General features: G+C 49.1%; 3 protein-coding genes and 15 non-coding genes across 18 annotated transcripts; 3 read left to right on the top strand and 15 right to left on the bottom strand.

The window, feature by feature from the left end:
- Positions 1-3311: 3311 nt before the first annotated feature.
- LOC144114551 (uncharacterized) lies at positions 3312-10490 on the top strand. The gene is made up of 5 exons (XM_077648361.1): positions 3312-3509; positions 7244-7312; positions 7377-7459; positions 9166-9277; positions 10356-10490. Exons 1-5 carry the CDS (start codon positions 3312-3314, stop codon positions 10488-10490), a joined length of 597 nt encoding a protein of 198 aa, XP_077504487.1.
- On the top strand, positions 7250-23242 carry LOC144114063 (putative aminopeptidase W07G4.4). Its single transcript, XM_077647521.1, has 13 exons — positions 7250-7312; positions 7377-7459; positions 9166-9277; positions 10356-10486; positions 10740-10915; positions 12243-12328; positions 12881-12985; positions 13186-13261; positions 13895-14013; positions 14101-14184; positions 14253-14360; positions 15021-15152; positions 22795-23242. Exons 5-13 carry the CDS (start codon positions 10780-10782, stop codon positions 22921-22923), a joined length of 975 nt encoding a protein of 324 aa, XP_077503647.1. The 5' UTR covers positions 7250-7312; positions 7377-7459; positions 9166-9277; positions 10356-10486; positions 10740-10779; the 3' UTR covers positions 22924-23242.
- A 22777-nt stretch (positions 23243-46019) lies between these two features.
- On the bottom strand, positions 46020-46091 carry TRNAQ-UUG (transfer RNA glutamine (anticodon UUG)). The gene has a single exon. It is a non-coding gene; the product is annotated as a tRNA-Gln (tRNA).
- Positions 46092-59661: 13570 nt separating this feature from the next.
- TRNAQ-UUG (transfer RNA glutamine (anticodon UUG)) lies at positions 59662-59733 on the bottom strand. The gene has a single exon. It is a non-coding gene; the product is annotated as a tRNA-Gln (tRNA).
- A 6902-nt stretch (positions 59734-66635) lies between these two features.
- TRNAQ-UUG (transfer RNA glutamine (anticodon UUG)) lies at positions 66636-66707 on the bottom strand. The gene has a single exon. It is a non-coding gene; the product is annotated as a tRNA-Gln (tRNA).
- Positions 66708-67103: 396 nt separating this feature from the next.
- Positions 67104-67175, bottom strand: TRNAQ-UUG (transfer RNA glutamine (anticodon UUG)). Its single transcript has one exon. It is a non-coding gene; the product is annotated as a tRNA-Gln (tRNA).
- Positions 67176-67448: 273 nt separating this feature from the next.
- Positions 67449-67520, bottom strand: TRNAQ-UUG (transfer RNA glutamine (anticodon UUG)). Its single transcript has one exon. It is a non-coding gene; the product is annotated as a tRNA-Gln (tRNA).
- Positions 67521-74474: 6954 nt separating this feature from the next.
- Positions 74475-74546, bottom strand: TRNAQ-UUG (transfer RNA glutamine (anticodon UUG)). Its single transcript has one exon. It is a non-coding gene; the product is annotated as a tRNA-Gln (tRNA).
- Positions 74547-74819: 273 nt separating this feature from the next.
- Positions 74820-74891, bottom strand: TRNAQ-UUG (transfer RNA glutamine (anticodon UUG)). Its single transcript has one exon. It is a non-coding gene; the product is annotated as a tRNA-Gln (tRNA).
- A 6912-nt stretch (positions 74892-81803) lies between these two features.
- On the bottom strand, positions 81804-81875 carry TRNAQ-UUG (transfer RNA glutamine (anticodon UUG)). The gene has a single exon. It is a non-coding gene; the product is annotated as a tRNA-Gln (tRNA).
- Positions 81876-82148: 273 nt separating this feature from the next.
- Positions 82149-82220, bottom strand: TRNAQ-UUG (transfer RNA glutamine (anticodon UUG)). Its single transcript has one exon. It is a non-coding gene; the product is annotated as a tRNA-Gln (tRNA).
- Positions 82221-89499: 7279 nt separating this feature from the next.
- TRNAQ-UUG (transfer RNA glutamine (anticodon UUG)) lies at positions 89500-89571 on the bottom strand. Its single transcript has one exon. It is a non-coding gene; the product is annotated as a tRNA-Gln (tRNA).
- Positions 89572-90084: 513 nt separating this feature from the next.
- TRNAQ-UUG (transfer RNA glutamine (anticodon UUG)) lies at positions 90085-90156 on the bottom strand. Its single transcript has one exon. It is a non-coding gene; the product is annotated as a tRNA-Gln (tRNA).
- A 1813-nt stretch (positions 90157-91969) lies between these two features.
- TRNAQ-UUG (transfer RNA glutamine (anticodon UUG)) lies at positions 91970-92041 on the bottom strand. The gene has a single exon. It is a non-coding gene; the product is annotated as a tRNA-Gln (tRNA).
- Positions 92042-92086: 45 nt separating this feature from the next.
- Positions 92087-92158, bottom strand: TRNAQ-UUG (transfer RNA glutamine (anticodon UUG)). The gene has a single exon. It is a non-coding gene; the product is annotated as a tRNA-Gln (tRNA).
- Positions 92159-92436: 278 nt separating this feature from the next.
- Positions 92437-92508, bottom strand: TRNAQ-UUG (transfer RNA glutamine (anticodon UUG)). Its single transcript has one exon. It is a non-coding gene; the product is annotated as a tRNA-Gln (tRNA).
- A 35574-nt stretch (positions 92509-128082) lies between these two features.
- Positions 128083-128154, bottom strand: TRNAQ-UUG (transfer RNA glutamine (anticodon UUG)). The gene has a single exon. It is a non-coding gene; the product is annotated as a tRNA-Gln (tRNA).
- Positions 128155-131864: 3710 nt separating this feature from the next.
- LOC144114542 (uncharacterized) lies at positions 131865-132544 on the top strand. The gene is made up of 2 exons (XM_077648349.1): positions 131865-132108; positions 132210-132544. Exons 1-2 carry the CDS (start codon positions 131865-131867, stop codon positions 132542-132544), a joined length of 579 nt encoding a protein of 192 aa, XP_077504475.1.
- The last annotated feature ends 3148 nt before the right edge of the window (positions 132545-135692 follow it).

Raw genomic sequence — 135692 nt, 5'->3', positions numbered from 1 at the left:
AAAAAGCGTGGGGAGCGTAGAGTGTACCTTCTGCTGCTGCTCCACGAGGTTAAAGACCTCTTAAAAGCTTCGCAAGCAGCCGAGCCAACGCGTCTCTCTTCCCTGATCCCCCAGGGACCACAACCCAAAACAACTCAGTTCATTGGCGGCCTGCTGGGAAGTTGCGCTTGTCAGGAAAGCATGAACACGCGGTACATAATGTTCCGCACATCACTCGCAACAGTCGAGAAAGCAATTACACTGAAGTAGGAGAGAAAGCTAGGCTAGTCGGGTAGCAGTCCATTGTGGTTGGAACTGCGCGAAAGCACGGTGAAACACAAAGGAAGAAAACGCACAGACGAGCGCCGACTTCATTAGGAAAAACAAAGTAACAAACAAATTTGTACACAAGAACTCATGGGATGTTACTTTTCAAGAGCCTATAGTTGGACGCAACTCATGAAGCTCTGCCCACATTCAAGACTGCCCAACAAAATTCCTCCGTGACAGAAATGAGACTTTCCATTGATTGTTATGCGCTCCACCTTGGGGCATCCCCCTGTATACGTTACATCGCTCATAGCATCACAAACCGCGCGCTATTAGCGAGTGCTCTGCATGCAGGTTCGCGTCTCAGTACTGCGATGCCATGGACAGAGAGAAATAGAGTAACTGTACAGCCGCAAGGGGGTGTCTTGTGAAAACGCGCGTGGCTGCACTTCGACCTTTACCCCCGCCGCCTTCGTTATCCTTTCGTTTCCTTGAAATGAAAAGTTCGAGGTCGCCTTTTCACCTACAGTCGTCCACACACTTGTCTACAAAGCGCTTCGAACGGCACGGCGCGCTCTGTTGCGCATTTATGACAGTGGGCGTGGGTGTTTTGCGCTGAATGTTAATGATTGCGCAGGGGGCGCTGAGCTCTCATATTGCGATAGAGTGCCTTTGCACTCGGCCGCCGTGTACGTCATAACAGGATGCATGTTCCAAACACACGGCCTCGCCGTGTCTTTTTCGGCGCAGATAAAAGAAAATAACCGCAGCGAGTGCATATAGTGCACGTGCAGCGAGGGTTGTTTGACGTAGTAGGATCCACAGCCCATGCATGCCGTAGCTGCCTGCTCGCTGCTGCAGCATACGAGGGTAGCCATTTCCTGCGCGAGGATTTGAGATTTGTACGAGACAACCGTAATTTTAACACCCGCAGAGTGCTAAGGGCGCACATAATGCGCATTTTTCGGAGAAAGAGCGTCGTGATCCATGGAGCAGCATAGCTTCGTGAGCACTGAGGGCTATCTCCACTGCTTCCTGTCCTCCGCACGGTGATAAGGCCTGTTGTTGCTGGGCGTTTTCACTGGGGGCGATAATGTGCGAGCTTGTCGCTTACACCTCGTGACGGCTCTGTGTCGCCTCGTACACTCGAATGATACAGTGTTCACACAAAGGCAGCTATCTGGCGCTTTTAGTCGTGCGGTAACACTTTTGTCGGAGAGCTAGCTTTTGTGAAAGTCAACAGCTTGGGGCGGTGCTGATATAGGCTTTCGCTATCAGTTCTCGGCAGCGGAATGTGGCAGCATCAAATACAGGCACACGTTGGTCACATTCGGGCTGTAAACTGTCTCACTATATCCTCACTAATGGCGCATTTCAATCGGCGATCCGGAGCGACATTGCGAACCTGCGAAAGAGCAAGATATCTGTCGCGGTCCAAGCAGAACTAAGGATCTTAATCCGAATCGCCCACTGAAACACGCTCTTCGGTTTCGCGGAGCAAGAAAACTCGCTCCGTATCGCCGATTGGAATGCGTAGCGTATTTGGAAGAATCAAAGCTTTGCAGGAAATTAAGCGCGCTCGAGGAAGTAATCGTTGAATGCGTGGACCGCGTCTGTTGCCCGTGCCTGTGAGCAGGGCAGTGAGTTTACAATTCCTTATCGGTTGTATTTCATTCTGACTGCGCGCGCTTCGTAGTTGGCGCCTGCGTTTGCCAATGAGCGCAGGATATGGCATGGCGTGTAAAGGTAAGTGAAGCCGAGTGTTTCGTTAGGTTTCAAGTTTTCTTATGCCGGTGCGCATGCGTGAATAATAGTAATAATAATAATAAAAGACATTACGAAGGTTCGTTGTTACTGTCGGTGAATATCAGGAAACTTGACTACCCGCGGCAGGCGACTGAGCGCATGAAAGAAAAAACAAACAAACAAAAGAATAACCGAAGCACCTCTGGCACTGTGCCTGGGAGGGAAAGAGTCGTGTGACTCACGACGTGAGGTGTGTGTGCTCATGCGGCAGCCGACCGATTGCACTCGGGTCAGAGTCGCGTGCCGAGGCGGATGAAATCGGAGAAGCGAACGGGCCCGCTTTAGCACTGTGGATGGCTGGCTCCTGCGCACGATGGACAGCCGATACCGTGGATGGGAAGTTAAATATCAGCTGCCTGATGGGTTTCTTGAGATTTCGCGGTGGCTGTAAGGCAGCCGCGAATGTTTGCTCTTATCCCGCCTCGATTCCGCTTTGCTGTATATATCGGCGAGATCTCAGAAGCTCGCAGCTCCACCCGTTGGGCGCCGCAGTTGCCGCAGTATGGGAGCGAGAGAAAATGCCGTGGGCGTTGTTAGCAGGCGCCTCAAATGAATTAACGGGCTTTTCCTTTGGCAAACCACTGTGCGTGCACTTTAGGGTCCTGCTCGCTTGCAACCGTTGTTTCTCTCTCTCGTATGATGCCTTAATACGAAGCATCAAAACCAAAATGACGGCCAAAAATGCCATTTTCTGCATGCGCCAGCAGTCATACAGATTTTGCGAATGTCGACTATAGAAGCGTAAGCCTCCATAGTACGTTTAGAAATAGTCTGATTACGAGTGAAATGTTTGTAATAGCCGCAGCGCCCTATAGGCGAGATTGAATGTTGGCATGCCAGTTGAAACGCAACCGTGGCTTCCACCAGGGTTCGCATGTGGACAGCCCTTTAGTTGGCCCGACACAGCGTGGGGTTCAGCCGAAATGCCGAGTGGTGTAATATTTCCCTGTAGTTTTGAATGGGGGGAATAAAGGACACGAAGAGGCCACAGATGCTCTTGCGCCATAAAAAGTCCATCACCAAAGGACAGGAAGAGCACAGTGCGACGCACGATTACGAAGTTACGATTTCGATTACGATTTCTTCGCTGAGAAAGCTCGAGCATCATTTTCGCGCAGGTGGAAATCCGGTGCCGTGGGAAGGACATTATTATGAACTCCACGGACGCAGCATAGCCTACAGTCTGCAGCTGCACTTTTCCCGCCCGCTTGCTTCGCCGGATCCGGGCGGCTCGAAGAGCGCGCTGACAGCTAACCATGGCGCCCCCTTGTTGCAGCATCCTGTTTCCCGTCAACGTGGTGGAGGGCTTGCGGGGAGCCGATCACGACTGCGTGGTCATTGTGGGGACGGGCCTCAACGCCGAGCACCTGAAGGGCGACGTCCTCTGCAAGTACCGCGAGCCCCCTGCTTGCATACAAAGAGGCGAGTGTGCCAGCCGGCGCAGGCTTCGCACGGCATGCATGCACCAGGACCGCTGGTGCTGCATACAGCGATTCAGTTAATAGAGACATTTAGTGCAGCGGAGGCGTATTAGCGTAGACGTATACTGGTTTACCGGACGCCGGTATACGTCTACGCTATGTCTCCGCAGTATGCTGAATTTCTCTAATAGCGGTGCGCAAACGGGGGGACTCGAGACCACACTCATGCTCACGAACGCTGCGGTGGCTTAGGGGCTTCGGGATGCGGCAGCGGAGCCCAAGGTCCAAGGTCGCGCGTTCGATCCCGGCTGCGGAGGCTGCATTTCAGTGGAGGCGAAATGCGAAAATGCCTTTGTACGTAAGATTCGGTGCACATCTAGAAGCCCTATAGTGGTCATAATTTATCCGGAAGTGAGTCCTCCACTATACGGCGAACCTCACAGCGCACAATGTTCTTCAGACATTCGTTAAGGAATTGCGCGCATGCAGACACAGCGGACACAACACTGCCTTCTTTCTTTACCACTCTCACGTACTCACATGTTCATTGCGTAGTCAAGAGTTTGACGAAAATTCATCCGGAACAAACTGATAACCTCTGACAATATCAAAGGTTAAACAAATTGTGACGTGTTTGGGAGCTACATACGTTTTCCTTGTTCTATGAGGAGGCCAGAAGTCTGTCGTTGCTAAGTAAACAGCGCATGGCGTAATAAGCGTGACGTAATAATCACAGTCATGTATTGCGTACTTAAGTAACGACAAATGGTCCTCGTGAACAAGGAACCCGCATTCTAAACGTTTACCGGTGCCAGTGAGCGTCAAGGCGCACTAGCTAGCGTGTGTGGTCTCAAGTCACCCCGTTGGTGTGCTGTTCTTGGCTGACTCGCATGGCACATCAGCGGGCCAGAGCAAGCACGTTATTACGGCTGTTGCCGTTAGATTCGCCTCCAGTTTTTCCATCCGCGTTAGCCGGTCGTTGCACTTACGGCGGCGCTCGATTCTGGGACGAATGAAGTCTGCCAAAAGCATCTGAGTATAATCGGAGTATGAGAACCGGAACCCATATCTCTCTCCCTTAAGGAACACAGTCCTGCACATTGCAGAGTCACAACCATTTGTTACAGTGTGCTACCCCTAATACTGATTTCTTTGTTGCATACGAATCTAGGAACATTTATATTACTTACCACTGCAGTGTATTTTATGTTTTACAGCCAGGCCATTAAATAATGTTTCACAAAAATAACACTGATTTCTTTGTTGCATACGAAGCTAGGAACATTTATATTACTTACCACTGCAGTGTATTTTATGTTTTACAGCCAGGCCATTAAATAATGTTTCACAAAAATGCCAACTTTGAAGCACGTAGCCGCATGTGTTTCATCATTGCCATGAACGTTGAATTTTCCATTTTTTAAAATGTTTATGGCGTTAATTCTACGTGTTCGGAAAGGCTTTACTTGATTCCGAAATCCTCGCATTGCCTATTCGACAAATGCCAATGGTGATTAACAGCGAGCGGCAACCTTGCTCCACCGCAGCGCCTTGGTGGAACTGAACGATATGCTACCTGCCAGTGGGCATGCATCTAGCTGCGCTCATCCATGCGTATGTGTATTTGCGTGCCACTAGCGTTTTTGTTTAGAATATTTCCTTTTTCTTCTATTTATTTACGGGAAAAAAATTATGGTGCATCAGAAAAGTACGCCCGAACCCGATTTTATACCAAATCGGGAACCATCCCGTAGGTTGACTTTGACGTTAACGCTATATCGCTTCAGCCACCTTTTAACATATGAGTAAAGAAATTAAGGAAAAGAAGCGTTCAGGGTAATAATGCTGCCACGCTATAGAAAGTACTACTTGCTTTGCTACACGCCAAAAAGTCACACAATGCTGAACGAATAGAAACGTCCGCTAGTATTCACTCCGTTGACAGGCATACCGCAGCGCGGCGCTAATGCATGTTACAAAACCTAGGCTACTTGCCATAGACGTTAATTCTTCCAAAGGCAATTCGATCGTTTTTGGAATGAAGGATTAGTTTGCCTGACTAAACAAGTAACTGTTTCTCGCCACTTCTCTCGCCAAAAGCATGGCCAAAATATTAAGCGATATTAATTTAATGATTATATTGGTGTTTGTCGTTGTCTCAAGGTCCGCCAAGCTTCCGTTATACAGGGTGGCCAGTTGGCGCAGACGGCGGTAAAGAATAAATCCGAATGGAATAAATAGTGCATTTATGTGATACTCGATCGCCCTTGCCACAAATACGCGACCACCATGGGCGCTTTGTGCACAATTGTACTACTTTCAAAGGGTATGTACACAAGTTTCTCATTGCAAAACAGGTTAAATACTTTTCTTTACACCTCCGTCAACTGTATATGAGGAAAGGATTTTTTTTTAGACCGAAATGAGGAGCGGCGCTGAAAGTATTAAGCTGCCCATCGAATTAGCCCTCGGCAAGCTGGAGCATGTCATAGTGACACGGTTGTATTCGGCGCTAATGTCCAAGCATGCAGTACCAGACGGCGTTTGCTTAAGATAAGAAAGGGATGGAAAAAAAAACAATATTAAAACAGGAATGATGCGTGTGTCGGCATATTTATTATTACGCCTGCCCTGCCCGCATTACATCGGTAACGGCTGTTGTTATGAAGCATCTGTGGACGCAACTGACTTCAAACGGTATTCCTACACTCTAAACACAAATACACCTATATGGGAGTAAAAAGGGAGTATAACTGTCCTCTAGCCACCTCTAGAGGACAGTTTTGCTTCCTTTTTACTCCATTTGTTTAGAGTGTACGGGGCCGCTTGTTCGGCGTTTTGGGTGAAAATTTGCAAATGCGTGTTTGCCGAAAAGGGTGTTCTGAGTCTGTGCGTACTTCCTTGTGGTCCTACTCTCCGACAGGGCGTTATATCAGGCGTACGCGACTAATGTTCTAATTACGGCGCAGGCAACCGGCCTTCAGTGCTAATAACTTTTCTCCCCCCGAAGTCGTTAGCGGTTTTTGCTGTGCTGTGTACTCTCTGTTATCTTTATTTATTAATTCAAGAATGCGAAATACTCCTTAATGTCTCACGGGGGGGTTACAAATAAATACATGCAAAAATTAACACGATGTAGTGCATACCAAATACCGGGAACATGCAATATGGCTCGCCCCCTGGAGGAGGAAGAAGAGAACTCGTAGTAACGAAACAAAAAAAAAACAACAATCAAGTTGAGGTACGAGAACTGTCCGAAGCGTAGTACTCTCTGCCCTAGCCGAACTGTTTCCTGCGCAATAATCGTAAGCAGAAAAGTAAAGTTTTCAATGTGCGCAGTTCGCGTGCCTTGCGAGCATTTGCGGGCCGTGCTCCGGAGACGTGGACGGGAGGGGAACGGCCGGGGACGGTGCAGTGCCACGTTGTCTCATTTTAATCGGCCCTGCGGCCGAACAAATACAGAAACCTCGCTTCTCCGTGTCGGCCCTTAATGGATTTCGGAGGACGTTTAAGTATTAAAGACGAAGCGTGCACGCCACTGGTGTGAAGCTTTACTGCTGAGGGCGTTTACTTTTGTATATATTTTTTGCAATATGTCCGGCACGTGTACCAGAGAAACTGATAAACGTGCGTTTATTTTTTTTCTTTGTCCCCCCCCCCCCCACACACACACAAATTAACGCAGTCTTTCTTGGCTTCTTGATGCGCGCAAGATACACGTGGCTCCCAAATCGTGCCGTAATGTGTGCTTTATTTTCACTGCGCAGGTGGACTTAAAGGCCGATGAAGAGGTCTTCGTTCTGCCTCTGTCGGACGACTATGCCATCAGGCGCCTCGTGAGTTCCCATACGTGTGGACCGTTCGACGTGCGGTGCACAAACGTGGCTTTATTTCGCGCAGGTGTACTCTCCGACTGGACCCTTCAACCGAGACTTCGACGATGTGCGTGTCTTCGCTGACGCCGCTTACAAGGGACTCAAGCGGTATGTGCGCGCTAACTTTCGGCAACGTATACGTTGCATCCATCGTTGCGGACAGAACCGATAGCGAACAACTCCGCTGGACCTTTACAGACACGTGCTCCAGTTTTTCAGCGGAACTGCGATGCTTGGTTAGGAGGTGGACGTTGTATCGGTTTAACAGTTGTCATGGGTCTGACGAGCGCTACAGAGATTTTGCGAGTAGACGAGGTTGCGATGAGCTTAAAGGCGCTGCATGCTGTTTTTCCCCCTTACGATAAGGCTTAACGTCAAATGGAACACACGCGCCGCTGCGAAAACTACGCTTTTATTCCTTTACCGACTGGGACTTTGTTTCGCAAGTCGAAGGTGGGAGCTGTGCAAAAAATTCGTTTGAGGGACTGATACCTGTTCACTGCGGGAATGCGAAAGCCAGTGGGCAGTGGGCAGTTTGCTCACAGTCCAGTTGGCAGGTTGTTATCACGTGACAAGGTCACGGGACCGAGGTGACCTAGATGTAATGGACGGACACCGCGAGGTCACGTGACCGGACGGACGGTCACCGCGAGTATGAGCCATTAAAGGCTTTGGCCTTAATAGTGTCAGGTTAGACTTGATGAGAGGAGCGGGGCCTGCCAGTTGCTTTCACTCTTCGCAGCGCTACCCACACTCATTAGCTAACTGTCGTGAGTGGATAGCACTGTTGAAGCCGCGTCATTTGTGATAACGAGCTGTCGATTAGGCCTTCAGGGTCCCGAATGTAGCGCTCTGGGTTTGCTATCGCGAAACGTCAGTCGCCGACGTAAGCGAAGGTACCTTGTTGTCCCTAGACCGCGTTGTGAAACGGCGCTGTGGGCGCGAAGCGGGTGCGCTGAGAACGGACTTCAGAACCGGGCTTTTGTTTTTGTTCACCTTGCCGCGCATCGTGCCCCGTGAGTTCTATTGCTATGGCTTTTTTTTTCTCACGTCCGACTGTCGCTTCTTCTTTTTTCTTTTTCTCGCCCTTTCTAATATATGTCGGTCGACTATCGTTCTAACAAGAAGAGTGCGCGCCTCAGGAGGGGGACTGCGGCGCAGCGACTGCGAAGCGAAGCGCGTGAACAGCTAGCTGTCGCGACCCCATTAGCGTCTGGAACAAAGAGCCGCAGAGTATACCGGGGGACGCGTCGTTGTGCCAGCTACAATACATTGCTTGTTTTCGGTACTACGCATGATACTGAAAACCGTTAGTCGTTAAGGGCCTCTCACAGGCCGGAACGAAGGCTTTCGTATCTGCTGCTTCTGAAGAGTGCCGGCCGAAGACGCACGTAAGCATCGCAAATGCGGAACGGTGCTGCCCACTGCGGATAGCAGAGGTAGCGCCAACACGGCTCCTTTTTATTTCGTTGTGCCTCTGCTTTGACGGCCATAGGAATTGGAAGAAGCATTTGCAAACTCACAGCTACGATTGTGCAAACTCGCAATTGCTTTAACTGCCAAGAGTGGAATGGAGCGTTCCGTGAACCACGTCGATTATTAGTATAGAAGAGCGTTTTCTGCGCATTCGTAAGTTCTTCAAATGCATTCATACGCAGTTCGATTTGAACAGGCTGACATGTGCGCTGTACCGCGAACCGTCGCTCGCTGCTGTCGTTTGGTGCGACGACAGTTCCGCCTCCTTGTGGCACTTGTGCCGGGTGTGGCCTGCGGTGTTTCAGCGTTCGTCCACTCACGAACACGCTCTGTCGCAGGGCCCTGGCTGCAGGCAGCGCAAAGCCCTTGGTGGTTCTTCCCGCGCAGCACGGCCAGTTCGACGGCTGCGACTTGGCCACGGTCCTGGGCGCCTTTCACGCACTCTACGTGGTGAGAAAGCGATTAATAATGAGGACTGCGTGGCTAGATAAACCATACCTTCTATGCTGATTGGTTAGGAGTCCACCAGCCACTCGTGCTCCACTGCCCCGGGCAGTGGTGGGTAGTGGTGCAGCCATTTTTTTTTACCCGGGGGGCGGGGGGGGGGGGGGGAGCCACTACCAAAGCGTTAAACGAATAAAGTCATATTTTAACCGAACTGCAAGTCGGTTGAAGCTATGAGCTTTGACCTTTCTTCGCTACTTCGGTTCTTCTCCTTTTGCTCTTACACATGCAGCTAATCTAGCCAACAAGCGAACCTAGTGGGCATAAAGCCGCACAGGCCCCTTACAAAAATGGTTATAGACAGTCTATAGACCTCTTATAGACTCTATTGCCTTCGTATAGATATCTCTTTTTGTCTATTACTAGTCTGTAGACTGTCTGTAGACAAAAGTCTACTAAAAGTGTATGGCCATAGATATATAGACTGTTTATAGATTGTCTGTAGGATTTGGATTGCTTATAGACTGACTCTAGGGTTTGTCTATGGAGAGTCTATAGACTTTATAGGCAGAGGTCTATGGATAGTCTATAGACTGTCTAAAGAAATTTTTCTAAGGGGCATCAAGGGGTGCCATTCTATGGATTTTATTTTACTTCAAAAGCGGGGGGGGGGGGGGCGTTCTTGATTTTGAATAATATCCCCGCGTAGCTACGCGCCTGGCCCTCGTGTAAGAATGCATTGGTGAAAAAAAAGATTAAATACATAACAAAGAGGAATCCCACACCAGTGAACTGTCTTAAATGGGCTGAGGCCCGTGGCCTCTGGGCCGTCCCACAGTACACATAGATGTTGTTCGGCACGCCGGTCAGACAGAACCCTGGCTCACGCTGCTCCGCTGCGGGTATCTTATATTTTTGCATAAACGCCGGAGAATGCACGCCCTTCAAGGAAAATGCTGCAAACAAAACTCTGGTCCCGTGCTCTAGGTTTGTGGGGTGTTGCTCTGTGAAAGCGGTTTTCCCACTCTGACATAAACGATATGGTCCCGTGGCTCACACGCTGTTCGCTACACTCATTTTGCAGCCCCTGGAAATTCGTCAGGACATCCCGATCCGAAAGCAGAAGGTGTTGCAGCTGGGCTTTAGCGTTTTGCCGGAAACGAAGCTGTCCTTTGACAAGACCTTGCTGGCAGCTCATGCCATAGAGCTAGGAAGGTAAGCTTTGCTGTGACACTTTGCTCGTCCACAGCCTACTGTTAAGAACGCATGCTTAAGGCTACTGCCGGGATGCTCAACGTTGTACAAATGGTCCAGGTGTCTCCTTCTTGTACAGTAATTACCGTATTGTTTCCTCACCCGGTGAGAGTGCGAGGAGCTGCGGCGTTGTGCGATGTGAAAGCCAAGTGACGTGTCGGGGGCGCTGCATGTGCCGTCTAGTGCGGTGGGTGAACAGGAGGAAATGGCGCAGAATCGTGTGCCGGGACATCGGCGGCAGCGACCCGGAGCGCATGGCGGCCCCGCGGGTGGCAGACTACGTCCAGCGAGTCTTCCGGGATTCTCCAGTGAAGGTGGAAGTGATCGCGGACGAGGCCACCATCGAGTCTAACTACCCGCTGCTGGCCGCAGTCAACAGAGCAGCCAGAGGTAACTCCGTGTCGGGGGGTCTTTCTTCCTCATTGCGCAGAAGCGCTTGCGAAGGTGCCTCTCGCATGCAGCGCGGATAAAACGGAAGGCTCGTGGGAGGCGGCGCCAACGCTGGTCTTCCTTGTGTAAATCGCTTTGCGTTCATGGCGTTTCATCGCGATTCGAGACGTTAACGGGATTATCATCCCAAATATGAAGTGAAATGAATTGGATTAATTCCCCGTCAAGGATGTGCCTGGCATGCGGATTTAACCAAAAGCAAGGCTCTGCAGGGCGAGAAAATAGCCTGAACGTCAAGTGCTCTTGACGACTCACTCGCCATACAGTTTCGGATGAGGGTGACGTTTCAAAGAATAGCGTCATCGGCTGCGTCTGGTAAACTGTATGGCGTAACTTGGAGCATTATGATAAGAGATATTTTGCGGCTTTGAGCGATTTATTGAGAGTGGTGGGAGGATAGCTCAATGCGAATCGCACACACACGCGCGCGCACGCCGCCAGAGGGCTGCTGCCCTAATGGTGGCGCGTGGTTCTGGGACTTCGTGCGTGACGTCACGAATTTGACCGTTGTGGTGCGAAATTTGAATTGCTTCTATTTCTGGAGCCGTCTGGCAAGTGGGGAAGTAATGGGCCCAGTTAACTATTCGAATGCATTAGAGAAATGAACTGTAGAGATGAGATCTTAATTTGTGCAACTGTCGCCTATTTTTGCGAGTTCATGTGTGTCCGTGCGTGTGTTTCGATAGCGATTGTTTGACACTTCGCGAGGTTTATAGCGTTTCTTGCTGTTGGCCGTGACACAGTGAGCCGTGGAACCTAAATAATAATAATAATAATAATAATAATAATAATAATAATAATAATAATAATAATAATAATAATAATAATAATAATGTTTATTGCCAATAGAGAATAGAAATACAAAATATTGCGAGCGAGTAATAATAATAAAAAGATGGCACCCCAGCCGCGAATCGTTCTCGGGAATGCTTAGTTGTCTGTCGGGACGTGTTTATTTTAGAACAGCGCATGATGAATGCATTTTCTGGCGCACGCACACATAATCAGCTCCTACTAAGCCTTCCTGGTTGGGCCTATTTAAGTTCGTTTCCTTTCGCTGTCCTCCTACTAAGCCAAGCCTACAAGCATGAACAATTGTATCGGTGTATTACTGGCAGGAAGTCTATGTGTCTGTCCATCCTACATGCCTCGTTTTCTCTCGTACGCACCGATATCTGCTTATTTATTTATAAATAAATGGATTAATATCGGGTTGTAGCGATACGGTATGCGAAGTGCATGGGAAATAAATTTCTTTTTGTTCTAGGCGTTGCACGGCACCAGTGCAGGATGATCCATCTGTCTTACGAGCCCGAGGGGCCTGTCAACAAAACGTTGTTCTTGGTTGGAAAGGTGAGAATCGGTGAACGCCTACGGCGAATGCGCCGCATACACGGGGAGCCTCACTGGACCCTCGGGTCCCGATTGGCTTGTGTGTGTGTGTGTGTGTGTGTGTGCGTGTGCGTGTGCGTGCGTGCGTGCGTGCGTGCAACTGGCTTCTCAAGCCACTTGTGGAATAGTTTATCGTGGAACGTCTGAGCTGAACGAGGTCCAGAGGCTGGCATGCTTCAGGGCCCTTGTTTTGCGATGCGAATCACGTTACGTAACCTTCGCCTATCTGTGTTGCTAACAAAATAATAATGAAAAAAGAACCGCGTTTACGTTGTATCTATCGCGGGACGAGGGATTACGTTGGCCACGGCTATCGAATCTTGGCCACATGACGGCTAAGTTTCAAATGCTGAGGCGACTTTTCGGGCCGCACCACCTTACTGTGTTGTGGTCGCACTTCACTTTTTGTCGTTTGCATAGTTCCCCTCTCTCAGCTGCGTGCGACTGTGTGCACTGCCGAAGCGCCTGACTGCTGGCAACGCTGCGCTGATGCCTGACCGTGTTGCGTTGCAGGGCGTGACGTACGATACGGGTGGCGCTGATGTCAAGGCCGGCGGCCACATGGCCGGCATGCATCGCGACAAGTGCGGCGCAGCCGCGGTGGCCGGCTTCTTCCAGGTGCGCCCCGTTGTTGTGGCAGGAACGATGCTTTAGTGCAGGCGCTTGCACGCGAAAGATGTGGCTACCTAACTCAGCTAAAACCAACCACGCTGCCCAGCTTGCATGAAACGGTGGGCAGCCGCCGAGCAGAATGCGTTATGTTGAGCCATGGGAGCTCAGCGTTCGCAATGTCTCCTTTTCAACGTTGGCTCTTGTAGGTGCTGTGCAAGCTTCGTCCCAAGAACATCAGAGTATACGGGGCAATGGCGATGGTGAGAAACAGCATTGGATCAGGTGAGGTGTAGCCCTCGTTTGGCTCCCAATAGTTGTCAAAAGTGTGAATACTTTGAACGCCGGATTTATCCTGTTTTCCGTGTCGTGGTTAGTTATCTGCGTGGTTCGATATCTAGGGGGCGCGAAGTAAGCAGCTGAGTGCAAGTAGCCGGGAAACTTTTGCATTAAATGGCGAGCGTCTTCGAGAAGACGGCGCCGGCCGCCTTCCTTCAAAGCTACGAGCGGTGTTCATTGAGTTATGCCTGGTGGGCGGTAACTTTTTTTTATTATCAGTATTATGCGATGGAATCAAACGATGTTACATGCTAATGGAAGTCTGGAATAACCCCTTTGCATGGAGTGCATCACAGCCAGAATGCATCGCCGCTGCTGTGGACTGCGTTGAAAAGTGATGCGCCCCTGAGAAAGAGGACCCTCAAAGCTGTTACTGGAATATATATAGCGCCCTTAAGACCCATCACTTAATAAAAAAAAGTTGCAGCCAGAGATGCAAAACTTATTTAACATCCTGCTCAAAGTGGCCTATGCGCACAAAAAAAAAATGCATGAATAAGTAATGGAAATATATAAGGAAAATAAAAATTCTGGGGCCGCTGCAGGAACGGCGAAACACTACCTGTTTTTCTCTTGCAGAGTGCTACGTGTCAGATGAAATCATTACGTCGCGTGCGGGTGTGCGCGTTCGGATTGGAAACACTGACGCCGAAGGACGCATGGCTATGGCCGATGCACTCTGCGAGTACAAGGATAAGGTAGGCATGTTCGGTGAGGGCGAGTTGTTTCTTTTTTTTCTGATTTTTGAGGCGGTGCTGAAGCGGTTGGGCCTCCTCTTGGTGCAGGCTCTCAAAGAAGTGAACCCCCGTATATTCACAATCGCTACCCTGACGGGACACGCCTGCATGGCTGTTGGAGAAGGCTACTCGGTAAGGATTTCGCGCGGGGTGCGAGACCCAATGTCGCAACACTGAAGGAAGCGCGAATATTTTCCCAGATCATCATCGACAACGGCCCCGCTCGTGCGAGTGCCGTCAGCAAGGTCGTGCAGGCTGCCGGGGACAGGATCGGAGACCCGTTCGAGGTGTCCACCCTCCGCCGCGAGGTCAGTGTGAAAACTGTCCTCTTTAGCATCAAGTGTAGTGCGCCTGAGCGTGAGCATGGCGGTGAAAGTAGTGGCACACCACTTTCAGTGAGAGCCGCTTCGGGTCGCTTTGGTCAAAGGCGACGAACCAGACCTCGTTTCAGCCTGGCATTGGGTCGCACAGGTGGGTCGCGGGTCTGATCCAGGCTGTGTAGTGCTGCGCAAGGCGGCCACCTCGCCAATCTCGTCGAATAATGCTTCTTTGCTCTTGTGGGTGGCTTTTTAGGCGAGCGCAATGTGTTGCGGTAAAGTTTAAACGCTCAGTGTGCATTTTATAGCCCTTTTCTGCGTCGCTTCGACCGGCAGCTATACGAGTGAAGAAGCTCAACGGCTGTGGAATATGTCACCAGCTGAGAGCCGAAGGCAATAGACTGTCTTCTTTTAAAATCAGGTTTGCCAGCTATGCCAGTTTGGTATAATTTCGGTGGGGCCCTGCTGACGCTCCATTGAAAGGCGCGTGTTTTCGGGGAGGGCTGCAGCGATTTTAGACGATCCTGTGTTTGAGGTTCGCTGTGGTCCCATCGTGTTTCTGGTCGACGTAATGCATGGGCAGGCGTGATCTCTAGCGGCGGCAGGCTGCGCTTTTTGGACAGTATACTACATCGCCGGGTCTCCGCCCAGGACTACGACTTCGTGCGGGGCCCATCCGAGTACGAGGACGTGCTGCAGTGCAACAACGAACCGTCCTCGCGTACCCCGCGAGGCCACCAGATGCCGGCCGCCTTCCTCGTCAGAGTGTCGGGCCTGGACAAGGTTGGTGTTTTTGGTGCTTTGGACGCGAACGCGTTTTCCGCCTTCTTGCCAGCGCGTAGGCTGCGAGAACTGTTCTAGGCTGATTTCGCTGACCAGCGCAACGTAAAACGGGCGTAAAAAACGCATGTGTGCGCAAGACAGGCGCTGTGAACCTGCGCGTTACACAGAAGGAGCACCTGTCCTGTGTGCGAAGTGCACGGCTACAGTTTTGGGGCGCGTGAAAATAAAGCAGTACAAAATCTTTGCGTTATTAAATTTTCTCTTAAGTGCTTGCCATGACATTCTAATCTCTTTAGCACCTTTGTGGACCATTTTTTAAAACATTCTTTCCACTCTTTTTTTTCGAGTGCTGCACGTTCATTCCCATAGACGTGAGAGTTGTGGAAACGCGACGTCTCGGGGTCAGGTCAAGGTCTGTAATGCGGATGAATCATAACTCGTCAGTTTCAACTCTGTGGACTGCACTGAGCGATTCTTTCTGATGCGTGCGCGGATGCGGTGCCGTGGTGCAAGATGATTTCCCCTTCTCCTTCCCCTTCTCGTTGTTCTGTGCATGGTGGCCGTTCTTATGGCTTGCCAAATACATTTAGCAGGACACTGAGAGGTTGGCAGATTGTGTGCCACTGAGCAGCATCAGACATTTGTACCGGCAAAGGGTCAGTTTCGACACGACGGCTTGTACTGCGATAGCACTACCAGTGGCACTTGGTGAAAATGCCGGCTTCGCCTGCGTGCAGCCTCGGCAAGTGAAGCATCCACCCTCCAGAAGCGCCGCCCACAACCAAGCCACCTACCTACACCTACCACAAGGCCCTCTACCCACTGGAAGACCCCACGCAGCAGCGGAACAAAAAAATGAACGGTGAAATCGAATTCAAAGGCGCAGGTAGAACGCCAGCTGCCCTCCAGAAGCTCCACCTTCCAGCCTCGCCCCACTCCACCACCCACCTCCGCCCGCCCACCTTCACACTCCAGAAAAATTCTTTCGCTTGTGTGAAGTCCGTGCTTAGAGTAAAAGCATTCATTAGAGTAAAGGCTTCAAAGTAACCACCGAGGGCAAATCCAACTGCTTTTTGCAGCTTTCTCGCACCAGGTTTTATAATCGTTCTGTCGAATTTCTGACGAAGAAAGTCGCCACCATTTTCCTGCCGACACTTTAGGACCGCGTCACTGCGGTTTAATTGCTATAGGGTCATTCACTCTAAAATCACCAGAGTTTCCGCTAGACCCTCCCCGATTTCTTCCAGAAATTTTATGGCCCTTTATCCCACTGTCGAAAGTAGTTTCTCAAAACATTTTTGGAAAAAAATTTTCTGTCATTTAAAGGGACACTGAGGAGAAATTGAAGTTGGCTTGTATCGTTAGAATACTAGCTCCTGATCACAAAAACGCCACTTTTACTGAAAACAAAACTCTTAAGGTAGAAAATAGCAAGAACCAAAATACAGGTATCGCCGCCACAGGCCAATCTCGCAAGTACAAGCGTGGTGACGTCATAGGACAAGAGACGCCACCTTGGAGGAATTTTCCTTTCTCCATGGAAAATGTCATGAATCTCTGAGGCTTTGACAAAGGAAGGTTGCGCGGTTCAGTATTGAAATAAGTTTTGTTTTGAAACCGATAGTGCGCTTTTATCACACAAGGAAGAGAGACAAAAGACAACCTGAATGTTGGAAGCAAAGAAAACCGATGCTTGGCGGCGCCACAGGCGGCCAGGAGAGTTTCGATTTGTTATGGCGCTTCGCGTCTGTGAACTTTGCGTTCCCCGTGGTTTTGTTTTTGACACGCCTCGATTTACAAGCGCCGAACAGCAGAGGAACTGCAAGTGCCGCTTTAAGTGCTAGTTAACCTTTGAAGGAGCCTGTTAAAGGGGCTCTGAAACGCCTTCCGAGGAGAGCACATTAACTCACTTAATCACTGCACTGTGTTGCCATGAAAACCAGAGCCAAATAATACTCTTCTACACGCAGCATACGACCCACAATCACGCGTCAAAGTTGGCGAGCCCTTCCCGGCGACTTTTTCATGCTCGCACCCTCCTCTGTCCCCCGCATCTGCGTAGACAAGGTGAGAGGTGGCCATTGGTTAGATTCTTGCAGACGTCAGGCAGCTACCGTGGCCGCGGCCAATAAGCCGCTTAGCTCCGGCGGGTCGTGAAGCTCCGCACCCAGACGGGGGTCGGTGAAGGAGCGCCTACCTTCCAGCATGCAAAAAGTGACGAGAGGAGAGGGAAAGGCGCGAAGACGCTGGAATTCAAATTTTAACTACAGATAACTCAGCTTCTACAAAGCGCATTTAAAAAATCCTTGCTGGACACTATGCGTGAAGCGGCGTGCTTCAACATCCCAGGCATGCCGCAACTTTATTAGAGCCCCCTTCACAGCCCCTTTAAGGCTGGTCAGATGATCGCCACGGTCGATGAAAAACTATGATGACACAATGGTCGGTGATCGTACAAGGCAGATAGCGGTATAAAGAGCACTTGTGTCTTCGTACGCTTGCCCGGCGAAACGTTCTCGGCTGTGCCAGTCAACTTTGAACTACTTAACCGAAATAGTATATTAGGGACGGGAGACAAGATACAAGGCAGTTAAGGAAAAAAATAGCTCTGTCAGGCCAGGATATGCGGAAGCGCGGAGACTTCTTCATCGGAAGAGTACATTCACTAGATGCGCCTTTATTCATGGTTGACGCTCGAGCCGTCGTGGCAGAGTGGCAACGTCTCCGCTTTAAACGCCAAAACCCTGGTTCGAATCCGTGCTTCGGCACAGGTTTTTTTTTTTATTCAGTGAGCGTGCGGGGGGGTTTCAGTGGCTCCCATAGATGCCGCCACCGAATACGTTGGTTAGCGGTTCAGCGCAGGCTCTGTTAAGGCGCGTTTATACTCCGGCGTAACGCGCGCGCTGCACGGCGACGTCACGTCGGCCAAAGCGAGACCCTCTATACTCCAACTGCGCTTGACCGCCGCCGCGTTCGGCGGCTTCGGCTCACTCTGACCGCACTGGCGGGGACGAGCGCGTCTCTATTTCGCGCCGAATGCGCCAGCCGCCGCCGGCCCGGCCAGACCGGTTCAGCTCCGCGGCGAGGCGCGTGTTGTGACCTCATGTGCCTCCTCGGAGCACCGCCACGGCGAAATCGCAAGTTCGCGGCCAGTAAAGCTTTCGCTTTAAAAGAGATTTGGAACCTGGAGAGACCGTGACTCCGCTCTCCTCCAACTCGTTTGTTTACGGCTCCATTCAATAGCTTCGGCAGTTGGGCGGAGCTGTTCTCTTCGAGCCCTCGGCTAATTTAATCCATTCACAGTACACATCCGAAGGCATACATGCAAGTGGGCGAGAGAACCCGATCCAGTGGACCCCGTACTTCCGGAAACGCGCGGAACCCGTTGAAGCGTCGTGTGTCGGCTTTACTTTCAAGCCGCCAACTTTAAATGCGAGCGCAATTGAGCACCCATCCGTTTTTTGTGGCAAAAAAAAAATAAATAACCTGGCCCTTGCAACCTTGAGAAACCTCCTCGACGCCGCCTGCGGCACCGTGCAACCGCGCCTTTCAAGGAATCACAATCCATTGGCCCCAAAGCATCGGCCAGCCTCCGATGGGCGCGACGTGCCGACCGTGTCCTGGCCCCTCGCGACTCCCCGCACTGGGGTTAAGACATTTAATTAGCAACGGCTGCTCACTGGGGAAGGGGGAAGCGACCCGCCGGCGCCTAACCTAACCGTGCTCCCTCAAAAGGATCGCACGCTCTGTGGGGCTGAGGTCGCTGAAATGCAGGCCGCAGTTTTTGCGAGAACTTCGTTGGCGGGTTCGGGAACGGGATCCATCGCAAGACGCCGGTGCGAACGTAAACGAAGCGACGGTAGCGATCCCCAGTAGCGACCCCGGCCTTCAACGTGCGGCGGCGGTAGCTTTCATTTCGGCTGCTGCTAGACCACACCGCTAGCCTTCAGAAATCGCGGAGTCTGCGTTTACGTCACGTTTCACCTCACTCCGTCCTGTGACGTCATAAGAGTCGCCATGACGTCATAAGAGCCGAGTTTGAATGCGAGGGCGGGAAAAACTTTTTGAACTTCGAGTCCAAATTTCTTTGAAATAAATGCATCTTTCGCTCCTGGACAAGCGGCAACAAAGCCATGAAATGCAGAACTATCAGATTTTGCTAACAAAAAAAAAATAGAGTTCTCCTCACTGTCCCTTTAACTTGAAGTTTTGAAGTTTTCCACACATGTGCGAAATTCTTATTTAAAAAAAAAGTGCAAAAATTGATTGCAAAATTGGTTGTTTTTTACGGTTGCAAATTTTCCTGAACAATAAATGAGCATTGTGCTTTAGTATCAGCCAGCAAAAAACTGCCAGCACAGAACTGTTTAGATATCCTTCGTTTATTATTTTTACCCAAATAGTGACATTTCATACTTTCTTTTTTAAACGTGCGTGAAATACGCGAGCAATATTAAACGTTTAATCGGCTGCCTGGGACTAAAATAGAACACACTAAATTTCAGAACAAAAAAAGAAATCCGATGTTACAGAAAAGTGCGATTTGACGCGTATTCAGTCCAACTAAAAATACGAAATATGGGCAGTTTCATACCAAATATGGCTGTGATTTGGCGCTGCGATTTTTATCGGGTTGTTTCTTGTTTTAGGTGCGGAAAAAATTTATTGCTTTCCTTTTCACGCATTCAGGCATTCATGCTCCCACGCCTTGACCGTAATCGGAACCAGCGCTTTTCACGTGATGTATTTGCACGAGCAGTGGCATGCTCACGTGGTAACAAATGACTCACGCATCCGGCACCACGCGTTTAGGAGAGTCGCGCCATGCAGCGCTCTGCCTTCTCTCGTTCCCGCGGCCTCTTGTCCAGAGCCAACGTATTTCGTCGGGCTCCCGAAATATGTAACAGCAGTCACTCGCCTAGCAGGCTCTCGCGACCGATCACTAATTTAACTGCCACCCACCACGGTCGGCAGGTTGTGATGACGTCACAAGGTCACGTGACCTAGATTGCAGGTGGGCCACCTGCTCTTTCGCTCGCAACGACGACACCGCCGACGACGCCGGATTTTCTGCAGCACGGCAGCCTTACTGCTATCGCGTTAAAAAAATTGCTGTATGCCATAGGTTCAGCAGTAGCTGCGTGCTAAGGTGGCCCCAGTTAATATGAAGGATATAACAGCTTGGACATCATGAGTGGATAGACTACCTTCCGGAAAGTTTATTTTGAGTTTTTTTTTATTTCCTTCATAGGAAACAGCAAATTTAAAGTCCACTTTCTGAAACGACACGCAGGTCGATGGCCACAGTTGTGCATGAAAGTAGTGAAACGGTTGGTTAATGCGGTGACTCTCAAGGCATGCCAACCAATCTTCCTCAGTGGCCAAATTAGGCGTCGTATGAGGGCTACCTTGCTGCCGCGATCAGAGTGCCGCATCTGAGCTACCTCGTGGTGTGCCTGCACAGCTTCAGTGCCAACAGCTCCTCGTTATTGCACTGTGTTAACTGAGCTGATGCGATTAAACTGACGCGTTTGTAGCCACGGCTAAGTCAGCCGATTCTTATTTTTTTTTCCCGCTGGTCCACGCACACGCTCTGTTGCCAAAACAGAGCGCTCCAACTATGATTACCTCTTAAGTAGTTGCTGCAGCGCACTTTCAATGACAAGTGGGCCCTGCGAACTAAACTACTAGCTGTAAGATATACTATACGCCGACGACAGCGTGTGCTGACTATGAACCGGAACCTCCACTCACTCAGGATGGAAGCAACTTGTTTCTGCAGCTTTCATTGTCCACTTGAAAAGCAGAGCACAAAACAACTAGCCGCCGCGGTGGCTGAGTGGTTATGGCGCTCGGTTGCTGTCCCGAAAGACGCGGGTTCGATCTCGGCCGTGGCGGTCGAATTTCGACGGAGGCGAAATTCTAGAGGCCCGTGTGCTGTGCGATGTCAGTGCACGTTAAAGAACCCCAGGTGGTCGAAATTCCCGGAGCCCTTCACTACGGCGTCCCTCATAGCCCGAGTCGCTTTGGGACGTTAAACCCCCATAAACCAAACCAACAAAACAACTGGCGTGGGCCTCCGACGAACTGGCGATAGCGTGACATGCGCTGCAGCGACAGTAGGGGGACGACAATGACCGGCGGTGCTGGCATTCGACTTGAAAGCTTTTTTTTTTTCTGGCTTGAACCGAAAAACTATCCGATAAATATCGCAGAGCGAGATTACTGTGATATCAGCTACGAAATGAGCCGCATTTTTATTTTCACTTGGAACACCCCAGTATGAAATTGAAGGCTTAATACATGGCAGATCGCACCTTTTTGCTTCTTGAGATATTTTTTGTGAAATTCTTTCCGCTGTATTCCATTTCCGACATTTTTACAAAGTAGTACATGTCCCAGACATCCGACGAAGTGTTTTCATGAAATCTCGAGATTTGACGACATCTCGTCTGGTCGGGTAGTAGGTTCATGTCGAAAGCAAAAGGAACGCCGACCAAAGGTTGCTGTTAAAAAGCTGCATGTTCCGGTTGCCGCACGGAAGCCTTGTTCACACTCTGATTGAACAACACACTCTGAGTGAGCAAGACTTCCGTGCGGAAGCCGAAACGTCTAACTTTTAACTATCCTCGGTCAGCGTTCCTTTTTCTTTGTACACAATGCTTATGCACTGCAGAGGAAAAATTTAAACAGTAGAAAACGAACTGAATTTTGCAAATATTTTAATGAAACCTAGTTTTACTTGTACGGAAAATTCAAAGGGCTGTCACATGACCAGAATTTTTTTTCCCGAACAGATTGAAAGAAATTACTTTGGACAGTGCGATAAATAGCCATAAATTTTCTGGATGAAATCGGGGAGGGTAGAGCGCAAACTCTTGTGCGTTTGGCTTGGAATGACCCTATGAAGAAAAATTGAGCTGGTCAGACTGAAATCTTGGGCGGCTCAAAAAAGGGGCTGCTCTTGACAGGGTTTCTTGCTAATGAAATGGGCCGCCGCGGTGGCTGAGAGGTCATGGCGCTCGGCTGCTGGCCCGAAAGACGCGCGTTCGATCCCGGCCGCGGCGGTCGAATTTCGATGAACGCGAAATTCTACAGGCCCGTGTGCTGTGCGATGTCGGTGCGCGTTAAAGAACCCCAGTTGGTCGAAATTCCCGGAGCCCTTCACTACGGCGCCTCTCATAGCCTGAATCGCTTCGGGACGTGAAGCCCCCATAAACTAAACCAATCTTGCTAATGAAACTGTGAATCGTAGCATAGTATATCTCAAAAATATCGCATTAGTTGTCGCGCAAATGTGTTTTCGTCGCGCTGGTGTCATAGCGCGTGGCTCGGAGTTTCGTTTTCGGCAAGCCATCTTCGGGTACCGAAGAGGTATATGTATTCTCAGAATAAAATAATAATAAATAAGTTTCTATCATTATTATTCTATAATATTAGAATTGATGTCGTTGGTGTTGTACTGTGGCACTTCAAGTATTCTCACTGCTTTTTCCGACTTTGGCTTTGCGTTGCTCTGGGGTGTCACCGTTGGGTGCGCAAGTGGGCTGCAACGCATGAAAAAAAAAAAAACTATGAAGAAACCAAATGCGCATCGAATGCAGCCTTGTGACGCCAAGTCGCCTTTGTTCTTCCCTCGCAGCACGGCGTGGACTCAGAGCAGCCGCTCTGCTACTCGCACATCGACATCGCAGCCAGCTCGGGCCCCTACCCGGGTGTGCCGTCGGGTGCGCCCATTGCTGCCCTCACTCAAGCATTTCTGCCTCTTTGAGTCTACGGGGCGCTTGCTTCGAATGGACTGTGGAGATTAATTCTGTTCGCAGGCCAGATTAATTCTGTTCGCAGGCCAGAGGACGAAAATGAGATTATTCGCCCCTCCCCGCCATTTTTTTTTCTTTTTCTCGTGGTATGGCCATCCAGGTTTGCCACTTTTCAAAGATTTATGAATTCATGTGTACACGAGGGATTGTACTCAAGAGAGTTTGAAATTTTGCCTTTCGTCTGTCTTTTTTACAGGTACCTAAAAGGTACAAATTATTTTGTATGTTCTGATAATATATAATAAAAGTTGAAAAGTACTCTTCCCAAAACGACTGTCGTACTTGTTATTTATTCACACATAACGCGTAGTGTGCAGAGCAGCGCTTGCAACATGCGAGAAAGCGTTGTTTGAAAACTGGTTGAGCACTCCAGCTCTAACGTGGGAAAGCTCTTAATTTCTAGGCCATAACATTTTTTTTTCGAACTACTGTACGTGGGATTTACGAGGGGCCCGATAACTGCAATGAAAAAGAAGTTTAACCTATTATGGTGCTTACTAAATTAAACATGGACAAGAAGACTAAAATGCCAGCATGAAAGCATCATTTTAGCTCTAGAAGGCAAAATAAAAGCGATGTTGAATAAAAGAGCCTTTGCGTCTTTGCATGAAATTAACCTGCAGTAGTATTGAACTTGCCCGGCCTAAGATCTTTTCTCTTTGCTGATCATGCTTCCGTTGTCTTGTTCGTGTTTCATTTGTTGAGTACATGTACCCAGTCATGTATAAACTGCGAATTAAGAACTTTTCATGAGAGGGGCTGCCGCGGTGGCTCAATGGCTATGGCTCTCGGCTGCTGGCCTGAAAGACGCGGGTTCGATCCCGGCCGCGGCGGTCGAATTTCGATGTAGGCGAAATTCTAGAGGCCGGTGTGCTGTGCGATGTCAGTGCACGTTAAAGAACCCCAGGTGGTCGAAATTTCCGGAACCCTTCACTACGGCGTCTCTCACAGCCTGAGTCGCATTGGGACGTTAAACCCCCATAAACTAAACTAACTAAACTTTTCATGAGAGTGTGCCACAACTTACAGTCATATCTTTCTTTCAGTCGTATATTTAGCACCTTTACATCCTAAACAGGGTGCATTTTTCTGTATGTCAAATTGCGAACACAGTAAATATATTCCAAAACAATAAGCCTGGTGGCACGTCATCCACCATTTTTATTCTGGTGGGTTTTACCATCCGCAATATGAATTTTTTTTTCTGCGTTTCCATTGTCATGCCCATCTTCGAAATAGGTAATATAGATCCGTTGATTCCACCAGTGCTCAGTAGACAAATCTTTGTGTTTAGGTGTTACAATTTAAACTTTTGTGACACCTTGTCGAAAATTTTGTACATTTCCGAAAAACAAATACTGTTAATCAGTCAGTTTTTAGACTTGCATAAGCTATTCAAACGGAACAATAAAATTTTTGAAGGGATAAAATGGCGAGAAAAAACGGCTTATAGATGGCGGTAGCCGCTCTCGGCAAGCGTCATGTTTGTACACAAAGGTGGCGCTGGGGTCGGCAGCGACGCGGGGTGTAGGCAAAACGCAGCAAGCCTACACTGCACACGTTGACGGTCCCATTTTAACAGCTTTCTTATCCCTACTTCCTCCGCATTTGAGCCTTGTTCATTTAGTATGGGTTTCCGGTCACAGCAGTGTAGCAGTAAATGAGATTGCTGACAATCTCAGCGGCGCCGTGTTGCCAATCATCCCGGCTACAGCCTATATTACAGCATCTAGGTTTCGGCGACGTGCGTTTTTAAGCACGCAAGACACAGCAGTTTTTAACATCGGCGGATTATGAGCACCTTAAATATTATTGGAACAGGAAAATTTGTTGCTCTCGGCAGCTTGAAGTATCACTGACGAGGCTGTGCTGCCGCATCCCCCCTCTAAATTTCTATTTACACAAGTCGGGTTTGGCGCTCTCTCCCCTTTGTGCATTTTGCCGTGAGCCTGTATCTATAGAACATTTTTGGCTGTATTGTCGCCGATTCAACTCTCTGAGAAAAAGGTTGCTGGAGGAGCCCTTGCAGCATCTTGGCCTTAGTTTGAGCAGCCCGCTCTTGCATTTGGCGCCACCACATTTGGGTTCAGCCACAGATCTGTTTGTACCGCTGTTCAAAATTTCCTGATAGAATCTCACCGACTGCCTTGCTAAGTGTTCCAAACTTTTCTATCAATTATTACATTTTGACCTAATCATTATTATTTAATCCCTCTATTATTATTCTTACAATTATGAAATCAAAACTCTCATCCCTTTTCTGTTCATGAGGAAGAATTCACCGGTGTTGCGCTCCCACGTGCTTTTCCTTTTTATTAACTGCGTTCATGTGAACAGCCACCCGATTCTTGGCCGATCCCCCAGTGCGATTTTTTGATAGGCTAACAACAACAACTACACTGCGCCAAGCGACGCTGCCTTCAAAACCAACTGCTGTATGTGAATATTTCAAAGCGTGCGCGCCGCTTGTGGTTAGAAACATATTTTTTGATCGTCTACTGTTCTCAACTTATGGGCCGATAAAGCATATCCGATTGCTAGTGCAAGATAGGACGACGTGATACACGACACGAATCAGCTTCCTCACACGACGAACCTTGTAATGTGCTTCCTATTTTCAGCGAGCCGCTTCACTCCGGAGACCTTGGAAATTAATGAACACCATAGCGGCTTTGAATAAGGCAAATGCGAACCAAGGGCTCCACGAGTGCATGCAGAGACGTTTTCCTCGAACTCCAAACGAAATTTATGCTCACTCTGCTAGGCTATAAAATTTTGCACCTTATTTTAGAATTTATTGATGTGTGCGCATTCTGCTTGATCGGAGGGGCTTTTGGCGTGGAATTTGTCGCCAGGTTCTGATCGTTCTAGTGTGAAAATTCAAATAATTTGGGAAATAGCACTGCGCGACTTTGTCGACATCCTATAGCGTCGTTGGACCGGTGTGAAACGATCGCGAGTCACACTTGTTGAAATTCGCGAAAATGAAAACAGAGAAACAAACCGTCGTGCGCGCCACTACCCGAATCCGGTGCTTCTTCAAGCGCGGCACGGTGCGCTGAAGGCGACTGGCGGCAGCTTTTTGTTTGTTTGTTTGTTTGTTTGTTTGTTTTGCGCGAAGTGATGCTCGGGACGCTGTCCTGTCCAGGTGATAAGCATCTGAAAATGGCCCCCTGCGTTTAACTTAGGATCCCAAGCACACGGTATATCGCACCTAAACTTATGCTGAGAGCACGACAGAATGAGAATCAGTTGCAGGCATTACTTGATTTTTGCACAGTTCACTACGCGACCGAACAGCAACGATGGGAAGTCAGAGACACGAACCAACTTATTAGATTTGAATGCAGAAACGCAATATAATAACCCAAGGGGCGAAACGAGCTCGGCGTAATAACCCACGAGCTCGGCGGTAATAATTAACCGCGAAGCCGATCCGTCGCCGAACTTGTCTTGCTCCTCGACCCCTGCCGTCGCTTTCGCGCCTATCTGACTGCAATAAACTTTGGGAAAGTTATGCCGCTTCCTTTCTTCTGCATTGTGGCTCAACCAACCGCACCACAATTTGTCGGCACGCCGTGAATTGTGCCCAAAAACATGCAAGCGTGGCGCATCCAATGCGGAAGGTCCCGCTTTTTTTGCCTACACAACGAAAGTCACTGCTGACGCCAGCGCCGCCGTATCTCCTTGACGTCACGGCCTGACGCTTGTCCATATCAGTACTTGCACAGTAAGAGCGCGGAATCACACTGGCGGGAAACTAACCAGTAAATATTCAGGAAACCAGAACGGAGAAATAAAGAGCCCTAAATGACAGGTGAAAAATGCACAGGTAAGAACTGGATTAATTCAATGGAAAGAAGCATACTCTAGGCCTGTATAAAAAATGGAAAAGTCAAATCTGGAAGGAATCGATCTGTGATAACTCGAGGCAGCGCCCTACACTTTGAAGCGAGATCAGGCGGTCTTAGAACGCGAACCTATACAAAGAAATTTAACCAATACGATACATGTGTAGTGTGCGGTTAATCTGTAGAAAAAAAATGAACATATTTTACTAGAATGTGGCAGTATCCATCCAGATGTCGATAAAGGCAGAGCCACTCTCACTGATGCCCTAGGGTTTACAGATAACAAAGGTAGTGAGAATGAATCTGTGGCAGACGTTAGTAAAAAGCAATTGGAAGATTGGCGGCTCGAAAGCAGGGCGGTGACGTAAGGATGCAAGTTCAAGATTAAAAATTAGTCAGGAAATATGACTTGTATTAAAAAAAACAGCACCGAATTTTATATATTACCTTCAAGTTTGACAGAATAGCTAGAGAAATGTAACAAAAAAAAAACTACCGAGTTTGATGGCACTTTCCGCCACCCCGTTTCAAAGGGGACGCTCCTATTGGCCAGATCCCTCTACTGCTGCCGTACGTGACCATGCCTTTGCTCGCCTCTGTTCTTCGAGATAGGTAGCGCGCATGGTGTGCCTGGAAGCTTTCGCGGAGCCTCCACTCAGCCGCTTCTCTTCCAGCTGGACGGCGTGCTCGGCTTGCCTCGCCTATTTTGGCTGCACTCAGCCGAGCGAACTAATGAAAGATCACGATCTAGCCGCTAGCAAGTGCTCAAAGGTAGTACAGCCAACAAGCATTTAGAAGCGCAGTCGTAACGAATGCACGATGGCACAGAAAACGACTTGGGAACACGTAGCGTGTGACGCATTGGTTCGATTCACCGCTTGGGGGTATGGTAGGGTCAAGTTTTATTCTGTAGATGCCGTTAGAATGGAAAATTTGGGAATGTTTCGGATAGGCTCTGCTTCGTGTTCGGCATCAGGTTCGCCGCGTTTTCCGGGCTGTGTTCGCTGAGTGTGCCGAGGATGGAAGCTAAAAGCATATAATGCCTAAAATAGGAACGTTGGGAGGTGGATGGATGAGGTGTAAGGGGAGCAGAGACGACACCGCAGAATAAAAAAAAAAGGGCTGAAAACGCTGGCGCTGACCCGTTCGTTTCTTTGTAAGTATCCTGTTTTAACTGCCGCCGAATAGGTAAGCAGTAACGTTAACCTGCATCTAGTTTCAAATCTACTCCAGTTTGGTCTTAGTTGCACAACTCGGAAGTGTCTGTGGCAGCCGTATGCGACAGGTAGGGAGCGCTCGCGCGCTGCTCGGGCGGGCACAACGCCCCGATAATGTGGAACAAAGGCCAGTGCGTGACACCAAGAAGCGCAAACGAGCGCACAGAGATGATGCGACCTGAATGGCGAGTAAAAATTAAGCCCAAGCGAGCTGTCAATCGGGCTTGTGCGCGTGCAGACCGAAGCGCAAAGCTACAGGCCGAATCAGTACGAAATGATACGCTTAATAAGAGAGTGCAGTCAACGATTACTTCCAAATAAGCGAAAAGCACTCTCGCATAGACCTTTGAGGTACGACGCAAAGGTGAAATCAGATTTGGTCCCAGACTGAACGCGACCCAAGTGTTCTGTTTCGCATTCGTATCTGTGCAAAGCGCGTGCACTGCGAACGGGACGCTGTTTGCCAGATCCTACAGATGCAGTAGTGCTACCCACTCATGTTCCGACGCCACGGATCGTTGCCTTTTACCGCTTCTCGGTGCTGACTATCCCAAAACAGGCGGAACATGACACGATGTGTGCGGGGGTGGACGAGATGTATGCGGACGGAAATAGCGCCAGGTGCATGCTCGGCGAAGCGTGTCTCGGAGTGCTGTCGAGTATACAACCCAAATGCGAACGGAGAGAAATATTTGAACGCGAACGCAAAAATGACCACTGAAAGAAACGAAATACAAAGCGCGCTTCGTTATCAGTTTCGAAGAGCGGTCATCGCACGTTGGAAGCGATAATTAACCGCGCAGTTTTTAACCATCCGGAATTGCCTCGCTCGTGCTTTACTTCCATCCTATAGTACGCATGCCATACGAAAGCGCCGAGGCTGAAGTGGCCACACTCTCCTGAGGCCGGATGCACATTGGGCGCCGCCTACGCGTGTGCGTCTCGAAGCGTAACGGCCTCACGATTGATTCGACACGTCCTCATTTATCTGAGCCGCACCCATGGAATGTGGCTGCCACCGTTCTGTCATCTACGCGCGGTGCTATGGAGGCCCTTCGCAAGTGTCCACCTCAACGTCAGAGTCGACTCATTTGCAGCGCTGCAGAGTTAATGCCAGCTTGTGTGAGCCGGTGTATAATCACTCCTTTTCTTTCGCATATTTATTTAACAATACTGCCAGCCTCGTGGAAGACTATTGCAGGAAGGACACACAAATAAGCACGAAACTCAAATAATGGGTCAAAGCCAAGGGAGAAATAAATCGCGGTTACAGAGCAGTGTTAATTACAGCGCTTCAAAATAAACAAGCAAAGCGATAAATATCAATAAAACTTAGCAACGAAGTATTTTAACGCTGGGAATATAAAATATGAACCACACAATACATGGTGGGAACTTTCAGGTTGATTTGATTTAGGGGGCTTAACGTCCCAAAGCGACTCAGGGGTTCTTTAACGTGCACTGGCATCGCACAATACGCGGGCCTCTGGAAGTTCTCAATCGAAATTCGACCACCACGGCCGGGATCAAACCCACGTCTTTCAAGGCATGGCAAAATAACAATACGAAGTTCAAGCAATACACGATACAAGATTCCACTCGGAGCAAGTAAAGTCCAAGGTGATCGGCAGTGAACATTGGACCGCAGTAAAATTAACCCTTGTGTAACTAAACAAACTGAAAGCGCATAAACTTAACACAGTATAATAAAAAGCTAAGTAAACTTGAAACAGTTGGTCATATCACTGCCCCGGCGAAAGTCAACTTAATTAATAGTCATCTCAACTCTGCTGCGAGTAATTATTTTCTTCTACGGTTACAAAGTTTCTTAGTTCCGTAATGTTAGTAATTGAGGGATCGACTTTGCTCCACTCTAGTTATTAATGAAAAATAAGAATATTCGATATTCTTATATAAAATATATATTCCTGATTGTCCTGTTTTCCCATTTCTGTATCGCTAATCACTAAATGTCTCGTGATAGCTATGAGAATGGCGTACCTTGAACTAGTGACGAACTGCGAAAAGAATGGAACTATGCATGACCCCAGGCATATATCTCACCTGACAAGACCTAGCTGTGTCCGGCGCGCAGGAAGTTCTTTGTTGGTGTATTTATGCGCCGAAATTTTCGCGTGCCCATATATGCCAGCGATTTGTATTCTAAGTCATTTTGTTTCTATGCCTACTCTTCACGCAGCGGTAGATAAAAAATTACCGGCGATTCATTATCAAACCACCGCAGGAAATGTAAAGGAAGCATTGGCAAAGCTTCTTCAAGCCACACAATCTTTGCTACAAATTAGCATCGAGAATATGTTTAAAGGGAAGCTGAAGCACTTTTCGAAAAAAATGAGTTCTCTACGTCATTTTATAGCTTTTAGTCCGCTGAAAAAGAATATCTCATTCAAAAAGGGCGGAAATAAACATAAAAAGTTTCAGGGCGCCGAGCGAACGCCGCTCTTGCCCGCGATTGTGCGGGACCGTCATGACGTCATCCACGGGGATCTCCGGCCGGCACCGACGGCGTTACTGCGTAGCGCGTTGCTTCAACTGGCTTTTAAGGACTACGTTTTGGAAATTATGGATAATTCAAGCAATGTTGAACAGTCTGGACTTTCGCCATACATGTTCGAGCCATTAGCAGCTTCAGAAAACGGCGGAACCAACGTCGCCGCGTAGTGCGCCGGCAGCGAAAGTCAAGTCGCGACATTTTCACGTGTTGGAAATCTCGACTGGATGGATGGATGGATGACAGCTTTTATTTCCACCGGAAATGAAGACCCCTTACTACTCACCGCCCCCGGCACACAGGCCTGGAGGGCGGGGGCCTGAGCCTTCGTGGCTAAAGGTTAACAAAGAGATTTTATCTCTTCGCGGCATCAGCCGCCAGGCGGATTGGCTTGGCGGATTGGCCGAGCGGGTTCTTCGCTGCGCAGCAGGGCTTCCCAGCTTTCTCTGCTGTCAATATCTTCATCGACTCCGGGGTAGTCGGCGCATTCCCATATTCTCTGCTTCCGGGTAACGGTGGAACCGCCGGACTGTCGGAACCTGAACGAGCGCGCGCAAACCTATTCGGAAATCGTTGAGAACTATACAGACTAAATAGAAAACTGGTGCCACCGCCTGATAAGAAGCTAAGTAATAGAGAAGCGACCGCATGGCGGCGCCTGCAAGCCGGAAATTTCGTTAACCCAGTATGGGCCTTTCACGTCCTACCATGGTAACACGAAAACCAAATCTCGACTGATACGTATGTTTTGCGTAGTTGCATGCGCGTGCATATCTTTTGTGTAGGTGCAAATAGCAATAAAAAAAGAAATTGCGTCGAAACGTTTTTGTGTACCGCTGCTGCATAAAACCTGGCCACCAACTTCTTGTAACGCCTCTAAACATGATCTAATTCAGATCACCGGCAAGCTTACACGAGTCACGCGAGGTAAAACATTTGTTTGTTGATTTATTTATAGTTACTTGCCTAATTACTCCCGAACGCCTTTTAGAACTAGAAAAGAATGCCAAACTGGATGAGTTGGAGTGGGTTCACTGCTGTACTGCAGCGCGAAGAGACGAGGCGACCGGAAGGAAGCTCCCGTGTGCGCTTTCCTTCTGTCGCATGTTCGGGCTACTACTGTTCAACCATGACTCTTCTGCACTTACCCCCGTACGTTATTTTTTTTTACATGCTGAACACGTTTTTGAACAATAATTATGGCTGCGTTTCGGAGCTCGCAGTGCTGCTCATAAAAACTAGTGTGCTGCGAGATATAGTTGCTGCTGTTGCGTGTCGAGATAACCGGCCGAATTGCTTGTGGCAGATATATGCGTACCGCGGCTCGACAACTTTGCCGTTCTGACTCAAGGACAAATTTGCATGAATTCTGGCGCCATTGTTGATCGTCAGCCATGTCCAAGCGCTCATGAATGCAAATGTTTGCTTTGCTCAAGTATACTATAGGCTTATATAATCGGTTTTTTGTTCAGTTAGGTGCAGCTGCATGTGCTCCGCGCTGATGAAAGATTAAGAGAATTGCCTGTGCTGCCACGAGGTGCAAGCAATAAGGAAAAAGCCAAAAGGCACACAGTGCGTAACGAGCTCAAAAGAGTTTAAGACTGTGTGCCTCAAAGACAGTGCTGGAAGTGGCCTTAGCTCAGCATGGATGTCAACCAGCTGGAAAAGGCAAAGCGTTTACAAACGGGTAAGAAAGTAATATAACGAAAAGAGAAATATTGATGCACATATTTTGTGCAGGCAGCTTCGATATGCTGCATACCACCAGGTTGTCTGGTTAACGTGCGAGAGGCTTGGGGAGAACAGCCGACGGATTCTACCACGCTGTGTGCTGAGCGCTGCTCGAAAGAAGTACCATGCCAAAAGTGGTTAATATACAGGCTTGAAGCATAACACGGAACGCCCGAACGAGAGAAAGTAAACGGCACTGGCAGAAGATTACATTGATGTGTGGTTCGCCAAAGCGCGGGCCGCAGCGAAGCAAGCGCAGCCGGACGGCCGGCCGACTCTCCGTGAATGGCGTCACTTCCGCCAGTTCTCCCTCTCTGCCGTCCCCCCACCCGGCGCTTCCGGAAGCGACGAGGGCGTGCCGGCGGAGGATTTTTAAGAAGCGATTGCAGCTTTGTTTGTGAATAGAATCGGGAAAAAATTTACACCCATGATTTTCAAGGTCCTTTCTTCCTAACCACAACGTTTCATGCGTTTTGAAAACCGTTTCAGCTTCCCTTTAAGTTTTCTTTTACCATTTGTTACTCCAAAAAGGAAAGTCGTACGTAATTTACATTTTTTGTCCTCCGGTCTTTATGTATCTGTCGACACTATTGCATTCACCCCCTTTCAAACTCTTGTCTGCTTGCACCATGTGGTATTAAAAAAAATCGGAACACTATACCATCCGAAAAACGCAGCACACTGCGATTGGGCCAGTTGCGCTAAGTTCTTATGTAGGGCTTGCCGTTTCTCCATTTCGCGACTATTCGCCCTGACGTCGCCTGCGCTGCGCTATTTGGCAGTGCCGACAGATTGAGGCGGCCTTCGATGTTAACGTTTCTGCAGCTGTTGTTCTGATATTGCTACAGAAAGAAGAAAAGAAAGCTAAGGAGTTTCTACGAGCGTCGTTTGAAGTTGGTGGCTCCTCTCATAAGATGGCGCTTGAACGCACTGAGGGATCGTCAAGAGTAGAGTGGCAAAAGATTGTTTCTGAACAAGTAAGTGTTGTAAATGCAAAGAATGAATGTAGTGCACTGCTTGCATTCTGGAACGACACAGCTCCTTTCCTGGACCACTCCACAGAGTTGCATATAACAATGCCGCGAGCATAGTTGTGACGCTTTCCTCTTAAGTTTAGTTTCGATGTGTACCGTGCTCAAATTGTGCTCTGCCGTACTTGTTCTAAATATCTGTAAACCAGCACGCAAAAAAAAAAGAACTTGCGGATGCCACTGTGCGGCGCAAGAAATCACTCCATAGCCACAAGTTGTGCCGTCGCTGGAAAGTGATATTTTTACTGGCTAGCAAATTATTCCCCTTAGTACAAACGTCACGGTCATGGTGACCGCTGCTTGTGAACGCGGGCGCACGTGTTATGTGCCTTAGCGGCCTCTCGCACAGCCGCCGTCCTGTTTGCCGCAGGAGGCGGTGGGGTTGAGTTGAACCAGCAGTGGGGAGCATCGGATTACGTGTGCGCTCGCGCAAGAAACGCTTGTAGACTTCTGTGACCGATGAGAAATCGTTCCTAGAATGTACTACAATAACCCTTTATAAGACTCAAGCTGTTTGCATGTCACACACGCACACAAATGGTAAAATTGCACTCAGAATGACTATTCTGAGTGCAATTGGATGACATATTCTGAGTATTGGATGACATCATTTCAAACTATTTCGGCAACTAGATCTGTAGAAGAAAGGGGTACACAGTTGTCACCAATGACTTCGTAAAAAGACCTCAGATGTGGTACGTGTCTTAACCTCTTGGACGCATTAGACGATATGTATTAGAATTGAAAATGGTTTTTGATAAATATTATGAGGCAGGTGGCTGATAGAAAAGGCTCGAAAGCTCAAAAATTTTTCAACAAAAACTTTTTCCTGCCAAGGAGGGTCTTGCCGAACTGTGCACTCGGGCTTGCAAAAGCACACAGAACGCCAAGGAGGCCTATTAGTGAAATATAAAAACACACTGAATTGCTTATTCGACAGTTTGGTAGTATTCCGCACACTAAAACACAGTTCGTAGGTGCATCGTTTTGCGCTTGTCGGCACTCGAAGCAAGCGGCACACACGTGTCCCACTGCTGCACAAAGGTATAATGTAATGGATATATCTCGGAGACACGTATTTTGTCGTGAATGCTTATCGCTTGATAGAATGCAATTTTCGACGCGAGTGGACCAACGGCCACGATGTACCCATGCCGGGGGTAGTGTTCAGGGTGTAAAACCAGAACATTTTTTTTTATTTTTTGTTACGTTTTCCACTTAGGCTCGGAGGAAACGAAAGGCCCAGTTGGGGCTCAGCTCCGGAATGATAACACACATACGGTTCATGCCCTTCACCTTCGTATACGTTTGCGGAGAAAATCCTGAATCACGTTTCTTTTTTGATGGACAATAAAATACGTGCAAAGACAGAAAATTAAACCTAACTGTATGTAAACAGTGAAATAAAATGTGCTTCATACAGCACTTTGCCACAAAGAGGAAAAGTGCGTTAAGTATATTAGTACGGAGCATGCTCGCTCTATAGTATACTTTGTGTGGCAAGCATATCAGGGGAGGTTTGTTGTAGCTCGTACCGTTCCTCAATTCTTGTGGGACATTAGCACTCCGCTTAATCGGTCTCCTCTCCTCGTCGCCTACAGCCACCTACACCTGGCGCCCCGTGACAGGCCGAAGGGTAACGCGTAAGAAACGTAGAAATTAAGGCCTGATGGTACACGACATGACCGATACGGGTTGACCGCAAAGACATGAAGACGCAGGCAAAGAAACAGGTTTTTTCGCCTTCACGCCTTTCATCATGAAAGCCTTAATTCAATAGCGCGGTTGGGAAAGAAACGCCTCAGCGCATGTCCAAAACTGTCCATGGTATTTTTGTTTCTAAAGAATTGTTGAAAGTTGGTGCTTTTGTCCGTTCCTTTGACTGCGCCCTCGTTGTTTAGCGCCAGTTCCGTCTCAGTCATGGCGGCGAACCGGTGCAAGCGGAAGCACAGGAATCACAATGCATTGCATGTCAAAAAAAAAAAAAAATGAAGCCTAGATCTCACAGAGATTTGAACTCCGATGAAAATAGCGTCTGCATGTTTTCTTACCGTTGCCTACTGATGTAGCAAAATTGTGCACTTTTTCGACTAATTGTGTGCATGTTGAACAGGCTGTCCTAAATCCGTGTTGAAATTTAGCCAACCCACCATGCTTATCTAAAGGTTCTGAAATGTGTTATTTATAATATGCTGGAGCATTTTGCAAACTGTAGAAGTTAGTGAAATCAGACGGTAATTTACAATGAGGTTTTTATTTCCGTTTTTATGAAGGGCCTTGACTCGAGCGGTCCTCCAGTTACTCGGAATTTGGCCGTCAAGCAGCGATTTGGAAAACAAAAGAGAGACATTTAGCTACCCATTCCGCATATCTCTTCAAAAAAAAAAAAAAAACGTTGGTAATTTGATCAGGACCAGAACATTTTCTAGTATCTGTGTTCAAAAGCATATCGAAAATTGCCTGTTCGCTGATTACAACGTCTGGTATCATCGGTAAAGCTGAAGCAGAATTGGGCAACGTGTCATTATCTTTTGTGAAAACAGGTTTAAAGTAAAGATTAAATCCATTTGCCACCTGTTTGGCATTGGATACTAGGTTGTTATCAATGACTAATGCATCACAGTCTGTAGCAGCAGGGGAAATCTCGCCAGAATTTTTCTGGAGATGTAGCAATGTAACTGGGCAGTGAGACACAATAATATTTCTTTTTATCTAGTGCTATTTGGTTTGCAAGATCTAGGGTCACAGCAGAAATTTTATGTGCAATGTTGTCAGAAACATCAACGTTATGTCTTTCTTTAGCCGTTTTAGTTTTCTTTTGAGCTGCAGTGTTCACCGACCTATCCAAGGGTTGACGCGGGTTTTCTTAATTATCAGTACAAAACGGTCAGTACATTCATCCACAAGACCCTTAAAAGAGGACCACATGTTTGAAGCTGTGGGGGCCTGCCTTGCAGCCCCCTGTGTTTGCTTTCCCGCGAGGCACCGTGCAGCCGCAATCTCATCCCAAGGATGTACGCATTCCCTTGTCAGTTACATTAACTGGCAAGAGAGGGCGCCAGCGTCGCTGCGCGGGAGACTGCTGAAACCCGCGCGCGGGGAATGGGGCGCTTCGGCTGGTATCGTCGGCGCGCGCGGACGTGTCGCTCGCGGCTCCGCTCTTCGCCGGCGGGGCGAGGAAGCGACGGGGAGACAGGCTCCCGTACTCGTCCCGTCCGGCCTTCGGAGTATATGTCCCTTGCCCTAGCGCGGGCGAACATTCGCTCGGAACCTTGCTGGTGAGTCGGACGACCTTGATTCATTAGCGTACTTTGTTGCTAGCTGGCTCTATTGTTGCTGTAGCAATAAATGCCTGTTTGTGTCAGCCAGTGTGTCGTTCCTTTGTTCCCTTAGAGCAAGGCCCGCCGTGGTCGGTGAGCGCTCGGTAGTGTATGCGATCACGGGGTGGGGTCCGGGCGGCTTTGAACCGTGTCAGCCGCGATTGAGTGGGGAGAACGTAATTATCTCCCCGAGCCAACCCCACAAAGCACATTAGCAGTGCTGCTATGAGAATTGTCGAAAGAAAATGAAAGCATATCAATAATTCACATATCACCTGCACGAGAGAAATTGGGAAACACTGAGTTACGTCTTACCCTCTTTACAGCAGCACCACTCTGAGTAAGTAGAACAGCCTGATGATCAGATATTCCAGAAAATATCCGGCAGTTTGTTTTGTCTTTTATGCTCCCGCTCGCAAAGAAAAGGTCTCGAAGCGATTTCGTGCTTTCCTGAATTCTAAGGTCTCCTCGATCTCCTCGATTTGGCTGCACTTTCTGCACCAGTTCAGGAAGTGCGGCACTCTCGCCCTCGATTTGACAGTGCAGCTAGTGCCACCTGCACTTCGGCACTCGATTTGGCCTCGTGCTGCACGAGTTCTTCTGCACTGCTGCACTAGCCTCCCGGCGAGTTCTCGTGCAAGTAGTGCAAGGTGCTTGGCGCGCTAATAGCAGACGGCTCCGCGGCCATGCTTGTTTTGTGAGCGGCGTTGAGACCATGCTTGAGAGGGCCGCGTACCCGTGAAAGACGCGGCATCTGCGCCGGGCCCTCACCAAACAGCTGAAATGACAGTGCGCGTATACGTGTGTGTATGCGCGCGCGTGTGCGCGTGTCTGTGTACGCGCGTAAGCGACGGGCTGGCATGGCGCACGTGCGGAAGTACGTACTGCGTATGGGTCCGCATCTTTCTGTCCGGCCTCGCACGTTGCTTACACCATTTCTCTTTTGTGTGCAATTATTATTATAGACGCAGCACGATGGAGCGCTTCCATAAGAGGCAGATTGTGAGATGTTTTATAATACGTGGGCGATCGCAACGTTTGTGGCTCGCTGCGACATCAGTACCTCCGCTTACGACAGCGACTGGGCTTTAGGTCGCCGTCAGCAAACACCTTCGCCTGCCACTTAGCCTCTGACAGTCACGTCGCCGTCACCGTCCGCCGAAAGTGAACACGATTGAGTTCAAATATAGATCAGGCAACTCTTGGCGGACAACCGTAGTCACTTTTAGATAGGACGGAAGCAGCCTGAATCACGCGTATGGACTGTAAAAGATCGTCTCGAGCGGTAGTCTGAATAACCTGTCTAATTAATTGTTGCCTCTTCCAAGTACCCGTTGAATCAGTGACGGTCGACCGGCCTGCGCCCCTTTAAACAACGCAACGGAATGAACGATGTCAAATTCTTCACCACTTTTGGAATTAACAAAGTTCATAGCCGCTCCACGAGATGTGCCACTTGGAGCAAATACACAGCGTGCAATGCAGCTAGCACAATCTCGCGCATATGTGAAAACACGCGACAAACACCAATACGTACATGGCCGCAGCAGACGAAAGTTTCTGCACTTTTGCACTCGATTTGGCCGCTGCACCGACAGCACTAGCGTCGGGCTACACTCGCGCCGCAAGAACTGGCACTGCACTGACACGACACTTTTGTGAACTTGTGCGGAAAGTGCAGCCAAATCGAGGAGACCTCTAGTAAACCCTTCAGCTACTTGTAACAACTCTAAAGTGAATGCTAGATCTAACATTGCTTCACCTATAGTTCATTGAAGTTTTTAAGCGACATGGTTGGCCAGTCTTAGGCAGATTGAAATCTACAGAAGGGATTACCCGATCCTCAGGTTTTACATGCATAATTAAGTTTTTATTTAATTATTTCAAAACAGTAATGCTGGAAGTTTGGGGCCTGTACAAAGCCCCTATAATAATAATAATTAATAATTGGTTTTTGGGGAAACATACTTGATATTTCCCGAATATACTTTCCAAAAATACACTCCGCGTTTGGTGCATCGGACATAGATTGAACTTTCAAACTACTTTTATATGATATATATATACTCCCTATCTATACTATCTCGGTCTTTTCGGTAAACACTACCCGGACGGCACAAATTTACTACCACAGACAGCGTCACTGAGCCAGGTCTCGATTAGAATAGCCACGTCTGGATCATTGAAAATGACAATATATAGTCTCTAACTCCGTTCACTTCTGCAGTTAATGTTCATTATTGACAGGAATTTGCTGTGGCGAATTTCGCCGACAGGTGCTGCTTTCTTTTACCTAATTTTAGGGTTAAACTCATCACAGATGAATTTAACCTTATCTTCATTATCTTTCCCCTCCTTAGCGCTTTTCCATAGTCGTTTCCGTTGGTCGCGAACTCGTGAGAAGTCTTCCAATATTGACAGCAGAGCCGCCTCGGTGGCTGAGTGGTTATAGCGCTCGGCTGCTGGCCCGAACGACGCGGGTTCGATCACGTCAAGTACGTGAAAACAATATAGAGTTGTGCACCTCTCCTCTCGTTAAAATCAAAGGCCTCTACAACGTTGCCAACGCCAATGAACGTAGGCGGCTCAATTGTTTTGTTTGGTTTTTGAGGAAAGGAAATAGCACTGTAACTGTCACATCTTGGTAGACACCCGAACCGCGCTGTAAGGGAAGAGATAAAGGGAGGGAAAGAAGAAAGGAAGAGAGAGGAAATTGAAAACTGAAATTGGTTTTTGAGGAAAGGAAATGGCGCAGTATCTGTCTCACATCTCGATGGACACCTGTACCGCGGCTTAAGGGATGCTCGGTTGGTCTGAAGGTCGTTCAAGGTCGTTGTGCTGCCTACCTGAAGACTGCTTTACCTAGCGAAGTGAAGCTTTTCGCTTCAAAACCAGCACGTGACGATGATAAACCACACTGTTGTCTTGGTTGAAGGCTGGAATATCTTGTTGCTGGAAGGCAGCCATCCGGTGACAGCTGGCATTGAAGAAACAAAGCTGCAACCTGCAGCACAAAGCAGAAGGGATTACTGAGCATCCCGCCGGTTCCGCTGCTGCCTCACCTGCGGACGCGTAGTTTTTTTTTGTTTTTCTGCCATTCAAGTAATACGTGAAGCCTGCCCACTTCAACTCCGATCAGATACAAGGAGACAAACTTATTCCCTGAATGCAGTGGCTTCGTCGCACGCGGAGAAGCGACAGAGATTGTTTTGGGCACACTCGTGGTTCGCGAATGTCCGTACTTAAATGTGCATTGTCGCGGTTGCCGACCAGTACCTCGAATACGGCACGGATCAGTCGGCCTTGACCTACTGTGGCGAGATGTTCGGCTTCGGCCTTATGCTGGACCCGCGTATACGAGGAGCGCCTTCAAAGGAGGTTCCTGGCCCCTTCCTCACCTAGGCCTCTCTCGCTATTGCTGTTTTTCCCCCGGCCTGTGGAGAGTGCCGTGGCAGAAGCACCTTTCGCACGGTCCTTTCGCGTTTCGTCGCTGGCGTTTGAACAGCAAGGGGTTTGACCGACAACTCCGTCGGTGGCTTTGCACTCAATATTCCTGTCGGGAGCCTCCGGCCTAGTTTTCGTTGACCTCAATTGTGTTGTCGTCGTCCGCGTCGTCATCCGAGTCGTGGGCTGCCTGTTGCTTATTTGGTTGGTCTCCGCCCCCTCCAACAGTCTCCTCAACATCCGCCTAGTCCATTAAGTGCTCAGATGCGATGTCACTAGGCCCTGATCCGGCAGTGTTCGCATACGTCCGCACGCATGAGGACTCTTCGTGGTTAAAACGGGGGCAAAGCCCACAAGATGGTACCGGAGGCAGAGTGGAGATCTGTTCGGCATGTGCACGAGTGCGTTTGTTGTCTTCAGCCACCCATATATGGTGCGCGATGTCTTCAACGGCGAGGCCTGCCTTCAGACGCAGCGATATCAAAATTAGCCTTTACGAAAGCCTGCCTGATCATTTGGTTGATTGAAGTCTCCTGATTCTATTAGCGATTGCTCAGTAAATAAATTGCAGGCAACGGACAGTAAGCTGATCAGTCTGTAATTTTTCGTGTCCTTTACATCTCCTGTCTTATGGATCAAGACGATGTTAGCGTTCTTCCAGGATTCCGGTACGCTCAAAGTCATAAGACATTGCGTATACAGGGAGGGGGGGTTCTCGCACATTCTCCCCTCCGTTGTCCAACAGATCTGCTGTTACCTGATCATCACCAGCTGCTTTTCCTCGTTGCATTCCTTCTAAGTCTGTCTATACTTCCTCTTTTGTTACGGGCGGGATGTCCAATTTCTGTGCATGCTGCCTCTATCAATAACATCCTGATTACATTGGCTCCTGAGGGTAGGCGGCGCAAAACAAGTTAGTGATGCTGCTCGGGCGTTTATGCTTATCTGATATCGCGGCCTGGATGGGTCGTTGATACTGCGCGACTGTCCCGCTCCAAAGCTGGAAGTGGAATCCTTAAACCACGCCGGAAGAAGGCGAACCGTTGCAAGCGGGAACAAAAGAGGCGGCTTACCGCATAATCAGTGTAAAAAAAGAAAGAAAATGAAGCGCAGATCTCACCGAGATTTGGACTCGGATCACTGGATTCATAGTCCAAAGTGCTCACCATTACACCGTGAGTCATTTTTAATGGCTGCGCGCGGTGGCTCAGTGGTTATTGTGCTTGGCTGCTGACCCAAGAGAGGCGAGTCTACTTGTGGCCCTTGAGGCCTCCGCCTGCGCTTGGTGCGATGTCTAAGACCGTGATGGCTTCTTCGGTGTCAGTCTCGTTCTCTCTGCCGTTTCCTGATACGGGACCCATAGGTTGTCTGTCCTCGTTGTAAGATGCAAGGCCTTAATTCTTCCATGTCGCCAGGCTGTTCAGGTGCCTATTCCACCTTGCTGGGCTGGTCTACATTACCCTGTGCAACTTCCTCGCGTTGGCATGGCCCATAATGTGGTTGGTTTCAATATGCTTCCGTCCAGTCCCCGTTACGTTTGCGTAACTGCGCACTCATAAGTACTCGCCGTGAACGAAGCGCTGTCTATAGCGATGCACTGTGCTATGACACCAGAAGCAGAGCGGCGAATTGCCTGCCACGTACACGAGGACGTTGTGTTGCGCTACACGTAGCTGGTGCGGAATACCTTCCACCGTCAAGCCCACTTTCATTCGCAGCGACATCAGCCTGGTATGAGAGCCCTTGGAGATACATATAGCTGGACGCGCCAGTTTTTCTTCAATATTTCCGCGATTTTCCACAGGGCGCAAGGCCGCGCCCTCAGTCTTTGGCGCGGTGGTTTCGACATTTCGAGTTGTAGGGATATTTTAAATCTTTAAATTACCAATATGAACCCCGCATCAGTGCAGGCTGCAGTTCAAAGCGCAAATATTTTCATCACTGTAATATGACACACAGCGATCTCATCCGCTGGCTGGAGTGACGGCAACGCCAATACGAACTGCACTGCGCGTGGAGAGATTTGGAAGCTTTCCCGGCTCGAACTTCATACCTATATCAGTAACGAGCACAGTACGCAAGTTATTAGAACATATTGTTTTAAAACACATAAACGCTTATCTTCAAGTAAATTACATTTTAACCCCGTGTCAGCACGGCTTTCGTAAGGGCCTTTCTGCTACTACTCAACTAATTGAATTAACACATGACATATCCACGAGCATTGATAACCAGAAACAAATTGACCTCATATTATTAGACTTCTCGAAAGCATTCGATCGCGTCTCGCATACTAAACTTATTGCAAAACTTCAACTTATTTTAGGAACTGGCCCTATTCTAAACTGGATTAAAGACTATCTTAGTAATCGCATGCAATTTGTCGAAATTAACGATGAGAAACCAGCGACAACTAAACTTACATCGGGAGTACCCCAATGAAGTATCCTAGCACCAGTACTGTTCCTAATATTTATAAATGACCTAGCAGTTTGTGTTTCACAGAATATTAAACTTTTCGCAGATGACTGTGTCCTTTACAAGGAAATTAACTATCTTGATGGCCATATAGTTTTAAATAACGCCTTAACAGCAGCCCGGTGGTGTCAGGACTGGCAAATGGACATCAATATAAATAAATCTGTTCTTCTATCTATAACTAGGAAAAAAACCAACGTCAGCTTCTCAGTACACGCTTAATATTATTCATCTTTCATCTGTCCTTGAGCATAAGCACCTTGGTGTGACACTAACCTCTGATTTCAGATAGGATTCGCACGTTAACATCATCACATCTAATGCACTAAAAAAAGTCTTCTTCATTAACAGACGCCTTAAACTAGCACCCTCTGAAACAAAATTGCTAGCATATAAAACTATTGTCAGACCAATTCTAGAGTACGCCAACAACGTTTGGTTTCCCTTTACTTACAAGCTCATTAAAAAACATGAAGGGGCGCAGAGAAAGGCACTAAGATGTGTATATAATAAACACTCCCTTACAGACTCACCAACACAATTACTAAAACGTGCAGAACTCCTAACCCTGGAGAACAGAGCAAAATGTACAAGACTTAAAATCATGTATCAGCTAATACACTATATATATATATATATATATATATATATATATATATATATATATATATATATATATATATATATATATATATATATATATATATATATATATATATATATATATATACTTATGAAGGGAGCCAACAGTCACCGAAACCAAGGTGCATAGGGGAACGTTATTTTTTTTAATGTGCTGTTACCTCGTTTCTGTACCTGATTTGTCTTACTTCATTCTGAGTCGAGTACTTCTTTTCGTCATTAAGCGAGCGTTTAGTAGGTACTTGGTCAAGCCAGAGACGTTTAGCACGGGCCCGTATCATGGCAGCTGTATACTTGTCTTCTTCGATAATCTCAAGTTTACTTTTTGTATCTCTTATTTCTTTCTTACATCTTCCCGGCTGGGAACTTTCCAGGCTTACGAGCAAGTCAAGTTGGCAATGTAGATCTTTTTCTTTAACCCGTTTATCGTGGCATATAATGCTTGCCCTTTCAATCGCGTTTATTTTCACTTGCTGTTTGAAATCTTCCCACCTAATTTCCCAGTTCCCAGGCTCTGCTGATAGCAATGCTTTAATGCATTCATTAACTTTAATGCCAAAGCGTTCATCCTCGAGTAACTGTGCGTTAAACTTCCACAGGTCCCACGAGAAACCAGATTTCTTGTCTTTTTTCCCCAGTATAAACGTAACTAAGCTGTGGTCGGTAAATGACATGTGTTTCACCTCGTACCTATTGCACAAAGGAATCAGATCAAGCGACACATACGCTCTGTCAAGTCTCGCTGGACTTTCACCCTGGAAGTGAGTAAAATGCGGCGCTACCGAAAGAACTTCAGCAACATCATCTAAACCATTTTCTTGCACAATCGAATTCAACAATTCCGCACTTTTGTCACGAAGGAGTCTTTTTGTAATTCTATCCTCTGCTTTACAAACGCAGTTAAAGTCGCCCAAAAGCACAATTAACCGCTCACAGCACTCATATTGTTCAAGGCGCTCTAAAAATTCCTTGCGCTCGTTCTCCCGGTTAGGGGCATACACGCATATGACCCTCCATAGCAAATTGCAATAAAAAAAATCCACTACAACCAAACGGCCAGTTTGACACAGTTAAATTCTGCTCGACAATCCCCAGAGAATTCCTAATAAATACAGCACAACCGCCCGATGTGCCAGAAGAATGGCACACACAAACATTGTAGCGTGCCGTAAAAGGCTGCACCATACGGTCCGCCTGTTCCTGTCTTTCGACTTTCGTCTCCTGTACGGCTATTATGTCTAGGTCATTATCAACGAACAGCCGGCTTAGTTGGTACTGTCGCTTCTTGGAAGCCAGTCCCCAGACATTAATTGTTGCAATGCGCAACGCTCTAAGAGGTGTAGAAGCCATCTAGTTTAGGTACAGGAGCCATATGGTGCATACCTCGGGACACAAGGCGACGGTGCGGGTGACTTGCCTAGTCTAAGGTGCTCGATTGGTGCGGTGCTGGTAATCCAACGTCTCTTGCACAAGTGCCTCATGCGTATGGACTGGAAAATCAGCCCATGCAGTCCGTCACCGAAGAAGGCCATCTCACGTCCACACAAACCACTCACAGGGCACTCACTCCAACTAAGGCGGCGGCTTAGCCGCCGCTCGTTGATCGGCCTGTACATTCGGCCGCGGTTTCAACGTCGGTCGCCTGACACCAACAGTCTTCTGCGGTGGCTCGTCGCCTTGGCTCACTTTGGGCTCTCCATTCGCACTGTGCTCGTGCGGTCGCTTCCCTGCTTGGTTGCTGGTTGATTCATGTGGCACTTCCATGCTGTCACCATGCTGGGGAACGACGGGAGCTGACGCCCCACTGCTCAAGACTTCGTCCGTTGGCGCCTTAACTTCTGCAGGCTTCGCTACCTGTTGCTGCCGCTTACTGCTGGGCTCCTCTACGCTTGTGGATATTTCCGGAGGGGGCACAGCTGGGGCCTTCTCCACCCTGTCCCCTGCCTCTGCTGCAGCGTCTTCCGCGTCAGCCTCGTCCATGACAAGTTGGGACGAAATGTCAGTGTTGACTGGGACGGCAGCACTCGCGTACGTGCGTACGTAGCTGCTTTCTTCGTGCCCGTAGCGACGACAGGCGCCGCATCGTGGAACCTTGCACTCACGGCGAATGTGCCCAGTACCGTGGCAGCGCAGACACAGCGGAGCTCTGCCCGGTACAACCACGAGAGCCAGCTCACCGCCAACCCTGACTTCGTGAGGGAGGTCTTCCAGCTTCACGCCAGGATTCATTTTCAATGAAACCAAGCGTGTCGTCGACCCCTTGCTGGCGACACCCTGGACGCGCCACCGTTCCTTGGCGACTTCGCTCACCTTGCCGTACGGAGCAAAGGCTACCCTCACGTATTCGACGGGCACGTTGTGCAGCAACCAGTGAAGCTTGACGCGGACGTCCTGGTTTGCCGGGTTGATGACGAGACAGCGGCGGTCTTTGACTTTCAGTTCGCCGGCAGAAAGAATTTCCGTCACCGCCTCAGCACTCGCGAAAGTAACAGCCCATGCATGGCTCATGCGATACGCCCCCAAGGCGATAACCTCGGGGAGCAGCATCAACTGAGCCAGCGCATCCCGATAAAGACGGGCCCGCAAGTCAGCGTGCAAAAAAACTTTAACACAACACGTCCTGTAGGAAGGGTAGGCAGAATCACCTGATATTCTTCATCCGAGGCAAAAGCCCTGTTTCCGCGGCCAGACATGGCAGCTGTAGCGGCTCCAACGGAGCCCGTCATCGCACGTCTGTCACGCTCGGTGGCCGGAAGTCGAATCCACGCCATGAGACCAAACTCCGAAGCCGGGGTTCGAACCTGGGAACGAAAAAAAACGCTGGTCCCACCGAGATTCGAACTCGGATTGCTGGATCCAAAGTCCAGAGTGCTAACCATTACACCATGAGACCAAACTCCGACATTTTTTTTTATTGCCGGGCTTCGTCAGAATACAACAAAAAAACATACACGGGTAGACACCCAAACTACAAAAAGGTAGCCTACAGCCCCCAGAGGGGCAGGCCTTGGCAGTTTAAAATTCACTGAGTTCCGTCAAAGGTTCGAACTTTGAAAGCCACTCAGGGGGAGATGCTTGTGTTTTCAGCACCTCGATGAACTTGTGCATTGTCTCACGGAAATACAATCGCGCATGCCGCGCATCCGGGTCGCAATGAAATCCTGCCATTCGGGAGCGCCATATGCTATGGAGGCCCGCGAGCATTACTAAATCAAACGGCATGCCATCTTCTTTTGCTGTAGGCAGGAATCGGATTCCATATGGATCCAATGGTAATTCTTTTTTGATGGTCCTTTGAAGGACGTCCCAAAAATATACCCCTTCCCAACAGTGCAAGAAAACGTGGTCGATGGTTTCTGGTTGTTTACATATTTATTTATTTTATTTCATAATACTGCAGGCCAATAGATTGGCCCATGCAGGAGGGGCTATACAAGGCATTGAAAATGACAAATACTAAGAAAATACATGGGGTTACAAACAATGAGCAGAATAACGAAATACAACGCTCATTTAATCGAGAGAATGCTTCTCAAGAGCTTTACTAAAATTTGAGGACTGGAAAATGGCCTCGGGAAGAGAGTTCCAGTCGGAAACAGTCCGTGGAAAAAAAAACTGTGCTTGAATGAGTCAGTCTTTGCAAAAATGGGTTCCAGCAAATGAATTCGTGAATGGTGTGTTCGGCGCGACAATTGCTTGAGAATTTCAGGGCGGGGTATGTTTAGTTTATGTGTTAAAAGGTTATGCATAAACAACAGGCGGGAAATTTTTCTCCGTACTTCAAGTAATGGAATATGGTTGGTTTTCATTAGTGTTGTAGGTGAGTCTAACCTCCTGTATTTGTTATAAATAAACCTAACCGCTTTCCTTTGCACCATCTATATCTTGTATATGTCTTTCTTTATGAATGGATCCCGTAATACCGAAGCGTACTCTAATTTGGACCTAATGAATGTTGAGTATGCAAGGAGTTTAACTTTACTTGGGGCATCTTTAAGCTTCCGCATTAAGTAACAAAGCTTAGAAAAGGACGAGGAGCAAATGTCTGCAATGTGTGAAGTCCATGTTAAGTCATGAGTTAACGTTACCCCTAAATATTTATATTGTGTAACCTCGTGGATTCCATGATTTTGCAGGGTGTAAGAGAAAGGACTAAGATGCTTTTTGCGCGAAATGCGTAAGAGAATAGTTTTATCAAGGTTTATATGCATATCCCATTTTACACACCACTGATGAACAGTTAGAAGAGCATTTTGCAAGAAGTAGTGATCGTTCTGGTTATTTATGGTCTTAAAAAGTATGCAATCATCTGCAAAAAGCTTTAAAGAGACATTTCCGGGGATGGAAGCAGACAGATCATTTATATAGATTAGGAAAAGCAGTGGCCCTAAGAAGCTGCCTTGAGGTACGCCTGAAGTAATTGGAAGATCGTTAGATCTGCAGCCATTAACGTCTACGTATTGTTTCCTATGTTTAAGATAAGCATGAATCCAGTTGACAAGATAAGTAGGGACGCCAATACTATCTAATTTAGAAATGAGTTTGCCATGAGAAACAGTGTCAAAAGCTTTGCGGAAGTCTAAAAAAAGAACATCAACCTGCCCGATTTATCAAGAACAACTTGGAATTCATTAACAGTAGAAACCAACTGCGTCACGGTGAACATACCCTTTCTGAAGCCGTGTTGCAAGGGGGATAAAATATAAGGCAGTGGGATCCCCAAGGTAGGTAAAACCCCTCTTTTTCTTGGAAATATTTTACAGACAGAGTCCCGGTGTGAAGCTTGAAGAAGAAATTTTTTGTTCCCGGTACGTGCATTTTTTTTCACCCGTTTCAGGACGTCTCTGCCTGGGCCTCCGGAGCATATTGCCCTGTACATTGGTTCCGGCAATAACACGTCACATACATCCTTGTACAATGTTTTCCGCTGAACACCACTTAAACAATTTTTTGAAAATCTCGCAGTCAAACACCTGACGCTAAACACAACCTCTTTAAGAAAACCAAAAATATCTCCAGTCACAGTCTCCGTTCCAACAATGAAATCTGGCACAGCACGCCCGAGCCTGACTTGGCATACGGTACGTAGAAATGGATCTTTAACATCTCGGAGAAACAAAAATCTGTTTACTATCTGCCGTATGAACAAGTGCCCCAGACCAAGTCCCCCTACCTTGACGCTCCTGAACAAATTTGTCCGGCTGCACCTCTTCCATTTTGAGGCCCATATAAAGACGGCGAAACTACGGTGCAGCTTTTGCACATTTAACCGTGAGCAGTGGAGTACTTGCATCACGTACCCGAGCTTGCTTATCAAAAACAAATTGCACGCAGTTGCTCTAGCAAATACAGACAAATGAGCACTTTTCCATTTTTCGGCTTTCTCACGCGTTTCTTCAACCTGTGTTTTCCAAAAAGGCTCAGTGTCCCTGTAAAATTCGAGTGGAACACCTAGGTATTTCACGGGTGTTGTCACCCAAGAAACGCTGGCGAAGACAGCTGGAGTTGACGGCCATTCTCCGTGCCAGAATCCCAGGCACTTGCCCCAATTCACCAAACTTCCGGTGACCTCACTGAATCCCTTTACTGCTTCGATTGTCCTGCTTATGCTATCTTGGTTAACGCAGAAAACAGCAACGTCATCTGCGTATGCTAAGAGCTTCACTTCTGATGCCTGTACACGAAAACCATGAATAGCCTCATTTCCTATAATGTTTAGGCAGAGGGTTTCTATATAAATACAAAACAGCAGGGGGCTGAGGGGACAGCCCTGGCGTACCGATCTCTGCACACTAATGGGGGCCCCCAAGGTCTTGTTTACTATTAACCTCGTAGTGCAGTTACGGTAAGCCATGGCCACACCCTCTCTTATAACAGAACCAACATTAATGTAATGTAGAATGCAAAGCAGCAATTCGTGCGCCACACAGTCAAACGCCTTCTCAAGATCAATCTGAAGAACTGCGACCCGAGCATATATTGCGTCACAACACTCAAGCACGCACCTAGCCTTGTGAATATTCTCAACAATGGAACGCCCCTTGATCCCACACGTTTGGTGAGGTCCGACTATTTTATGCATTACGGTCTGTAGCCTGCCTGCAAGAACCTTCATATAAATTTTGTAGTCTACATTTGTGAGGGCTATGGGTCTGTACGATGTTACTTGTCTGAGTTTTTCTGTTTGATCGGTTTTTGGTATGAGCACAGTATGCGAGGATGCACATGATGTAGGTAGAGCATGTAACTCATACGCTTCATTAAATACCACTGAGAGGAGCGGTGCTAGTTCCTTCTTGAAAGCTTTATAAAAAGCCGCGCTCAGGCCGTCGGGCCCCGGCGACTTTCCTGAGTTTAATTTATCAATAGCCTGTTCCACTTCTTGTTCGCTAATTGGCAGCTCTAATCTTATTCTGTCTGCGTCATCAATACGTGGCATGGCCCCTAAAAATATCTCCTTAAATCTTCCCACGTCAACATGCCTCGAAGCGAAAAGCGCTTGATAGTAATCAAAAAAAGCCCTTGCAATGCTGTCATCGTCAGATGCAGTGGCACCGCCCCATTGAATTTCCGCGACATGGTTTGGCCGAGCGTGCGCCCTTTCCATTCCTAACGCCCGTTTTGTGGGTGTTTCGCTCGCGGCCAATTGCTCAGCTCTCGCGCGCACAAGTGCGCCGCGATATCGCTCTTCCTCTATCGTTTCTAGCTTTTGTTTGGTTTTTCGGACGTCTTCACTGAAAACACCCGGTACCTTGCATTCCTGAGCTAATAACTTCTCCAGTACGGACTTCAAATGTGCCTCGCTTAACCCTTCTTGAAAACGTATGCAGCCGGCCCTTTCTATTGCATACACTTTTATCTGCTGTTTGCACCTTTCCCATTCTTCTCCAGCTGCCCGGTTGCCATTAACGGTTATTTTATTAATTTTCTGTGCTGCAAACCCGGTGAAAATTTCGTCTTTCAGAAGCTTATTGTTGAATTTCCAGAGGTCCCACTGGAAAGAGTTTTTACGTTTTACCGCGCCTATACTGCATTTCACCAAGCAGTGGTCCGAGAAAGTTGCAGGAACAACATCGTAGCTGTGACACTTTGGCGACAGGTCGACCGATACATATATTCTATCAAGGCGGGCATGGCTACTTCGTTGGAAGTGCGTGAACATCATGCCGCGCTTGTATACCACACATTCAGTCACGTCCTCCAATGCAAACTTATCGATCAAGCGACGGAGAAGTTCGGTGCTTTCATCGCGGTGGGACCGCGTGCTTGTTTTGTCAGCCGCGCTCAAGACACAATTAAAATCTCCCAACAATATCAGGTGTTTTTCTGTGCTTAAGAAACCTTGAATGCTCTCAAAAAAAGCTACCCTATCCTCGCCCACGTTAGGTGCGTAAACGCCAATTAGTCGCCATTCAGAGCAGGCGAAAGCAAAATCCACTACTACACAACGACCCGAAGGGCACGATGTGTACGCCTGCACCTCGAGGCTAGGCAGCTTTTTTTTACAAACAATGCATCCGGCAGAGGTGCCGAAGGCATGGCTCACGACCGCATAGAATCTTGACATAAAACGTTGCACAATGCTCTAGGTGTCTTGTTCCCCTTCCACTTTCGTTTCCTGAATAGCAAGCAGATCGATATTATGATCTGTTAACATGCGGTGCACTTGGCTCTGCTTCCTCTTAGCGACAAAACCTCTGACATTGAGCGTTGCAAAAGTCAAGGAGGTTGCAGAAGCCATATTTAAAACGTGTGAAGACGCCGAGAGCACCGTGCTCACCTTTCACGTCTAGCACGAAGCTAGACGCCGTTGCCACCACCGGAGCCGTCAGGAGCGTATGCCTAGTTTTGCTGCGGAGGCAGTGGAGGCAGGCGCCTTCTCGGCGACCCGCTTGCCTGCCGCAAGGCTGGGCGTTGGCCTGAGTGTTGATCGCCTGGACTGGGCTGCTTTTGCTGGCGGCTCCTCAACGCCGCCAGCTGCGGGGTTGTCCCCTTCGTTGTCAGTCAGGTCGTGAGGTCGCTTGGCTGGGGCGGCGACGGTCGTCACACGGGCGCCGCTCTGGTCCATTTGTTCCTCGCTGGTCGGTGGTTGGTCGACATTTTTAGCCGGATGACTGGTACCGTCGCTGGACGACCCTTTATTTATCCCAGCAGGAATTACCGTCCCCGGTTCCTTCCCACCGCCGCTGGCCGTGTTTCCGTCGCCGCTCGGGTGCCCCGAAGACTCCTTCGTCACCGCCGGTTTCGTCGTCACGTCGGTTCCCTTTGCCGCCTCTTCTGTCTCGGCGACGTCCATAATGTGCTCCGTCGTGTCGACTCCCATTGCCAGCCCGGTTGCCACTGCGTATGTGCGGACGCAGTCGCTGTCGGCGTGGCCGTAACACCTGCATTTCGAACACCGGGCACTTTACACTCTCGCCGAACGTGGCCCGTGCCATGACAGCGCAAGCACTGCATCGGTCGCCCCGGCGCCACAACAAGGGCCAACCCCCCGGCGACACGTATCTGGTGAGGCAGATCATCGACCTTCAAACCAGGTCTCAGTTTTAGGAGCACAGTTCGTGTTGTAGATCCCTTGTCGTGGACGCCTTGGACGCGCCACCGTTCCCGTGTAACTTCGGTTACCTTCCCGAACGCAGCAAAAGCCGTCCGGATGTCTTCGTCGGTCACGCCTTCCAGCATCCAGTGGAGCCGTAGCTTGACTTGTTGGTCTTCCAGATCGATGATAAGACATCGCCGTCCTTTCACTTTCAGTTACTTGAAGGCGAGAAGCCTCTTGGCTCCTTCAGCGGTCTTGAAAGTCACAGCCCAAACGTGGTTGATTTGGTAAGCCCCCAAAGCCACCACGTCAGGGAGCGTACCAGCCTGGTCCAGCGCATCACGAAAATCCTCGACCCGAAAGGTCCTAACACGAACATCACCGTGCAGAAAAAGTGTTTAAAACCACACGTCCGGTAGGCAGCTGTGGCAAGATCCCCGGATAATCCGTATCTTCGTTCCCCTCGATCCTGTTTCCGCGGCCAGCAAGGGCCGCTGTCGCCGCTCCGCCGGAGCTCATGATCCTGCGTTCGTCACGCTCGGTGGCCGGAAGTAGAATGAGACCAAACTCCGACGCCGGGGTTCAAACCCGAGAACGAAAAAAAACGCTGGTCCCACCGAGATTCGAATTCGGATTGCTGGATTCAAAGTCCAGAGTGCTAAGCATTACACCATGAGACCAAACTCCGACGCCGGGGTTCGAACCCGGGAACGAAAAAAAAAAACGCTGGTCCCACCGAGATTCGAACTCGCATTGCTGGATTCAAAGTCCAGAGTGGTAACTATTACACCATGAGACCAAACTCCGGCGCCGGGGTTCAAACCCGGGTCTCCTGGCTGAAAGCCAGGTATGCTAGCCACTAGACCACGCCGGCACACAGGAAATTTGTGCTTTCGGAAGCTTAATGAGCGGTCAAAACATATCCGAAAAAACCTAAAAAGAAACGCACATCTATGCTGGATAAAGCAGGATCGGTGAATTCTGAGTACACGGTCCGTATTCCGAGTTTGTGTCATAATAAAAAGTGTGAGAATCTGCCGCAGCGAAGACAGCTGGTTTTTCGATACACCGGAAGCGGATGTCGGTTCGGTTGTGACTGTGAGCGGCGGCAGATGTCACTGCGTTCCGGTCGCTGCAGTGAAATGTCCAGCGGCGCCACAGAGCGGCGCTGTTGCTCTCTGACGAAAAATAGAACACGGCCAACGCGAGAAAAGAAATTTACAGCCGCGAGTTTTGTTGCGCATCGAATTCCACTATAAAAGGGTAATTAAAAGCTGTCTTGTTTACGCAGCGGACTTCAGTAAATAGAAGAAATAGTTCGGGTACTCTTTTTTTCGCCGTAAACGCCGGAGGTGTACTTAAAGAAGAATGAGATATTGTACGCAACTACACATGGCTTTGCAGGGACAGAAGGCGCCCACTACAGCATCGATCGCCGATGGTTAAAAGAAGGGAGCTAGCCTGCACGCACAACTCGGCGTTTTACATTTATCTAGAGGTTGAAAGGGAACGGAGAGGTAAAAATTGAGACACTTTGGAATTTCTTGAGTGTGTCAGGCGAAAGCCTGTGGCCATTCGACTGCATGACTATGCCCATGTCATGTATTTAACGTGAAAGGTTTATTCGTGATTTTGGGGGTAGTGGTTTTTTACTAAAATAATAGTAAAACGGAAGGAAAAAAATTTTGCTCGCCCCGGCATCTGCCATCGATACTGAAGCAATTGAGCCGGGGCAGCGGAAATAAAGGATATCAGGCAGAAAGCAGAAATGAATTGAAAGAGGTGAGGGGACAGGACCGCAAACACGCGATTTCGCCGTGGCGGTACTCCATCGAGGTACGTGACGTCACAACGCGCGCCTCGCCGCCGCCGCCGTTTGGTAGCACGGGACACCGCATTCCTCGTCGTTGCGCTCACCTCCGCTCGCTTCGACAGCTGCGTCGCATGCGTGATAAGATGTCACAGGATTGAAAAGGAGAGCTGGCATGCGCCGCAACCACAGCTGAGGCGACAGTATGGACGGCGACAATTCTGATAAGCTGGAGGAGGCCTGGAATCGACATCGGAACGAGATGAAGAGGAAACGAATCGCCCAGGAAACAGACGAACAGCGCGCCAGACGACTGGCTAAACGCCGCCGTGAATATGCCGCCGCGAGAGAGGCACGTTTAACGTCCGGTGTCTCGGCCGCTAGCAGCAGCGACAGCAGCCGGAGGAGAGACCGGAGTCCTGTTTCACTGAAGACGGCGCGTGATGAACGATGGAATGCGACCAAGAGACTTCAGCGGCGGGCTCAAGAAACCGAAGAACAACGTGCCGTTAGCCTAGAGAATAGGCGTAAGAGTGACGCGACCCGTTCAGTCCTTGGATAGCCTCGGTGCTGAAATCAAACATGGACCTACAGGTCATACTGGACGTTTATGCCTGTACTTCATACGTTGTGGAATATGTGAACAAGGCCAACCGGCGTAGAGGGAGAGGAGGTGTCGCCTCGCGGGGCCTGTATATATATATATATATATATATATATATATATATATATATATATGGTTTGGTTTATGGGGGTTTAACGTCCCAAAGCGACTCAGGCTATGAGGGACGCCGTAGTGAAGGGCTCCGGAAATTTCGACCACCTGGGGTTCTTTTACGTGCACTGACATCGCACAGTACACGGGCCTCTAGAATTTCGCCTCCATCGAAATTCGACCGCCGCGGCCGGGTTTGAACCCGCGTATATACCCCTCGCTGGATCGCTGGATTCAAAGTCCAGAGTGCTAACCGTTACTTTTTTTTCTTTATTGCCTGACTTCGGCAAGAACCACAATACACAAATACACTTACAGGGCACAATGAACAATATTTAACACTATCCGCCTGGTGGGTTGTGGCCTCGTCATATTAAAACTCAAAACTCTCTAAGCGCCACCAATTCCTCTACTCTTTCGAGCCACTCAGGAGCTTCAGGAGCGATGTTCTGAATTTCAGTATACTTATACATACACTCCTGAAAATAGATCCGTGCTGGCCGGGCATCAGGATCGCAATGATATCCTGCCATTCTGGAGCGACAAATACAGTGGAGTCCCATTAGCATAATAAGGTTGAATGGTGTCCCATCCTCACTCTCTACAGGCGAGTACCCTATTCCATGAGAGTCTAGCGGAAATTCCTTCTTTAAAGTCCTTTGCAAGATGTCCCAGAAGTATACCCCTTCCCAACAATGTAAAAACACGTGGTCTATTGTCTCCGGTTGTTTACAGATTAAACAATTTGATCCCCAAGGTAGAAATAAATGCTTCCCCTCCAAAAATTTCTTTACTGGTAGTGTTCCGGTATGTAACTTAAAGAAGAATGTTTTTGCACTTGGCGGCACCTGCATCGCCTTCACACGCTTAAGTACGTCGCGTCCCAGGCCTCCACTGTATATGGCCCTGTACATAGGTTGTGGAAGAACTACATCGCACAAATCCCTATACAACTTCTTCCTGCTAACAGAAGACAAATACTCATACTAAAACCGAACAGATAGGAATCGAACACTCGCGACAACCTCTCTAAAGTAACCAAAAATACGTCCCGATAAATTTTCGGTTGAGAACAAAATCCGGCAGTGCATTTCCAAGCCTTAATTGGCACACAGTGCGCAAAAACGGATCCCTTACATCACGCACAAAAAAAAATCTGCTTACAATCTGCCGCAGAAATAAGTGCCCCAGACTTAGGCCACCGTCCTTGACCCGCATAAACAAATTCGTCCGGCTGCATCGTTCCCAGCCTGCAGCCCATACAAAAACGGCAAAGATCCGGTGCAGTCTCTGTACGTTCATCCTTGCACAATGCAACACTTGCATCACGTACCACAACCTAGACATAAAAAACAGATTACACACTTTGGCCCTTGCGAATATTGACAGATGTTGCCCTTTCCACCTCTCAACCTTTTCACGCATGGCTTGCGTCTGTTCTCTCCAGTACGGTTCGCTATCGCGATAACCGTCTAGTGGGACGCCCAAGTACTTTACTGCGGTCGTCACCCAGGACATGTTCGCAAAATTGTCGGGCTTCGTTGGCCATTCTCCGTGCCAAAACCCCAGGGACTTTGACCAATTCACTTTACTGCTTGTGACTTTGGTGAATTCTTTTACACATGCCACGGCCTCGGTTACACCTTCCCGATTCACTGTGAACACTGCCACATCATCCGCATAGGCCTGCAGCTTGACTTCTACCGCCTGAATCTGGAAGCCACGAATTTTTTCATTTTTCATGATATTCAAACACAACGCTTCGATGTAAATGCAGAATAGAAGGGGGCTAAGGGGACAACCCTGGCGCACCGAACGCTGCAGGACGATGGGGGCCCCCAAACTCTTATTTACAATTAGTCTTGTCGTGCAGCTCCGGTACGCCAAGGCCACTCCCTCGCGAATAATGGACCCTGCATTTACATGGTCGAGTAGGCAGAACAGGATTTCGTGCGAAACACAATCAAATGCTTTCTCAAGATCAAGCTGAAGTATTGCTACACCGCTATTTGTATGATCACAACATTCAAGCACACACCTCGCTCTATGAATATTGGTAACAATGGAGCGTCCCTTGTTCCCACACGTCTGGTGAGGACCGACTGTATCTTGAATAACTGACTGTATTCTACGGGCTAAAATCTTCATGAAAACTTTATAATCTACGTTTGAGTGCGATATGGCGATATGTTGTGACCTGTTGTAACTTTTCTGCTTCATCATATTTAGGAATTAATACTGTGTGGGATGTACCGTATGACGGAGGCAATTCATTTACTTTGTAGGCTTCATTATACACTGCTGTCAGTACTGGCACTAATTCGTGTTTATATGCTAAGCCGCACTTAATCCATCAGGTCCAGGTGATTTTCCAAGCTTCAAATTTTCTATCGCATGCTCGACCTCTGACGCAGTTATCGACAGCTCCAACCTTTCTTTCTGTTCGTCATCTAATCGCGGTAAAGCGCCAAGAAACTTTTCCTTGAATGCGCTCACATCCTCTTCTTGCTTTGCAAACAGCATCTGATAATATTCAAGAAATGCCTGCTGGATATGACCGCTTTCTCCAGATAACGCCCCATCCCAATCAATCTTTTCAATGTGGTTTCGCTGAGCATGCGCTTTTTCAATTCCTAGCGCTCGTTTTGACGGTGTCTCCCCAGCTGCTATATCTTGCGCCCCAGCCCGCACAAGCGCGCCACGATAGCGTTCTTCTTCGAAGAGTTCAATTTTGTGTTTTATTTTCCTAATGTCGTCGATCCATTTTCCAGGCTCTTCGCTTTCTTTTTCGACAAGTTTAGCCAGTAAAGATCTTAAATTTTCTTCCTCACGCTTCTCCTCTTGTCGTATACAGCTTGACCTTTCGATCGCTGCTATCTTTATTTGTTGTTTGCAAAGTTCCCACTGCTGCCATACTTTCAGTTCCCCGCCCGTCTCTAATTTGCCGATTTCTTCATTTACTTTCCTGCTAAAGATGTCGTCTGTAATGAGCTTATTATTTAATTTCCACATCTCCCAAGAAAACTGATTTCCTCTTTTCTTTGTCCCTATCCCACACTCCACTAAACAATGATCAGAAAATGATACCGGTACTACACTGTAGCTACTGCATTTTTAAATAACATCCGGCGACACATAAATGCGATCTAGCCGTGCATGGCTTGACCGCTGAAAATGTGTGAACCTCACACAACGCTCGCCTTCTAAACATTCCGCCACATCATCGAGGTTGCACGTCGCTATAACCTCTGAGAGTGCCTCAGTGCTTCTGTCCCTGAACGCCCGTGCACTGGTTTTATCACACCCTCTCAGGACGCAATTGAAGTCACCCATCACGATCAGGGATTTCTCACAAATTAAGTACTTTTTTAGGCTCTGAAAAAAAACTGTCCTTTCATCCTCCGCATTTGGAGCGTACACACAAATGATGCGCCAGTATGTTTTGTTGTACACGAAGTCAACCAAAACACATTTACCCGATGGATACGACATATAACCCTGAACCTCAAGTCCCGGTACATTCTTAACAAAAATGGCACAGCCCGCAGACGTGCCTATAGCGTGGGACACTACTGCAAAAAACTTAGACGTGAAACGGCGCACCATGTTCCCGGTCTCATCTTCCCCGTCAATTTTCGTTTCCTGCACTGCCAAGACGTCAATGTCATGCTCAGTTAAAATGCGGTATACCTGGCTCTGCTTCTTCTTGCTTGCCAGTCCCCTGACGTTAAGTGTACCGACTTTTATGGGGGACGCAGGAGCCATTTTCATACAGAAGAATGAGGTCGGGAACATGGTGCTTACCCTTCCCGTCTAGCGCGTGGCTAGACGACGTCTTTGACACCGGAGCCATCCGGTGCTGGTTCCAGGCCTGGCTGCGGGGGCGGTTTGTCGAGGGTTCTCCTCTCCGTCGACACATTAGGTCGTGGTCGGATGGATGGCCGCCGTCCTTGGGTCGTTTTTGCCGGCGGCTCCTCGACACTGGGGGCTGCCGCCTTGTCTCCATCGGTTCCGGTCTGGGCATGTGGTCTCTTTGCTGGGGCAGGACCACTGGTAGTACGGGCACCGCTCTTGTCATTGCTCTCGTTCGGAGTCGCTGGCTCACTTTCTTGGAGCGCTGAGTCGGTTTCTTGGAGCGCCGACGCGCTTATTTCATCACTCGACGCCTCCATCCCATTTGTCGAAGATTCTGCCCCTTCAGGCTTCCGCCCACCATCGCTGCTGGAGGGTCCCGAAGAGTCCGTCGCGCCTGCGTGCTTTTCGGGTTCGCCTACGCCTTTTGCAGATTCTTCGGCCTCGGCTACGTCCATCAGGAGCTCCGCAGAGTCGTCTTTCGACACAGCGCCCGTAGCCACCACATAAGTGCGGACACAGTCGGCATCCGCGTGACCGTACCGCCTACACTTCGTACAGCGGGGAACTTTACATTCACGCCGCACGTGACCCGTACCGTGGCAGCGCAGGCACTGCATTGGACGTCCAGACGCCACAAGAGCCAACTCTCCGGCGACGCGTACCTGGTGTGGTAGGTCATCCACCTTCAGACCGGGCTTCAATTTCAGTAGGACAGTTCTTGTCGTTGAGCTCTTGTCATTGACGCCTTGGATCCGCCACCGCTCTCGCGTAACGTCGGTCACTTTGCCAAACGCCGCTAATGCCGTCCGGATGTCGTCGTCGGCCACACCATGAAGCATCCAGTGAAGCCGCAGCTTTACCTGTTGGTCTTCCGGGTCGATGGCAAGGCAGCAGTGTCTCTTAACTTGCAGCTCATTGAAAGCGAGCAACTTCTTTGCTGCCTCCGTGCTCCGCAGGGTGACCGCCCACACATGGTTGATTTGGTACGCCCCCAACGCGACCACGTCAGGGAGCGTACCGATCTCGGCCAGGGCGTCACGGAAATCCTCGACCCGAAACGGCCTCGCTCGCACGTCTCCGTGAAGAAAAACCGTGTTGAAAACAACACGTCCTGTTGGCAGTGTCGGCAAAATGATCTGGTAATCCTTATCTTCGCAGTCTTCAATCCTGTTTCCGCCGCCGTCGAAGGCCGCTGTCGCAGCTCCGCTGGAGCCCATGATACTGCGATCCGATCAGCTCGGCTGCCGGAAGCAGAATGTGCTAACCATTACACCATGAGACCAAACTCCGAAGCCGGGGTTCGAACCCGGGAACAAAAAAAACCCCCCGAACTCGGATTGCTGGATTCAAAGTCCAGAGTGCTAAGCATTACACCATGAGACCAAACTCCGACGCCGGGGTTCGAACCCCGGAACGAAAAAAAAAACCCTGGTCCCACCGAGATTCGAACACGGATTGCTGGATTCAAAGTCCAGAGTGCTAAGCATTGCACCATGAGACCAAACTCCGTACCGGGGTTCGAACCCCGGAACGAAAAAAAACCCTGGTCCCACCGAGATTCGAACTCGGATTGCTGGATTCAAAGTCCAGAGTGCTAACCATTACACCATGAGACCAAACTCCGGCGCCGGGGTTCGAACCCGGGTCTCCTGGCTGAAAGCCAGGTATGCTAGCCACTAGACCACGCCGGCACACACGAAATTTGAGCTTTCGGGAGCTTAATGAGCTGTCAAAACATATCCGAAAAAAAAAACCTAAAAAGAAACTCATCTACGCTGGATAAAGCAAGATCGCTGAATTCTGAGTCCACGGCCCGTATTCCGAGTTTGTGTCATGATAAAAAGCGTGAGAATCTGCCGCAGCGACCACAGCTGGTTTTTCGATACACCGGAAGCGGATGTCGGTTCGGTTGTGACTGTGAGCGGCGGCAGGTGTCACTGCGTTGCGGTCGCGGCAGCGAAATGTCCAGCGGCGCCACAGGGCGGCGCTGTTGCTCTCTGACGAAAAATGGAACACGGCCAACGCGAGAAAAGAAATTTCCAGCCACGAGTTTAGTGGCGCATCGAATTTCAATGTAACAGGGTCATTAAAAGCTTTCTTGTTTACGCAGTGGACTTTAATAAATAGAAGAAATAGTTCGGCTAATCTTTTTTTTGCGCCGTAAACGCCGGAGGTGTACTCAAAGAAGAATTAGATATTGTACGCAACTACACATGGCTTTGCAGTGACAGAAGGTAATAATAATAATAATAATAACAATAATAATAATAATTGGTTTTTTTTGGGGGGGAAAGGAAATCGCGCAGTATCTGTCTCATATATCGTTGGACACCTGAACCGCGCCGTAAGGGAAGGGATGAAGGAGGGAGTGAAAGATAAAGAGAAATAGGTGCCGTAGTGGAGGGCTCCGGAAAATTTCGACCACCTGGGGATCTTTAACGTGCACTTACATCGCACAGCACACGGGCGCCTTAGCGTTTTGCCTCCATAAAAACGCAGCCGCCGCGGTCGGGTTCGAACCCGGGAACTCCGGATCAGTAGTCGAGCGCCCTAACCACTGAGCCACCGCGGCGGGTTGACAAAAGGTGCCCGCTACAGTATCGATCGCCGATGGTTAATAGAGGGCAGCTAGCCTGCACGTATAACTCAGCGTTTTACATTTATCTAGAGATTGAATGGGAACGGAGAGGTAAAAATTGAGACACTTTGGAATTTCTTGAGTGTGTTCGGCGAAGGCCTGTGGCCATTCGACTGCATGACTATGCCCATGTAATTTTTTTAACGCGAAAGGTTTATTCGTGATTTTGGGGGTAGTGGTTTTTTACTAAAATATATTAAAACGGAAGGAAAAAAATTTTGCTCGCCCCGGCATCTGCCACCGATACTGAAGCAACTGAGCTGGGGCAGCGGAAATAAAGGATATCAGGCAGAACGGAGAAATGAATTGAAAGAGGTGAGGGGACAGGACCGCAAACACGCGATTTCACCGTGGCGGTACTCCATCGAGGCACGTGACGTCACAACGCGCGCCTCGCCGCCGCCGCCGTTTGGCAGGACGGGACACCGCATTGCTCGTCGTTGCGCTCGCCTCCGCTCGCTTCGACAGCTGCGTCGCATGCGTGATAAGATGTCACAGGATTGAAAAGGAGAGCTGGCATGCGCCGCAACCACAGTTGAGGCGACAGTATGGACGGCGACAATTCTGATAAGCTGAAGGAGGCCTGGAATCGACATCGGAACGCGATGAAGAGGAAACGAATCGCCCAGGAAACAGACGAACAGCGCGCCGGACGACTGGCTAAACGGCGCCGTGAATATGCCGCCGGGAGAGAGGCACGTTTAACGTCCGGTGTCTCGACCGCTAGCAGCAGCGACAGCAGCCGGAGGAGAGACCTGAATCCTGTTTCACTGAAGACGGCCCGTGATGAACGATGGAATGCGACCAAGAGACTTCAGCGGCGGGCTCAAGAAACCGAAGAACAACGTGCCGTTAGCCTAGAGAATAGGCGTAAGAGTGACGCGACCCGTTCAATCCTTGGATAGCCTCGGTGCTGAAATCAAACATGGACCTACACGTCATACTGGAAGTTTATGCCTGTGCTTCATACGTTGTGGAAAATGTGAACAAGGCCAACCGGCGTAGAGGGGGAGGAGGTGTCGCCTCGCGGGGCCTGTATATATATATATATATATATATATATATATATATATATATATATATATATATATATATATATATATATATATATATATATAAATATATATAGCGCCGCGCCTTTCCTCAAATTTCAACTTTCAGTTTTCTCTTCTTTCACTCCCTCCTTTATCCCTTCCTTTACGGCACGGTTCGGGTGTCCACTGAGATATGTGAGACGGTTACTCTGTCATTTCCTTTCCTCAAAAACCAAACAAAACAAGTGAGCCGACGGCGTTCATAGAATTCATTTGCGTATACAACTTTGCAAAGATTGTTCACACAGAAAAAAATCACGTGACTAGCGCATTCGCGCGCCAGGATTTAAAGCAGAACAATAGTGGCTCGCGAATGTTCTTGTCACATGATTTTTGTTTGTATTTCGCGGGCTTTCTTTATAGCTCGGAGAAAAAGATACACGTGAGGCTTTCTATATCGCAAATGCATGAAGTGCGGATAAGAAAGAAAACGGCAGAGAATGCAACCCTGACAATGAGGCTGAACAATATACTCCAGATGGGATCCATTAAGGCATATAAGGAAGAAGGGGCGCAGAGAAAAGCTGTATAATAGGAAAATTAGTTTATAACAACTGTATATATAGCAGTAACGTAAATAACAGTAACGTAGCAGTTCTAGAGTCCGTACGGGAGGCTCTCGCTGCTCTTGAGAGGGGCGTAATATATGGTTCAAAAACAGAAACAGAGATTTAGAGGCTTGACAATAGGATTAATTTTGGAGAAAGGGTCGCAGAGCATATAAAAAAATAAAAGACAATAAAAGCAAACAAATTGAAACACCAAAAGCAGTGTTTAAGTTCTAAATGTTGCCCTAAATCGTTAGTGAATTCTAGAGCACACAACCACAAAAAAGTACAAGTACAGGTGCCATAGTTGCCACATGTGAATGTTCTCTCCGGCGCGTAACATCGGCCGTTGGGCGTAAAGCAGATTCATCTGTCCGATGAGTGCGCTTATATGAGTAGTAAGTCAAGGAGAGACTGGCTGAGTCATAAGTTTAAAGGGGCGAGTGAGCCCAAATGAGTGAGCACAGATGAGCCGTGAGTCCAGGTGAGTTGTGAGTCTGAGCGAGACGTGAGTCGCTATGAGTGGTTCGCCCCAAATTAGTGGTGACTCTGAGTGAGGCCAAGTGAGTTTTTATCATAAATGAGTTTGAGTTCGTGAGTTCGAGTGAGCCCAGGCCTCTGGGAGTGTGAGTTTGAGTGAGCTCGTAGGCTGACCAAACTTTTGTGAGTGAGCCAGAGTGAGCACTCGTGATTATGGCGAGGTATGTGTCGGAATGGCTTGCCGCTTAGATCGTTCTCCGCACTTTTCTCTCGCGCCGAGGACAGTCGCCTTGGTTGCGCCGGCAGCAAAATTGACAGCGCACAGATAAAGAAGTGAAAGGAATGGTGAGGAGAGTAAACAGAAATAAAATAGTCGGCAGTCCCGCACGCCACGGGCCCGCGGTGCCCGAATCCAGACACGACGAGTGGCTTGCAGTGCACAGCGAAGAGTAGACGGCAGCGGAGCCGGCGCAGACAAACTTGTCTCATCCCTAAAAGAAAATGAGCATTGCGGCAGCGGTACAGAATGCTCACTTAAATGTCTCTCGCCGGTTGTCAGAACGACCATCGTTCTGGGAAGCAGTTCGTTCAGGCATGCAAGATGGTTTGGTTTATAGGGGTTTAATGTCCCAAAGCGACTCAGGCTATATGAGGGACGCCGTAGTGAAGGTCTCCGCAAATTTCGACCTCCGGAAAGGGGGAAAAAGGGGGGGGGGGTTCTTTAACGAGCACTGACATCGCACAGTACACGGGCCTCTAGAATTTAGCCTCCATCGAAATTCGACCGCCGCGGCCGGGATCGCTCCCGCGTCGTTCGGGTCAGTGGCCGAGCGTCACCACAACGACTGAGCCACCGCGGCGGCTGCATGTAAGAGGTTTTTCACAAATCTTGAGTACTACATCGCAAGCCACCTGTTGGGCTGCGAGAAACAAAAAACGAGAACAAGGAATTTAAACTTGACCGCATATGCCGGCTCGAGTGCCTCTTGAGGAACGGAGATTAATAGTACGACTTTACATCGAAGGTGTAAGCCAGAGGGAAATCTGCAGGCGCATGCAGGAGTAACAAGAACCGCAATAAGTCGCATAACGAAGCGTACCGAGACGAAGCCAGACTCTGGGATGCACGCCGTACAGGGCGAAGAAGTATAACGAAAGAGGAGCAGCTGATAGTTGCCGCGGCTGTGGGAGACCATTTTCTTTCTGAAAGAGACAAAGAGAGGCGCTCTCCCTGCATGTGTCATGCAAAACCATTCAGAGGGGGCTGCAACAAGCTGCACTGCAAAACCACATCGCTGCCCAGAAGCCCCGAATCACAGAATCACAAAGAATGACAAGGCTGGAATACGCAGGAAAAGTGGCTGAGTGCACCATCGAAAATTTAAGACAAGTTTCTACGGACGAATCTGCACCCTCTGTCTACGTAGCACAAGTTTTGGCTGCAGAAGGAAACTTTGTAGGTTACTGAATATGCAGCACGCGAAGAAGGTGTCGCTAGCAAGCAATTCGAGATGATTTTCTTCCAGTGCGAACTAACAAGCGCGCTTTCTCCGTCGCTCCCACTGATCACTTGGTCGCCCTCCATAGCGACGGCGCAGGACACAAGCGCAACGCAAGAAGTGCATAAAATGCATTGATCACAGAGAGCGGTAGCCATCTGTTATTATCAATAAAACTCAGCAAAACACGCATACAATGCTCTCCTGCTGTGGGGTAGTCCTGTAGTTCGGTAGAGTATCGATGACTAGGTCACCAACATTTACTTTTTTGAACTTGTCCGCTATATCTGAGCTCTGATATGTGCCTGTAAAAGAAGAGAAATAAGCTTCAAGAGAGCTCTCGCAACGGCTCCTGCTATGCCATGCCCATCGCACTCGCTACCCACCAAAAAGCCTCAAGACGACGGCCAGGCAGTCAATCTTAGGAAAGCACGATAATTTCCAGCTGTCGGCGGTAGACCTTCAAGCCTGAAGTGTGGTTTGCACGGCGTCCAGGACTTCATGTTTCAGGGAAAAAAAGAGCAGAGTGGTCTGTGGGGTTTAGTCTGTAGAGAAAGCAGACGCAAGAAGCTACGTCTACAACTTAAAAAGCCTGCAGCGTCCATGCGGCCAGTATCTACAGTGGATCGTGCGCCGTCATTCTCGCGACCCGCAGCTAACCGAGAATTCCTAACCTACCAGGGGACACGCCGCGCCATTCAGCCTCCGTCTATGCGGGTTTGTCTTCACGCGGTAGAAAAAATGAATGCAGCCGCGGCGGCGGCACCAACGCAGCAGTAGACAGCTGCCGCAAGAGCTGGAGATACTCGGACAGCCGATCCCGCGCCATCGGCTCCACTCCCGACACCTCTCTCTATATATGGTTACATAATAAATGTTGTCACCAGAACCAGGAGCTGGAAGCAGAAAGCGGAAGAAAGATTGCACGCGGCAAGCCATTCCGACAGCGCATCATCTGCGGCACATACAGCGGCGACATCTCGCGCTACTCGCTACGATTAGATCGTACCGAGCAGAAGTGAGCCGTTGGCAGAGGCTGCGAGTTAGATAAGGCGCGCATGCTCATAAATAGGTCTCGACACCAGGCTGCTTTTCCACTAGATGGCGCTGACCCGCGCTTTTTAACCGGAGCCTTAGTCCATTTTATTCTGTCCGCGACTGTACGTAAGCGTGCGTTTACGGTTATGGTACACAGACTGCCTCGATTTGTGCTCTTTTCTATCCATATCTGTGTACGGCGCGAGCGGTGGCGTGGTGGACGGGAAGTGTGTGGTAAAGCTAGAAACAGCATCGGCGCGGCGATTCCGCTTCGCCCAGGTATCAAGAGATGACAACAATTCCATGTTTCCCGGTGAGTGAATCCGCTTCGATAGCCAGATTTTAGGACACGTGAGAACGCGCCCAAACATTTGCATAACAGCCGCCGTAGCTCGGCGACTAGAGAAACCCCCATTGTGTGGCGCTATCTGTTCGCGTTCGAGAGAAGCGCAAAAACCTCCGAACAAGATCTGGCCGCGTCGCCGTGCACAGTGTCAGCACCTGAACATATTCTTACATCGTGGTCTGGATGCTCCCGGCGGCCGCTTGTGGTAGACAGTTGACATAGGCTGCGGCTTACTGTAGGACCAGAAATAAAAACGAACATTGGTTTTTGGGGAAAGGAAATGGCACTATAGCTGTTTCACATATCGGTGGACACCTGAGCCGCGCCATAAAGGGGTAAAAGAGGGAGTGAAAGAGGAAAGAGGTGCCGTAGTGGAGGGCTGCGGATGTAATTTCGACCACCTGGGGATCTTTAACGTGCACTGACATCGAACAGCACACGGGCTTCTTAGCGTTCGCCTCCATCGAAACGCAGCCGGCGAGGCCCCATTTGGGCACCGTAGGCACTGCAACGGGTCATGTGTGGACGCTGCGTTTCTACCGGATTTCTTGCGTGCCATAAGTGAATAGTTTTGGCTTTGCGCTCAAAAACGAGCCGCATTTCATCGCCCTGCAGCGCTCCAAAGCTGACTTCCACCTCGGCTTACTGTTTGGCTCTGAAAATATTTTTCTTCTGTTTGGAACTCACTATTTATATGTATTTTGGAAAGCATTCGCTCAAACAACCTAAATCTGGCAAAAAAGGAGAACGAGAAAAACCACGCTGGTGCCACCGAGATTCGAAATCTGATTGCTGGATTCAAAGTCCAGAGTGCTAAGCATTACACCACAAACTCCGACGCCGGCGTTCGAGCCCGGGAACGAAAAAAAAAACGCTGGTCCCACCGAGATTCGAACTCGGATTGCTGGATTCAAAGTCCAGAGTGCTAAGCATTACACCATGAGACCAAACTCCGAAGCCGGGGTTCGAACCCGGGAACGAAAAAAAACGCTGGTCCCACCGAGATTCGAACTCTGATTGCTGGATTCAAATTCCACAGTGCTAACCATTACACCATGAGACCAAACTCCGACGCCGGGGTTCGAACCCGGGAACGAAAAAAAACGCTGGTCCCACCGAGATTCGAACTCTGATTGCTGGATTCAAATTCCACAGTGCTAACCATTACACCATGAGACCAAACTCCGACGCCGGGGTTCGAACCCGGGAACGAAAAAAAAACGCTGGTCCCACCGAGATTCGAACTCTGATTGCTGGATTCAAATTCCACAGTGCTAACCATTACACCATGAGACCAAACTCCGACGCCGGCGTTCGAGCCCGGGAACGAAAAAAAAAAACGCTGGTCCCACCGAGATTCGAACTCGGATTGCTGGATTCAAAGTCCAGAGTGCTAAGCATTACACCATGAGACCAAACTCCGAAGCCTGGGTTCGAACCCGGGAACGAAAAAAAACGCTGGTCCCACCGAGATTCGAACTCTGATTGCTGGATTCAAATTCCACAGTGCTAACCATTACACCATGAGACCAAACTTCGACGCCGGGGTTCGAACCCGGGAACGAAAAAAAAACGCTGGTCCCACCGAGATTCGAACTCGGATTGCTGGATTCAAAGTCCAGAGTGCTAAGCATTACACCACAAACTCCGACGCCGGCGTTCGAGCCCGGGAACGAAAAAAAAAACGCTGGTCCCACCGAGATTCGAACTCGGATAGCTGGATTCAAAGCCCAGAGTGCTAACCGTTACACCATGAGACCAAACTCCGGCGCCGGGGCTCGAACCCGGGTCTCCTGACTGAAAGCCAGGTATGCTAGCCACTAGACCACGCCGGCACACAGGAAATTTGTGCTTTCGGGAGCTTAATGAGCGGTAAAAATATATCCGAAAAAAAAACCTAAAAAGAAGCGCACATCTACGCTGGATAAAGCAGGATCGCTGAGTTCTGAGTCCACGGTCCGTATTCCGAGTTTGTGTCATAATAAAAAGCGTGAGAATCTGCCGCAGCGAACACAGCTGGTTTTTTGATACACCGGAAGCGGATGTCGGTTCGGTTGTGACTGTGAGCGGCGGCAGATGTCACTGCGTTGCGGTCGCGGCAGCGAAATGTCCAGCGGCGCCACAGGGCGGCGCTGTTGCTCTCTGACGAAAAATGGAACACGGCCAACGCGAGAAAAGAAATTTCCAGCCACGAGTTTAGTGGCGCATCGAATTTCAATGTAAAAGGGTCATTAAAAGCTTTCTTGTTTACGCAGTGGACTTTAATAAATAGAAGAAATAGTTCGGCTACTCTTTTTTTTGCGCCGTAAACGCCGGAGGTGTACTCAAAGAAGAATTAGATATTGTACGCAACTACACATGGCTTTGCAGTGACAGAAGGTAATAATAATAATAATAATAATAATAATAATAATAATAATAATAATAATAATAATAATAATAATAATAATAATAATAATAATTGGTTTTTTTTGGGGGGGAAAGGAAATGGCGCAGTATCTGTCTCATATATCGTTGGACACCTGAACCGCGCCGTAAGGGAAGGGATGAAGGAGGGAGTGAAAAATAAAGAGAAATAGGTGCCGTAGTGGAGGGCTCCGGAAAATTTCGACCACCTGGGGATCTTTAACGTGCACTGACATCGCACAGCACACGGGCGCCTTAGCGTTTTGCCTCCATAAAAACGCAGCCGCCGCGGTCGGGTTCGAACCCGGGAACTCCGGATCAGTAGTCGAGCGCCCTAACCACTGAGCCACCGCGGCGGGTTGACAAAAGGTGCCCGCTACAGCATAGATCGCCGATGGTTAATAGAGGGCAGCTAGCCTGCACGTACAACTCAGCGTTTTACATTTATCTAGAGGTTGAAAGGGAACGGAGAGGTAAAAATTGAGACACTTTGGAATTTCTTGAGAGTGTTCGGCGAAAGCCTGTGGCCATTCGACTGCATGACTATGCCCATGTATTTTTTTTAACGCGAAAGGTTTATTCGTGATTTTGGGGGTAGTGGTTTTTTACTAAAATAATATTAAAACGGAAGGAAAAAAATTTTGCTCGCCCCGGCATCTGCCATCGATACTGAAGCAACTGAGCTGGGGCAGCGGAAATAAAGGATATCAGGCAGAACGCAGAAATGAATTGAAAGAGGGGAGGGGACAGGACCGCAAACACGCGAATTCACCGTGGCGGTACTCCATCGAGGCACGTGGCGTCACAACGCGCGCCTCGCCGCCGCCGCCGTTTGGCAGGACGGGACACCGCATTGCTCGTCGTTGCGCTCGCCTCCGCTCGCTTCGACAGCTGCGTCGCATGCGTGATAAGATGTCACAGGATTGAAAAGGAGAGCTAACATGCGCCGCAACCACAGTTGAGGCGACTGTATGGACGGCGACAATTCTGATAAGCTGAAGGAGGTCTGGAATCGACATCGGAACGCGATGAAGAGGAAACGAATCGCCCAGGAAACAGACGAACAGCGCTCCGGACGACTGGCTAAACGGCGCCGTGAATATGCCGCCGGGAGAGAGGCACGTTTAACGTCCGGTGTCTCGACCGCTAGCAGCAGCGACAGCAGCCGGAGGAGAGACCTGAATCCTGTTTCACTGAAGACGGCCCGTGATGAACGATGGAATGCGACCAAGAGACTTCAGCGGCGGGCTCAAGAAACCGAAGAACAACGTGCCGTTAGCCTAGAGAATAGGCGTAAGAGTGACGCGACCCGTTCAATCCTTGGATAACCTCGGTGCTGAAATCAAACATGGACCTACAGGTCATACTGGAAGTTTATGCCTGTGCTTCATACGTTGTGGAAAATGTGAACAAGGCCAACCGGCGTAGAGGGGGAGGAGGTGTCGCCTCGCGGGGAGTGTGTATATATATATATATATATATATATATATATATATATATATATATATATATATATATATATATATATATATATATATATATTTATATATATATATAGCGCCGCGCCTTTCCTCAATTTTCAACTTTCAGTTTTCTCTTCTTTCACTCCCTCCTTTATCCCTTCCTTAACGGCACGGTTCGGGTGTCCACTGAGATATGTGAGACGGTTACTCTGTCATTTCCTTTCCTCAAAAACCAAACAAAACAAGTGAGCCGACGGCGTTCATAGAATTCATTTGCGTATACAACTTTGCAAAGATTGTTCACACAGAAAAAAATCACGTGACTAGCGCATTCGCGCGCCAGGATTTAAAGCAGAACAATAGTGGCTCGCGAATGTTCTTGTCACATGATTTTTGTTTGTATTTCGCGGGCTTTCTTTATAGCTCGGAGAAAAAGATACACGTGAGGCTTTCTATATCGCAAATGCATGAAGTGCGGATAAGAAAGAAAACGGCAGAGAATGCAACCCTGACAATGAGGCTAAACAATATACTCCATATGGGATCCATTAAGGCATATAAGGAAGAAGGGGCGCAGAGAAAAGCTGTATAATAGGAAAATTAGTTTATAACAACTGTATATATAGCAGTAACGTAAATAACAGTAACGTAGCAGTTCTAGAGTCCGTACGGGAGGCTCTCGCTGCTCTTGAGAGGGGCGTAATATATGGTTCAAAAACAGAAACAGAGATTTAGAGGCTTGACAATAGGATTAATTTTGGAGAAAGGGTCGCAGAGCATATAAAAAAATAAAAGACAATAAAAGCAAACAAATTGAAACACCAAAAGCAGTGTTTAAGTTCTAAATGTTGCCCTAAATCGTTAGTGAATTCTAGAGCACACAACCACAAAAAAGTACAAGTACAGGTGCCATAGTTGCCACATGTGAATGTTCTCTCCGGCGCGTAACATCGGCCGTTGGGCGTAAAGCAGATTCATCTGTCCGATGAGTGCGCTTATATGAGTAGTAAGTCAAGGAGAGACTGGCTGAGTCATAAGTTTAAAGGGGCGAGTGAGCCCAAATGAGTGAGCACAGATGAGCCGTGAGTCCAGGTGAGTTGTGAGTCTGAGCGAGACGTGAGTCGCTATGAGTGGTTCGCCCCAAATGAGTGGTGACTCTGAGTGAGGCCAAGTGAGTTTTTATCATAAATGAGTTTGAGTTCGTGAGTTCGAGTGAGCCCAGGCCTCTGGGAGTGTGAGTTTGAGTGAGCTCGTAGGCTGACCAAACTTTTGTGAGTGAGCCAGAGTGAGCACTCGTGATTATGGCGAGGTATGTGTCGGAATGGCTTGCCGCTTAGATCGTTCTCCGCACTTTTCTCTCGCGCCGAGGACAGTCGCCTTGGTTGCGCCGGCAGCAAAATTGACAGCGCACAGATAAAGAAGTGAAAGGAATGGTGAGGAGAGTAAACAGAAATAAAATAGTCGGCAGTCCCGCACGCCACGGGCCCGCGGTGCCCGAATCCAGACACGACGAGTGGCTTGCAGTGCACAGCGAAGAGTAGACGGCAGCGGAGCCGGCGCAGACAAACTTGTCTCATCCCTAAAAGAAAATGAGCATTGCGGCAGCGGTACAGAATGCTCACTTAAATGTCTCTCGCCGGTTGTCAGAACGACCATCGTTCTGGGAAGCAGTTCGTTCAGGCATGCAAGATGGTTTGGTTTATAGGGGTTTAATGTCCCAAAGCGACTCAGGCTATATGAGGGACGCCGTAGTGAAGGTCTCCGCAAATTTCGACCTCCGGAAAGGGGGAAAAAGGGGGGGGGGTTCTTTAACGAGCACTGACATCGCACAGTACACGGGCCTCTAGAATTTAGCCTCCATCGAAATTCGACCGCCGCGGCCGGGATCGCTCCCGCGTCGTTCGGGTCAGTGGCCGAGCGTCACCACAACGACTGAGCCACCGCGGCGGCTGCATGTAAGAGGTTTTTCACAAATCTTGAGTACTACATCGCAAGCCACCTGTTGGGCTGCGAGAAACAAAAAACGAGAACAAGGAATTTAAACTTGACCGCATATGCCGGCTCGAGTGCCTCTTGAGGAACGGAGATTAATAGTACGACTTTACATCGAAGGTGTAAGCCAGAGGGAAATCTGCAGGCGCATGCAGGAGTAACAAGAACCGCAATAAGTCGCATAACGAAGCGTACCGAGACGAAGCCAGACTCTGGGATGCACGCCGTACAGGGCGAAGAAGTATAACGAAAGAGGAGCAGCTGATAGTTGCCGCGGCTGTGGGAGACCATTTTCTTTCTGAAAGAGACAAAGAGAGGCGCTCTCCCTGCATGTGTCATGCAAAACCATTCAGAGGGGGCTGCAACAAGCTGCTCTGCAGAACCACATCGCTGCCCAGAAGTCCCGAATCACAGAATCACAAAGAAGGACAAGGCTGGAATACGCAGGAAAAGTGGCTGAGTGCACCATCGAAAATTTAAGACAAGTTTCTACGGACGAATCTGCACCCTCTGTCTACGTAGCACAAGTTTTGGCTGCTGAAGGAAACTTTGTAGGTTACTGAATATGCAGCACGCGAAGAATGTGTCGCTAGCAAGCAATCCGAGATGATTTTCTTCCAGTGCGAATTAACAAGCGCGCTTTCTCCGTCGCTCCCACTGATCACTTGGTCGCCCTCCATAGCGACGGCACAGGACAAAAGCGCAACGCAAGAAGTGCATAAAAGGCATTGATCACAGAGAGCGGTAGCCATCTGTTATTATCAATAAAACTCAGCAAAACACGCATACAATGCTCTCCTGCTGTGGGGTAGTCCTGTAGTTCGGTAGAGTATCGATGACTAGGTCACCAACTTTTACTTTTTTGAACTTGTCCGCTATATCTGAGCTCTGATATGTGCCTGTAAAAGAAGAGAAATAAGCTTCAAGAGAGCTCTCGCAACGGCTCCTGCTATGCCATGCCCATCACACTCGCTACCCACCAAAAAGCCTCAAGACGACGGCCAGGCAGTCAATCTTAGGAAAGCACGATAATTTCCAGCTGTCGGCGGTAGACCTTCAAGCCTGAAGTGTGGTTTGCACGGCGTCCAGCACTTCATGTTTCAGGGAAAAAAAGAGCAGAGTGGTCTGTGGGGTTTAGTCTGTAGAGAAAGCAGACGCAAGAAGCTACGTCTACAACTTAAAAAGCCTGCAGCGTCCGTGCGGCCAGTATCTACAGTGGATCGTGCGCCGTCATTCTCGCGACCCGCAGCTAACCGAGAATTCCTAACCTACCAGGGGACACGCCGCGCCATTCAGCCTCCGTCTATGCGGGTTTGTCTTCACGCGGTAGAAAAAATGAATGCAGCCGCGGCGGCGGCACCAACGCAGCAGTAGACAGCTGCCGCAAGAGCTGGAGGTACTCGGACAGCCGATCCCGCGCCATCGGCTCCACTCCCGACACCTCTCTCTATATATGGTTACATAATAAATGTTGTCACCAGAACCAGGAGCTGGAAGCAGAAAGCGGAAGAAAGATTGCACGCGGCAAGCCATTCCGACAGCGCATCATCTGCGGCACATACAGCGGCGACATCTCGCGCTACTCGCTACGATTAGATCGTACCGAGCAGAAGTGAGCCGTTGGCAGAGGCTGCGAGTTAGATAAGGCGCGCATGCTCATAAATAGGTCTCGACACCAGGCTGCTTTTCCACTAGATGGCGCTGACCCGCGCTTTTTAACCGGAGCCTTAGTCCATTTTATTCTGTCCGCGACTGTACGTAAGCGTGCGTTTACGGTTATGGTACACAGACAGCCTCGATTTGTGCTCTTTTCTATCCATATCTGTGTACGGCGCGAGCGGTGGCGTGGTGGACGGGAAGTGTGTGGTAAAGCTAGAAACAGCAGCGGCGCGGCGATTCCGCTTCGCCCAGGTATCAAGAGATGACAACAATTCCATGTTTCCCGGTGAGTGAATCCGCTTCGATAGCCAGATTTTAGGACACGTGAGAACGCGCCCAAACATTTGCATAACAGCCGCCGTAGCTCGGCGACTAGAGAAACCCCCATTGTGTGGCGCTATCTGTTCGCGTTCGAGAGAAGCGCAAAAACCTCCGAACAAGATCTGGCCGCGTCGCCGTGCACAGTGTCAGCACCTGAACATATTCTTACATCGTGGTCTGGATGCGCCCGGCGGCCGCTTGTGGTAGACAGTTGACATAGGCTGCGGCTTACTGTAGGACCAGAAATAAAAACGAACATTGGTTTTTGGGGAAAGGAAATGGCACTATAGCTGTTTCACATATCGGTGGACACCTGAGCCGCGCCATAAAGGGGTAAAAGAGGGAGTGAAAGAGGAAAGAGGTGCCGTAGTGGAGGGCTGCGGATGTAATTTCGACCACCTGGGGATCTTTAACGTGCACTGACATCGAACAGCACACGGGCTTCTTAGCGTTCGCCTCCATCGAAACGCAGCCGGCGAGGCCCCATTTGGGCACCGTAGGCACTGCAACGGGTCATGTGTGGACGCTGCGTTTCTACCGGATTTCTTGCGTGCCATAAGTGAATAGTTTTGGCTTTGCGCTCAAAAACGAGCCGCATTTCATCGCCCTGCAGCGCTCCAAAGCTGACTTCCACCTCGGCTTACTGTTTGGCTCTGAAAATATTTTTCTTCTGTTTGGAACTCACTATTTATATGTATTTTGGAAAGCATTCGCTCAAACAACCTAAATCTGGCAAAAAAGGAGAACGAGAAAAACCACGCTGGTGCCACCGAGATTCGAACTCTGATTGCTGGATTCAAAGTCCAGAGTGCTAAGCATTACACCACAAACTCCGACGCCGGCGTTCGAGCCCGGGAACGAAAAAAAAAACGCTGGTCCCACCGAGATTCGAACTCGGATTGCTGGATTCAAAGTCCAGAGTGCTAAGCATTACACCATGAGACCAAACTCCGAAGCCGGGGTTCGAACCCGGGAACGAAAAAAAACGCTGGTCCCACCGAGATTCGAACTCTGATTGCTGGATTCAAATTCCACAGTGCTAACCATTACACCATGAGACCAAACTCCGACGCCGGGGTTCGAACCCGGGAACGAAAAAAAAACGCTGGTCCCACCGAGATTCGAACTCGGATTGCTGGATTCAAAGTCCAGAGTGCTAAGCATTACACCACAAACTCCGACGCCGGCGTTCGAGCCCGGGAACGAAAAAAAAAACGCTGGTCCCACCGAGATTCGAACTCGGATAGCTGGATTCAAAGCCCAGAGTGCTAACCGTTACACCATGAGACCAAACTCCGGCGCCGGGGCTCGAACCCGGGTCTCCTGACTGAAAGCCAGGTATGCTAGCCACTAGACCACGCCGGCACACAGGAAATTTGTGCTTTCGGGAGCTTAATGAGCGGTAAAAATATATCCGAAAAAAAAACCTAAAAAGAAGCGCACATCTACGCTGGATAAAGCAGGATCGCTGAGTTCTGAGTCCACGGTCCGAATTCCTAGTTTGAGTCATAATAAAAAGCGTGAGAATCTGCCGCCGCGAACACAGCTGGTTTTTTGATACACCGGAAGCGGATGTCGGTTCGGTTGTGACTGTGAGCGGCGGCAGATGTCACTGCGTTGCGGTCGCGGCAGCGAAATGTCCAGCGGCGCCACAGGGCGGCGCTGTTGCTCTCTGACGAAAAATGGAACACGGCCAACGCGAGAAAAGAAATTTCCAGCCACGAGTTTAGTGGCGCATCGAATTTCAATGTAAAAGGGTCATTAAAAGCTTTCTTGTTTACGCAGTGGACTTTAATAAATAGAAGAAATAGTTCGGGTACTTTTTTTTGCGCCGTAAACGCCGGAGGTGTACTCAAAGAAGAATTAGATATTGTACGCAACTACACATGGCTTTGCAGTGACAGAAGGTAATAATAATAATAATAATAATAATAATAATAATAATAATAATAATAATTGGTTTTTTTTGGGGGGGGGAAAGGAAATGGCGCAGTATCTGTCTCATATATCGTTGGACACCTGAACCGCGCCGTAAGGGAAGGGATGAAGGAGGGAGTGAAAGATAAAGAGAAATAGGTGCCGTAGTGGAGGGCTCAGGAAAATTTCGACCACCTGGGGATCTTTAACGTGCACTGACATCGCACAGCACACGGGCGCCTTAGCGTTTTGCCTCCATAAAAACGCAGCCGCCGCGGTCGGGTTCGAACCCGGGAACTCCGGATCAGTAGTCGAGCGCCCTAACCACTGAGCCACCGCGGCGGGTTGACAAAAGGTGCCCGCTACAGCATCGATCGCCGATGGTTAATAGAGGGCAGCTAGCCTGCACGTACAACTCAGCGTTTTACGTTTATCTAGAGGTTGAAAGGGAACGGAGAGGTAAAAATTGAGACACTTTGGAATTTCTTGAGAGTGTTCGGCGAAAGCCTGTGGCCATTCGACTGCATGACTATGCCCATGTATTTTTTTTAACGCGAAAGGTTTATTCGTGATTTTGGGGGTAGTGGTTTTTTACTAAAATAATATTAAAACGGAAGGAAAAAAATTTTGCTCGCCCCGGCATCTGCCATTGATACTGAAGCAACTGAGCTGGGGCAGCGGAAATAAAGGATATCAGGCAGAACGCAGAAATGAATTGAAAGAGGGGAGGGGACAGGACCGCAAACACGCGAATTCACCGTGGCGGTACTCCATCGAGGCACGTGGCGTCACAACGCGCGCCTCGCCGCCGCCGCCGTTTGGCAGGACGGGACACCGCATTGCTCGTCGTTGCGCTCGCCTCCGCTCGCTTCGACAGCTGCGTCGCATGCGTGATAAGATGTCACAGGATTGAAAAGGAGAGCTAACATGCGCCGCAACCACAGTTGAGGCGACTGTATGGACGGCGACAATTCTGATAAGCTGAAGGAGGTCTGGAATCGACATCGGAACGCGATGAAGAGGAAACGAATCGCCCAGGAAACAGACGAACAGCGCTCCGGACGACTGGCTAAACGGCGCCGTGAATATGCCGCCGGGAGAGAGGCACGTTTAACGTCCGGTGTCTCGACCGCTAGCAGCAGCGACAGCAGCCGGAGGAGAGACCTGAATCCTGTTTCACTGAAGACGGCCCGTGATGAACGATGGAATGCGACCAAGAGACTTCAGCGGCGGGCTCAAGAAACCGAAGAACAACGTGCCGTTAGCCTAGAGAATAGGCGTAAGAGTGACGCGACCCGTTCAATCCTTGGATAACCTCGGTGCTGAAATCAAACATGGACCTACAGGTCATACTGGAAGTTTATGCCTGTGCTTCATACGTTGTGGAAAATGTGAACAAGGCCAACCGGCGTAGAGGGGGAGGAGGTGTCGCCTCGCGGGGAGTGTATATATATATATATATATATATATATATATATATATATATATATATATATATATATATATATATATATATATATATATATATATATAGCGCCGCGCCTTTCCTCAAATTTCAACTTTCAGTTTTCTCTTCTTTCACTCCCTCCTTTATCCCTTCCTTAACGGCACGGTTCGGGTGTCCACTGAGATATGTGAGACGGTTACTCTGTCATTTCCTTTCCTCAAAAACCAAACAAAACAAGTGAGCCGACGGCGTTCATAGAATTCATTTGCGTATACAACTTTGCAAAGATTGTTCACACAGAAAAAAATCACGTGACTAGCGCATTCGCGCGCCAGGATTTAAAGCAGAACAATAGTGGCTCGCGAATGTTCTTGTCACATGATTTTTGTTTGTATTTCGCGGGCTTTCTTTATAGCTCGGAGAAAAAGATACACGTGAGGCTTTCTATATCGCAAATGCATGAAGTGCGGATAAGAAAGAAAACGGCAGAGAATGCAACCCTGACAATGAGGCTAAACAATATACTCCATATGGGATCCATTAAGGCATATAAGGAAGAAGGGGCGCAGAGAAAAGCTGTATAATAGGAAAATTAGTTTATAACAACTGTATATATAGCAGTAACGTAAATAACAGTAACGTAGCAGTTCTAGAGTCCGTACGGGAGGCTCTCGCTGCTCTTGAGAAGGGCGTAATATATGGTTCAAAAACAGAAACAGAGATTTAGAGGCTTGACAATAGGATTAATTTTGGAGAAAGGGTCGCAGAGCATATAAAAAAATAAAAGACAATAAAAGCAAACAAATTGAAACACCAAAAGCAGTGTTTAAGTTCTAAATGTTGCCCTAAATCGTTAGTGAATTCTAGAGCACACAACCACAAAAAAGTACAAGTACAGGTGCCATAGTTGCCACATGTGAATGTTCTCTCCGGCGCGTAACATCGGCCGTTGGGCGTAAAGCAGATTCATCTGTCCGATGAGTGCGCTTATATGAGTAGTAAGTCAAGGAGAGACTGGCTGAGTCATAAGTTTAAAGGGGCGAGTGAGCCCAAATGAGTGAGCACAGATGAGCCGTGAGTCCAGGTGAGTTGTGAGTCTGAGCGAGACGTGAGTCGCTATGAGTGGTTCGCCCCAAATGAGTGGTGACTCTGAGTGAGGCCAAGTGAGTTTTTATCATAAATGAGTTTGAGTTCGTGAGTTCGAGTGAGCCCAGGCCTCTGGGAGTGTGAGTTTGAGTGAGCTCGTAGGCTGACCAAACTTTTGTGAGTGAGCCAGAGTGAGCACTCGTGATTATGGCGAGGTATGTGTCGGAATGGCTTGCCGCTTAGATCGTTCTCCGCACTTTTCTCTCGCGCCGAGGACAGTCGCCTTGGTTGCGCCGGCAGCAAAATTGACAGCGCACAGATAAAGAAGTGAAAGGAATGGTGAGGAGAGTAAACAGAAATAAAATAGTCGGCAGTCCCGCACGCCACGGGCCCGCGGTGCCCGAATCCAGACACGACGAGTGGCTTGCAGTGCACAGCGAAGAGTAGACGGCAGCGGAGCCGGCGCAGACAAACTTGTCTCATCCCTAAAAGAAAATGAGCATTGCGGCAGCGGTACAGAATGCTCACTTAAATGTCTCTCGCCGGTTGTCAGAACGACCATCGTTCTGGGAAGCAGTTCGTTCAGGCATGCAAGATGGTTTGGTTTATAGGGGTTTAATGTCCCAAAGCGACTCAGGCTATATGAGGGACGCCGTAGTGAAGGTCTCCGCAAATTTCGACCTCCGGAAAGGGGGAAAAAGGGGGGGGGGGTTCTTTAACGAGCACTGACATCGCACAGTACACGGGCCTCTAGAATTTAGCCTCCATCGAAATTCGACCGCCGCGGCCGGGATCGCTCCCGCGTCGTTCGGGTCAGTGGCCGAGCGTCACCACAACGACTGAGCCACCGCGGCGGCTGCATGTAAGAGGTTTTTCACAAATCTTGAGTACTACATCGCAAGCCACCTGTTGGGCTGCGAGAAACAAAAAACGAGAACAAGGAATTTAAACTTGACCGCATATGCCGGCTCGAGTGCCTCTTGAGGAACGGAGATTAATAGTACGACTTTACATCGAAGGTGTAAGCCAGAGGGAAATCTGCAGGCGCATGCAGGAGTAACAAGAACCGCAATAAGTCGCATAACGAAGCGTACCGAGACGAAGCCAGACTCTGGGATGCACGCCGTACAGGGCGAAGAAGTATAACGAAAGAGGAGCAGCTGATAGTTGCCGCGGCTGTGGGAGACCATTTTCTTTCTGAAAGAGACAAAGAGAGGCGCTCTCCCTGCATGTGTCATGCAAAACCATTCAGAGGGGGCTGCAACAAGCTGCTCTGCAGAACCACATCGCTGCCCAGAAGTCCCGAATCACAGAATCACAAAGAAGGACAAGGCTGGAATACGCAGGAAAAGTGGCTGAGTGCACCATCGAAAATTTAAGACAAGTTTCTACGGACGAATCTGCACCCTCTGTCTACGTAGCACAAGTTTTGGCTGCTGAAGGAAACTTTGTAGGTTACTGAATATGCAGCACGCGAAGAATGTGTCGCTAGCAAGCAATCCGAGATGATTTTCTTCCAGTGCGAATTAACAAGCGCGCTTTCTCCGTCGCTCCCACTGATCACTTGGTCGCCCTCCATAGCGACGGCACAGGACAAAAGCGCAACGCAAGAAGTGCATAAAAGGCATTGATCACAGAGAGCGGTAGCCATCTGTTATTATCAATAAAACTCAGCAAAACACGCATACAATGCTCTCCTGCTGTGGGGTAGTCCTGTAGTTCGGTAGAGTATCGATGACTAGGTCACCAACTTTTACTTTTTTGAACTTGTCCGCTATATCTGAGCTCTGATATGTGCCTGTAAAAGAAGAGAAATAAGCTTCAAGAGAGCTCTCGCAACGGCTCCTGCTATGCCATGCCCATCACACTCGCTACCCACCAAAAAGCCTCAAGACGACGGCCAGGCAGTCAATCTTAGGAAAGCACGATAATTTCCAGCTGTCGGCGGTAGACCTTCAAGCCTGAAGTGTGGTTTGCACGGCGTCCAGCACTTCATGTTTCAGGGAAAAAAAGAGCAGAGTGGTCTGTGGGGTTTAGTCTGTAGAGAAAGCAGACGCAAGAAGCTACGTCTACAACTTAAAAAGCCTGCAGCGTCCGTGCGGCCAGTATCTACAGTGGATCGTGCGCCGTCATTCTCGCGACCCGCAGCTAACCGAGAATTCCTAACCTACCAGGGGACACGCCGCGCCATTCAGCCTCCGTCTATGCGGGTTTGTCTTCACGCGGTAGAAAAAATGAATGCAGCCGCGGCGGCGGCACCAACGCAGCAGTAGACAGCTGCCGCAAGAGCTGGAGGTACTCGGACAGCCGATCCCGCGCCATCGGCTCCACTCCCGACACCTCTCTCTATATATGGTTACATAATAAATGTTGTCACCAGAACCAGGAGCTGGAAGCAGAAAGCGGAAGAAAGATTGCACGCGGCAAGCCATTCCGACAGCGCATCATCTGCGGCACATACAGCGGCGACATCTCGCGCTACTCGCTACGATTAGATCGTACCGAGCAGAAGTGAGCCGTTGGCAGAGGCTGCGAGTTAGATAAGGCGCGCATGCTCATAAATAGGTCTCGACACCAGGCTGCTTTTCCACTTGATGGCGCTGACCCGCGCTTTTTAACCGGAGCCTTAGTCCATTTTATTCTGTCCGCGACTGTACGTAAGCGTGCGTTTACGGTTATGGTACACAGACAGCCTCGATTTGTGCTCTTTTCTATCCATATCTGTGTACGGCGCGAGCGGTGGCGTGGTGGACGGGAAGTGTGTGGTAAAGCTAGAAACAGCAGCGGCGCGGCGATTCCGCTTCGCCCAGGTATCAAGAGATGACAACAATTCCATGTTTCCCGGTGAGTGAATCCGCTTCGATAGCCAGATTTTAGGACACGTGAGAACGCGCCCAAACATTTGCATAACAGCCGCCGTAGCTCGGCGACTAGAGAAACCCCCATTGTGTGGCGCTATCTGTTCGCGTTCGAGAGAAGCGCAAAAACCTCCGAACAAGATCTGGCCGCGTCGCCGTGCACAGTGTCAGCACCTGAACATATTCTTACATCGTGGTCTGGATGCGCCCGGCGGCCGCTTGTGGTAGACAGTTGACATAGGCTGCGGCTTACAGTAGGACCAGAAATAAAAACGAACATTGGTTTTTGGGGAAAGGAAATGGCACTATAGCTGTTTCACATATCGGTGGACACCTGAGCCGCGCCATAAAGGGGTAAAAGAGGGAGTGAAAGAGGAAAGAGGTGCCGTAGTGGAGGGCTGCGGATGTAATTTTTACCACCTGGGGATCTTTAACGTGCACTGACATCGAACAGCACACGGGCTTCTTAGCGTTCGCCTCCATCGAAACGCAGCCGGCGAGGCCCTATTTGGGCACCGTAGGCACTGCAACGGGTCATGTGTGGACGCTGCGTTTCTACCGGATTTCTTGCGTGCCATAAGTGAATAGTTTTGGCTTTGCGCTCAAAAACGAGCCGCATTTCATCGCCCTGCAGCGCTCCAAAGCTGACTTCCACCTCGGCTTACTGTTTGGCTCTGAAAATATTTTTCTTCTGTTTGGAACTCACTATTTATATGTATTTTGGAAAGCATTCGCTCAAACAACCTAAATCTGGCAAAAAAGGAGAACGAGAAAAACCACGCTGGTGCCACCGAGATTCGAACTCTGATTGCTGGATTCAAAGTCCAGAGTGCTAAGCATTACACCACAAACTCCGACGCCGGCGTTCGAGCCCGGGAACGAAAAAAAAAACGCTGGTCCCACCGAGATTCGAACTCGGATTGCTGGATTCAAAGTCCAGAGTGCTAAGCATTACACCATGAGACCAAACTCCGAAGCCGGGGTTCGAACCCGGGAACGAAAAAAAACGCTGGTCCCACCGAGATTCGAACTCTGATTGCTGGATTCAAATTCCACAGTGCTAACCATTACACCATGAGACCAAACTCCGACGCCGGGGTTCGAACCCGGGAACGAAAAAAAAACGCTGGTCCCACCGAGATTCGAACTCGGATTGCTGGATTCAAAGTCCAGAGTGCTAAGCATTACAGCACAAACTCCGACGCCGGCGTTCGAGCCCGGGAACGAAAAAAAAAACGCTGGTCCCACCGAGATTCGAACTCGGATAGCTGGATTCAAAGCCCAGAGTGCTAACCGTTACACCATGAGACCAAACTCCGGCGCCGGGGCTCGAACCCGGGTCTCCTGACTGAAAGCCAGGTATGCTAGCCACTAGACCACGCCGGCACACAGGAAATTTGTGCTTTCGGGAGCTTAATGAGCGGTAAAAATATATCCGAAAAAAAAAACCTAAAAAGAAGCGCACATCTACGCTGGATAAAGCAGGATCGCTGAGTTCTGAGTCCATGGTCCGTATTCCGAGTTTGAGTCATAATAAAAAGCGTGAGAATCTGCCGCAGCGAACACAGCTGGTTTTTTGATACACCGGAAGCGGATGTCGGTTCGGTTGTGACTGTGAGCGGCGGCAGATGTCACTGCGTTGCGGTCGCGGCAGCGAAATGTCCAGCGGCGCCACAGGGCGGCGCTGTTGCTCTCTGACGAAAAATGGAACACGGCCAACGCGAGAAAAGAAATTTCCAGCCACGAGTTTAGTGGCGCATCGAATTTCAATGTAAAAGGGTCATTAAAAGCTTTCTTGTTTACGCAGTGGACTTTAATAAATAGAAGAAATAGTTCGGGTACTTTTTTTTGCGCCGTAAACGCCGGAGGTGTACTCAAAGAAGAATTAGATATTGTACGCAACTACACAAGGCTTTGCAGTGACAGAAGGTAATAATAATAATAATAATAATAATAATAATAATAATTGGTTTTTTTTGGGGGGGGAAAGGAAATGGCGCAGTATCTGTCTCATATATCGTTGGACACCTGAACCGCGCCGTAAGGGAAGGGATGAAGGAGGGAGTGAAAGATAAAGAGAAATAGGTACCGTAGTGGAGGGCTCCGGAAAATTTCGACCACCTGGGGATCTTTAACGTGCACTGACATCGCACAGCACACGGGCGCCTTAGCGTTTTGCCTCCATAAAAACGCAGCCGCCGCGGTCGGGTTCGAACCCGGGAACTCCGGATCAGTAGTCGAGCGCCCTAACCACTGAGCCACCGCGGCGGGTTGACAAAAGGTGCCCGCTACAGCATCGATCGCCGATGGTTAATAGAGGGCAGCTAGCCTGCACGTACAACTCAGCGTTTTACATTTATCTAGAGGTTGAAAGGGAACGGAGAGGTAAAAATTGAGACACTTTGGAATTTCTTGAGAGTGTTCGGCGAAAGCCTGTGGCCATTCGACTGCATGACTATGCCCATGTATTTTTTTTAACGCGAAAGGTTTATTCGTGATTTTGGGGGTAGTGGTTTTTTACTAAAATAATATTAAAACGGAAGGAAAAAAATTTTGCTAGCCCCGGCATCTGCCATCGATACTGAAGCAACTGAGCTGGGGCAGCGGAAATAAAGGATATCAGGCAGAACGCAGAAATGAATTGAAAGAGGGGAGGGGACAGGACCGCAAACACGCGAATTCACCGTGGCGGTACTCCATCGAGGCACGTGGCGTCACAACGCGCGCCTCGCCGCCGCCGCCGTTTGGCAGGACGGGACACCGCATTGCTCGTCGTTGCGCTCGCCTCCGCTCGCTTCGACAGCTGCGTCGCATGCGTGATAAGATGTCACAGGATTGAAAAGGAGAGCTAACATGCGCCGCAACCACAGTTGAGGCGACTGTATGGACGGCGACAATTCTGATAAGCTGAAGGAGGTCTGGAATCGACATCGGAACGCGATGAAGAGGAAACGAATCGCCCAGGAAACAGACGAACAGCGCTCCGGACGACTGGCTAAACGGCGCCGTGAATATGCCGCCGGGAGAGAGGCACGTTTAACGTCCGGTGTCTCGACCGCTAGCAGCAGCGACAGCAGCCGGAGGAGAGACCTGAATCCTGTTTCACTGAAGACGGCCCGTGATGAACGATGGAATGCGACCAAGAGACTTCAGCGGCGGGCTCAAGAAACCGAAGAACAACGTGCCGTTAGCCTAGAGAATAGGCGTAAGAGTGACGCGACCCGTTCAATCCTTGGATAACCTCGGTGCTGAAATCAAACATGGACCTACAGGTCATACTGGAAGTTTATGCCTGTGCTTCATACGTTGTGGAAAATGTGAACAAGGCCAACCGGCGTAGAGGGGGAGGAGGTGTCGCCTCGCGGGGAGTGTATATATATATATATATATATATATATATATATATATATATATATATATATATATATATAGCGCCGCGCCTTTCCTCAAATTTCAACTTTCAGTTTTCTCTTCTTTCACTCCCTCCTTTATCCCTTCCTTAACGGCACGGTTCGGGTGTCCACTGAGATATGTGAGACGGTTACTCTGTCATTTCCTTTCCTCAAAAACCAAACAAAACAAGTGAGCCGACGGCGTTCATAGAATTCATTTGCGTATACAACTTTGCAAAGATTGTTCACACAGAAAAAAATCACGTGACTAGCGCATTCGCGCGCCAGGATTTAAAGCAGAACAATAGTGGCTCGCGAATGTTCTTGTCACATGATTTTTGTTTGTATTTCGCGGGCTTTCTTTATAGATCGGAGAAAAAGATACACGTGAGGCTTTCTATATCGCAAATGCATGAAGTGCGGATAAGAAAGAAAACGGCAGAGAATGCAACCCTGACAATGAGGCTAAACAATATACTCCATATGGGATCCATTAAGGCATATAAGGAAGAAGGGGCGCAGAGAAAAGCTGTATAATAGGAAAATTAGTTTATAACAACTGTATATATAGCAGTAACGTAAATAACAGTAACGTAGCAGTTCTAGAGTCCGTACGGGAGGCTCTCGCTGCTCTTGAGAGGGGCGTAATATATGGTTCAAAAACAGAAACAGAGATTTAGAGGCTTGACAATAGGATTAATTTTGGAGAAAGGGTCGCAGAGCATATAAAAAAATAAAAGACAATAAAAGCAAACAAATTGAAACACCAAAAGCAGTGTTTAAGTTCTAAATGTTGCCCTAAATCGTTAGTGAATTCTAGAGCACAAAACCACAAAAAAGTACAAGTACAGGTGCCATAGTTGCCACATGTGAATGTTCTCTCCGGCGCGTAACATCGGCCGTTGGGCGTAAAGCAGATTCATCTGTCCGATGAGTGCGCTTATATGAGTAGTAAGTCAAGGAGAGACTGGCTGAGTCATAAGTTTAAAGGGGCGAGTGAGCCCTAATGAGTGAGCACAGATGAGCCGTGAGTCCAGGTGAGTTGTGAGTCTGAGCGAGACGTGAGTCGCTATGAGTGGTTCGCCCCAAATGAGTGGTGACTCTGAGTGAGCCCAAGTGAGTTTTTATCATAAATGAGTTTGAGTTCGTGAGTTCGAGTGAGCCCAGGCCTCTGGGAGTGTGAGTTTGAGTGAGCTCGTAGGCTGACCAAACTTTTGTGAGTGAGCCAGAGTGAGCACTCGTGATTATGGCGAGGTATGTGTCGGAATGGCTTGCCGCTTAGATCGTTCTCCGCACTTTTCTCTCGCGCCGAGGACAGTCGCCTTGGTTGCGCCGGCAGCAAAATTGACAGCGCACAGATAAAGAAGTGAAAGGAATGGTGAGGAGAGTAAACAGAAATAAAATAGTCGGCAGTCCCGCACGCCACGGGCCCGCGGTGCCCGAATCCAGACACGACGAGTGGCTTGCAGTGCACAGCGAAGAGTAGACGGCAGCGGAGCCGGCGCAGACAAACTTGTCTCAGCCCTAAAAGAAAATGAGCATTGCGGCAGCGGTACAGAATGCTCACTTAAATGTCTCTCGCCGGTTGTCAGAACGACCATCGTTCTGGGAAGCAGTTCGTTCAGGCATGCAAGATGGTTTGGTTTATAGGGGTTTAATGTCCCAATGCGACTCAGGCTATATGAGGGACGCCGTAGTGAAGGTCTCCGCAAATTTCGACCTCCGGAAAGGGGGAAAAAGGGGGGGGGGGTTCTTTAACGAGCACTGACATCGCACAGTACACGGGCCTCTAGAATTTAGCCTCCATCGAAATTCGACCGCCGCGGCCGGGATGGCTCCCACGTTGTTCGGGTCAGTGGTCGAGCGCCATAACGACTGAGTCACCGCGGCGGCTACATGCAAGTTGTTTTTCACAAATATTGAGTACTACATCGCAAGCCACCTGATGGGCTGCGAGAAACAAAAAACGAGAACAAGGAATTTAAACTTGACCGCGTATGCCGGCTCGAGTGCCTCTTGAGGAACGGAGATTAATAGTACGACTTTACATCGAATGTGTAAGCCAGAGGGAAATCTGCAGGCGCATGTAGGAGTAACAAGAACCGCAATAAGTCGCATAACGAAGCGTACTGAGACGAAGCCAGACTCTGGGATGGACGCCGTACAGGGCGACGAAGCATAACGAAAGAGGACCAGCTGATAAATGCCGCGGCTGGGGGAGACCCTTTTCTTTCTGAAAGAGACACCAGAGAGGCGCTCTCCCTGCATGTGTCATGCAAAACCATTCAGAGGGGGCTGCAACAAGCTGCTCTGCAGAACCACATCGCTGCCCAGAAGTCCCGAATCACAGAATCACAAAGAAGGACAAGGCTGGAATACGCAGGAAAAGTGGCTGAGTGCACCATCGAAAATTTAAGACAAGTTTCTACGGACGAATCTGCACTCTCTGTCTACGTAGCACAAGTTTTGGCTGCAGAAGGAAACTTTGTAGGTTACTGAATATGCAGCACGCGAAGAAGGTGTCGCTAGCAAGCAATTCGAGATGATTTTCTTCCAGTGCGAACTAACAAGCGCGCTTTCTCCGTCGCTCCCACTGATCACTTGGTCGCCCTCCATAGCGACGGCGCAGGACACAAGCGCAACGCAAGAAGTGCATAAAATGCATTGATCACAGAGAGCGGTAGCCATCTGTTATTATCAATAAAACTCAGCAAAACACGCATACAATGCTCTCCTGCTGTGGGGTAGTCCTGTAGTTCGGTAGAGTATCGATGACTAGGTCACCAACCTTTACTTTTTTGAAATTGTCCGCTATATCTGAGCTCTGATATGTGCCTGTAAAAGAAGAGAAATAAGGTTCAAGATAGCTCTCGCAACGGCTCCTGCTATTCCATGCCCATCGCACTCGCTACCCACCAAAAAGCCTCAAGGCGACGGCCAGGCAGTCAATCTTAGGAAAGCACGATAATTTCCAGCTGTCGGCGGTAGACTTTCAAGCCTGGCGTGTGGTTTGCACGGCGTCCAGCTCTTCATGTTCCAGGGAAAAAAAGAGCAGAGTGGTCTGTGGGGTTTATCTGTAGAGAAAGCAGACGCAAGAAGCTAAATCTACAGCTAAAAAAACCAGCAGTGTCCGTGCGGCCAGTATCTACAGTGGATCGTGCGCCGTCATTCTCGCGACCCGCAGCTAACCGAGAATTCCTAACCTACCAGGGGACACTCCGCGCCATTCGGCCTCCGTCTATGCGGGTTTGTCTTCACGCGGTAGAAAAAAAATGAATGCAGCCGCGGCGGCGGCACCGACGCAGCAGCAGACAGCTGCCGAAAGAGCTGGAGGTACTCGGACAGCCGATTCCGCGCCATTGGCTCCACTCCCGACACCTCTCTCTATATATGGTTACATAATAAATGTTGTCACCAGAACCAAGAGCTGGAAGCGGAAAGCGGAATAACGATTGCACGCGGCAAGCCATTCCGACAGCGCATCATCTGCGGCACCTAAAGCGGCGACATCTTGCGCTACTCGCTACGATTTGATTGTACCGAGCAGAAGTGAGCAGTTGGCAGAGGCGGCGAGTTAGATAAGGCGCGCATGCTCATGAATAGGTCTCGATACCAGGCTGCTTTTCCACTTGATGGCGCTGACCCGCGCTTTTTAACCGGAGTCTTACTCCATTTTATTCTGTCCGCGACTGTACGTAAGCGTGCGTATACGGTTATGGTACACAGACAGCGTCGATTTGTGCTCTTTTCTATCCATATCTGTGTACGGCGCGAGCGGTGGCGTGGTGGCCGGGAAGTGTGTGGTAAAGCGAGAAACAGCAGCGGCGCGGCGATTCCGCTTCGCCCGGGTATCAACAGATGACAACAGGTCCATGTTTTCCGGTGAGCGAATCCGCTTCGATAGCCAGATTTTAGGACACGTGAGAACGCGCCCAAACATTTGCATAACAGCCGCCGTAGCTCGGCGACTAGAGAAACCCCCATTGTGTGGCGCTATCTGTTCGCGTTCGAGAGAAGCGCAAAATAATAATAATAATAATAATAATAATAATAATAATAATAATAATAATAATAATAATAATAATAATAATAATAATAATAATAATAATAATAATTGGTTTTTGGTGGAAAGGAAATGGCGCAGTATCTGTCTCATATATCGTTGGACACCTGAACCGCGCCGTAAGGGAAGGGATTAAGGAGGGAGTGAAAGAAGAGAGCAACAAATAGGTCCGTAGTGGAGGGCTCCGGAATAACTTCGACCACCTGGGGATCTTTAACGTGCACTGACATCGCACAGCACACGGGCGCCTTAGCGTTTTTCCTCCATAAAAACGCAGCAGCCGCGGTCGGTTTCGAACCCGGGAACTCCGGATCAGTAGTCGAGCGCCCTAACCACTGAGCCACCGCGGCGGGGCAGCGCAAAAAGCAGCGAACAAGATCTGGCCGCGCCACCGTGCACAGTGTCAGCACCTGAACATATTCTTACATCGTGGTCTGGATGTGCCCGGCGGCCGCTTGTGGTAGACAGTTGACATAGGCTGCGGCTTACTGTAGGACCAGAAATGAACACGAACATTGGTTTTTGGGGAAAGGAAATGGCACTATAGCTGTTTCACATATCGGTGGACACCTGAGCCGCGCCATAAGGGAAGGGATAAAAGAGGGAGTGAAAAAGGAAAGAGGTGCCGTAGTGGAGGGCTGCGAAAGTAATTTCGACCATCTGGGGATCTTTAACGTGCACTGACATCGAACAGCACACGGGCTTCTTAGCGTTTCGCCTCCGTCCAAACGCAGTCGGCGCGGTCCCATTTGGGCACCGTAGGCACTTCAACAGGTCATCAGTGGACGCTGCGTTTCTACCGGGTTTCTTGCGTGCCATACGTGATTAGTTTTGGCTCTGTGCTCAAAAAAGAGCCGCATTTCATCGCCCTGCAGTGCTACAAAGCTGAATTCCACCTCGGCTGACTGTTTGGCTCTTAAGATATTTTTCTTCTGTTTGGAATTCACTATTTATATGTATTTTGGAAAGCATTCGCTCAAACAACCTAAATCTGGCAAAAAAAGGAGAACGAAAAAAAACACGCTGGTGCCACCGAGATTCGAACTCGGATAGCTGGATTCAAAGTCCAGAGTGCTAACCATTACAACAAACTCCGAAGCCGGGGTTCGAACCCGGGAACGGAAAAAATAAACGCTGGTCCCACCGAGATTCGAACTCGGATCGCTGGATTCAAAGTCCAGAGTGCTAAGCATTACACCACGGGACCAAACTCCGACGCCGGCGTTCGAACCCCGGAACGAAAAGAAACCCTGGTCCCACCGAGACTCGATCTCGGATTGCTGGATTAAAAGTCCAGAGTGCTAAGCATTACACCATGAGACCAAACTCCGACGCCGGGGTTCGAACCCGGGAACGAAAAAAAAAACGCTGGTCCCACCGAGATTGGAACTCAGATTGCTGGATTCAAAGTCCAGAGTTCTAAGCATTACACCATGAGACCAAACTTCGACGCCGGGGTTCAAACCCGGGAACGAAAAAAAAACGCTGGTCCCACCAAGATTCGAACTCGGATTGCTGGATTCAAAGTCCAGAGTGCTAAGCATTACACCACGAGACCAAACTCCGACGCCGGCGTTCGAAGCCCGGGCCAAAATAAAACCCTGGTCCCACTGAGATTCGATCTCGGATTGCTGGATTCAATGTCCAGAGTGCTAAGCATTACACCATGAGACCAAACTCATGACGCCGGGGTTGGAACCCGGGAACGAAAAAAAAACCATGGTCTCACCGAGATTCGAACTCGGATTGCTGGATTCAAAGTCCAGAGTGCTAACCATTACACCATAAGACCAAACTCCGGCGCCGGGGTTCGAACCCGGGTCTCCTGACTGAAAGCCAGGTATGCTAGCCACTAGACCACGCCGGCACACAGGAAGTTTATGCTTTCGGGAGCTTAATGAGCGGTGAAAATGTATCCGAAAAAAAACCTAAAAAGAAACGCACATCTACGCTGGATAAAGCAGGATCGCTGAATTCTGAGTCCACGGTCCGTATTCGGAGTTTGTGTCATAATAAAAAGCGTGAGAATCTGCCGCAGCGAACACAGCTGGTTTTTCGATACACCGGAAGCGGATGTCGGTTCGGTTGTGACTGTGAGCGGCGGCAGATGTCACTGCGTTGCGGTCGTGGCAGCGAAATGTCCACCGGCGCCACAGAGCGGCGCTGTTGCTCTCTGACGAAAAATGGAACACGGCCAACGCGAGAAAAGAAATTTCTAGCCACGAGTTTAGTTGCGCATTGAATTCCACTGTGAAAGGGTAATTAAAAGCTGTCTTCTTTACGCAGTGGACTTTAATAAATAAAAAAGGACTATTTCGGGTACTTTTTTTTGCGCCGTAAACGCCGGGGGTGTACTTAAAGAAGAATTAGATATTGTACGCAACTACGCATGGCTTTGTAGTGACAGAAGGCGGCCGCTACAGCCATCGATCGTCGATGGTTAATAGAAGGCAGCTAGCCTGCACGCACAACTCGGCGTTTTACATTTATCTAGAGGTTGAAAGAGAACGGAGAGGTAAAAATTGAGACCCTTTGGAATTTCTTGAGTATGTTCGGCGAAAGCCTGTGGCCATTCGACTGCATGACTATGCCCATGCCATTTTTTTAACGCGAAAGGTTTATTGACGAAAGAAGAAGGCCCCGACCAAAAGAAAAGATGGGACGACGTTTCGGCTCCCCCACGTACCATCCCGACCAGACGGTGGCGTGGTGGACTGGAAGTGTGTGGTAAAGCGAGAAACAGCAGCTCCGCGGCGATTTCGCTTCGCCCAGGTATCAACACATAACAACAGGTCCATGTTTTCCGGTGAGCGAATCCGCTGGGATAGCCAGATTTTAGGACACGTGAGAACGCGCCCAAACATTTGCATAACGGCCGCCGCAGCTCGGCGACTATAGAAACCCTCATTGTGTGGCGCTATCTGTTCGCGTTCGAGAGAAGCGCAAAAAGCAGCGAACAAGATCTGGCCGCGCCGCCGTGCACAGTGTCAGCACCTGAACATATTCTTACATCGTGGTCTGGATGCGCCCGGCGGCCGCTTGTGGTAGACAGTTGACATAGGCTGCGGCTTACTGTAGGACCAGAAATAAAAACGAACATTGGTTTTTGGGGAAAGGAAATGGCACTATAGCTGTTCCACATATCGGTGGACACCTGAGCCGCGCAGTAAGGGAAGGGATAAAGAGGGAGTGAAAGAGGAAAGAGGTGCCGTAGTGGAGGGCTGCGGAAGTAATTTCGACCACCTGGGGATCTTTAACGTGCACTGACATCGAACAGCACACGGGCTTCTTAGCGTTTCGCCTCCATCGAAACGCAGCCGGCGCGGTCCCATTTGGGCACCGTAGGCACTGCAACAGGTCATCAGTGGACGCTGCGTTTCTACCGGGTTTCTTGCGTGCCTTACGTGATTAGTTTTGGCTTTGTGCTCAAAAAAGAGCCGCATTTCATCGCCCTGAAGCGCTCCAAAGCTGACTTCCACCTCGGCTGACTGTAAGGCTCTGAAAATATTTTTCTTCTTTTTGGAACTCACTATTTATATGTATTTTGGAAAGCATTCGCTCAGACAACCTAAATCTGGCAAAAAAGGAGAACGTAAAAAAAACGCTGGTCCCACCGAGATTCGAACTCGGATTGCTGGATTCAAAGTCCAGAGTGCTAAACATTACACCATGAGACCAAACTCCGACGCCGGGGTTCGAACCCAGGAACGAAAAAAAAACGCTGGTCCCACCGAGATTCGAACTCGGATTGCTGGATTCAAAGTCCAGAGTGCTAACCATTACATCATGAGACCAAACTCCGACGCCGGGGTTGGAACCCGGGAACGAAAAAAAAACCCTGGTTTCACCGAGATTCGAACTCGGATTGCTGGATTCAAAGTCCAGAGTGCTAAGTATTACACCATGAGAAAAATATCCGATGCCGGGGTTCGAACCCGGCTACGAAAAAAAACCCTGGTCCCATGAGATTCCAACTTGAATTGCTGGATTCAAAGTCCAGAGTGCTAAACATTACACCATGAGACCAAACTCCGACGCCGGGGTTCGGACCCCGGAAAAGAAAAAAAAACGCTGGTCCCACCGAGATTCGAACTCGGATTGCTGGATTCAAAGTCCAGAGTGCTAAGCATTGCACCATGAGACCCCAACTCCGACCCCCAGGCTCGAACCTGGGAACGAAAAAAAACCCCTGGTCCCACCGAGATTCGAACTCGGATTGCTGGATTCAAAGTCCAGAGTGCTAATCGTGCAGTTTCCCTGGGGGCCCCCATTAGCGTGCAGCGTTCGGTGCGTCAGGGCTGCCCCCTCAGCCCTCTCTTATTTTGTATTTACATCGAAACACTGTGTAGGAAAATAATAGAAGACAATAGTATTAATGGCTTTAGGTTGCAAGCTGCTGAAGTTAAGCGGCTGGCGTATGCTGACGACGTTGCTGTATTCACGGTTGATCAGGGGAGCATAAGCGAAGCTGTCGGGTGTGTACGCGAGTTCAGCGAAGTCACCGGTAGCGGGGTTAATTGGTCCAAATGCCTCGGACTCTGGCATGGATGGTGGCCATCCCACCCGGACCATTTTGCCAACGTACCGTGGGCGACGACACCGGGCAAGTATTTGGGCGTTCCGCTCGATGCTTATCGCGAAAGCGAGGAGTATTGGAAACAGCAAACGAAAGAAGCACGTGACAGAGTTGGAAAATGGAAAGGCACCAATCTCTCCAGTTTCGCCAGAGCTACAGTCTGCAACCTGTTTTTTATTAGCAAGCTCTGGTATGTGATGCAGGTTTTGCATTGCTCTCGGGTGCACATTCAGAAGTTACACCGGATTTTTGCCGTCTTTATATGGGCTTCCGAATGGGAACGTTGCAGCCGAACGAACCTGTTCCGGCGGGTAAAAGACGGGGGGTTGGGGCTAGGGCACCTCTTTTTAAGGCAGCTGGTGAAGCGTTTTTGTGTTTTTTCGCGACGTCTCAGACCCGTTCTTGCGCACCGTGTGCCAGGTGAGGCTGCGGCGTTTGCTGCCCGAGTTTGTTGTTACCACAGAAGAGCTCTCGGGTGGAATTTTTGGTTACTACAAAGAGATTGTAGCAAGTGTTAGGTTTCTTTCAGCGCGTTTTTCTAGCGATTATTTGTATAAAACTAAAAGAAAGAAGTTGTACCATGATCTTTGTGATATTGTTTTCCCAGAGCCTATGTACAGGGCCTTGTACAGTGGAGGTCCTGGAGCTGATGTTTTAAAAAGGGTAAAGAAAATGCAGGTGCCACCAGGAGTAAAGACCTTTTTTAAATTACACACCGGGACACTCCCAGTTAAAAAGTTTTTGGAAGGAAAGGAATTCATTTTACCGTGGGGATCGAACTGCTTAATTTGTAAACAGCCCGAAACAATAGACCATGTTTTTTTGCATTGCTGGGAAGGGGTTTATTTTTGGGATGTGTTACAAAGGACAATAAAGAAAGAGCTACCACTTGACTCGCAGGGAATTCGTTATTTAAGCACAGACAATGAGGATGGGGTACCATTTGATCTCATAATGCTCTTGGGCCTCCACAGTATATGGCGCTCCAGAATGGCAGGCTATTATTGTGACAAAGACGCACGACCTGCCCGAATTTATTTTCGGGAAAGAATGGACTGCTTTCTGGCCATCCAGAAAGCAGCTGCGGAGCCTCCCGAGTGGCTCTCGACGCTAGAGCCGCTCTGTATGCTTCGTGAATTTTAGTATGACGAAGCCAGACTCATGATGGCTGACCACGACAGTGTCGTATGTACATAGCGTTTTGTGTGTTTTTTGTTGATTGTTTTTTTGTGTAAATGTTATGAGTCATAGCAAGGCAATAAAGAAAAAAAAGTCCAGAGTGCTAACCATTACACCATGAGACCAAACTCCGGCGCCGGGGTTCGAACCCGGGTCTCCTGGCTGAAAGCCAGGTATGCTAGCCACTAGACCACGCCGGCACTTTTTTCTTTATTGCATGGAAGAACTTCTGTAGAAAGGAGGAAACTTCAATCAGACTAGTTCGCGTCTCAAGTTACCGGGCTGCTTAATATGAGCCCCCCATAGCCCTAACTCACCACTGCATCCCCATCAAAACATCAAAATTCAGGGAGGCACACACAAGCATCTAGGCACGGCCGCCAGCTTGGAGGTTCGTCGCGAGCAGCATATACACTCCTCACCAACGCACACTGTTCCCGAAACACAGATTTGGACGATCTTGGTGGCTCGGCATGTCTGTCCATCATACGGCTTTTCCAAAGACTGAATAGTCCCATCAACACAAACACGTCATAAGGCACAACAGAGTTTTTGTCAACAGGCAGAAATCTAATAGTGTATGGTGTAATTTCAATGTCCTTCTTAAGAGTTCGTTGTAGTATGTCCCAAAAGAACATGGCATCACGGCACAGGATGAAGCAATGATCAATTGTCTCAGGCACGTTACACAGACGACAATTCACATTCCAGGGTACAAACATCCCCTTGTCATTAAGAAATGTCTTGAAAGGCAGCGTCGCTGTGTGTAGTTTGAAAAAGAACGTTTTAGCGGCTGCCTGAATGCACATCCGCCTAACACGCTTTAGAACACTGATGTCCAAAGACCCCAGATAAGGCTGCCGATACAATGGTGTAGGGAACAAAGACTCAGTGAGAGCCTGGGTCATCTGCTTTCTCGAGAGGCTATACAGGTAATCTAAAGAGAAGCGCACAGTGAGAAAATTGAAAGTGTCAGCAACCTCCTTAAGAAATTCCCATAAAGTCCCCTCACGAGCCTGCACAGTCGGTGCGAATAAGTAAGGCAAATGAAAACTAAGCCGCCTAATGAGCACAGCTACCAGAAACGGGTCGTTTGCCGATTTGAAAAAGAAAAAACGGGAAACGAGTTGATGCACGAACAGGTGAACAAGGCCCACTCCACCACCCTCTAAGGGAAGGAACAAGTTGTCACGCCTCATCGGCTCCCATTGAGAGCGCCAAACGAATGCTGCAAATATTCTATGTATTGCTTGCACCTTCCTCCTCGCACAATGCAGGACTTGAACGACATACGCGAGCTTTGCAAACAAAAAAATGTTACAGACCTGTGCCCTCGCAATCACTGAGAGTTTGCTACCCATCCAAGCCTGTGTTTGCCGCCGCAGAGTTACAGTTTGTGAATCCCAGTAGGCTGTACTGTTGCGAACTTGGTGCAGCGGAACGCCTAGGTACTCAAGAGGGCTACAGTTCCAGCATATACCACCGAAGTGGCTTGGCCTAGTTCCCCAATGACCCAACCAAAAGCCTTTGGATTTCTCTAAATTAAGAGCCGCGCCTGATACATCGCAGAACTGTTTAGTCAAGTTTAGAGCCTCGAGTACACTCTTTTTGTCAGAACAAAAGAGGGCGACATCATCAGCGTAAGCTAAAACTTTAACTTCACATTGAGCCAGAGAGAAACCGCGGATAGCTGCGCTGTTAATTATACTGAGACAGAGGGGTTCCAGATATAGGGCAAACAACAATGGAGACAGTGGACATCCTTGACGAACAGATGCTTCTAGTGGTACTGGTTTCGTTAGCTCCTGATTAACAATAACCCTCGTATAGGAGTTCTTATAGCACAGCCTTATGTCTTTGAGCAAGACGTCACCAATATTTGCATACTCCAAGACCGCGAACAAGAAATCGTGCCGAACTTTATCAAACGCCTTAGCCAAGTCAGTTTGAATAAGAGCTACTTGGCCTATCTCATCTGATACTGTCTCTAATACTGAACGTGCAATATGGATATGTGTTTGAATACTGCGGCCTCTAATACCACAGACCTGATGCGGACCTATCAAGTCCATAATGACGAGCTGCAGACGACTGCTAAGAACCTTGGCAAAAATTTTGTAATCAACATTGCAAAGGGAAATTGGACGATATCCCTCAACAGTTTTCAACCGATTAGTATCTTTGCTTTTGGGAATTAATATTGTGTGCCCAGAATAAAAAGTGGGAGGCAGGACACCCACATCATAAGATGCTTTGAAAACTTCCATCAAAACAGGCACTAGGCAAGGCGAAAATGTTTATAGAATTCGCTAGAAATACCATCTGGCCCAGGAGATTTCTGGCTCTGCAGGGCAGAAATGGCTGATTGAATTTCATCCAAAGTGATAGGTCCCTTCACTATAGCACACTTCTCATCATCAAGTCGAGGGAAGTTTCCAAGCAAGGAACTGTAATCGAAACGCTGACTTGGATCTTCGCAACTGCCAAACAGCTTCCGATAATAGTCGAAGAAAGCAGCAAGAATACCAGGCGCATCACTGTATGTGCAATCACCATACTGAATTTCCAATATTTCCTTCGCAAGAGCATTCTCTCTTTCATCACTCAGGGCCCGACGAGAAGGTTGCTCATCAAGAAACCTTCGGGACCTAGATCGTATCAAGGCCCCCTTATATCTGTCTGTCGCAAATTGTTGAAGCTGTGCTTTTACGTTATTAATCTCTTTGAGATAGGCACCCGGGCTTACCCTCTCTAGCTCATGTAGCTCCGTTAGGGTGCGCCCAAGCTCACGAAGGTGGTGTCTCTTCAGGAAAGCGATTCTTGCTGAGGCCTCAATTGCCAAGTTTTTGATCTCCTGTTTAAACAAGTCCCACTTTTGAAAAATGGAAAGATCACGGCGTGACCATACGTCCTTCAAACAAGTAGGCACAGCACGCTGAAAGATTTCGTCTGAGAGCAGACAGTTATTCATCTTCCACAACTCCCATCGAGGGTGAAGTACATGCCGAGTGTACTTTCCTATCTGAAGAGACACCATACAGTGGTCACTGAAGAAAATGGGCCGCACCCAGTAGCCAAACACACTTGCTAATGCGTCAACAGAAACGTAAATTCTGTCAAGGCGAGCATTAGAGGAAAACTGAAAATGAGTGAAATGTATACTGTCGCCTTTTTCCTGCCCCACATCCACAAGACTATATTCAGAAACCAAATCGGTAAGTAATGCAGCACTATGGTCGTATCTCTTACATACCACTGAACGGTCCTCATCCCTACAAACGCAATTAAAATCCCCCAACAATATAATTTTGCGGTCCGTGCACAAATGTTCAACTAATGACAGAAAAAAAAGCCTTCTATCGCGCTGCTTTGTGGGGGCATAAACACAAATAATCCGCCACTGTACACCTGAAATTGTGAGATCACAGCATATAAGTCGCCCCTCGTCATCTATGCAATAAGACATGGCTGTCATCTCTAGCGTGTTCGCCAGGAATAGCATACAACCTCCGGATAAGCCTCTCGCGTGGCTAACAATAATGCTGTATTCCGACAAAAAAGGCTCAAGAGCAGCTGCTGTCTCTTCATCAGAGGACAACATTGTTTCCTGGATAGCGGCTACACACACACTCCATTTCTTTAAGAGATGCCGTACCTGCTGTTGCCTCCTACGATTACGCATACCCCTAACGTTAAGGGTATCGACTTGATATGCTGCGACGCTCGCCATTTTGGTGCCAGTCTTAACAAACGCCATCGCCCGGAATGTGGTGGCCCGCCGCCAAATTGGCGGCCTCTCGGACAGACATCGCCCTCCTCTTTAACACCACCCTTCCCGTGGCCTCTACACATTGTGCCTTCTGGTCAGCGCCATCGATACACACCTCGTCAGCATCTGCAGGACGTTTCAAAGACCACGCCGGCACACAGGAAATTTGTGCTTTCGGGAGCTTAATGAGCGGTAAAAACATATTCGAAAAAAAAACCTAAAAAGAAACGCACATCTACGCTGGATAAAGCAGGATCGCTGAGTTCTGAGTCCACGGTCCGTATTCCGAGTTTGTGTCATAATAAAAAGCGTGAGAATCTGCCGCAGCGAACACAGCTGGTTTTTCGATACACCGGAAGCGGATGTCGGTTCGGTTGTGACTGTGAGTGGCGGCAGATGTCACTGCGTTGCGGTCGCGGCAGCGAAATGTCCACCGGCGCCACAGAGCGGCGCTGTTGCTCTCTGACGAAAAATGGAACACGGCCAACGCGAGAAAAGAAATTTCTAGCCACGAGTTTAGTTGCGCATCGAATTCCACTGTGAAAGGGTAATTAAAAGCTGTCTTGTTTACGCAGTGGACTTTAATAAATAAAAAAGGAATAGTTCGGGTACTCTTTTTTGCGCCGTAAACGCCGGGGGTGTACTTAAAGAAGAATTAGATATTGTACGCAACTACGCATGGCTTTGCAGTGACAGAAGGCGGCCGCTACAGCCATCGATCGTCGATGGTTAATAGAAGGCAGCTAGCCTGCACGCACAACTCGGTGTTTTACATTTATCTAGAGGTTGAAAGGGAACGGAGAGGTAAAAATTGAGACCCTTTGGAAATTCTTGAGTGTGTTCGGCGAAAGCCTGTGGCCATTCGACTGCATGACTATGCCCATGTCATTTTTATAACGCGAAAGGTTTATTCGTGATTTTGGGGGTAGTGGTTTTTTACTAAAATAATAGTAAAACGAAAGGAAAAAAATTTCGCTCGCCCCGGCATCTGCCATCAATACTGAAGCAACTGAGCCGGGGCAGCGGAAATAAAGGATATCAGGCAGAATGGAGAAATGAATTGAAAGAGGTGAGGGGACAGGACCGCAAACACGCGATTTCGCCTTGGCGGTACTCCATTCCATTCCAAAAACCTTTATTTCCACCAGAGAAGAGGCTCCCCTACTCCCCATCTCTGGCACGCAGGCCTAGGGGTGGGGGCCGGGAGCCTCGCATCTAAAGGCAGGCATAGAGTTCTTGGTCTCTTGCGGCCTCCAGTGCCAGGTGAATGACTTTTTTCTGCACGGCGGGGTCCGCGCTTTGCAGAAGGGTTTCCCAGGCTTCCTTGCTATTTATTCCTTCTTTAATCCCTGGGGAGTGTGTATATTCCCAAATGATGTGATCTAGGGTCCCCCTATTCTCACATTTTTTGCATTTTTCCTCTATTTCCATTTTCCCTAAATACGTGTGATGCCCACTCCATCGAGGCACGTGACGTCACAACGCGCGCCTCTCCGCCGCCGCCGTTTGGTAGGACGGGACACCGCATTCCTCGTCGTTGCGCTCGCCTCCGCTCGCTTCGACAGCTGCCTCGCATGCGTTATAAGATGTCACAGGAGTGAAAAGGAGAGCTGGCATGCGCCGCAACCACAGTTGAGGCGACTGTATGGACGGCGACAATTCTGATAAGCTGGAGGAGGCCTGGAATCGACATCGGAACGAGATGAAGAGCAAAACGAATCGCCCAGGAAGCAGACGAACATCGCGCCGGACGACTGGCTAAACGCCGCCGTGAATATGCCGCCGCGAGAGAGGCACGTTTAACGTCCGGTGTCTCGACCGCTAGCAGCAGCGACAGCAGCCGGAGGGGAGACCTGAGTCCTGTTTCACTGAAGACGGCCCGTGATGAACGATGGAATGCGACCAAGAGACTTCAGCGGCGGGCCCAAGAAACCGAAGAACAACGTGCCGTTAGCCTAGAGAATAGGCGTAAGAGTGACGCGACCCGTTCAATCCTTGGATAGCCTCGGTGCTGAAATCAAACATGGACCTACAGGTCATACTGGACGTTTATGCCTGTGATTCATACGTTGTGGAATATGTGAACAAGGCCAACCGGCGTAGAGGGAGAGGAGGTGTCGCCTCGCGAGGGCCTGTATATATATATATATATATATATATATATATATATATATATATATATATATATATATATATATATATATATTTATGAAGGGAGCCAACAGTCACCGAAACCAAGGTGCATAGGGGAACGTTGATTTTTTTTTTAATGTGTTATGCTTATCAGTGGGATATTATAGTACTTAGATTAATAAAACGCTTAAAGAAAATTACTTATAAAGCAGCAGAAAAAACAACCATGCCGCCGGTGGGATCCGAACCCACGACCTCCGAATATCGCGTCCGGTGCTCTTACCAACTGAGCTACGGCGACGGCTGTCCAATCTGCTGCTCTCGTGGGTATTTATGTTTACTGGGTGTAAGCGAGCCTTGAGAGTGTTCACCAGCGCCACCCTCGACCATAGCGGCGGACGTAGCACGTCCTGTAATACCGCGAGCGTGACGTAGAACGTCATCTAACGGCGTGGGCGGAAACTGTGCGAGAGCCCTCTTATGCTACCTTTTGGCATTAAGACTGCTATATATATATATATATATATATATATAGCGCCGCGCCTTTCCTCAAATTGCAATTTTCTCTTCTTTCACTCCCTCCTTTATCCCTTCCTTTACGGCACTGTTCGGGTGTCCGCTGAGATATGTGAGACGGTTACTCTGTCATTCCCTTTCCTCAAAAACCGAACAAAACAAGTGAGCCGACGGCGTTCATAGAATTCATTTGCGTTGACGACTAAGCAAAGGCTGTTCACACACACAAAAAAATCACGTGACTAGCGCATTCGTGCGCCAGGATTTAAAGCAGAACAATAGTGGCTCGCGAATGCCCTTGTCACGTGATATTTTTTGTATTTCGCGGGCTTTCTTTATAGCTCGAAGAAAAAGATACACGTGAGGCTTTCTATATCGCAAATAAACAGAACGGTGTTTTGTGAAGGTGCTCTCAAACTTTGCTATTCCCATTTACAATCTAAGGTCAATATTTACGCATTTTGAAAACTTATCTTAATCCGCATTTTTCATATTGCTGTGCTGCCACCTCGCGTACAACGCTGGAAGCTCACTGGAAGGGTACTGTGCGCCCAAATCTGCCGGACTGAGTGCCGCTGCGGAGCACGTTTTGTTGGAATCTGTCAACGATGGCGTGTCCTGGGCAGCACCTGGTACCTGGATGATTTCAAGGATTGACTGATGGCTCGGTGCGAAGTCCGAGGCAGGCTGCTGTGCCCACCGAAGAGCAAATTCCTCAGTATATCCGATCAACCGGCATGCGATGCGAACGCCAGCTGAGCAAGGGCCGCCGCTTCGGAGATGAAGGCTACATTCAGAACATAATGTTCTATGAAATATCCCCGATCAGTGAGGTTGGCGTGTTCCGCTGTATATGCCTGCCATCCATTGAAAGGTGGATACTACATCGTGCACACCGTAGCACAGAAAACGACTGGGGGCAACAGTTTTCACAAGGAATCGTGTTCATGCGCTGCTGAATAGCTGCACGAACTATAAACAAGCACAAGCGAACTCGCAACATGGCAGCTCTACTAGAATTTCACTTCATTTTTCCACAGCACACCGCTACATAGGTTAAACAAGCAAGCGCGTCCATAATGACGAGGGCGTGGGGCGCACATTGAGTAATTCCGGCGATACCACGCGGCGCTCTTCATTATGGATATGATGCGAACACACGCATAACGCACCTTCTTCTTCTTCTGCCTCTTAATACATGGCACATACCCACACCGGGGGATTGGCCAGGGTGTAGTGGCATAAACAAGGAAATTTCCATAGGAGATTATGACAAAATTTTAGCATCATGCGTGAATGCTCTCGTAGCTTCTTTTTCGTTGTACGCTCCATCGCGCGTTGAAAGCGGCTCACAGCACTTGCCCATTCGGCCTTCTTGCTTGAGAAACAAAAAAAGCGTCAGAACGAAGTCTAAATGCCGCAGTGACATTCGAGGCCTTCCTGGCCATGAATAAAACCTTTCGTTATAGGTTGCACATGCATTTAAACGCAGTACCTCGTCCGTACGTGTCACGAAGTGATTCCCGCACAGTCTTGACGTGCTTGGCGGTGCCCAAGGGCGGCCAAGATCGTCGAGCCGGCAAACTGCCTTTATCCACGCTTTGCGTCGAAGGCGGTCCCGGGAAGCGTTCGGAAAGCGAAAAAATCCGAGTTTGCTTCCCTTTACATATTGGGCATTTCAGTCGTATGTAACACATGTCGTATGCATCGCCAAATGTGTCGCGCTGAATGCCCGACGGCTGCAGCAACGCACCCCGCGTAAGAACGGGCCTGTATTAACAAAGATGCATACCGAAAGCGCTAAAATAGGCGCGGTGACTACCACGACAGCTGCATGCCCTGAATAATTTGCGCGGGGCATTAGCAGCTGATCTCTCGGACAGGAGGAGCGCACATCAAGAGTTCGAAGAAACCAGAGCGAAAACACACAGTAGAGGAAGATAGACGTAAAGATAACGCACCGTAGTGCCACTCGAATATTTTTGAGACCAAAGCAATCAAATTTATCCCTCCCAGCCACCAATCACATCAAGATATTTTTCTCTGAAGACCGAAGGACACAAAAATAGAGTGCAAATTTCAGAGTCATCATGAAAGGAAGAAGAGGTGCCGTAGTGGAGGGCTCCGGAATAATTTCGACCACCTGGGTATCTTTTATGTCAGTGCACGTTAAAGATACCCAGGTGGTCGAAATTATTCCGGAGCCCTCCACTACGTCACCTCTTCTTCCTTTCGTCTTTAACTCCCTCCTTTATCCCTTCCCTTACGGCGCGGTTCAGGTGTCCAACGATATATGAGACAGATACTGCGCCATTTCCTTTCCCCCAAAACCAATTATTATTATTATTATTATTAATATGAAACCGTCACCCAACCCTTAAATAAAAAACCTGCGCACCTGAAAGCCTGGTTTGCATACGCGCTGTTATTTCTCTGAAATTATTTGTTATTTCCTTTTGGAACCCATGTTTGCTTCGTGTGAACGCACTGGACTGCTCTTATACGGTTTGGTGATGCTGTCATAAATAATCCCATGTGATAGAAATTATCCGGAGCCCTTCACTATGGCGTTCCTCATAGCCTAACTTGCTTTGGAACGGTAAACCCTATAAACATAACCATCAATCTCATGTTCGTAGGTTATCTCTTCTGCACATGACCCAACAAGCACCCACTCCAACACAGGATGTCAAGGTAGATCACGTATAATTTCTGAATCATCATGCCTCATTTCAAAGCTAATAATTGAATTTCTGTTTTCAGGTTAATCACTTGGTCTTTTGGAGCCAGAAGAATCAGTTTTGCAAGTTTCCCACATGCACAGGAATCTCTGTGAGCTACTGCTCGAAAAGTGGCACTTACCTCTCATCGACAAACAAGAGGAATTGTTTTCTTTTGTACCACACGGCGAAATGACGCTTTTGTTGTGTCTGATTCAATACTCATTATTTGTATTTCATTATAATCAACAGCGGCGTTCATTTTGTAATGTGCTGTTTTTATTGCATGTTATTGCAAATATGCAACCTACCTATTTTGGGTCAATAAAAACTGAACAAAACCACTGTATCAATTTTCCATGTGTACATGGTGATTCTTTCGGCGGCCTGCGTCTTCCGAAATAATTTTATCATGAAACAAAAAATCGTGCAGTAAAGATTTTTAGGTTTATAGGTGTTTAACGTACCAAAGCGACTCAGGCTATGAGGGACGCCGTAGTGAAGGGCTCCGGAAATTTCGACCGCCTGGGGTTCTTTAACGTGCACTCACATCGCACAGTACACGGGCCTCTAGAATTTCGCCTGCATCAAAATCTGACCGCCGCGGCCGGGATCGAACACGCGTCTTTCGGGCCAGCAGCCGAGCGCCATAACCACTCCGCCACCGCGTGCAGTGAAGAGTTCCTTGGAAAGCATTATATGGCTCAGTTGTTTACGCAAAACTTGCCCGCCAAATGTGTCCACACAATGATGTGTGAAAGTTTAGTGATAACGAGCAATAAATTAATGGTGTTATGTACCATGGTGAAGAATGATGCCGTCACACCGTTAATTAGTAAAAGCAGTTAGAAATTAGTGCAGTTTCACAAAATCAAAAACGGTAACATCATCACTATTTAATGATAGGAAGCGGCGCACACAGCAAAATTGCGTCCGTCGTAAGCAATCAGGACCGGACTGAACAAGGGAGATCGCTGGAGCAGATGAAATCCCCGCCATATCATCACTGGTGGACTCCTATGTGGTGACAGCATTCCCGAATACATGCACCAAAATTTTTATCAACCGTTCGTCGTACAGCATTCTGGGTGGTGTCATAGCATTTCTCTTTGCATATAGCTTACATGTTTTAGTCAAGTTCGAGGCTAGCCAGCGGCAGGGGTTCGTACCAATGACATACGCACCTTCAAGTGCATACTTTAAGGCGGGGTAAGGTGTCTACCGATATGTCGAGATCTGAGAGCTAGTGCGTCCTTTCCTCAAAACACATGCTTTCGCATTCCTCCCTCAGATTTTTGCCAAACTGTATAACGCGAACCGTTTGGGACACGGGTTGGTGGTGGTGGTAGTGGTTTTATTAAAAATAATAGTAAAAAGGAAGGAAAAGATTTCTGCTAGCCCCGGCATCTGCTATTGATACTGAAGCACCTGAGCTGGGGCAGCGGAAATAAAGGACAGCAGGCAGAATGGAGAAATGAAATGAAAGAGGTGAGGGGACAGGAACAGAGGACAGGGGGAGAAGTAAAGGGACACGGGTTACAGCGCCCTACTTTAATTTAGAGCGCTCGCTAACCGCTCCTGGTTTCAGATACTTTATTAAGGCCCAGATTGCAGGTGTAGACGGCAACTCCCCCGGTCACGAGCCTGCTGCATTTCTATGCGTATAGGTTTAAATCCACGATTAAGGGCAGTGACCAGCATCGCTACACAGTTCCGGATGGAAAATCTGGGGAGTGACCACTACATAATCAAAACCCAAGTGGCCTCCGACCGACTAAAGCGGCAACTAGGCGTGGCTAAAATCACAGACTGGAACGCCTTTAGAGAAGCATGCGACGAACACTTCATCAAAGGAGGGATTCAGTCGATAGAAGAAGGGGAAACATACTCAAGCAAAGGCAAAATGAGCACACGAAATAGATCAAGAGAACTACAGACACCCGAAGTAGACGCCAGGCTCCTTAGGCTATGGGAAGCCAGACGTGGTCTAATCAAGAGGTGGAAGAAACAGAAACACAACCGGAAGCTCAAACTTAAAATAGCAGAAATTACAACGAAAGCAGAGGAGTACGCAGTACAGTTGGCGAAAACGAACTGGCAGCAATTCAGTGACTCCCTCAACGGAACTCTGAGCACAGCTATAGGACATGGCATATCCTGAAAGCGCTCATCGATCCGACCAAAGCCAAAGCAGAAAAAAATAAAGCAATATACCGATTAATCCACCAGTTCGAAGGAACCGATGAGGAACTCCTGGACAAAGTGCGCATCAAGTGCTTCGGGGAGAGAAACCCGAGAACCTATGCAAGAGATTATCAGGGGAAAGAAAATCCAAACCTAGACAGACCCATTACACGAGAGGAAGTCTATGCAGCAATTCGAAGCACAACTAGGAATACGGCAGCGGGTGCGGACAAAATCAACAACGCACTCATCCGCAACCTCAGTGACGAGCTAGTCGCAGAATTAACCGATCTCCTCAACAAGCACGGGGCAGCGGAGACCGTCCCCGAGGATTGGAAGCATGCAGAGGTGGTTATGATTCCAAAACCGGGTAAATGCTACAAATCGAAAACCTAAGGCCCATCTCCCTCACATCGTGTCTCGGCAAGCTGTACGAGAGAGTGGTAACATTAAGGCTACAACAATACATGGAGGATCACGAACTCTATCCCCACAGTATGTTCGGATTCAGGGCGAAGCTGTCGACCCAAGACGTACTTCTACAAATTAAAGAAGGAGTTCTAAGTAACGTCCCTAAAGACGGAGAGAATGTAATAATGGCACTGGATATCAAAGGAGCTTTTGACAACGTAAGCCACGAAGCCATCCTGACAGGCCTGGACGATCTGAACTGCGGCAGGAGGGTCTTCGGTTACGTCAAAGCTTTCCTCTCAGATAGAACAGCGACGATAGGGCTGGGACAACTCCGCTCGGAGAAGTTCCACACCCCTAACAAGGGAACTCCCCAGGGCTCGGTCATCTCACCTACTCTTTTTAACGTTGCAATGATCAGCCTTGCAAAACAACTTAAGGAAGTCGAAGGAATACACCATGCCATGTATGCCGACGACATCACCATCTGGACAAATACGGGCTCACTAAAAGAAAAGGAAGAAAGACTACAGGAGGCCGCGACCTGCGTAGAGAACTACGTAAAAGCGAGAGGGCTAGCATGCTCCACCGAAAAATCAGAACTGCTCAGAGTCTGGAGAGGGAAACAAAACCGCACAGTCCCGAACAGCGACGAGCTTAGGCTCAACGTCTACCTAGAGGGAAAACCCATACCAGAGAAGACACTCATAAGAATCTTGGGCACGTGGATACAATCAAACCAACGGTGTACACATGCACTTGCTCTACTCAAAGCTTCCACCCTACAAGTTGCCCGCATGATCACGCGCGTCTCCCATAAACGCTCGGGCATGCGCAAAGAAGACACGCTAAAGCTGGTCAGGAGCCTGGTGATCAGCCGAACCACCTACAGTCTTCCATACTACAACCCAATCAAAAGCGAAATCCAACAGATTGATGCGATTATACGCAAAGCATACAAAACAGCACTCCATCTACCGCAATGCACATCCACAGAGAAGCTTTTAGCACAAGGACTTCATAACAACTTTGAAGAACTGAGAGAGGCACAACACGTCGCCCAGATGCAGAGACTACAGCAGACTGCGTCTGGCAGGGAGCTTCTGCGGAAGTTGGGATGCAACGAACAAATACAAGAAATCCAGCGAACCGCGACTATCCCGGACGGCATACGAGGCACAATTAGAATGACCCCCTTCCCCAAGAACATGGACCCCAACCTACACGAAGAACGCAGAAAGGCGAGAGCCGTGTACATCCAAAAATCACTAGCCCGCCAGACAACAACGGTGTATGTGGACGCAGCCACATACCCCAGAAGGACGGGACAAAACAACCCCAATGCGGTAGCGGCTGTGATAAACTCGGACATGCGGGAAATCATCAGCGCGTCGCTACGGGACTACACGGTAGTCGAGGCTGAAGAAGTGGCCGTCGCTCTAGCGGCAGCGGAGGGCTACCGGACTAAGCGATCCTTAACAATACTAACCGACTCTGAAACTGCATGCCGAAACTTCATCTTACGCAGAATAGGTCACAAAGCGCTCCGTATACTCCGCTCTGGGGACCAACCCAAACAAAGCACAGAAGAAGAACCAATAAAACATACGATGGTATGGACGCCGGGACACGCGAGAGTGGAAGGCAACCAAGCGGTCGACAGGGTAGCTCGAGGGTACACTTTCTACCGAGCTCCCTCCACAAGCGACCTCGAGGAAGCCGAACCTGTCCCTAGAAATTACTCGGCAATCTTAAACCACTGCAAGGGCTGCAGGAAACGGTACCCCCACCACATAAATCTCTCACCAGGGAAGACGCCGTCGCCTGGAGGCTGGTACAGACGGACTCATACCCGAATCTAAATACACTCAACAAAAGGCAACCCACACAATACACAGACAAATGCCCATGGTGCCATGAAACACCCACGCTCTATCACATAATGTGGGCCTGCCAGAAAATAGAGGTGGCACCAAAAATACCAAACCCGAGTGCGGAGCAATGGGTAGGAATGCTCTCCAGCGACAGTCAGGACGTCCAACCTGGGCTAATCCGGCGAGCACAGCTGGCAGCGGCATCCAGCGAAGCCCTGGACTAGGGGCAGACGACCATTGCTAAGAAAACGGACGACACACCTGACTCCACCAAATTGCTCACCTACTCTCTAGAGCTCAATAAACGTTTTCCTTCCTTCCTTCCGAGTAAGAAGCAGGTTTGTTTACACTTCCACGGCCGGTCTCGAGTGGAGCGCGCGACCCTTCCAATATGTTTCGCGACACCGCCGCCAGGGGATGGTCGCATGCGCAGTCGCGTCGTGAAAAAGGCGGATTGCTAGTTAATTAATTGCAAAACAAAAATTGCCCATGATGCGCAAGCCAGTTGGTATAGCTGTATGTAAGTGGTTTCCCTGGCCTACCACAAATAATTTATCTTATAAGTTAACCGTTAGCTAAAGTTAGCCTGTACTACCTCAAATAATTTATCTTATAAGTAAACCGTTAGCTAAAGTTAGCCTGGACAGCCTGTGTATCCGCGCAGTGAAGTTGTGCTCTGCGTGTTTTTCTGAGATCTTGGTGAGATTCGCTCTGCGTTGAATTTCCTATATCGGTACCTCGCGCTGTAGAAAACGGCCTTTTCCGGCTTTCAGCGAATTCCTCGTATGACCTTATGGCTTTAAGTAGCTCGTCAACGCTTGCATAGCTCCGGTCTCGCAGTGCGAAGCTCATTTTTGTTTACCACAAGCACCTGAATGTTCCGGCAACGATTTCCAGGATGCCCAACTTTAATTTAGTGCACATCCTTTCTTGTTTCACGCACATACTTGAGGACCTCTTCGCCGCGACGTTGTACCCGCTCTGCCAGTTTTCTCCACTAATAAGGAATGATTTCCGTGATGACAGACGCAGATTTGAAGGAAGCGGCGAATTGTGGCCAGGTCGCGATACATCCAGTTGCTGATGTGAGCGATTCTCCGGCCCTTTTAAATTGAAATGGGAAACAGTATATTTTTATTAATCTGACCAGTTAGCCTGGTCAGCGAACTGCGTGAATTCTGACAGCCATTCTTCTGCCGCAATATGGGTGTCATCTCCTGCGAATTCCCGAATTGCGTTTGACGGGTCAGGACTCACTTGATTGGTTGGCGGCGCGGTTTGCGTAGCCGTCCGCTCCATCAATGCGTGTCACGGTCGAAAATGCCTGCGTGAGCTGCCCCAGGGTAGCATCGCTCGTCCTCTGGTAGGGCTGCGTTGTATGTAGGTGGTGGCAGCGTTGGTGGCGGTGATGCCGTTGCGCCGAGGCCTTCCCTTTCAGCCTGAATTCTGGTCAGTTGGTACAGCGCATCGTCGAGATGTAGGTGCGTCCGCTGTCTCCAAGCTGGTCAGCATCACCTTGTGGTCATCGGGTCATCGTTGTTATACTCAGCGATCTCTTCCGCAAAAGCTTTGTCCCCGCTGGTCGTCTCTTGCACATTCGCGGGAGGTAGTCGCCGGAGGGGTGTCGGGTGTGCGCGGCTCGCGGGTTCTTCGAAACATCGGGTCGCCGCTGTTATACTCGGCGATCTCTTCCGCAATAGCTTTGTCCCCACTGGTCGTCTCTTGCACATTTACGGGAGGAAATCGCGGGTGCTCGGCTCGCGGATTATTCGAAACATCGGGCCGCCGCTGTTATATATACTCGGCGATCTCTTGCGCAATAGCTTTGTCCCCACTGGTCGTCTCTTGAGAACATTAGCTGAGAAAAACTCAAGGCTGCAGTTGTCTTCCCTGTGATCTTCCCTGAATACGTGCGCATTTCTTTCAGGACTACTTCAGGCCCCATACTATTGAGCAATTCAAAGCAATACAAGGCAGTCTCACAACAGCGAATAGAGGCCTGTAGACGTGATTAGGAACGGAGTGAAATTAAAAATATTAACTGCCAGCTTGCAAGAAGAAGAAGGGATACGCGTCTGCAGCTACAGAGTTCCGTCGCTGCCGATGGTTCAACGTGAAGACGCTCGCTCGTTTTTAAGTCCAGATCACGGAGTAAGAATGTTTTAGGTGTTTACACTGAATGCACGCCGCGGCGGAGAGCGCGCACAGATTATGTTCGCCCTCTAGTACACGCGCCGACCTCTGCGGTGCGGGGGCTCTGCGGAGCAGTGGCCATTAAAGGGCTTCATTAAAGAGCTTCACCCTACAGTGGAGAGCAGCGGGGCTGATTTATCCAAGGCATTGGGGTTTAAGGACACTGAAGGGAAAGTAGATTTTAAGCAGGTAGAAGTAACCAAGCGAAGGTTATCTGATGGGTGGCTAAAATCAAGATAAGAGTAAACTTTCATAAGTCATGGCTCGGTGGCTTCAGTCACCGCCCGATTTAAAGGGTTCAGCCTTATCCATCCATTAGTGTTCTTGTATATGTTCCCACGGTGAGCATATGCTACCTGCGGGAGCATATACGGGAACACTAGTTGCCATTAGAGTCCCTAGCGGCCATTTGCTTGCGGAGCGGCAGACGCGACCAAGCGGTTTGCACGGCTGTCGGCGCCGTTTTAGGCTGTGTTTGTCGGTGTTTTGCGCTGCCAGAGTGCATAAAAAGGTGTGGAAGCTAGGTTCTTGGCTTCCACGTTGTGGTAGGCACAGTGCCCACGAACTAAGTTTGCTAGAAGCATCTTTCTGTGTCGCGGTCTGGGACTAGCCGCAGTGATCGCTGTGCAAACGCGCGTGGGGGCGCGGGCCGACGCCGTTGAAGGACGTCGTGGTTTATTCAATAGTGGCTGATATGTGTATGTCGTTGCTGTGGCACGCCTGAGGAGTCCACTCGGGTACAGAAGCCGACTAGACGCAATTATCGGTAGGCAGTGCTTCGTACCCAAATGCAAATCAATCGGACTACCAGAGCTGTCCGGACCAAGTGTCACGCTTCAAAGCTCCGTCGGATTCTGCTCGCCTAGAACTTTGGCGCCAGGCAGTCCCCAGAGTAGATAGGATACTGCAACCGGACGACCACGTCTGCGCGAAGCACTTTGCCGAGCATACGATATAAAATCGTTCTACGCCGAGTGCAATGGCAAGACACTTTTAAATGCACCCAAGAAACCAGTGGGGGTCGGCGAATGGTGTGCCCAGTATATTTCCTGGGTGTCCAAAATATCTAACAAAAAGGACATGTTCAATAAAGCTTCCTAGAAAACGACACTCTGCAGCCACGTGTGCCATGCACCCAAGCAAGCGGCCCGCACCCGGCGCTGTCGCACTGCCCTCGGGGCCGCCCTGTTGTGAACAAAAAGACGCCGTTCCATCATCGAGCCCTCGCAAGAAATTGCGCACAGATGACCGGAGTACATCATGCGATCAATAAACATGCTCTCCTCCCATCATGAAACTTGGAGGCGCCTCCTCATTCAAGTGGAAGCACCGTATTCATCGGCATTAGTGGTGCTAAGGTTTATTCTCTTGTGCACTGGTCCGGGTACTTAACATTCTATAGGTGCTCAGCGTTCCCTGTACTTACCATGGCAGCGGATAAATTAATTTCGGTCGGTGATCTCGTGGCAAGTTTCCACCCGCTGTAGAGTTTGGTGCCACAAAGCATGGTAAGACATGCCGGTAACATGATAGCAAATATGCAGAATTTCGTGGCACGGCATAATTTATGAACAAGTGGCCAACTGCTCTCAGCCGACATCGCAGACTAGATACAGTGGCGCAAGTATGGTGCACGCCAGTCTTGCCTCGAGGGTGACAGCAGCCCAGCATTAGCTTGGCAGGAGGAATTAATTTCCACTAACCATTTTCGCGTCGCGTAGCTAAGAGTGCACTGCACTAGCCCTTAAAACGTCGCAAATGCACACTTGGTTTTCTTTCGGTCCCTGTGCTCTTTCGGTGGAGGCGTTAATTCCGCAACGCAGCACAGGAGCGCGGGTTCTGTTCCTGGCTGCGGAGGCAATATTTCTGATGCAGACGAAATGCGGAAACGCCCTTGAGGTTTCTCTGCACATTAAAGAACCCCAGTTGGCCGAAGTTAACCATGATCTCTGCACGGCGGACATCATATCTCACAGCGTCGGCGCATTACAGTGCTCAAGCAATGTCTGAACGTATCCGTATACTCCTTAGCCCAAATCTGGGAGCATGCGCGTTGCGGCCGACCTTTTATATTTAAGAGTCGGTATCTTTAACTATGCTATAAGCATTCGTGCGGATGAACGACAAAACTTTGCGGTGAACGCATATCGATTACGAGCTTGGAAGGATCGCTTTGCAGCGTCCTCGATCGGTGCTGTTCCACCCATCCATGCAGTTCCAGCAAGTCAAACACCAAGTCGCCCAAAATTATTCGGTGTCGACAGGAGTTTAAATCGTTTTGTGACTTGCCACACTTAAAAAAGCGCACACATGTGCACACCGCGGCACCGAACGATCGCGTGAGGGCGCGTCCGCACTCTCCAAAAATCGGTGCGGCGAGGCCGATCGGTCCGGGACCGATTTTCGCCGCCGGAAAAAATCCGCGGCGACAAACATGGCGGCGCCCTTCAAAGCAGGACCCCTCGCCTCGGAATGGATTCGTCGTTGTTGCTACCTTTTTTCAGCGCGTTCACTGGCCATAATTGGGGAACCGCTGTGACGCTTCTTCTCACCTCACCTATATTAGCGGCCGAGTGACGATTCTGTCGCTACTTGTCAAGCAGATGGCGCCACTAGGCTGGGTTTATCGTTGCGAGTCGGTCTGCAAAAGAGGGAATGTGCCTGCAGTTAATGTACAGTCACGGACAGAAAAATTAGAGATCACTGCGGCAACCCGCATTGGAGTAATGCGAAAGCACTGACGCCTCCTCGGCACTCGTCGCCTCTCTTTGATTCTCTTCGCCTCTCTTTAGATGTGGTCTGGACGTTGAAGCTGCACTATGCGATGGCACAGGCGGGTTAAAAATGATGCCACACGCCCACACAACGCGCGATTAAGCACCACGGAAGCAACACACGCGCACAAAGCATCTGCACGCGGCAGCGGCGAGAGAGCGACTGCCGTACAAGCGCAGAAGGGGCCGTACACTCATTTCAAATTTTTTTCGGTGCGCCGTCGCTCCGTGTGTCTCACGTGATCATGACGCCGTTTCAGCAAACCGCCAATGGCGCAAGAGCGACACGTCGAGGGGAATGGGCCGTATACTCATTTCACGTTTGTCGTGGCATCGTCCGCGCCGCGCCGTGTTACGTTTGGAGACGCCAACATGCCAAGCATATTCAAGCCACGAGAAGCATCAATCGACAGAAGCTTCAAAGGGCCGTCGAAGTGGTGTCGGCGCCACGAATGCAGGTGATGGCGTCTACAAGAAACCATCCCCCCCCCCCCCCCCCCCCACCCCCTGCTCTCTACGGGGTGAAACGGCCCTCCGCTGCCTGAGAACGGCTTTCGGGAACCTGCCGTTTGTTCTCAACGCCGGACCCATCCGGGACATAACGACGTCCTTCTCCCGGAGGGGACGGCGGGGGATTTTCGGACTGGAAAACGTTTATTATCGGCTTGAGCTATAAATGGGTTTGTTGATCTTGTTAGGTGGCCGTCAGTGAAGACTGGCGGCGACCTCTTCGGCTCTCGTCACCACCTGTACTTGGGTTTCCAGGTCGGAGCTGAGCAACAAGGTCTGCCAGGGGCCCGGGAGCGCGAGCCTCTTGAGCGATCTCTCGGACAGTCCCAGATGTGGTCTACGGTGGCTTTGCCACCGCATTTTCTGCACTCCGGCTTAAATCTATTCGGGTACATATGGCTTAGGACAGCTGGATTAGGGAGAGTTTTTGTTTGAAGTTGTCTCCACACTACCTCCTGTTCTTTGTTTAGGCTTTTATGCGGAGCAGGGAAAGTTAGCCTTTCTAGCCTGTAATGCTGAGTAATCTCATGTTAGGTATTAAGGCCGTCTCTCGTCATTTCGACGTCCGAGTTAGCGTCCACAGCTCGGCCGGTAGATCCTCGAGCTTTATCGTGGGCTGTCTCGTTCCCCGGGTTTGACGAGTGAGCCGATACCCAGACCAATTCCACGTCTGTCCTGTCTTTCCGGCAATTCCTGAGAATTCCCAAGGAGATGGAAGATATTCTGCCCTTGGCGCAATTGCAATGGCTGCTTTTGAATCGCTGACAATCACTTCTGCTCGCGGGTTTGTCAACGCCGAGGCGATTGCCGCTTCTTCGTCTATTTCTGAAGAGTTGGTGCGTACTGTCGCGTTTGCTATGAGCTGGCCTTCCTCGGACACCGCGGCTATCGTGAATGCTTTCTCGGGTGTTGGGTAAGCTGCCGCGTCTACGTAGACTACGTCCTGTCGGCCCTCAAGCTTCTTAGCTAGGGCTTTTGCTCTGGCCTTGCATCTGCCTTCGTGATGGACGGGGTGCATACTTTTCGGTAATGGTTTTACCGTCATTGACCTTTGGAGGTTGGAGGGGATTTTTCGAGTATCCACGTTGAGCGGTTCCGAGTTTATTCCGAGCCTTTCTAGGATTGCTCTACCCGCATTGGTTCTAGTGAGCCTGAGTTCTTGCATTCTACGATGGGCCTCAGTCAATTCGTCAAGCGTGATGTGTAGGCCGAGTTGCAGTAACTTCTCAGTGGAGGTGTTGACTGGTAGACCTAGGGCTGCCTTGTAGGCTTGACTGATGAGTCCTTCAACTTTGAGTTTCTCAGCGTTGCATAACTGTAGATAGGGGAGGGCGTAATTCATCCTGCTGATGACAAAGGCTTGCACCAACCGACATAGATCCTTTTCCTTAACTCCTGTTCTCTTGTTCGCTATGCGTCGGATCAGTCTAATGGTTTGGTGAACGGAGGCGTTTAATTTTTAGTTTATTTCGGTGTCTTGGCGGTTCTCTTGGAATATCATTCCAAGGATTCGGATGGAACTCACTTGTTTAATTACTTTGCCTTGCACTTGTATGCTTATGTTGGCTGCCGGAGGCTGGATTTCTGTCCTCTCAGAATGTTTCTTTTAATTAGGAGCTCCGATTTGGGATGAGAACATTCTAGTCCTACCGTTTTAACGTAGGCTTCTATGGTATCGACGGCCCTTTGTAGGGTCTCTTCTTTCTCCCCATCATTTCCCTTCGTAATCCAGAGGGTAATATCGTAGGCATAGAAAGTGTGTCTGAGATTAGGGATGGCCTCGAGGTGTTTCGGTAGTTCTACGAGGGCCAGGTTAAATAAGAACGGCGAGAGTACCGAGCCCTGCGGGGTCCCCCGACATCACCCCACCAAGCGATATGTCTGCCGTTCTTTGGTCCAGAAACGATCTTATGTAATTTAAGGTTCTGAATCCTGGATTTAGCCTCGATAGGTTAGTGAGGATGGCCTCGTGTGACACGTTGTCAAATGCCTTGTTTAAGTCTAATCCGAGAATAGCTCTCGTGTTCTTGCTTTTGGGGATTACATCTTCACTAAGTTGAATCATGATGTCCTGAGTGGACAGTTGGGCTCTAAAGCCAAGCATTGAGGGGGTAGGAAGATTGGGACGGCGGGGGAGGCGGCAAGCGACGCGGGGCTGCAAATGAGCCGTGGCAAATGCGGCCGTGTTTGACTAAGCCAACGAAGCCGGAATCCTCGTGCTTCGAAAACAGCCTCGTCTTACCCTAAGTGCTTTTTCTTATACGTGGAACCCTCTGCAAAGTGCAGTGGCAGCCTTTCTTTCCCACGCTACCGCTGTGAAGAGCAGGTGACTGAAGGGTATATGCTTGGGCTTGTTGGTTCATAACTTCAAGGTGAAAAACGTAGCGCTAAGAAACGAGGACACAGAAAGACGGACAACACACGGCGCTGTGTGTTGTCCGTCTTTCTGTGTCCTCGTTTTTTTGCGCTACGTTTTTCACCTTGAAGGTGACTGAGCTTAGACGCTGCTTGGGGCCCGCTTCGAGCTATTCATCACTGCTGCCTGGACAGCGCGGACCATAACTTGCCAGAAGTGGCAAGAGTGTGTTGTTGGAGGCGTCCCGGAAGGCGGACCCTACAAACTGGACACGTGATCTACATCACAGTGATTGGACACATTTCTAATGAACTAAATTCCCCAACTAGGGACCTGGGGACAGGGGACCCTATTTAGGCAACGAGCTGGCAAGCGATCAACCATCTCCCGATTTACTCTTTAGAACTTTGCAAAAATTCAAATAAACCCTTTCAGTCTCTTCTCCACCTCGAAGCCCATCTCGTCTCTTCGTCACCACATAACGGTAGTCTCCCGATCCGGAACCCGTGGACATCGACCTTGGCGACACTTGGCCCAGGCGAACCAAGGACCCGCATATAACAACTGGTGGCAGCGGTGGGATCGAAGCGCAATCCCCCAACACCGGTGGCCTGCTATGGGGTTGGAGCCCCACACCTATCAACCTTTACACTATTGATTTCCCTTAATTCACCATTAATTAACCTTAATTCACAATTAACGACAAATTTACCAATTAACGCGCCTAATTCACAAGCAATTAATCATTAATTCACTTTAATTTGTCTAATTAACACGCAACACTTTTAATAATTAATTGTTGCATTTTGATTACCGGTGCATTTCCCCTCGTTTCATGAATTAATGAATAAATTTTATTTCTGTCATCATGGGGCCTCACGATAGGGGCGCAGCAATCAGGAAGGAGGGGGGTGCCTCCCAGCCGGCGCTCGGCACCGGAGACCGCGGAGACAGACTTGTAGTAAGCTGTCTCCGCCTGACTGATGAGGATCGATTCTTTGCTGAACCGGGTCGTGGCTCCGGATCAGCTCTTCCCAGGTGGCAAGGTCTGGGATGCTTTGTGATTTCACCCCTGGAGAATCGGGGCACTCCTAAATTAAGTGATTTTGCGAAGTGATTCTGTGACAGCTACTGCAGAGCGCAGGCTCCCCAGTGTCTTCATCGTGTAGTATATAGAGTACGGGGAGAATCTGTTGACCTGAAGCCTCCTTCAGGCCCTGCACTCCTTTGGAGTGAGTGACCTATCCGGAAGTTAGAGTGCTCTCCTATCCAGTCTAGGTGTTTCTTTTATTCCTTTATACGTTATGCGGGGGTCTTTATTCCCACTCAGGTGTACTTCCAGAGCAGCTCGGATGTATAATTCTCGAGCGAGGATGGGAGCAGCCTCATCCCCTGAATGCCCTCTTGAGCAGGAACCCATATGAGGGAGACCTCTCTGCTTGAGGGGTATCTTCTTAGTAATTTGGTGGCTTGACTGGAGACCCCCCCCCCCCCCCTACAAAAGTTGTGAACAGCTACCTTAGCCCTCGTTTCATCCCAGCATTCTTTTCGGGAGTTCAAATGTGGCGCCACGCGTCGGCTCTGCCCACACTTTCAGGCACGTGGTCCTACACTTCCAGCGTTTTCAAATTTGGCGCCACTTTTGCTTTCACCCCGCTCACTTTTTGGACATTTTTGGCTCTAATTAACTATTCGTCCGATTTCGGAAGTTTTTGTTTCCGCAGCATCCTCACATCATCCTCTTTCGATTACAACCACTCGTTTGACGCTACTTCTTCTGAGTTCCCCACAACTGCTGTGGACACGTTTTTGCGTACACGACCATGTCAACATAGCCAAGAAAAGGGACCACGGCTCCGGTTAAAAAAAAGCGGGTCTGCGCCATCAAGTTGAAACGCTGCCTGGTGCCAAGACTTCTGCGTGACCACGTGCGCCCTCTTAGCTCTCAGCCTATCCAAATCGCTCACTTCGCTTTGGGCGCTCTTTCATCGTAGCAAATAGCGCGAGGTTACGCTGCTGATGCGCTGTCGGAAAGGCTTGCCGGTTAGATAGTTCTCCGCACTCTACTCTCGCGCTGAGGACTGTCGCCTTGGTGTCGCCGGCAGCAAAACTAACAGCGTACAGATAAAGACGTGAAAGAAATGGTGAGGCGAGTAAACGGAAAAGAAAATAGCCGGCAGCCCCGCACACCACGGGCCCGCGGTGCCCGAATCCAGACATGACGAGTGGCTTGCAGTGCACAGCGAAGGGCAGACGGCAGCGAAGCCGGCGCAGACAAACTTGTCATATCCTTAAAACGAAATGAGCATGACTGAAGCGGTAAAGAATGCTCATTTAATTGTCTTTCGCCGGTAGTCGCAACGACCATCGTTCTGGGACGCACTTCGTTCAGGCATGCAAGATGGTTTGGTTGATAGGGGTTTAGTGTACCAAAGCGACTCAGGCTATATGAGGGACACCGTAGTGAAGGTCACCGGAAATTTCGACCACCTTGGAGAGGGGGGGGGGGGTCTTTAACGAGCACTGACATCGCACAGTACACGGGCCCGTAGAATTTCGCCTCCATAGAAATTCCACCGCCGCGGCCGGGATCGCTCCCACGTTGTTCGGGTCAGTGGCCGAGCGCCATAACGACTGAGCCACCGCGGCGGCTGCATGCAAGACGTTTTTCACAAATCTTGAGTACTACATCGCAAGCCACCTGTTGGGCTGCGAGAAACAAAAAAACGAGAACAAGGAATTTAAACTTGACCTCATATGCCGGCTCGAGTGCCTCTTGAGGAATGGAGATTAATAGTACGACTTTACATCGAATGTGTAAGCCAGAGGGAAATCTGCAGGAGCATGCAGGAGTAACAAGAACCGCAATAAGTCGCATAACGAAGCGTACCGAGACGAAGCCAGACTCTGGGATGGACGCCGTACAGGGCGACGAAGCATAACGAAAGAGGACCAGCTGATAGTTGCCGCGGCTGTGGGAGACCCTTTTCTTTCTGAAAGAGACATCAGAGAGGCGCTCTCCCTGCATGTGTCATGCAAAACCATTCAGAGGGGGCTGCAACAAGCTGCACTGCAGAACCACATGGCTGACCAGAAGCCCCGAATCACAGAATCACAAAGAAGGACAAGGCTGAAATACGCAGGAAAAGTGGCTGAGTGCACCATCGAAAATTTATAGATAAGTTTTTACGGACGAATCTACGTAGCACAAGTTTTGGCTGCAGAAGGAAACTTTGCAAGTTACTGAATATGCAGCACGCGAAGAAAGAGTCGCTAGTTAGCAATTCGAGATGATTTTCTTCCAGTGCGAATTAGCAAGCGCGCTTTCTCTGTCGCTCCCATTGATCAATTGGTCGCCCTCCTAAGCGACGGCACAGGATACAAGCGCAACGAAAGAAGTGCATAAAAGGCGTTCATCACAGAGAGCGGTAGCCATCTGTTAATATCAATAAAACTCAGCAAAACACGCATACAATGCTCTCCTGCTGTGGGGTAGTGCTGTAGTTCGGCAGAGTATCGATGACTAGGTCACGAACTTTTACTTTTTTGAAATTGTGCGCTGTATGTCAGCTCTGATATGTGCCTGTAAATGGAGAGAAATAAGGTTCGAGAGAGCTCCTGCTATGTCATGCCCATCGCACTCGTTACCCACCAAAAAGCCTCAAGGTGACTGCCAGTCAATCTTAGGAAAGCCCTATAATTTCCAGCTGTCGGCGGTAGACCTTCAAGCCTGACGTGTGGTTTACCTGGCGTCCAGCACTTCATGTTCCAGGGAAAAAAAGAGCACAGTGGTCTGTGGAGTTTATCTGTAGAGAAAGCAGACGCAAGAAGCTACATCTACAGCTAAAAAACCTGCAGCGTCCGTGCGGCCAGTATCTACAGTGGACCATGCGCCCTCATTCTCGCGACCCGCAGCTAACCGAGAATTCCTAACCTACGAGGGGACACGCCGCGCCATTCGGCCTCCGTCTATGCGGGTTTCTTTTCACGCGGTAGAAAAAGTGAATGCAGCCGCGGCGGCGGCACCGACGCAGCAGCAGACAGCTGCCGCAAGAACTGGAGGTACTCGGACAGCCGATCCAACACCATCGTCTCCACTCCCAACACCTCTCTCTATATATGGATACATAATAAATGTTTTCACCAGTACCAAGAGCTGGACGCGGAAAGCGGAAGAACGATTGCACGCGGCAAGCCATTCCGACAGCGCATCATCTGCGGCACCTAAAGCGGCGACATCTCGCGCTACTCGCTACGATTTGATCGTACCGAGCAGCAGTGAGCAGTTGGCAGAGGCTGCGAGTTAGATAAGGCGCGCATGCTCATGGATAGGTCTCGACACCAGGCAGCTTTTCCACTAGATGGCGCTGACCCGCGCTTCTTAACCGGAGCCTTATACCCTCTTTACATGGGCAGCCTTAACCGTGGTTAAGCTTAACTACTGTTAAGGCGTTTAACCACGGTTAGAGTTAACTGCTGTTCGCCGCGCTTAAACACAGTTTAGCCATCTCGGTTAGTGCGACGAAACAGATCATGTGATACTTGCCTCATTGAAGTTAAAACGTCGCCCACTCAGGCGTATTATTAAACAGGGCTACGTTGAAAAGAACACATAAGAGGAAAAACGTTGTTTCTTGTGCTAAGGCCGGCTTAAAAACTTTTTTCTTTGTACTTGTGGTTGTCGTTAGCCGAAATCTAAAAACAAGTTCTAAACAATGATCACAGTCGACTTCGTAGCCGACTGCGCGTTCTACTTTGGCTACTTCAGCCTCTTTTTCCCCGTGACTGCTCGCTGTGACGCATCGCTGCTCACTGCTATCGTTGTTTATTTTCGTGGCTTTTCTTTCACAGTGAGTGCTGTGCTTGTGTAGTTAAGATCCTTCGGACGTCTTGTGCGTCAAGCCTATGTTGGCCCTTAGCAGGCCTGTCGTGAACGAGGGCGACGCTCAATTTTGGGCTGCATTCGTGGCGCATAAGGTAGCGCTACAACGCCTGCGCGTACAGATGCTGGCGCTGAGCGCTGAAATTGTCATGCTTGAAGAGACGAGGAAGTGACACCGGGGGCGTCCGAAGCTCTTTTTGTTGGCGGCGGTGCACCTGTCCGTCCGTGATCTGTCGGAGTACCCGCTCCCAGACTTGTGGTACGAGACCACACTTCCGCACCTTCCGGACAGCGGACTCCGAGAAAACTTTCGGATCAACCGCGGCACATTCCGGTACACGGTGGCTGTTTGTGTAAGCATGAGCCGGCAAGATACCAACATGCGGAAAGCGATTCCGCTGGAGAAACGCGTGGCGATCGGCTTGTACCGCCTCGCAACATCAGCAGAAGAGCGGACTGCTGCCAACTTGTTTGGCGTGAGCACTGCGTCAGTTAATTTAATATTTCACGAATTTTGCAGCTGAGCTTCACGAGAAGATGTGTAAATTCACAGCAGTCACTGCGTTAATTTAATATTTCGCGAATTTTCCGGCGTGGTAGTGGAGTAGTTGGAAGCACGATTTGTGCATTTCCCAACACCAGCTGAGCTTTACGAGCACATGTGTAAATTCACAGCAGTCTGTGGTTTCTCTCAAGGTGTCGGTGCAGTGGATGGCTGTCATATCGAGGTGTGCCCCCCAAAGCAAGAAGCTACTGAATAATACAATCATAAGGGGTGGTACAGTGTCGCTCTACTTGCTGTCGTCGACCACACATACAGGTTCCTATGCCCGAATGTTGGCAGCTCTGGTAGGAACAATGACCCGGCACTGTTTCAGAAGTCTCGACTGCCAGCTACTCTGGCTAGTAAGTTGTTCCGACAAGAAACGTAGCCCATTGAAGGTGTGGGGGTTGGCACAATTCTTTGTGATCAAGCTTTCCCCTTGCAGACGCACCTGATGAAGCTGTACACCTTCCAGGTGCCTGTGGGTCCCCCTCACAGACCTTTAACTACCGGCTGCCGAGTGCCAGACGTGTTGTCGAAAATGCTTTTGGACGTGTCAAGGCACACTTTAGAATGGTGCTGAAGGGCCTTGAGTATGACATCCACAATGTCAGTTATGTGATCCGTGCTGGTTGTGTGCTGTACAACATTTGTGAGCAGCTTAGTGACCGCTGTGATTCAAGCTAGTTTGGTGTGGTGCAGAGCGCTGATGACAGGCGGCCTCAGCCGGTGTGCACAAGCAACCGGGAAGAGACGTCAGGTGTGGCTGTCGGGGCGCCCTGGCCAAGCACCTTGCCTTGAGCTAGAACCCAGACCGTGGGGAACTCAAGAGCAGCTAAGAAGGACACCTCTACCAAGAGGAAAGTGCCCTGAACAGAGCTACGCACACATTATTGAAGGAGCAGACTCTGGGTTCGGCTCACCTTAAATGGCTACCATTGCACGCACATGATGCATACTCCCTACTGGGGTGAAGGTTATGAGGGTTACAACTAGTGTAATTTTCGTAACCTACATGTCCTTTATAAAATAGGTTTGGTTTATGGAGTTTTAACGTTCCAAAGCGGCTTGGGCTATGAGTTATGCCATAGTGAAGGGCTGCAGAGTTTTCGACCACATGGGGTTCATTAACATGCACCGACATTGCGCAGTACACGAGTGTCTTGCTTTACACCTCCATTGAAAAGCCGCTGTCGTGGCCAGGCTTTCAGAAAATAGTCTTGCATTATATAGCTGATGTTAATTATTGGTTCTTGTTAAACTACAAAACGAAGTGGTTCGTACCAACTACTAGTATTCCTTATGACAAACAAACCTTCACCTACATGCATCTCTAATGAACTAATAATGAAGATTTCATTACTTCCTGTAAACAAATCTCTTTCTTCAAACAGTTCTGCTCACAGACGGCAGTAAAATGCCAGCATGAGCTTTCCATTTTTATATTATTCATTCTTGTTGAGCACTGCTGTTTATGTTGCTGTTTCATTGCCATTGTACTACCTTTTTCATTGTTGTGTTTGTGTCACGTGGTCTGCGTGTTGGCAGCTATTCTATCACTTGCTGATTGCTTATAATTTTCGTGTATAACTGGCCATCGTGTTGCCACATTGCCAATCAGCAACTTGTTGGTACCTTGTCAAGCACAACACTAAACTTTCAGCAGTAAAAGACCTTTCATCTCACATGCTGTAATATCAAATAACTTCCAGCTGTTTTGATCACTCTCTATTGAGCGAGTTATTATTTTCATTGTTGTCTAGAAATTTTGCAAGCAGCTGCACCATGCTTGCATTTATGGCATTCGCTTCCTTCTGAAGGCGCACCATTATCTTGCGCATTTTGTGTGCCTTGTGGTCAGCCTTTGCTGCTGCCTCGCTTTCTCTTTTATGGACGGCAACTAGCTGCTCTATAGCAGATCCTTGTCGCTTGTGGCGGCTCTTTTGGGGTTCCCTTCTTTTGGCGCTTGTGCCAGCACCGGCGCTGCTCCTTGCCCCTGCAGTGGCACTGTTGCTCGCGCCAGCACTGGCTCTGCTTGTGTCGCCACTGCTGTTGCCTGTGCTTTGCAGTACAGGTACTGCAGCACTGGCACTGTAAATGGGAGAGCTGGCCGCAAGTTGTGCGAGGTCGTCTCTTCTGCTTCCTTCAGGCAGGCTGTCCTCCCATGAAAGGAGCACTTCTGAGCCGTCCAGTGCCTCATTGACAACTGGCAGCTGCACATGATGAAACAGACAAGTCAGCATGTTATCATCTCAGAAAAGAGGGCAATCATCCGCTTCCACAATATATTAGAAAAACACAAACTTGTGATGGCCAAACTGGAAAGAAGGCAGCGGTTCAAATTTTTGTTTTCCTGAACATAACTAAATAGACATATGAAGATCCAGACATGTACATCAGCATTCCTTAGCCCCAACTTTCACATGAACCAATGGGTTCAGTTCAGTTTTTTCCTGAATACTGTTGCGGAGTGCAATCGCCTTCCTTTAGGTTTATGTGACTGGAAATATTTTGTGAAGGAGTTGGAGAATTTTTGTACGGCTCCTAGTGTTGGTGTTGTGATGAATGTTGGATTTTATGTCCTTTAAATGACTTGTGGCTGTTGCGGCTAATGGCTTTATGGCTTTTATAATTGTGTGCCACTTCTGCTTGGGCCAAAGTTATGGCTCGCAGTATGTACAAATAAATAAATGAATCAACAGCTGAACAAGACAGTATACCAAACTGATCAATGTCAATAACAAGCAATATGTTAAACATTTGCAAGCATGTGGGGCATGGTTGACCAAGGGTAAACCGAGCTGATGAGGTTGAGTTGAACAGAAGTACATGGAAAGTGATGTGCGAACTCTGGCACATCTAGGCGTTGCGATTTGAAGACGCAAGTGGCATTTCCGCTCCAGATTGTTATAATGCCCATGGTTGTGGGAGTAGCTTACTCTGCACCCCCCCCCCCCCCCCACCAATCTGTCCAATGGTTCCAAAGGAAGGATTGCTGGGTCAGTTGGTTTATCATTCAAGGCTTAAAAGCAGCACGAAAAATGGGATGATACAGAAAGAAGGAATAGACAGCACTGAACCTGCAATTGAGTATTTTATGTGAAATGGCAATAAATACAGAAAGCATGCACAAAGAGCTTATAGACAAAAACGCAATACAATACAGATATTACTTATATACCTCGAACGAAGACAGCGCAAAAAAGGACAACCACAGAAGAGGACACGACACAAAGAACGCTTCTCTTCTGTGGTTGTCCTTATTTTTGCGCTGTCGTTCATTCCAAGTATGAATCACCAACTAGCCCGCCACTTTGTTTTATTGAATTACTTGGACATTACAGACATCACAGAAATTTATTATCTCTTTGCTACTTCCCTTCAGTGTCCCTGTAGAGAAACAACAGTTCGCAATAACAGTTTATGATCCACAGGTTGCTGTATTACTCCACAGTATTCAAGCCCAGTTGCTAATAGAATCAATGGACGAAGATGAGTATCTACAAGAGAGAAGGATGAAGGTGAGGCTGCAAAGGCAGAGGTGTGAAAGATGAATTGTCATACAGCACTAGCAATATTAATATATCACACAAATAAAGGCACCGAAATTCTGGTGCGTACCATAACTTCATCTTACTAGAGACTTAAGTCGTATCCATCCGCAGTGTGTGCCTTTTGACATGATTCCCACCCGAAATAAAAATGACGTAACCTAAACCAGCAATGCACATTGAACTCCTTGTACAACAAAGCGGTCTTTTCTCTGGCATGGTAACATTAAGTATATGGGGAGACAATCAGCTAACTACCGATATGTAGAATTGCTAGAAAAAAAAACAAGGATTTCTGGACGAGCAGTGGGAGTTGCTTGGCAAGTTGGTTCACGTTTCATGACAAAGAACAACAGCACAAGGCAAAAATGTAGACGTGGAGGCCAACGCCCATGTTTGTGGGAGTGGCTTACACAACTGCTTGAGTCTGTTCTTTATTACCTATTGTTGGCCAGCATTTTATAATGAGTATAAGTTCCGCACTGAGAAATGAGCAGCAATAAAATTCTGAAGTGATCTGAACGACAGATTACACGCAATGGTATAAATCACAAATTACCTCTAAACTTTCCTCGACTCGCCCATCATCGTTGATGGGAAGGCAGCCGAGGAAATCGGAGCTGCCAGTAGAAAATCAATGAGACACCAGGCGACCCAGTTGAAGTGCCTGTCCATCGCAGCTGCCTAGACAAATAAAAATGATGTGAGCTACTTAATGTGTTGCTAAAAAAAATCATTTTAAGGTTGTGATCACAGCATTTCTCTCAGTAGATTAAGCTTCATTGTACAAATTCTCAATGCAAGAATAAAATTTCATAGATAAGTGTCTAATGCATATGCACAGGTACTGGTGAAATTAATGCATGCAATTTACATTTGCAATGTGGCTAAACTACATCCTGTTAGTTGCTGCTTTGCAATTGAAGCCACGACTATGCATTATGGTTCAACTATTGTCATTCCAGCAATATCTTACTTGGTTAATTTCTAGATTTATTTCTTTCATAAATCTTTCCCAGGCTGCACTGTGTATACTACTTCACAAATGCTGCTAGTAAACAGTGAAGCCTGGTAAAGAAATATGAAATAAATATAGAAATTCAATTAACTACATTGTTGCTCTAGCAGGTGGACAGAAATAGCGACGCGTACAGCAATGCTGTCAGCGCTGCAGCTCGCAATTTGCAAATAAAAACGAGGAAGACGAAGTTTGCATGCAGCGCCGTGCACGCGTGCACGAGCGGAGATTCTAAGTGCTGCGTATGCTGCTCCTGCCTGAGGACATTACTCTCGAGTCCTTATTACCTCAACAATGCATTCTCAAGATCGTCTTCGACACTCCAGAACTGTGTGACGACGGCGAAGAGAATCGACGCGTTGCTCCAGCGACAACACATGCTACTGTCGCACATGCGAGGCTGACTTAAGCAGTTCAGCTGCACTACGAGAACAGCGCCAAGAACCCGATGGCACGAGCATCGTTCGGTAAAGGTTGCACTTACCGTATTTCTTGTTGAGGTTTTCCATTTTCAGCTTCACTTGTTTGCTGGTGTATGGGCCTTGTCCCGGCAGCAGCCCGGCGTTCAGTTCCGCTACAATCACAGCATATATCCGAGCGTTGCGCGTGGTCAGATCTGTGTCAGATGTGTATCAGGGCTGTATCAGGGTCGCGGTTGTTGAATCAAGCCAGATGACACAACTCTGGGAGGACGAGTCGTTCGATGTTGCTGCTGCCACGGGCGCCGCCATGTTGTCGGTTAAGGTAGCAAACGATGGTCAGCAAGCTCGGTTTGGGTAACTGTGGTTAGGTGGCGTAACTGCAGTTTCGTCTGCCGTGTGAGCGCGGCTAACTATAGTTACGGGGAACCGTAGTTACCTTAACTGTGGTTAAGGTCGCCCGTGTAAATGCGGTATTAGTCCATTTTATTCTGTCCGCGACTGTACGTAAGCGTGCGTATACGGTTATGGTACACAGACAGCGTCGATTTGTGCTCTTTTCTATCCATATCTGTGTACGGCGCGAGCGGTGGCGTGGTGTCCGGGAAGTGTGTGGTAAAGCGAGAAACAGCAGCGGCGCGGCGATTCCGCTTCGCCCAGGTATCAACAGATGAGAACAGGTTCATGTTTTCCGGTGAGCGAATCCGCTTCGATAGCCAGATTTTAGGACACGTGAGAACGCGCCCAAACATTTGCATAACGGCCGCCGCAGCTCGGCAACTAGAGAAACCTTCATTGTGTGGCGCTATCTGTTCGCGTTCGGGAGAAGCACAAAAAGGAGCGAACAAGATCTGGCCGCACCGCCGTGTACAGTGTCAGCACCTGAACATATTGTTACACCGTGGTCTTGATGCGCCTGGCGGCCGCTTGTGGTAGACAGTTGACATAGACTGCGGCTTACTGTAGGACCCGAAATAAATAAATAATAATTGGTTTTTGGGGAAAGGAAATGGCGCAGTATCTGTCTCGTATATCGTGGGACACCTGAACCGCGCCCTAAGGGAAGGGACAAGGGAGGGAGTGAAAAAAGAAGGGAAGAAGGAGGTGCCGTAGTGGAGGGCTCCGGAATAATTTCGACCACCTGGGGATCTTTAACGTGCACTGACATCGCAGAGCACACGGGCGCCTTAGCGTTTCGCCTCCATCGAAACACAGCTGCCGCGGTCCCATTTGGGCACAGTAGGCACTGCAACAGGTCATCTATGGACGCTGCGTTTCTACCGGGTTTCTTGCGTGTCATATTCGATTAGTTATCGCTTTGTATGCAAAAGACGCCGCATCTCATCCCGCTGCAGGCCTTCAAAGTATTTATTCTTTGATTCAAAAGCAGACGTGTCGTCGTCTTGTCTGCCGCTTCAAACTCAATTTGGCGCTAGCCACCAGACCGTGATAGTTACATGTTAATTAGTCAGTTTGGTGAATCCATTACCTAATTATGATGATTTACATAGTAACGGACTTCGACCTCGGCTGACAGTTTGGCTGTGAAAATATTTTTCTTGTTTCGAACAATAATTATAGTTATTTTGGAAAGCATTCGCTCAAACAACCTAAATGTGGCAAAAAAGAGAACGAAGAAAAAAACGCTGGTCCCACCGAGATTCGAATTCGGATTGTTGGATTCAAAGTCCAGAGTGCTAACCATTACACCATGAGATCAAACTTCGACGCCGGGGTTCAAACCCGGGAACGAAAACTCTGGTCCCATCGACATTAGAACTCGGATTGCTGGATTCAAAGTCCAGAGTGCTAACCATTACACCATAAGACCAAACTCCGACGCTGGGGTTCGAACCCGGGAACGAAAAAAAAACGCTGGTCCCACCGAGATTCGAACTCGGATTCCTAGATTCAAAGTCCAGTGTGGTAACCATTACACCATAAGACCAAACTCCGGCGCCGGGGTTCGAACCCCGGAACGAAAAAAAACTCTGGTCCGAGCGAGATTCGAACTCGGATGGCTGGATTCAAGGTCCAGAGTGCTAACCATTACACCATGAGACCAAACTCCGACACCGGGGTTTGAACCCGGCAACGAAAAAAAAACGCTGGTCCCACCGAGATTCGAACTCGGATTGCTGGATTCAAAGTCCAGAGTGCTAACCATTACACCTTAAGACCAAACTCCGGCGCCGGGGTTCGAACCCGGCTCTCCTGTCTGAAAGCCAGGTATGCTAGCCACTAGACCACGCCGGCACACAGGAAATTTATGCTTTCGGGAGCTTAATGAGCGGTCAAATCATATCCGAAAAAAAACCTAAAAATAAACGAACATCTACTCTGGACAAAGCAAGATCTCTGAATTCTTAGTCCACGGTCCGTATTCCGAGTTTGTGTCATAATAAAAAGCGTGAGAATCTGCCACAGCGGCCACACCTGGTTTTTCGATACACCGGAAGCGGATGTCGGTTCGGTTGTGACTGTGAGCGGCGACAGATGTCACTGCGTTGCGGTCGCGGCAGCGAAATGTCCAGCGGCGCCACAGAGCGGCGCTGTTGCTCTCTGACGAAAAATGGAACACGGCCAACGCGAGAAAATAAATTTTTTTTACCCGCCGCGATGGCTCAGTGGTTAGGGCGCTCGACTACTGATCCGGAGTTCCCGGATTCGAACCCGACCGCGGCGGCTGCGTTTTTATGGAGGAAAAACGCTAAGGCGCCCGTGTGCTGTGCGATGTCAGTGCACGTTAAAGATCCCCAGGTGGTCGAAATTATTCCGGAGCCCTCCACTACGGCACCTCCTTCTTCCTTTCATCTTTAACTCCCTCCGTTATCCCTTCCCTTACGGCGCGGTTCAGGTGTCCAACGATGTATGAGACAGATACTGCGCCATTTCCTTTCCCCAAAAACCAATTATTATTATTATTAGCCACGAGTTTAGTTGCGCATCGAATTCCACTGTAAAAGGGTAATTAAAAGCTGTCTCGTTTACGCAGTGGACTCTAATAAGTAGTAGAAATAGTTCGGATACCCTTTTTTTTGCGCCGTAAACGCCGGAGGTGTAGTTAAAGAAGAATTAGATATTGTACGCAACTACACATGGCTTTGTAGTGACAGAAGGCAGCCGCTACAGGCATCGATCGTCGATTGTAAATAGAAGGCAAGTAGCCTGCACGCACAACACGGCGTTTTACATTTATCTAGAGGGTGAAAGGGAACAGAGAGGTAAAAATTGAGACACTTTGAAATTTATTGGGTGTGTTCGGCGAAACCCTGTGGCCATTAGACCGACTATGCCCATGTCTTATTTTTTTAAAGCGAATGCTTTACTACACCAGCCTGCGAGCCATTTCGGCTTGTCGCGCTCTTCCGCCGTATGCCATATGCCGTGGCCGATGAACGACCTTGAGTCGAAGTAGCGTATAAACGCCGCAGCCGCGCTCCAGCAGATGGCGCCGCCGTCGACGCCGTTGCCATCTCCGCTCGCTCCACCAGATGTGCTCCGCTGGGGTAGAGGGAGAGGAGGTTTCGGCTCGCGCGGGAAGTTTGGTTTGGATTGGTTTATTGGGGTTTAACGTCCCAAAGCGACTCAGGCTATGAGAGACGCCGTAGTGAAGGGCTCCGGGAATTTCGACCACCTGGGGCTCTTTAACGTGCACTGACGTCGCACAGTACACGGGCCTCTAGAATTTCACCTCCATCGAAATTCGACCGCCGCGGCCGGGATCGAAACCGTGTCTCTTTCGGGCCAGCAGCCGAGCGCCATAACCACTCAGCCACCGTGGCGGCCTCATGGGGTATATATATATATATATATATATATATATATATATATATAGAACGCGAAAGATAGGCAACAACGACAGAACGAAGCGAGGAAGAGAGATCGCGCTCAAGGAACGCCAGAAGAACGCGCCGCACGAGTCGAGAAGCGTCGTAACGAAGATGCGCCTAGAAGAAGTCGTGCCACGTCGCGGAGTGACTCTTCAACTGCGGAAGAGACCGGTTTGAGTTCTCGAGGGCGTCGGACTGAGACGCTGCGTAGCCGATGTGCCGAGGAAACGATCGAAGCTCTTGCATTTCAACTAGGGTTAACCAGAGCTAAACCACAGCCAAATTTTTTTCCACATGTCACCCCAGTCGAATGGCCACAGATTTCGCCGAGCACACTTTAGAATTTCCAAAGTGTCTCAATTTTTTCTGGCGTTTGCTTTTGGGAAAACGGGCTTCCTTTGGTGCTTCTCACTGGGCCGCTTGGGAGCCATCCAACTCACTCGACTGCAACGAGACGTCTGACGAAGTAGCGTCGCCGCGCGTGCCGCTGACGCGCGCACTGGCTCCATCTGGAGCACGAGTGACGTTACTGTTGCTACGCGCAGCAATTTGAGATTCTCGTTGGCAGTGTTACCTGCCGCGGTGGCTCAGTGGTTAGGGCGCTCGACTACTGATTCTGAGTTCCCGGGTTCGAACCCGACCGCGGCAGCTGCGTTTTTATGGATGAAAAACGCTAAGGCGCCCGTGTGCTGTGCGATGTCAGTGCACGTTAAAGATCCCCAGGTGGTCGAAATTATTCCGGAGCCCTCCACTACGGCACCTCTTCTTCCTTTCTTCTTTCACGCCCTCATTTATTCCTTCCCTTACGGTGCGGTTCAGGTGTCCAACGATATATGAGACAGATACTGCGCCATTTCCTTTTCCCCAAAAATCAATTATTATTATTATTGTTGGCAGTGGAAAGGGGGACACAGCGCGTGCATTTCCGGGTTCGAACCCGACCGCGGCACTGCGTTTCGATGGAGGCGAAACGCTAAGGCGCCCGTGTGCCGTGTGATGTCAGCGCACGTTAAAGATCCCCAAGTGGTCGAAACTCTTCCGGAGCCCTCCACCATGGCACCTCTTTCTTCCTTTGCTCTTTCATTCCCTCCTTTATACCTTCCCTTACGGCGCGGTTGCGGTGTCCGCCTATATGTGAGACAGATACTGCGCCATTTTCTTTCACCCAAAACCAATTTTCACTTTCATTTTTCCGCTTGTGGTACATATTTGACACAGGCTGCGGCTTACTGCAGGCGCCGAAATGGAAATGAAAATTCGTTTTGAGAAAAGAAAACCGCGTGATAACTGTCTCACATATGTCGGTGAACACCCGAACCACGCCGGAAAGGTTACGAGTCGTTAGCTGAAGGTCGTTCACGGTTATTCTCTGGCCTACTCGAAGACTGCTTTACCTAGCGTAGTGAACCTTTTCGCTTCAAAAAATTCGGTGCGGTTTAACTATACATAATTTTCACGGACGTCACATACGAGGGCTTCTGGGATACGTGTCGCCATCTTTAGCTACTGAGCGGAACCGCGGGCGCAGAGCGCCAAGCCACGCAAACCTACAGGGGATGCGGTCCGTCCGTGCGTTCGTATTTCTGATTCTGCGCGGTGTCATCATGCCGATGTGTGCCACGTTCGGCTGCGGAAGCAGAAGCAAGTCTTCTGCGCAGAAAACAAACACCCAGCCGGGTGTTGGACTTCACTGTTTACCGAAACTGATTAGCTGGCAGTGCGAGCGCACGAAGCTCCTTTCGGAGAAGCGCCGAAGCCTTTGGCTCGCACGGATCAACCGGAAAGGATTGAAAAACCTGGCCAACGTTCGCGTATGCGGTCGGAAGTTTATCACAGGTAAGAAAAAGTAAACTTTATTGATTGTCATAAGCCTACATACGGTCGCTGTCGGAGATGTTTACCGCGACAGCTGCAGCTGGTAATGAACTGTGGTACACGAGCCTCGCCGTCGCCTATGTGTTTGCTGAGACGGTGTTCTTCGTAGCAAAATGAGTTAATGCGTGTAACATTGTGCGCACGGCACCAACATTAAATTTTCCAGGAAGACCTTCAGGCCTTATGGATGACGTGAACACGGACTGGGCGCCGACGCCGCACCTGGGTTACGGGCCCGGCGAAAGACCAGCTGTTGGCATGTCCGCCCGTTTTGCACGGACGAAGGCGCGGCAGAAGAAAGCAGCCGCTAAAGCTATCGCCGATGCAGCGACGCGCCAGTCATCGGAGGACGAATGCACTGCAGAGGTGACGCCTGCAGATGACCCGCCGCACGAAAGCTGCAGCTTGCGCCTGGAGTCGAGAGCAGGTCGGTGTTAACACACAAAACACAACTTTCTCATAAGTGAGATACTACAATTTGTGTAACCTGTAGAGCTAATAACAATAATTTTACTTCCCATGTTGCAGAGATAGCAGTACAGACTGCCATGACTGTACAAGACATCCAAGCTGTTGAGGAAGACAACAAGCGACTTGCTGCAGAGCTGCGTGCCACAACGGCAGAAAAAAAAAACAAGCTAGAGATGTCGGAGTCATCATTTCATGGTGACGACGCTAAGGTTACGTTTTATACGGGATTGAATAGCTTTCCCATGCTGTTTGCTATTTGCGAGCTTGTGGAATGTCATGTAAAGCACACTGCACAAAATGGCCTTGGAAAGTTTGAGGAATTTGTTGTGTTCCCCATGAAGCTTAAGTGGAATTTCCCTGTGCAAGGTCTTGGATACCGTTTCTGTGTTTAAGACTCGACAGTGAGCAGAATTTTCGACAAATTGCTGCACGCAGCGTTTCGGCGTTTGAAATCGCAAATTATATGGACTTCGAGACAGGAGATTCAAAAGACTATGCCACAGGCATTCCTCGATTATTTTGCGTCAAAGGTGGCAGTCATAATAGAGTGTTTTGAAATCAGGATTGAAAGGCCATCATCACTTGAGGCAAGGGGTGAGGCGTGGTCCAACTACAAGGGCAGCAATACCTCAATGTATCTTATTGGAATTTGCCCACAAGGAGTGATACCCTTCATTTCAGAAGGCTGGGGTGGCAGGACAGGTGACAAACACATCACTGAAGACTGTGGCATTTTAGATATTTTAACACAAGGTGACGTTGTCCTTGCAGACACAGGTTCTGATACAGCCGATACTTTAGGTCTCTACTGCGCTAAACTGCACATTCCTGCCTTCACTAAAGGCAAAAGGCAGCTTCCTGCTTTAGAAGTGGAAACGACCAGACGGCTTGCCAATGTACGAATTCATGTTGAACGGGTGATTGGTCTGGTACGGAATAAGTACACTATCATGAAGGCTGTACGGACTAATTGTGGCATGCAAGCAGGGACACAGGTACTCTCCACTAGACAAAATTGTGTTGGTGGGCTGTGCTCTCACAAAAATCTGCCCATCCATAGTACCTGCAAACCAGCAAGCATCCGCATGAATTTTTGAAACTACGGATAGTCTGCTTGCATACTTTTATAGCCTGTGTCTGCGTTAATGTTGCGGTTACTGCTGTTTGAGTGCCTATGTTTAATCGTGTAGCCATTGACAATGCCTTGCTCATGAAGCCATGCAGTGCGCTTGTAAGCTTACGTGAAAAACATTTTCATGAAGTGTGGCTACATGAGTGCTTAAACTGGAGACATATGTTCTATATGCTCAAAATTGTCGCGTTGTGGTGACGGCAGTCGAAGCAGCGATGAAGCCGGACGAAAGGGTCTTCTAAAAGAAAACTGTTTATTGGGCTGACTTGCACCCAAAATGGACTGAATCGCTCGGCGGCGGCGAAGCGGCAAGCGTGCCCGGCGGTCGTCGAACAGAATGCCCGCCGCTGTCGGCCGTGCTCAATTTAAAGCTGATAGCGAACTTTCGAGATAAAGCGTGCAAAGTTACTAGAACATTCCGGAAAACGTAGAATCAGCTCTTCCTGGCTGCGATCAATCGAGATAAATCTAGTCGCGTCTTGTGTCGCAAAGAAAGCGATAAGGTGGTGTGGCGGCAGATTTGTAAAACGAACAAACACTGCAAATATTCGCGGCATTACTCCCCTCTCAAAGAAGCATCGACCCGATGCATTAAAAGAAATAACGCGACTAGTAAGAGAATAAAAAACGGATTTTGCGAAAATAGAGCATGGAAATGCAGCGGCCTTTAGCGCGCATAATACGGCTTCAGACGGACTACATGGACCACTTCTGGTCGTACGCGGCGTCGCTGGGATGCAGTCATTGCGTCAGGGATTACTTCATAATCCAGTTCACCTAGCCGACGAAGAACTTTGTACGGGCCGAAATAGGGGCGCAAAAGCTTTTCACTCAATCCACGGCGGCGAATGGGCGTCCACACCCAGACTTGGTCTCCTGGCTTGTATTCCGCGGTGCTTCTTCGTAGGGTGTAGCGTCTGGCGTCGGACCGCTGCTGATCTTTGATCCTTAATCGTGCAAGCCTTCGAGCTTCTTCTGCGCGTTGAAGGTAGGCGGCAAGGTCGACGTTCCCTTCTTCTGTCACGTTGGGCAGCATGGCGTCTAGCGTGGTCATGGCCTCCCTGCCATGGACGAGTCTAAAAGGCGTCATCTGGGTGGTCTCCTGCACTGCGGTGTTGTAGGCGAAGGCGACGTAAGGCAGGATGACATCCCAGGTTTTGTGTTCGGCATCGACATACATAGCGAGCATATCGGCGATGGTTTTGTTCAGGCGCTCGGTCAGTCCGTTGGTCTGCGGATGGTATGCAGTTGTCCTCCGTTGGCTGGTTTGGCTGTAGCGCAGGATGGCTTGCGTTAGTTCCGCCGTGAATGCTGTTCCTCTGTCCGTAAAGAGCACATCGGGGGCGCCGTGTCGAAGAATGCCTGGCGCTTGTGTGTGTTTGTACTCTCCTGCTGTCCTGTCCCTTGATATGCGCCATTATTCCGTTAAGCTCCACAAAAAATTTGGCGACTTCTGCTGCTGTTCCGTTCGGTAAGGCTTTCGCCTCGGCGTAGCGGGTCAGGTAGTCGGTCGCTATGATGATCCACTTATTTCCAGATGTTGAGGTTGGAAAAGGGCCAAGCAAGTCTATGTCGATCTGCTGAAAGGCCCTTGAGGGAGGTTCAATGGGGTGCAGAAATCCTGCTGGTCCTGTGGGAGCAGTCTTTCGTCGCTGACAATCTCGTCAGGTTTTCACATAGTGTGCGACATCGGCAGATTGTCGCGGCCAGTAATACTTGTCTTGAATGCGGCGGAGCGTGCGAGTAAACGCGAGATGTCCAGCTGTCGGCTCGTCGTGTGAAGCCTGTAGAACTTCTTCGCGGAGACAGGTAGGTACAACAAGGAGGTAGGATGTTTTTCTCGCTGTAAAGTTCTTCTTCACAAGGACCTCATTCTGCACACAGAAGGAAGACAGTCCTCGCTTGAATGAAGCGGGGGGTGAAGAAACCTTGCCTTCCAGGTACTCGATGAGGCCGTTTAGGTCGGGGTCCGAGCGTTGCTGCTGAGCAAAAGAGCTGGAGGTGATGGGTCCCAGGAAGGCGTCCTCATGGTCGTCCGGCGGCGGTGCATCTACAGGGGCTCGTGAGAGGCAATCGGCGTCAGAGTGCTTGCGTCCGGGCTTGTAAACGACGGTGACGTCAAACTCCTGGAGACGCAGACTCCATCGAGCGAGTCGGCCAGAGGGGTCCTTAAAATTGGCAAGCCAGCAGAGCACGTGGTGGTCGCTGACCACCTTGAACGGTCATCCGTAAAGGTAGGGGCGGAATTTCGACGTAGCCCAGATGATGGCAAGGCACTCCTTCTCAGTTGTCGAATAGTTAGCCTCGGCCTTGGAAAGGGAACGGCTAGCGTATGCGCTGACCTTCTCCAGCCTGTCACTTTTTTGAACGAGGACTGCGCCTAGTCCCACGCTGCTTGCGTCGGTATG

Source organism: Amblyomma americanum, chromosome 1, assembly GCF_052857255.1.
Source record: "Amblyomma americanum isolate KBUSLIRL-KWMA chromosome 1, ASM5285725v1, whole genome shotgun sequence".
Taxonomy (NCBI): domain Eukaryota; kingdom Metazoa; phylum Arthropoda; class Arachnida; order Ixodida; family Ixodidae; genus Amblyomma; species Amblyomma americanum.
Note: the sequence above shows the minus strand (reverse complement) of the source record. Positions and strands in the feature narration are given on the sequence as shown.

Excerpts from the sequence above, each read along its gene's own strand:
- LOC144114551 (XM_077648361.1), top strand. The coding sequence starts at position 3,312 with ATGGCGCCCCCTTGTTGCAGCATCCTGTTTCCCGTCAACGTGGTGGAG. Across the intron at positions 3,510-7,243 it reads GCCGGCGCAGGCTTCGCACG|GTGGACTTAAAGGCCGATGA; the intron begins GCATGCATGCAC and ends TTCACTGCGCAG. Across the intron at positions 9,278-10,355 it reads CCTTTCACGCACTCTACGTG|CCCCTGGAAATTCGTCAGGA; the intron begins GTGAGAAAGCGA and ends CTCATTTTGCAG.
- LOC144114063 (XM_077647521.1), top strand. The coding sequence starts at position 10,780 with ATGGCGGCCCCGCGGGTGGCAGACTACGTCCAGCGAGTCTTCCGGGAT. Across the intron at positions 12,329-12,880 it reads CGTTGTTCTTGGTTGGAAAG|GGCGTGACGTACGATACGGG; the intron begins GTGAGAATCGGT and ends GTTGCGTTGCAG. Across the intron at positions 14,361-15,020 it reads TGTCCACCCTCCGCCGCGAG|GACTACGACTTCGTGCGGGG; the intron begins GTCAGTGTGAAA and ends GTCTCCGCCCAG.
- LOC144114542 (XM_077648349.1), top strand. The coding sequence starts at position 131,865 with ATGGATGACGTGAACACGGACTGGGCGCCGACGCCGCACCTGGGTTAC. Across the intron at positions 132,109-132,209 it reads GCGCCTGGAGTCGAGAGCAG|AGATAGCAGTACAGACTGCC; the intron begins GTCGGTGTTAAC and ends CCCATGTTGCAG.